The sequence below is a fragment of the Adiantum capillus-veneris genome, chromosome 8, assembly GCF_014529385.1.
Source record: "Adiantum capillus-veneris isolate H3 chromosome 8, ASM1452938v2, whole genome shotgun sequence".
Lineage (NCBI taxonomy): Eukaryota > Viridiplantae > Streptophyta > Polypodiopsida > Polypodiales > Pteridaceae > Adiantum > Adiantum capillus-veneris.
The window spans coordinates 88,844,414-88,988,592 of record NC_140938.1 but is presented as its reverse complement, the minus strand read 5'-3'; positions in this window follow the sequence as shown (position 1 = coordinate 88,988,592).

Sequence of the window (144,179 nt, the reverse complement as noted above, 5' to 3'; positions counted from 1 at the left end):
CCCTCCCTTGTTCATTGAAGAAAAGTTCTTTTGTTGATGGTTTGTCACCTTGGTTGCGGTTCGAGGTTGAGTTGAAGAGGCCCGAGTCTTTTGAAGATGCGGTATGCATTGCAAAGCACAAGGAATGGAAGTTTAAGCGTCTTGAGGAACATGGTATCAGTACAGGTATGCATGTGCAAAATGGATTTGACATGGAAGATGAAGTTAAGCCTAAGCAGGTGAAAAGTAGCCTATCCTATGATGTTTCTCGTTTCTTCCCAAGGTCTATTGTGAAGCGTAAAGAGGTCTTGCAGGTTGACAGGTTTATGGAAGAGCCTAAAGAGGTGAGTAATGCTTTGGATACAAGATTCAAAAGTCTTGAAGAGGATGCATTGGATACTTGTGTACCTTATGATTCTGGGTGTGGGTGTGAGGTTGAGGTTATTGATGATGAGCACGTATCTTTGGATACTAGTTCCTTGGAAATTAGGGAAGAGGGCAAGATTGAGAGCCATTTTGTGGATTTGTTGGATGTGGAGCCTGTTTTGAAGCCATATTTTGATGTATGTGCAGTGATTGAACCGATTTGTGAGCATGATTGTGGTTTAGAGCAGGGATCTGTATTCTTGGAGACTGATGAACCCATGCTAGAAGCTATGGATAGTGGTGATAGCCATGATTATGATGTGGATAAAGTTATGTGTGATGATGAGTATGCTTATGATGATGAGAAGGGGTTTGGCATATATGAGTCCAATCTCAGCTATGTGGATGCCTATACTAGGGATATGTGTGCTGCGGGGATACTTTTGTGCTTTGGATATCAACAACTTTACCTTCACACAATGCTTTTAGCTACTTGGGTGCATAATTTGCAGGTTGTTGCTATGGATGGTGAAGCCAAGATGCCAGGTGATGAGTCACTTGAGTTGTTTCTATCGGTTGGGTTGAATGTGGCATGCAATATTTATGCTTTTGGAACTCCAGACAGGGCGGATGTGTTAGTTGGATATGCCTATGGTGCATTTTGGTTGATTGTTAACAAATGTAGGTGTGGTGTTATGATGCTTCTTGTGAATCAGGCGATATGCCTTTGGCCTTTTGATCCAGGTGGAATGAGCATCTACTAGTGCTGCTGCTGAGCATGAATGCTCTAGCAAGCTAGGGGGTGGGCAAATTATGTCAAGAGTTTTTTGGAGCAAGGGATTGCGCATATGTACATACACATGCATGGTGCATCAAATAAAGAATTGCCCATTCTCCAGAGCCAGGTGGTTATGTGGGACCCACATGTGTACAGGTAGGACAGCATGTACATAGTGCATCGATTTTCACTATTACCAGTACCAGTGTGTTTTTTCTACAATAAGGAGGAGTTGGTAGCACGTAAAAATTCTCGAGGAAGCTATCCGCGGGCCGACGACATGAGATAAGCGAGTGCATCAGATGGCATCTAGTGGCGTCAGGACGTCGAATGGGGTCAATACTTGCACGCGGATGAGTACAGACACGACGTGGGTGTTTGCTTGTGAGAATTATGCAGAAAGGTCATCATGAGGACCTTTTTTTGGGGCCACTTCACGTGGTGGCGAGATGCATTATTGGAAAAAAGCTGAGTGCCAATTGTGCGGATGATGCGAAAAGGTGACAACTATGCACTGCGAGGTCAGTTTTTGGCCTGTTCGGGGTCCGTTTGAGGTCATCTAAAAGGCCAAGGGTGCCCAACTAATAAAGCTAAGTGTGGGAACTGAAAAAACAGAGAGAAAACCAGAAAAAACGTGGAGGAGAGAGGAGGAACAGTCGCAGGTGTGTTTTTGGGGTTTTTGGAGCCTGTTTTGGCCGTAAACTGCTCGTCCGAGGTCGGATTTGAGCACTTTGACATTGTAGACTGGGGTTTTAAGCCGTTCCGGACGCGATGGCGCTGTCCATTTTACCAAATTTCTCACTATTTTTCTGTTATTTTAGCTGTGTAAGTTTCTCCTATGAGTGAAGTTTCTGCTCCAGTTAGGTGTTTGTATCTGGCTTATTTTACCCATATTGTGTGAGCTATTTGCCCCATTGGTGTTTGCCCAAGCTCATTTGTATCTAAACATCAGAAATTCTCCTCTTTTGAGCTGAGTTTCTTGGGTGTGTATGTGTGTGTATCTCTCTGTGTAGAGTGGGCAAGTGGATAGTCTCTCTTCTCTCACTCCATAGGTGTGTTCCTTGTCTCGGCCAGGTGTGTTGTGTAAACCGAGTGGTGCCCCATAGTGTGTGTATCTTCCCAAGAGTGTGTGTCGGGTCGTTATAGAGGCGCTGTGTGTTCATCCCGCTCACACCGTGAGGGGGGACTACCCTTAATCGGAGGTTGATTCAGTGGAGTTTCACCGCGGTAGATCGGAGATTCGTAGGTTACCCGTGTTAGAAAAGAGATTTGCTTGCAATCATCGACTTGATCGCCGTCTGATTCACCTTTGTCGCTGCACCTTTGACATCATCGCCCTCCACCATCAGCCCTAGCTTTCTTGGATCCATATCGCCCTCCCACTGGCATGGCATTTTATTATCCTTGGCACCTTGATCTCTAGCCCCTTAGCAAAAGTTACCTCACAGCCCATCCTTGCCCTCCTCTTGAGCCCCATTGCCCTAGAGTTCAATCTCACTATTGCCCATTCATTAGTTGCATTTTCAACCTTGCGTCTCATATCTGCATTTTTGCAGCCAAACATTCAGTCCTTGACTCCTAACACATCAAGTGTAATCGGCACCACCAGATCTATCCGCGGTGACCCTCTACAACCCACATCAAGTTGGATCTCATCAGTATGATTTTGAAGGTGCTTCATTTCAAAGAGTTACCATGACTACATCATCCATACGATTGAATAATGCCTTACATTGAGGTATTGCACCTGTGTACATTCCATTTACACAATCTAAATTGAATATCACATCATTAATGGTGTAGGGGGGCCTTGAGAGGGTTGGTTGGGTTGCCATCTCTATCTCTCTCTCTCTCTCTCTCTCTCTCTCTCTCTCTCTCTCTCTCAATAGTACCTCAGGATGGCCTTGATGAGCTCAACAAAGAAGCACAGAAAAGTACCTGAATATGGCCTTGAGGAGCTCAACAACGATGTTATCCGAATAGGCATCTTCTTTAGCACGAAGTTGTTCTCTTCTGGACGGAGTACATTCAGCCGGTTGTATCCATTTCTTCTTGGCAGCGAAGCTGACGGAACGCGAAAACCAGGGTCTGTGTGGCCATGCTGTGGCTTGAGGGAGAGGACGGGGACGGCTTACAGATACCTGAGCCTGCTCATGCAAACTTACTCTAGCCGACAGTCTCAGGCAGCTCATCGAGCTGCAAGAGAAAGCTCTTTGTTCAGAACATATATGACACGTGTATTAGAATTTCAAATATGCTAAAAGGAATAAAACTAGAGAGCCGGATTTGTATTGAATTGAATTGAAGTGAGTCCCGGATTTGTATTGAATTGAAGTGAGTCCTAGGGTAAGAGAAAACAAGAACCTAGAAGAGAAAATTAGAGAGAGAGAGAGAGAGAGAGAGAGAGAGAGAGAGCTTGTGCTTTGTTTTTCACAAATCCTATTACCTTGAGTTGACATAGTCCTATTTTGACAGCTCCACGAATTAAGTGACACTACCAAGAGGATGCCATCAAGTCTTTTTCATGATTTCTTGATGGCACCACATTTGGCATACATATAAACTAAAGCACCATCAAGCATGCCAACTTTCTTCAATAGACCTTGATTGGAGACCTCGTCGGTGAATTTTCTCACCCATGTTGATGTCTTGTGTAAGTAAGGCCACAAGGTTGAAAGATGCAAGCATAGGTGATTTTCATTTGGAGAGAGCTCTTCCCTTCGTCGCATCCACAAATGAAAGCAACACAAAGTTTCCTTGCTCATCAAGAAATTTATGTGCTTTTATTTACCTCCTATTGTGTACCTGTTAAATGCCTTCGAGCAATTTGTCGTATCGACCACAGTGCCCGCATTTGCAAGCATCCTTGAACCTCGAACCATGTCCAATCGTAAGTCAAAGCCTTGCTCGAATACTGACGATCACATCATTGCCTTGCCAATACCTTCGTACAGAAAGTGCTCCATATCAAAAGATAGGCTTTAGCATTGGCAGGTTTTCGGATGTCCTTAAGTTTTTTGGTAGCCTTGCATGCCGCTTGACGGACCCTAGTCGTGGGCGGCAACATTCATGGCAATATGCATATCCCTTGATCCTCGACCCGATCGATATTCCAAACTCGAACAACAATTGCCTGCCCAATGCGGCAAAACTAGATTTTGGATCGAGCTTCATCGTTGCTTTTTTTATATTGGCCTTGTACTTGTCAAGATTGCCAAACAAACCGATGCCATGCATGGCTATCATAAATAATCATGGCGCAATTTTTTGCAGGCTTTACAAACGGCACTATGGCCGTGATCATAACGCCGCTAGCGTGCCTTGCAGAGGCCTTGTATGCAGCTCTGACTGTTGCGACTGCCGCCACTGCGGGAAAAAGGGCTTAAAATAGAGTAGGGGGGCCCAAAATAGGGTGCCCAACTCAAAAATACAAAAATAATGTGAAAACCCCTCATGCAGCCATGGCGGGCCGACTGCGAAGAGAGTCCCGCGGAGATGATGGGCGTTGTAGGGCTTCTCACGCCATGGCCATGCGACAAGTTGTCATCTTTGGCACAGGGCGAACCCAGCAAGACCAACACGGCCCAGTTTCATGCAGGTCGACTTCGGCCTCGGCTTCGGCCGCTTGTGTGTGTAAGGGCCTGTGCCCGTGTTGCTTCTCTTGTCGAGGCTCCCACTCCTTGCAAGCAGCTACTCCCACGGATCTTCTTCTTTCCGGCCTGGACTTCGTCCTTGCTGTCGTTGTCTTCAAGGGGCTATGCCCACATCCTTTTCCATCCGAGCCTCCACGAGCTCCAAGATCGTTGAGAGAGAGAGAGAGAGAGAGAGAGAGAGAGAGAGAGAGACATGTGAGACCCTACAATGCCATGCATGAGAGGGACCGTGCTTCCATGCCCTCCACCCTTCTTCTCCTTCCTCCCCCCTGAGCTCTGACACCAGTGAAAGGACAAGGGAACTAGAACATGCTCATCATCACCCAGCCATGCCCTATATAGACCCTTGGCCTTCTAAATATAGGGACCCCCTTGGCTGCATGTCCGTCCTGGCCCTTGGCCGTGCCTGGTCCTACCCTTGGCATGACACTAGAGCTTTCTGGCCTTGCTCTTGTTGTGCACATCCTCCTGCGAGCAGTGCATTCCAAGAGACGCCGTTTCAAGTGATCCTTACACGAGGATATAGAGAGAGATTTCTTTGCATTTGCTAAAAATATCCTACATCTTTGTGGCCCTGCTCTTATTGCGCACATCCCACGTTTTGGTGCATTCCAAGGGACAACATTCCGGACAGGAAGATCCATAAGCACTTCTTGTGCTTTCTCAAGCGTACTGCATCTGGCATATATATTGACCAAGGCAGTGCTCACCGAGTGGAGAGGTGGCCTTGCTTTGCATCTGTTCAAAACGGCCCATGACTTTTGTCCATCTTTGCATCTTCCAAATTGCGGCACGCCTTCAAGATGCAAGCCTAGGTGATTGCATCTAGAGAGATGTGCTCGTTTCTTGTAGAGAGTTGCACTCGCTTTGCATCACCTCAAAATTTTCTAGAGCTTGCTTGTTCCTCTGATGTTTGGCACATCGCGCAATCAATGCATTCCAAGAGGTGAGTTTCCGGACAAAAAGCTCCTCAAGCGCTTTTTGTGCTTTCTCAAGCGCATCACATTTGGCATATATATCGAACACGACACTGCCAAGTACGACATATTTTTTCTTTTCAGCTGCCTCTGACTAACAATATAATTGTGAATTTTTGTGTCCATACCAATATCTCGGATAGAGCCACATGCCTTCAAGATGCATGTATAGGTGATTGCATCTACTGAAAACAGACTAGAGCCTTCTCTTGTGGGGCAAATCTTGCAGTCAATGCTTTGCATCCGCTGGAAACAGACTAGAGCTTTCTCCTGTCGCGAATCTTGCAATCAATGCATTCCAAGAGTCCACACTCCTAATAGGAAGCTGAAAACAACGTAGAGCTTTCTAGCCCTGCTCCTATTGTGCGTATCCCTCACCAATGCATTCTAATGCTTTGCATCCGCTGAAAACAACCTAGAGCTTTTTGGCGCTACTCTTCTTGCTCACATCCTACAATCAGTGCATTCCAAGAGACGACATTCTGGACAGGAAGCTCCTCAAGCACTTTTTGTGCTTTCTCAAGTGCACGGCATACAAGAATTGCGAAGCACAACATCTTTTTTCAACAACCTCTCACTAACAACACAATTGTGAATTTTTGTGCCCATATCAGCATCTTGTGCAGAGCCACATGCCTTCAAGATGCATGCATAGGTGATTGCATCTAGAGAGAGGCCCTCGCTTCGCATCTGCTGAAAACAAACTAGAGCTTTCTGGCCCTACCCCCGTGGGACAAATCTTGCAATCAGTGCATTCCAAGAGTCCACACTCCAGACAAGACGCTCCTCAAGCACTTGCATAGAGCCACATGCCTTCAAGACGAAAGTATAGGTGACTGAATTTGGAGAAATACAATTGCCTTGCACCAGCTGAAAATATCCTAGAGCTTTTTGGCCTCACTCCTGTTGTACATATCCCACGACCAGTGCATTCCAAGAGACACCGTTCCAAGTTATTCTTGCATGAGGATATAGGGAGAGCTAGCTTTGCATCCGCTAGAAACAGCCTAGGGCTTTCTAGCCCTGCTCCGGACATCAATGCGTATCCCGCAATCGGTGCATTCCAAGAGGCGACATTCTAGACTGAAGCTCCTCAAGCACTTTTTGTGCTTTCTCAAGCGTACCACATTTGACATACATATCAACCAAGACAATGCTGCCAAGCACAACAACTTTCTTCAAGAGCCTCTGACTCATAATATACTTCTGATTTTTTGTGCCTATATCAACATCTTGCCTAGAGGCAACCAAGACAGTGCCAAACACTTTTCTTGCGTAGAGCCACACGCCTTCAAGATGCATGCGTAGGTGATTGCATCCGGAGAGAGGCCCTCGCTTCACATCTACTGACATTCCAAATAGAACACCAGACAATTGCAACTAAGAGGGACATTCCAAGATGATTCCAAGAGGAGACATTCGAGACACGAAGCTCCTCAAGCACTTTTTGTGCTTTCTCATGCGCACCACAGTTAGCATACATATCGACCATGACATTCCGAACATAACACCTAACAGGGAGCATGATTTTGGAATTCATCAATGCTTGTGATCGACGTGCAATTAAAAAAGCTTGTGACATGTGATGCTTGGATAGGTGATTGCATCTAGAGAGAGGCCTTCACTTCCCATCTAGATTCTACCTGCGACAATTAAAAAAGCGCGACAGATCCGCATGCCTTCAAGATGCCTACGTAGGTGATTGCATCTGGAGAGAGGCCCTCGCTTCGCATCTGCTTAAAACAGACTACAGCTTTTTTCCCTTGTCCCTATTGGGAAAATCTTGTGATCAGTGCAGTCCAAGAGTCCACACTCTCAACAACGTGCTTCTGCCCTGCTACAATCAGTGCATTCCGAGAGTCCACACTCCGGCCTTGCTTCCTGTGCGTGTCCGAAGAGAGGCCCTCGCTTCACATCTACTGACATTCTGAATAGAACACTGGACAATTGCAACTAAGAGGGACATTCCAAGACGATTCTAAGAGGAGACATTCGAGACAAGAAGCTCCTCAAGCACTTTTTGTGCTTTCTCATCCGCACTACATTTAGCATACTATCGACCATGACATTCCGAACATAACACCTAACAGGGAGCATGATAGTTTTGAAATTCGTCAACGTTTGCGATCAACGTGCAATTAAAAAAAATTGTGACATGTGATGCTTGGATAGGTGATTGCATCTATGCCTACATAGGTGACTGCATCTAGAGAGAGGCCTTCACTTCCCATCTGGATTCTGCCTGCGACAATTAATAAAGCGCGACAGAGCCGCATGCCTTCAAGATGCCTACATAGGTGATTGCATTTGGAGAGAGAGAGAGAGAGAGAGAGAGAGAGAGAGAGAGAGAGAGAGAGAGAGAGAGATGACATCTTGGACGGGAAGCGCGGCACTCTGCAACAGGGCTCCAATATGCACCAACAAAGGGCATGAAAACCAACCAGGGACACTTTGGGAATTTTGGAAAAATTGAAGGGCATTTTGGGAATTTGTTTTGGGAAGTTTTGAAATTTGAGGGGTATTTTGGGAATTTCTACAAGTTAGAGGGGTATTTTGGTAATTTTCCCTTTAAAAAAGCTTGGGAATCAGCCACATGGATGAACGTGCTTCCAGATTTGAGATTTTGCCCACTACGCTAACGAAGTAATGAATACGTGTGCACTACAACACAAAAAGGGAAAATCAAATATTTTATGTAGAGATGCTCTCTCTCTTTGTCGATTGGAGTTGGAGAGGCATGTCGTAGGGGGAGCAACCTCTCTCTTCCTATTGTGGACGGCACAACTGGCCGATTCTCTCTCTCTGTCTCTCTCTCCATGTCAGGTCGAGGGGGAGTCAGGTAGGATTGCCATAGTAGTTGCTCTCTCTATCTCTCTCTTTGATTTGTGTTGATAGAGAGCAGTGAGGACCGAGGGAATGGGGATGGAGAATGAGCGGAGTGGAGTACGCAGGAGGCTGTGGGAAAGCTAACGTGGATTTTTTGGGAGGGCAAGGGAGGGGAGGAATCAAACTAATGAGTATGTGTGCCCCACAGCAAAAACAAAAACAAAAGATACGATGGCCTTCACATAGGCCTCCCGAAATGGAGGTCTCTCTATTCAAAACTAGACCAGTCCCATAGGCGCAAGTTGGTGGGTGGTCCAACTTTTTAAATTGTAGAAAAGGACCAAACGTAAACTTGTGATTGTAGGTGAAAAGGTATAGTTGACTTGCACTAGCAGGTCAATCCTCATTTTTAAGGGCCTTCTAAAATCTAGAGGGTAGTTCAAAGGCCCTCTACATTGGAGGTGCTTTTAAGATGTGCATCATATTTAATGCGATGTGGAAGGTCTATGAGAATACATTTGTTAATTTGGAAGGATCTATAAAACCACCGCTATCTAGTCTATGTGGATTTCCTCTAAATTCTAGATGCTTAAATAGATGCTCTCTCTCTCTCTCTCTCTCTCTCTCTCTCTCTCTCTCTCTCTCTCTCTCTCTCTCTCTCTCTCTCTCTCTATAGTGAAGTCGTTTTTTGACCTAGAAGACAGTAGTTCACTCTTTTGATCATAACTTCTTCATCCGAACTCCAATTTGGGTGATCTATAGCCTGAATTGAAGAGCACGACGCCCTCTACGCATTGATGTAAAGACAAATAATTTAGACTTATGGAAGACGTTTCTGTAGCATCATTTTTGAAGTGAACAGGTTCAGGAAAGTTGACTCTTATCTCTTATTTTGCATACAATGTCTTCCGACACTCGCAAGGGTTCTTCTTCTTCAACAAGGTCCACAACCATTGTGGAAAATAATCTAAAATCTCCTAAGTGTGGAGATAGCAACACAACCACCCAACCAAGGACATCGGAAACCATGATCATGGCATACTTGGTATCGTTGCAAGAGACAATAAACAAACAAGGCTAAGACTTACGGGCATTTGCAATGGAGAATGGCACACTAAGGGTACTTGTGGTTGAGAATGAGAATCTCAAGAGGACACTTGAGATGCAAACAACACGTTTGATGCAAATTGAAGAGGAAGTCAAGGAATGTAAACTCTCTCGTGTGGCCTTGAATGCTTTGAAGGAGTGCATGAGCAAAGTAGAGTATGACCATGTATTGAAAGAGGAGAAATTTGACACCCATGATCCAGGATGTATGCGACATGAAAAATGTATGCACAAACAAGTCTTGGGCCAATGTATATGGTAACAACGTGGTTCCTAATTTTTGACTCATGCAAGCTATGGTTCAAACAAATAATGTTGAGAATGTGGATGTGGAGGAGTTGAAGGAATGGGAGCAACGTTGCCAGAACATTGTTATTCGTGGAATTCCCGAAGAGAAGTTAGAGACACCTCCTTCTCTTGCCATTGTTATCGAAGATTTCTTCAAAACCCACTTTGGCATGTTCGGAGTTATGGTCTATGGAGCATATAAAGTAGGTAAGCGAGGAGCTCCTCGCTCGGGAGAACGGCCAATTGTATGCACCATGCCGAATGAAACCAAACGAAAGATTATCCTTGATAATAGTTAGATCTGTTTGAGGGATACAAAATGTTTTGTATGTGAAGATCGACTATTAAGCAACAAAATATGCGTTGCAAGGCATATGAGGAAAAGAATAAGAAAAACAAGGAGATCTCTCACGAAGAAAATGTGCCCAAGGAGGAGGCAAGTCCCTCGAGCAAATAGGGATGCATGATCTATGAGACCGAGTTACAATTGAACATATGTTTTTGAAATTGTAATGGATACCCATGGAATGTGTGGGTTGGCGTTGATGAACTAACAAGCAAAGCCGATGTTGTACTTCTTGTTGAAATTTGGGAGCATGAAACACAAAGGATTAATGGCTTGGAGGATTACAATGTACATTCATTGATGTGGTCAAAGAATCTCAAGCAACGAAGAGGGCAAGGAGGGCTAGCATGTATGGTTAAGAAAGAATTGGAAGATTTTGTATCAATTATGAAAGATGACAAGTACAAACGTTATGTAATAGCTGAAAATTATGATACCAAAAAGGGCACCCATTTGCGTAGCCGATTGCTACATTCCTTATCATGATTCCCCTCTTTTATGCTTGCATGGATAGAGATCATCCATTTTTTGATTTAGAAGAGGACATTTCTTATTTCAAAGGTGAAGGTGATGTTATTGTATTTGGGGATATGAATGCTCGCACAAAAACATTGCAACATGATACCCAACGATTTGATATGCCATACATTTCAAAGGAGTTGGAGGAAGTTCACTTGTATAATCGTACTTCAATGGATGAGAAAGAGTTGGATCACTATGGAAAGTTACTTTTACACATGTGTAATAGCACGGGTATGCTCATTGCCAATGGTGTATCTTTGTGGAGTGGAACCAATGGGTTCACATGTAGGAAACATAATGGGGATAGTGTGATTGACTATATTATGCTACTCTCCGAAGCCATCATGTATCGCATAAAGAGTTTTATGTTTGCCCAATGAACCCCGAAATCCGACCATCGGACCTTATGTATTGACCTTTCTTATTGAGAAGAAACTAAGCATGATAATCTCAACAAAAGGGAAGAGAAATTATCACTATGTATGGATTTCAAATAGGCACAAATGTACATTGAAATGGTTGAGCAAAAGTTATGGATGGCAAAGCTTCAATATGACGCACCATTGGAAACTAAATGGGAAGCTTTCAAGAAAGTTATTTGTTCTTGTGCTCAAGAATGCTTTGCCATAAAGCATCTCCATGGTATCAACAAAGAACAATGTGACACTTGAAGTTGTTGAGAGCTTTAAGTACCTTGGCCTTGAGGTTCCGTCCAATCACAAGTGGCATGAATGTGCATATTATGCATTTGAGAACATGTGTAATGCGAGAAACATCAAGTGTTGGGTTCTCAAAAAGTACCTTTTTGATACATTGGTAACACCAGTTCTTCTTTATGGAGTTGAAGTGTGGGGCAGGAGCATCTCAAAATCTACTTGGAAAGAGTTTGAGAATGTCCAAAAGCGTTTTCTTACAAACTTTCTCCAAGTAAAGACACATACACCATATATGCTCCTACTTCTTGAGTCGGGATCTCTTCCAGTTGAGGTTATGGGCATGTAAAGGGTTATGGAGTACATGATAAAGATGTGTCAAAACCCCTCACATTGACTTCCTACAATTGCATGGGAAGCAAGCAAAAAAGTTCAAAAGATGCATAAAAGTAAGATCTTGAGCACGGAATGGATGCAAGACATAAAGAAGTGGTTTGGGAGATAGGATGCATTACACTTGCTACATGATGCTTCAATTGACTCCCAAGTGAATGAAGCTTTTCTACAACGCCAATGTATTATGGCTTGGGAGAAATCCGGTGGGTCACGCTTCATACACTACACCACCCATATTGCCCCTAACTACAAAACCATGTTCTTCATTGAAAGAGGAAACCGTACTCACACGTACATGCTTGAGCCTATCCCCTTGTCGATGATATGCACTATCGCAGCCATTCGGCTTAGCTTCCATTTTCTTCGATGCGAGACAGAGCGTTGGGGCAATGGAGAAGAGTCAAATCGATTGTGCATATTATGCTCACTGCAAGTTCTAGAGTCTGAGTACCACACACTACTAGAGTGCTCAGCTTTTGGTCACATCTGAACTTGCTTCTCTCACATTTTCATCCATGACTTAGACCTACAACTTTCCTCTCCCAGCCACAGTGTGGGCTCTCCATTACGACTCTCATCACCACAATTTTGGAGCATCGAGAGTCACTCATCAGCCATACACATACTACATCACATATAACTTTGGACCCATAGGTCATATTTGACCTCCGAGGACGATAATAAAATCTCTCTCTCTCTCTCTCTCTCTCTCTCTCTCTCTCTCTCTCTCTCTCTCTCTCTCGTGAGACAATATAGCTTTCTCTTTGTGGTGTTGGAGCTCTCATGAGTGAGTACGGGTTGCAACAGTTGAGAGTTATTATAGGAAGAAGGCGAACATCAGTGGTTGCTGCATGAGGGAGGGAAAGAGTTGCACGTAGAGAGTGTGGGTTGTAAAGGGGGGGGGAGGGGAATTCGAAAAAATCTGCCTAATCATTAGATTTAGTTTTCATGCTTGACGCTATGTACCGCTGATTTTCAAAAAGAAAAAGAGGAAAGAATCAATGTAATTCACTTCTTCTTCTTCTCTCTCTCTCTCTCTCTCTCTCTCTCTCTCTCTCTCTCTCTCTCTGAGTAATGGAATGCTTTTCTGCAGCAACATTTCTAAAGTAAACAAGTTCGGGGAAGTTGACTCGCATCTCTTATTTTACATACAAGTTCTCTCTCTCTGAGTAATGGAATGCTTTTTTGCAACAACATTTCTAAAGTAAACAAGTTCGGGGAAGCTGACTCGCATCTCTTATTTTACATATAATGTCTTCTGGCACTCGCAAGGGTTCTTCTTCAACAAGGTCCACAATTATTGTAGAAAACAATGCTAAATCTCCTAAGGATGGGGATAGCAACACAAGCACTCCACCAACGATATCAAAAATCGTGATTATGAAATATTTGATATCGTTTGCAAGAGACTGTAAACATGCAAGGTGAAGACTTACGAGCACTTGCAATGGAGAATGGCACGTTAAGGGTTCTTGTTTTTGAGAATGAACATCTCAAGTGGACACTTGAGATAAAAACAACACGTTTGATGCAACTTGAAAAGGAATTCAAAGAATGTTAAACACTCTCGTGGACTTGACTACGTTGAAGGAGCGCATGAGCAAAGTTAAGTGCGACCATGTATTGAAAGAGGAGAAATTTGACACCATGAGTGCAAGATGAAAAATGTATGCACAAACAAACCTTGGGTTGATGTATGTGGTAGCAATGTGGTTTCCAATTCCTCTCTCATGCAATTTATGGCCAAAACAAAAAATGCTGAGAATGTGGATGTAGAGAAATTGAAGGAACAGAAGCGGCATTCCAAGAACAATGGTATTCATGGAATTCCCAAAGAGAAGTTGAAAAAAACCTCCTTTTCTTGCCATTAATATTGAATATTTTTTCAAAATCCACTTTGGCATGTCAAGAGTTATGGTTATGGGGCACATAGAGTAGGTAAGCAAGGAGCTCCTCGCTCGGGAGAGCGGCCAATCATGTGCATCATGACAGATGAAACCAAGCGAAAGATTATCCTTCATAATAGTTGGATTTACTTAAGAGATATGAAATGTTTTGTATGTGAAGATTGCACTATTAAGCAACAAAATGTGTGTTGCAAGGCATATGAGGATAGGAATATGAAAAACAAAGAGATCTCTCATGAAGAAAACATATCCAAGAGGAGGCAAGTCCCTCGACAAAATAGGAATGCACAACCTATGAGACCGAGTTACAATTGAAAGTATGCTTTCGGAATGGCAATAGATACTCATGAAATGTGGGGGTTGGCATAGATGAACTAACAAGCAAAGCCGATATTATACTTCTTGTTGAAACTTGGGAGCATGATACACAAAGGATTACCTGGTTGGAGGATAACGATGTACATTCATTGATGTGGTCAAAGAGTTTCAAGCATTGAAGAGGACAAGGAGTGGTAGCATGTATGATTAAAGGACTAGAAAATTTTGTATCAATTGTGAAAGATGACAAGCACAAACATTATGTATGGCTGAAAATTATGACACTTAAAAAAGCACTCATTTTTGTAGTTGGCTGTTTGCTACATTCCTCATCATGATTTTTGTTTTTATGCTTGCATGAATAGAGATTAGCCATTTGTTGATTTAGAGGATGACATTGCTTATTTTAAGTGCAAAGGGGAAGTTAATATCTTTGAGCATATGAATGCTTGTACAAAAACATAGCATAATTTGATATGCTATACATTTCAAGGGAGTTGGAGGAAGTTCACTTGTATGATCGTACTTCAATGGATGAGAAGAAGCCGAATCACTATAGAAAGTTACTTTTACACACGTGCAATAAATAGAGGTATGCTCATTGCAATGGTGTATCTTTATGGAGTGGAACCGATGGATTTACATGCCAGGCCAAGGGTAAAACAAGCCAGGGCCAAGGGCTAGGACACACATGTGATACAAGGGAGACTATATTAGCAGGCTAAGGGCCTATGGTGGTGGAGAGTCTCATGTGGTGGTCCCCACTCTCTCATATTGGTATCAGAGCTTAAGGGCGAACAGGGATGGAGGAAGAGAAAAAGCATGAGGGATCATTGCATCGATCTCTCATGGATGTTTGCCTCTCTCTCTCTCTCATGGATGTTTGCATAGATCTCTCATGGATGTTTGCCTCTCTCTCTCTCTCTCTCTCTCTCTCTCATGGTAGGCTTGTGAGCAAGTTGTGAGTTTGGACCATTGACAAGGTATCTTATGATGAAAGGGCATCTTCAACAAGCATGCAGGAAGCAATCCTTGTATGTAGGAGAAGAGAGTGTTACCTGACATTATTTGAAGTAGGACTGGCTTCAAAAGAGGTTGCTAGGGTAAGGGGAGCATTTTATCCTCCATTAACGTAGGCCAAAAGGGCATCATAGCATGCCTTGCATCTTCATCTTTGCCTGAACTCATTGCATCAGTATATGCCATCGCCTTGGAAGTTTTTTTTCACAGGATTTTAAAGGGCACCCTATTTTGGGCACCCCCCATTCTATGGGACTTTTCCCACATCGCAAGGTAGCAAAGGAAGGAAAAACAAAGCCATGCATGTGCCGAGAAGCAAGCCGATAATGGTAAAGAAGAAGCAAATTTTTCATTATATGCCGATTCTGCAATTTTAGATAAAACACAAGTTTTACAACTTGGGGCACACAGATAGTGCCAAGTTTTGATGACCTTGACAACAAGGTATTAATCCAAGGGATTACACTAAATAATACGGCCTCGATAGGAGCCGAGAATATGGCAAGGGCTATACCTTCTTTTGGGGTGTCAGAAATCTTTCTCTTGTGTTCATGGAGGGATTTGATTATTTTCAAAGATCCAGTTGTGAATAAGATTCCAACTTGGGAGGATCTGTTATTTGATTTATAGCATTGATCGTGCCTATATGAGTGGCATTTCCAAGGGTATTACCTAGATAATGCTAAATCACTCCATGAGTGTTGATGCTCATTGATTGGCCTCCTCTCAATTGTACTTTCAAGGAAAGAAGTCCTCAATCTGCCAAAGGGTAGTGGATAAGTTCAACTTCACAAGTTGATTACAATCACTATTGGACACGATAGACAATGTTGGTCACCATTAATAGTTAGCTTAAGAAATTTTCATGTAGAATCTAACCAAGGGGTTAGAAATTGAAGCATCTCACCTACGGGTTTGGATTGCCAAGGCAGAAACACCCAGGGTTGCCACTTAAATATTTGTCTATTTTCACTAATCTTTCATTTAATGTTTCACAAGTCAAAGACAGAGTAGGTCAAAGACATACTAGGTCTTTTCAAGATGGACTTTTGGTAATGTATCTTTCACGTTTGGAAAGTGCACTTGACTCCGAGTAAGCATAAGGTATTTTCCACCTCCAGGTAATCACATGATTTGGTTTCATTTCATTTCTAAATATGCTTTGATTGTGTTTTTCAAGTAACATGTATATACAAGAATGCTTTCATCCATTTTTGCTCTTCATATACATAAACAAAGGTCATGTAGAAGCAAAGAATTTTGAGACAATAGTGTACTAGATACATTTCTGTACCCTGTAATTATAGACCTACATGGTAGGGATTGTTTTGGCACATGCTGTTAGTCACAAGGGTGAAACATGGTCTAGGAACTCATGGAGTTCGGTTTAGCCAATGTGGAGCAAAGTTTATGAGGATCCCTCTCACTCATGTCGAAACATCCTTATCTGAGACATATTCCACATGTGGAGAATATGAGTCTCTGGGACTGACACTCGTGCCTGTTATTTGAATTATGTATCGTGACAAAGTCCCTAGGTGCTGGTCAAATCCATTTATTAGACCATTTTGAACACATCGTACCAAGAACAATTTTAGTGGCAAAAAATTATCAGATACCTAGTAAGACTTGTTCAGGTTACAAGTATAATTAAACAACTTTAACGGATGGTTGTTTACAAACGTAGCAAAGCTATATTCTGTTAATGAACATGTTTCATTTGGTACCTAAAATGTAATTAATTTTTAAATTCTATTATGGTCCAAATATGTTAGCATGGCTTTCACGTGATTGCAGTCAAAAGTATTTAGTTCTTTCCCTGTGTGCTGTGAGAATAACATTAGCCAAGCATTGGCAATGATAGTCATGAAAATGCAAGTTTGGATTATTTTTTGCTAAATGCATACACACTAGGAGTTAAGGGCCCTAGTGTTTAGCAAAGGCATATTTGGAGCGGTATGCAAATTCATGCAGTTGATAGCTTATGAAGCATTTTGCACTCTATGTGCAGTATATCTCTAAGATTAATTGTGGGTCTACCAATCACCATCAGAGGTCATGACTCAATGCGGGTGCTTGAAAATAAGTTGATCAAACTTTGTACACTTTATTCAATCCACTTTTCCAATCTGTACAGGTAACCAAGTTGGTTGTTATAACATTGTTGATTACTCAGCAATGTTGAAAGGCATTGTGATCTCAGTTTATCAATCATTTTGCAGGACTGTCTGTAAATGGTTGGGAAACATATCTCAGTATTTCCAGTCATCGAAAGATGGATATGCAGATTACAAGTGTTTATTTTGTGCTAAAGGATATGCTAAACGTGTACGTTAGCACAAAGCAATTCAATTGAAAATGTTATCTCTCTAGTTGGAGTTTGCTTTCCATGAGGCAAAGCATGTTGTGACTAGGTTTAGTCCTTCCATGTTTAGGTCAGGTTCTCAACCTCAATCATCAATTATGGTGGGATTGTTTATTGATGAGAAATGATAACAAGTCAAGGACTTAATCTTTGCTGATGCATTATGTCAGGCATTCCTTTTATGGAAATTCCAAAGAGGTATTCTTTTAGATACCTCGTAGTTGTGGTGACTCGTATAAAATACTCTAGTGGGTTACACACTATGTTGATGATGGGCCAGTCACACAAACATTTGCAAAGGGACAACAATGTGAAAAATCAAGATTTCTATTCAATTTCATTGAACCTCCTATTAAACCATTTTGCAATCAAATGGATCAATGGATATGTGTTCTTATGAAGATATCACCACTTGTAGTCTTAGTCTCTCATATTACATGTAGAAAACACAATGGGGATAGTGTGATTGACTATATGCTACTCTCCAGAGCCATCATGCATCACAAAAAGAGTTTTATGCTTGGCCAATGGACCTTGTAATCAAACCATTGGACCTTATGTATTGACCTTACATGTGGAGAAACAATTAAGCATTATAATTTCGACCAAAGGGAAGAGAGGTCTCTTTGTATGGATTTCAAATGGGTACTAATGTATATTGAAATGGTTGAGCAAAAGTTATGGATAACAAAGACTCACTATGTTGTGGAAACTAAATGGGAGTCTTATAAGAAAGTTATTTATTCTTGTGCCAAAGAATACTTTGCCATAAAACATGATCACACAAAAGATGGTTTGATAAGGAATGTCAAGATGCTCGAAAGTCCTTGATAAAGCTAGATGCAACTATGGAAAAAGATAACTATCGAAGTCATTTGCATACATACAAGGCATTGCTTTAAAAATACAGAATAATATGAGAATAACATAGATAAGGAAAGCATGTTGAGAGTTTTGGTAACTTGAGTCTTATGGATATTTACACACATTGGAGGCAACTATATGAGCACCAAATGCTAAAAAGATGCCATTTTACGGTTCACTCTCATGTATGCCCTCTTTTTTTTACTATTGAGGATCTGTGCAACGGGCTCAAAAGAGCTTTAAGTGCCTTGGCCTTGAGGCTCCGACCAATCACAAGTGGCATGAATGTGCTATGTGTTGTTTGGAAGCCAGCAAGAGAGCCTACTATGCATTTAAGAGCATGTGTAATGTGAAAAAATATCAAATGTTGGGTTCTCAGGAAGAGAGCATACTATGTATTTGAGAACATGTGTAATGCAAAAAATGTTGAATGTTGGGTTCTCAAGAAGGACCTTTTTGACACATTGGTGACACGGGTTCTTGTTTATGGAGTTGAAGTGTGGAGTGGGAGCATCTCAAAGTTTACTTGGACAAAGTTTGAGAATGTTCAAAAGCGTTTCTTACAAACTTTCTCCGAGTTAAGACACAAACACCATATAAGCTCCTACTTGAGTTGGGATCTCTTCCATCGAGGTTATGGGCATGGAAAGGGTTGTGGAGTACATGATAAAGATGCGTCAAAACCCCTCACATCGACTTCCTATAATTGCATGGGAAGCAAGAAAAAAGTTCAAAAGACGCATAGAAGCAAGATCTTGAGCACGAGATGGATGCAAGACATAAAGAAGTGGTTTGGAAGATGGGATGCATTACACTTGCTACATGATGCATCAATAGACTTGCAAGTGAATGAAGCTTTTCTACAATGCAAATGTATTACGGCTTGGGGGGAATCTGGTGGGTCATGCTTCATACATTACACCACCGATATTGTCCCCAACTACAAAACCATGTTCTTTCTTGAAAGAGGAAACCATACTCACCCTATATGCTTGAGCCTATCCCCTTGTCAGCAATATACACTATTGCAGCCATTCGACCTAGCTTCCACTCCGTCGATGCAAGATAAGGTGTTGGGGCAATGGAGAAGAGTCAAATTGATTGTGCGCATTATGCTCACTGCAAGTTTGAGAGTCTGAGTACCACACACTACTCGAGTTCTCAGATTTTGGTCATATCCGAACTTGCTTCCCTCACATTTTTAGCCATGACTTAGACCTAGACACTTTTCTCTATGGAGTGTTGAGAATCTTTCTCTTCTCTTCCTGAAGTGATATGATTCTTTCAAGATCTAGTTGTGGATACGATTCCAACTTACAAGATCTGTTGTTGAATATAGAGCACTAATTGTGGCTATAGGAGTGGTATTTCCAGGGTACGACACATCCAATACCAAATCACTCCATAATTGTTGAGGGTCACAGTTTGATCTCCTCATAGTTGTACTTTCAAGTAAAGAATTTTGAAATCCACCAAGGAATAGTCGACAAGTTCAACTTCCAAAGCTGATTTCAATCACTATTCGACATGGTAGACTGCGATGGTCTCTGTCAACTACTAGTTTGAGCAGTTTTCGTGGAAAATCTAATCAAGAGGTTTGACAATGTAGACTCTAACCAAGGGGTTTGGATTGCAAAGGAAACACCCAAGGTTACCAGTTTATACTTCTTGTTTTTCATTAATCTTCAATATTATTAGGCATTTGCAGGTGGGAGATTTGGTCATGTGCATTTGAATACGAATAAGTGAACACTATGCTCAACCACCAAGTACGCATCTGATTTGGTGTTATTTCATTTTTGAATATGATTTGATTGATTTTTCCAAGTAGGATGTATAAGATTCAATGCTTTCATCCACTTTGCTCTTCAGAGGTATGACAAGGTCAGGGAGCAAAGAATTTTGGGATGTAATGTCTTAGATACTTTTTTGCATTATACACTTTAGGCCCTATATGGTAGAGTTTTGTTTGGCTCATGTTGTCACACGAGGAGCAACATGGTCTAGGAACTCATGGAGTTTGGTTTTGCCAGTGTGGAGCAAGGATGACGAGGGTCCCTCTCACTCACATTGCAAAGTGTTTACAATTACCTCCACACACAAGCACATCTCGTACTTGAAGGATGTTTTTCCTTTGGACATCTTTATCTGAGGCATATTCTACATGTAGGTGTTATGGGCCCTAGTGTTTAGCAAAGGCTGATTTGGAGCGGCATGCACATTCATGACATTAGTAGCTTCTAAAGCATTTTGCACTCTATGTGCACTATCTCTATGAGATAAATTGTCGATCTATCAATCACCAATAGAGGTCATGGATCGGTTTGGGTGCTTATTGCAAAGAATTGTGATCCCTCTTTATTACTAGCAGTCATTTCGGCAGACTATTTGTAAACAGTGGCGAAACGAATATTTGTACTGCTAGTAAACGGTGGCGAAACGAATATTTGGCACATTACAAGTGTTAATCTTGTGCTAAAGGATATGCTAAGTGCATATGTTAGCACCAAGCAATCCAATTGGAAAACTTATTTCTCTAGTTAGATTTTGCTTAGCATGAGGTAAAGCATGTTGCAAGGCTAAGTTGAGGCTCTTCCTGTTTGCATAGGCTCTCAACCTCGATCATCAGTTACAATGGGGTTGTTTACTGATGAAGATTGATAACAAGTCAAGGACTTATACTTTGCCGATGAGTTATGTCAGCCAGTTACTTTCATGGGGAAGTGAAAAGAGGTACTCTTTCTTTGTTTATCATGCTCCCAAGTTTCAACAAGCATTACAACATTATATTTTCTTATTAGTTTATCTTTGCTAACCGTCGTGCTCCGTGGATATCCATTGCAATTCCAAAAGCATCATTTCCATTGTAAATCGGTTGCATTGGTCACACATTCCAATTTTCTTGAGGAACTTGTCTTCTCCTATCCTCATATGCTTTGCACTGCACATTTTGTTGCTGAATAGTGTGATCTACACATACAAAACATATTGTATCCCTCAAATAAATCCAATTATTATCAAGGATAATCTTTTGTTTGGTCTCATTAGGCATGTCATATATAATTGGTTGTTCTCCCAAGCAAGGAGCTCCTTGCTTACCAACTCTGTGTCCTCCTTAAACCCTACCTCTTGAAATGTCAAAGTGGACTTCGAAGAAATCTTTGATAACAATGGCAAGAGAAGGACGTGTCTCTAACTTTCCTTTGAGAATTCCATGAATAAGAATGTTCTTGAAACATCGCTCCTATTTCTTCAACTCCTCTACATCCACAATCTCATCATTCTTTGTTTGGGCCATATCTTGCATGAGAGAGGAATTAAGAACCACATTGCTACCACATACATAGGCCCATGACTTGTTTGTGCATACGTTTTTCATGTTGCATATATCATAGGTCATGGTGTCAAATTTCTTGTCTTTCAATACATGGGCATAATTCACTCTGTTCATGCACTCCTTCAAAGCATTCAAGTCCACCAAGAGAGTGTTTACATTCTTTAACTTTCTCTTCAACTTGCATCAAACATATTGTTTGCATCTCAAGTTATAGAGAGAAGAAGTAGAATATGTGCTTCAAATAAAATAAAAAAAGCACAAAAAAAGATCTCTCTGCCTGCCTCTCTCTCTCTCTCTCTCTCTCTCTCTCTCTCTCTCTCTCTCCCCCTAGGCGACACTTGAACGAGAGAGAACGAGAGCGAGAGCAAGAGAGAGAGAGAGAGAGAGAGAGAGAGAGAGAGAGAGAGAGAGAGAGAGAGAGAGATTGAGAGATCTTATTTTTGAAAAAGCACCTATCTTGCTCCTTCTCTCTTTATCAAAGAATCTCTCTTTCTATCTCTCTCTCACTCTCTCTCTCTTTCTCTCTCTCTGAATGTGTGTAGAGTGTGCAATGTGTGTAGAGTGAGAACAAGAGCATATACAGAGTGTTGGTGGAGCTCTTAGTGAGGATTGGTATGCCTCACTACTCCTTATTGTTCTATATGATCAAAAGAATAGATGAGATGAGTACGATTAGTGTGATGGGTCCAATCAGTTGGCATGAACCCTAACAAGCTCCCTCTTGAAGGCCAACATGGTCCAAGTGGCTTATGTATGCACATATGTACAATCTTGAAAGAATCCTATGGCTTCACCTTACACCCATCATCTCCATGAAATATGAAAACTGCTTGAAGGGTAGGCTCTTTCTAAGAGCATCTACAAGGTTGTCATCCATATGCACCTTGACTAGCTCAATGCACTTGCTAGACAATATGTCGTGGGGAAGTTCATGGTAAAAACACAATCGAGCCATTCATAATTGAAAAGTGCATAATGTAGCTTCTTAATTCATCTCCAAATGAGTACAAATGAGCTCCTTATATAGGAGAAGGAAGAGGTGTTTTGCTTACATCATGAGTGAGGTGTGAGAGATCATTTAAATCAGCCCAAGAGGAGAGTATCGAGTGGTAAAACTCATGTATACCTTTTTGGGGTTGTTTTTGATCTATCTATGGGATTCATATGCAAGTGTACTATGTCTAGAAAGGTCCTTGCATCATGCCCATGTATACATACATAGGCATCATTTGGGATATGTAATCATGCATGTGGACTTAGGGAGAGTCTCCATAAGCAGCATGCACCCTAACAAGCCTCCCCACGAGTGTCATATGTAGCACTTAAAAGTACAAAACATCCTCCCTAGAGAATTAACTGGGTGTAAAAGTCAAAGATGCTTGTCCCTTGAGAATTTGACGAAAGGGTATAGGCCAAATATACCTCCCCTAGAGAATGATAGGCAACTAGGTGGTAGGTTAAATACAAATTTGGTGCTTTCAAATGATTTTGCGTATGTGACCCTAGTGTCAAAAGGCCAAATGCATTATTGATGCCCTCTTCAAATTTGCAAAGTTGTTTGTCAATGTCGTTGTCAAATTTTGCTTCATCTTCATGTAGTCCAAAATCCTTTTTGTGTTGAGCGTTGTCTATGCCATCTTCTTCTTTGATTTTCATTGTCATTGATATTTTTTGATGCCTTTTGATGATACCTCTCCTTGCTTGAAGTGTAAAGCCCTAAAAGTGTGCTCGTGTACTTGGTAATGTGTAAATGCATCATCATTCATACTTGTGTTGGTGGATGATGAGGAAGGTCTTGCCATCTTAATGATGATAGTGTCTAGTCCTCTTACATTAGGCATATGTGCTAAAGCATGGATGTGTATGTACATTTTATTTAGAGATTTAGAGCTTGAATGTGTGCAAGGAGTGGTCTTACCAAGTTACTTGGCAATGTCTATAATACTTTTATCTTTGTAATAATGGACTACAACATGCATTCTGCAAAGGATCTTTTTGCATGAAGAGATCCTTGCACAATGAGCTCTTTGGGATATTAATGTGCAAAGATTGCTCTTGATGTAGGAGTGTAAGTGGGTGCTACAACGTGGGAAAGAACCCCCAAGTGGGAGGTTTGAAGGACTTTAAAGTGCTAGGCTCATATGAAGTGCCTCTTAGACCTTGGAGGTTGAGGAAAAACTTTGAGCATTGATAGCATTAACAAAAATTCCAAGAGGCAAAGTGAGGTCCAAAGGAAGCCGACTGGAGTCGGATGGATTGACAATTGGAGATGCTATGTGGATGAAGCTCAGAGCACCTCAATATAGGCTAAGGGTAGCAAATGCAGGTATATAGCAACTAGAGCAGCAAGAGGTGAGAGGTCCTGATACTTCACCCTACACAAATCGAGGTAGTCTAAGATCTTCAAAGATCCTAGGTTTTGATTTTGAACCAAGGCTATGCCTTTCTTGCTATACAAGAGGTGCAAGACAGAGGTATCCACGAGCTAAGAAAAGTGCAGGTGCAAGAAGCACTATTTTACTAGGCTGGCTCTTGATGACTACAGAGTGAAAAAATGTCTTGACATCCTTAGTTACAAAAAACACTCTTAGATCAATTGGTATAACTTATTTCTCATGCGATAGCCACTTGAGAAACTATATGAGAATTTTAAGTTGCAAAAGAAATCAGACCCAAATGGCCTCATGCAATGGAATTGAGCGCCATTTTTGAGCTCCTTTCGTGGGCCTAGTTACTAAAATTAGCCTTTGAGATTTGACTTCAACACCTTCCACCCATGTGCACTCTATAAAAGGTGAGTTGACCACGAGCCCACAAGCCTTTGAGTGCTCTAATTCAAAAAATATGATATAAGCCATACACACACAGTGAAACAAAGGCAAAAACATCCAAGTTTAATCACAGTGATTGGGATATCAATTATGATTAAAATGTAAAGCTTAGGGGCTCACTAAAAAGGTCTTGATATAGGCTTCCTCTAGCAAGAATATTGATGCAAGATGATGAATACACTTTTAATGCACCTAAGCTGGCTCAAAATGAGCTTTATTCATGCCAAAAAGGGTTGATTAAGGGTACTAATTGAAAATTAACAAAGCTTAGCACTAATTAGGCTACTAATGATAAAAAAGTAGTGGTCTAAGAGTTCAAAGACTCAAAGACATGCTCAAACTAGTCAGTAGAGCTTAACTAGGCATATGGCATGTATAGGAGAAAGTAGAGGCTAATACTAAGGATATAATTAGATGATTAGAAAGCACTAATCATGTTTAAATATCTGATATTGGCTGAAAGGTTATGGAAAAAACACAAATGAGCCATTCATAATAAAAAAGTTCATAATGTATACATCATCAATGAGTTGTAAGAGATCATTCAAATCAGCCCAAGAGGAGAGTATCAAGTGGAAAAAATCTTGTACACCTTTTTGGGGCTGTTTTTGACCTATCTATTGGCTTCATTTGCAAGTGTAATATGTCTAGAAAGGTCCTTGGGTCATGTATACATATATGGGCATCATTTGGGATATGTAATCATGCATGTGGACTTAGGGAGAGTCTCCATAAGCGGTGCAAAATATGGCACACACCCTAACATGTCGCATGTCACATGATAACGGACTTCTATGTGTTTTGACTTGGAGTGAAACACGGGGTTCTTTGCTCTAATGCCATCGCACTCTCACTATCAGAATGCAACACTCGAGTGTGAGTGATATTAAGATCTCCCACTAGACAAGCTAGCCATAGAGCTTCCTTGCTAGCATAAAAAATTGCCACATATTCTGCCTCTGTGATGGAAGATGACGTACAATTTTGGACACATGATATCCATGACACAGCTGCTCCACTAAATAGAAAAACATAGCCAAATGTGGATCTTTGACTATCCACACAACCCACATAATCTGCATATGTGTAGCCAACAATGGATGCATCACTATTCCGAATTTAAAAAAAAATAAAAGGTATTCCTAATGGATTCAAAAAAATCAAAAGGTATTCCAATTCAAAGATTCTCTCAACAACAACAAAACTAATGCACTAGTCTATAGTACGTAGCAACGGGCAATGACGAAGCACGTAGATTTGCAACAACATTAGCTAAAAAGGATGGATACAACATTGCGCATGAGAGAGAGAGAGAGAGAGAGAGAGAGAGAGAGAGAGAGAGAGAGAGAGAGAGAGAGAGAGAGAGAGATTTTATTATTGTCCTCGGAGGTCAAATATGACCTATGGGACCAAAGTTACATGTGATGTAGTATGTGTATGATGAGTGACTCTCGATGCTCCAAAATTGTGGTGATGAGAGTCGCAATGGAGAGCCCACACTGTGGCTGGGAGACGAAAGTGTGTAGGTCTAAGTCATGGCTGAAAATGTGAGAGAAGCAAGTTTGGATGTAACCAAAAGCTGAGCATTCTAGTAGTGTGTGGTACTCAGACTCTTGAACTTGCAGTGAGTATATTGTGCATAGTCGATTTGACTCTTCTCCATTGCCCCATCGCTCTGTCTCGCATCGAAGAAAATGGGAGCTAAGCCGAATGGTTGTGATAGTGCGTATCGCCGACAAGGGGATAGGATCAAGCGTGTAAGTGTGAGTACGGTTTCCTCTCGTAGCGAAAGAACATGGTTTTGTAGTTGGGTGCAATATGGGTGGTGTAATATATGAAGCGTGACCCATCGGATTTCTCCCAAGCTGTGATACATTGGCATTGTAGAAAGCTTCATTCGCTTGGGAGCCAATTGAAGCATCATGTAGCAAGTGTAATGCATCCCATCTTCCAAACCACTTCTTTATGTCTTGCATCCATCCCGTGCTCAAGATGTTGCTTTTATGTGTCTTTTGAGCTTTTTTGCTTTCTTCCCATGCAATTGTAGGAAGTCGATGTGAGGGGTTTTGACCCATGTTTATCATATATTCCACAACCCTTTCCATGCCCATAACCTCAATGGGAAGAGATCGCGACTCAAGAAGTAGGAGCATATATGGTGTTTGTGACTTAACTTGGAGAAAGTTTGTAAGAAAACGCTTTTGGACATTCTCAAACTCTTTCCAAGTAGACTTTGAGATGCTCCCGCCCCACACTTCAACTCCATAAAGAAGAACCGGTGTCACCAATGCATAAAAAAGGTACTTCTTGAGAATCCAACACTTGATGTTTCCCGCATTACACTTGTTCTCAAATGCATAATATGCTCTCTTTCCCACTTCCAAATGATGCATAGCACATTCATGCTACATGATTGGACGAAACCTCAAGGCAAAGGTACTTAAAGCTCTCAACAACTTCAAGTGTCTCATTGTTGTACACAATGCATGGCTTCTCCTTATGTTTGGTTTTCATAAACTTCATTCACAATCAGTCTACTATGCAAGCAAATGTTCTCAAGGACAACCATAACCTTTTGTGCATCTTTTGAAGTGTGTGCTAGAAGCACTACATCATCTGCATACAACAAAATCATGACTACCTCATTGCAAATAGTGATTGCATAAAGTCAAGTACCATTTGTTCCAATTGATCGATGCATAGATCATGAGAGAGAGAGAGAGAGAGAGAGAGAGAGAGAGAGAGAGAGAGAGAGGACACACTTTGAAGAGAAGAAAATGCTAAAGAGAAAATAAAGGTGTGAATGGGTCAGATTCATATAAAAGGTCCATTTTGACCTAAAATCCTCATTCTTGAGGTGCATGCTAAAGAAGTGCTCTTGCTCTACCTCTACCTTCTTCTCTATCGTTTGCTCACGAGTGTGTGTGTGTGTGTGTGTGTGTGCTTGAGAGAGAGAGAGAGAGAGAGAGAGAGAGAGAGAGAGAGAGAGAGAGAGAGAGAGAGAGAGAGAGATTGATCGAGAATTGTGGCGGCATCAGCAGTTGCAAGGTGGTTGTGCACGACGGTGGTGGCTCCCTCTTTTTTGTGGCATGGAATCGTTCACGATCGCAAATCATTGAGCGGTGAGTGACACACCATTGCCCCTTTGAGGTTACTAGGATACTTGTGCTTGCAGCCATTCGTGGCTCGCACACAGTGTTTGGCAAGTTCCAAGCCTCCGACACGTGCGGTAGAAGCGCACAGCCTTATACTTAGGCTTGTGATATGCTACCGTGTACTTTTTATTATACACCCAATTTCACGGCAAGGCTTGTTTGACCTTTGGCAACTCTATCAGTTTCCAAGTTTCATTTTTTGTAATCAAGCTATACTCATGTTGCATTGCATGATCCCACTTCATGCCATCTTTCATTTCAATAGCCTCTTGGTAGAAGGTAGGCTCTCTACAATCAATCACTGATAAATAGTCTAATCTTGGTTGAAACAACTTAGGGGCATAAGATACACGTATAGATCTTCTTGCTGCTTGACTCCTGGACTTCGCTCTCTCAAGAGCATCAGTACCTCTCTCTAGAGCACTAATAGTGGTAGGTCATCACTAGTAGGCTGAGATGTTTGCAATAATTGGACTTGAGACTACATCCTCAAATCTCACTTTGTGATGCTTAACCTCTTTTACAACTTGTCTGTGCATCTTTAATTTATTGAAGATCACTTGTGAGCTACGAATAAATCTCCAAGATTTGGGATGCAAGAGACAATAACCCATCTCTCCATCTACACCACTATTAATGCTCTCTCTAGAGCGCTAATAGTGGTAGGTACATCACTAGTAGACTGAGATGTTTGCAATAATTGGACTCGAGACTACATCCTCAAATCTCACTTTGCGATGCTCAACCTCTTTCACAACTTGTCTATGCATCTTTGATTCATTGAAGATCACTTGTGAGCTATGAATAAATCTCCAAGATTCAGGATGCAAGAGACAATAACCCATCTTTCCATCTGCACCACAACCAATGAAGATGCACTTGTGTGACTTGGGGTCTAGCTTCTTTCTAAGATCTCTAGGCACATGTGAGAATGCCTCCACCCAAAAACACTTTATTGGACCAGGTCATAATTAGGCTTCTTATCTATCCACATCTCCTACAAAATCTTATAGTTCAATGGTGTACTAGGCGGCCTATTGATTATATGCATCATTGTCATAACAACCTCTCCCCAAAACCCTTGAGGTATATTTGCCACATATAGCATGGAAGTGAAAAAATATTCCTATTTATCCGCTCCATTTTGAGCCAGTGTGTATAATGTAGTAAACTGCCTCCTAATGCCTTGTTTGCTACAAAATCCCTTAAACTCAGTGCAGACGTATTCTCCCCCATTGTTAGTGCAAAAAGCTTTCGACTTCTTGCGTGACTGATTCTCAACCATATTTAGAAAATTTTGGAAGAGACTAAAGACTTTGTCTTTCCTCTTCAAGAGGTAGACCCACACCTTTCGAGTAGCCATCTATGAAAGTCAAGAAATATAATGCCACCCCTAGAGACTTATGCGTCATGATCCCACATAGATTTCTATGAACCAAATTTAGAGGATTTCCTAACTTCTGATCTAATGGAAAAGTGGTAAGTCTAGTCTGTTTTTTGTATATGTAATGCTCACACAAACTAAAATCAAAATAGCTTAACATAGAAAAATAGCCAAAATGTCATAATTGCTCATTCCCTTCTGACTCATATGACCTAGCTAGCTATGCCACAACTCAAGAGAAGGTAGCTTGATTACATAGATAGAGTTCTCTTTTAAAAAATTGACATACAAGGAATATAATGAGCCAAAATTTTGGCCTTTGAGCAATGACCAAGTTACCTTTTTTTATAATCCAAGAAACGTATTCAAGATCATCAAGTTGTTCTTAGTTAGCTTTGTCACATGTCTAACACCTTGCAGCATGAACTCAATACCATTACGCATACACAACTTCATATCTCCAATTCCACATATCTCAAGCTAATGAGAATCACCCAACTTAAGTGAACCATGAATAACTAGACAACCACTTTTTGTGAGAAATAGCATGAAACTAGCAACTGCGTCAATAATCCAATCCTTCATATAGCATTTGTTAAGAGTTAACAACACTTCTAGACTCAAATACCAAGTGAATACTAGTACATCTGATGATTACGGCACATCAAAAATAACATCAACATGTGGAGACTCAATAACATTGAGCTCCTCTATCTTCATATTGCTCTTAGGAGGTGTAGAACTTATGACAATGGCTTTACCCTTCTCTCTTTGCAACAAAAAACAATCTTTTTCAAGTGTCCTTTATTGTAAAATAATGATAGCATTCAATGTTCCTCTTGCGACATCCGCGGATCTTGCTACGTGCATTCTTGTGATCTTGAGAATGATCACGATTGCAACTATGACCTCTCTACCTTTGATTGTTCCTATGGCTACTTACACTTGCCATATACGCATCATGATTCCCACTAGTATCAAGAGACTGATGTAAAATCTCTTTTGTGAGAAGAGCACTAGTAACATCACTAAGAAAAAGCTTGCCTTAGGGGTGGAGTTACTAATGACAATGTTGAATGTATCCCATGATGGAGGCAAAGACCATAGCAAGAAAATGGTTTTCATTTGATCATTGAAATTAAGCCCCTTTGATATCAATTCAATCAACACGTTGTTAAATTGGTTCATGTGTGAATTGACACTGCTACTTTCTTTCATGTTAGGATGCATAAGCTTCTTTATTAGAAACACTTTTTTTGATGTACTTGTACTATCCCATGTTGAACATAAAGCCTCCCAAATTCTTTAGCATTGGTCTTGTCCATCATCATGAAGAATATAGACTCACCAAGGTACAACCTAATAGTTGCCATGGCGGCACGAGCATCAAGCTGCTCTCGTTGATGATCATCAGTGTACAAAACCTCTTTGCACTATTTCGATTGTGTTGCAAGTCCTTTGTTGATTAGAACATCAAGCATTCTTTGCGTCCTAATACATTCATTCTAAAGACATTCAATCTTAGATGCTCTTCCACCTTGATGAAGGGGCTTCACTTCATTAGCTTTCGAGGACGGAATTTACATCAGGAAGGGGGGCATGTTAACCACTTACGGACACCCTATCACCTTTGACGACGGACGCCTTATCACTTTATTTGAGTCATGGACTAGTCTTGTGGGTCCTATAGGTGCATAGGTGATTGCCAATGAGAGGCGCACCACTTATCTCATTTTTATATTATTTTTTCTATGACTGACCACTGTGGGCATCCTTGTGTGAATGGGTCAGATTCATATAAAAGGTCCATTTTGACCTAAAATCCTCATTCTTGAGGTTCTATCTTCTTTTCCATCGTGTGATCATCACGAGTGTGTGTGTATGCTTGAGAGAGAGAGAGAGAGAGAGAGAGAGAGAGAGAGAGAGAGAGAGAGAGAGAGAGAGAGAGAGAGAGAGAGAGAGAGAGAGAGAGAGATTGAGCATTGCAGCAACGGCATTGGCGACGGCGAGGCGGTTGAGCGTGGGGCGGCGGCTCCCTCTTCTTTGCAGCACTGAATCCTTCATGATGGCAAAGCATTGAGCGGTGAGTGATACACCATTGCCCCTTTGAGCTTACTAGGATAGTCTAGTTGTGTGCACAATGTTCAGCAAGTTCCCAGGTTCTGACACGTGCAATACAAGCACACATTTTTGGCGCCGTTGCAAGGGATGACCTTGCACTAAGCTTGAGGATCAGCACTCCGTGCTGCCTCTTGAAGCCATTCTTTTTATTTTCTTTTGTTTTTTTTAAATTTGGATTAGATCTGTTAATGGCTGTAATGTGCATGTTTTAGCAGGTTTTGTTTGGATACAATGTGCAGGTGTTAGCAGATTTTGTTAGATTTGTTAAGCCCTGTAATGTGTAGGTTTTAACAGGGTGTGTTAGTGTTAATAGCTCTATAATGTGCAGCTTTTTTGAAGTGGAGAGTGAGCAGGTGGTTAATTATGTCATTGTGCAGTGTGCTGCACTAGTTAGTTAGTGTACAGTGTGCACTGTGCTGTAGTTGCAAGGTGTAGCTGCGTGCCTTAGACAGGCTTTGTGCGTGTGAGCTCGGCGCCCACACAACACAACCTTATCCACAAAAAGTTTTTTTAAAAAATAAATAATAATAATAAAATTAATTTAATATTTTTAATTAAAAACACTCAAAAAATTTGAGATAAAAAAGAAATTTTAAAAAAAAGGAAAAAAGAAAAAATCTTTTATTAAAAGGAAGGGATCGGGATCATTCCCAAAGCCCAAGCCCAGGCCCATGCCTCAATCCTCAGACTTATGATATAGTATAGATACTACTATATATATAAAGGCTACCCCCTCAAGGTGAAGGAAGGGCATGTGGGACAAGTTCTTCAAGTCTTCCATCCTTCTCTTTACACTTACACCCTTGAACTTACTAATTTTAGCCTTCTTCCTGACTAGAAAAAGACCGTTTTTAGGATTCCGAGGGCTTTAAGTAACCGAATCGGGGGCTATAAAGCACGTCACGCCCCTCTAATCTAGATGCTCATTTTGAGCTATTACACACCATATTACATGGCTTGGTTAGAAAAAGGACAAAAAAACAAGAAATTGAAAGTAAATTTGGGTTGCAAAACACCCGAAAAAAACTAGGTGAGCGGCCTTCACGGGCACTCACCAACACTTCTAGGGTGTTGAGGTTACATGCACCTACGCTCTGGATGTGTGCTAGAGGACGATCACATAGAGAGTGTCACCGTTTATGTGGGCATCCATTATTCCTTCACATTAGGCTCTAGGCCCTTAGCGGAAACCGAAGGTAGTACCACTCAGGACCCAGATATTGCATCTAGGGACTCTTTCTCTGACTACGACATCATGGAAGGTTACCCGATGCCCAATCCCATTAGTTCAAGCCAAGACATGCATGCCATGGGTCCACGGTCCAGGGCAAGTGTGCTTAGCTGCTTAAAAGAGACTTTTAGTAGAGCCACTCGCTTCGAACATGGAGCTAGCGATATAAATGAAGGGGGTGGCTAAGTAAATTCACCATTCATGACCAATGTAGAGTGTGCATGTGAATACTACATTCACTACATTCCCCGACTCTTCAGAGCTATTCCCCTCTGAGGTTGAGAAATATATCATTGCAGAGCTAGGGAAATGGAAGTTAAAGCTTACGTAAGGCTGAACAACGGAGAGAGCTAAAGGCAAAGGCCCCTATGTCAATATCCATGCTAGTCGAGCAATCGAGAGCTCCTGAATTAGCAACCACTAAGGGTCAAACCATAGAGAGCCACATTGCATATAGTTCAAAGGACACCCCTAGCACCTCAATCCTAGATGGAGCATTTCTTAATGAAAATTGGGAATATGAACTACAAACGGAGACTTAAACTGACCTATACACAGGTCACACCTATCACATGGGTTGGTTAGATATCCTACAAAGCACATCGGGTGCTACTAGCGTAGAGGAGAAACAACAAAAGAGTTTGTGATGTCATCCATAGGGTTATTGAGTTGGAGAGGCAGAAAAAAGGGATCCACATGCCTTCAACAGGTCTCATGAGATTCTTGGATACAGGGAAGGCTAAGCAACTAACTTTACCACAATGGAGACTCCCTCGGTAAGCCCGATGGATCCTCCATCTGTTGTTTTTCCAGGGGTCTCAGTACAATCTGAGCCAACAAATGATAGCTTTACCTTTCCAAGTTTAGCTTATCTTTCTCTTGATGACACCGCAGCTACCATGCCTACCCCAGTGATGGGCATGACAAAAAACACGTCATGGACCTCATTTATTAGTAAAGAATCTCTATATGGTGGCCCAATGCCTACAAGAGTACCTACAAGTGTGTATCAATCATATGCACCTATGGGCCCTTGTGCTCATGTAGCTCCTACCCCTCCCATTGGTTCAACAAATTATGCTCCACAACCACAACATCTAAGCCCTTATTTCAATGAGGCCATACTACCTAGCATTAGCATGTCACATCCCACGTCTGCTATGCCGAGGGCCACACATATGAACTTTGGGCCACCACATGGCACAACATCGTACCCAGCTTGGGACCTGAGGATCACCCGTATGCCTAACCCAATGCCAACCCCCATTCCACATGCAGTCTCAAGAGTGCCTGTCCCCACTATACGTGCTCACTTGGATGACTTGGCAACATTTTCTCAAGCTATTGGTCGATCTATTTCTAAAATATGCGTAACACGCCTGATAGAGAGCATAAAAGTAAGGCAGTACAAATAGCCAAGCTCAAACAAAAATTTAGTGGAGATGGGGATGTGAGAAAGCATATCAAAGTATTTGAATAAATATGTGATTCCCTAGGAGAACACAATGAGCTGCATAATAGTAATTCTTTAAGCCTGACCTTGAGTGGGAAGGCTGGGGATTGGTATATGACCCTAAGGGTGGAAAAAAAAAGATTTACCCTACTCTTAGAAGACTGTTCTTGAAAGGATGCATACGAGATGGAGTTCTTTGGGGTGTAGCATCTCAGCTCTAGAAAGACCAATGAGAGGAGGGAGAGTCTGTGAGAGACTTTATTAGTCTCTTGAATCATTTGAACTCTCGTTGTAATCCAAACGAGCGCCTCAATAATAACCAATTGCTCGATAGATTCATTAGGATACTAGGACATGAGGATATCTACAATGGCCTAGTCATTAGAGGTATCACCACTTGGAAAGCAGTCACCACCAATGCAATCCAATTGGAGGACAATTTAATGATTCAAGGAGAAAGAGTGTCAGTTGAGCAAAAATCTACTAGCTCGCAAGCATCCCGGCATGAGCCAATGACCATAAAGCCTATTGCTAAAGAGCCAAAGATATCTGAGATGACTTTAGCAGATCTCACCAAGGCCATTCAAGAAAGTCTTAGAGACAATCGTGCTCCACAAGACAATCATATGTATCCAAGGAGGGAGCATCAATGGTGCTCAGTTTGCTTTGGTCCACATAGTACCAGTGAATGCCCAACGTTTATAGTAATATTTAATGGGAATCGCAATGCATGTGGGAGGTATGGTCATGAAGACAAGGAATGTATGATATTTAAACGTGCCGATAGACCAACCTTAGCATGGACGGACACACCTCGAGTGCCTGCATTGATGCCGGCCCCACCTCTTGAACAACCGTCACAACACATGGTCCCTAGGGCCTTAAATGTTGTTCAAACAACACCATTCCACTTCCTATGTTAGGACCCAAACGCCCACATCCGAGAATCACTTATGTGAATCAAGTGGGTTGTGAGTCATCTATTGCTTGTGTGGATTGCAAGCATGAGTTAGACCCTAATTTTGCCTATGGGATTGATGCATTTGAAGAAATTTCACAATACTACATGGAGGACTATTGGGGAAAAATCAAACTTGTCTATCAAGTAGCTGCTCTTGCGAGAAGAGACCGAAATATCAATTTTACTGCCAAGAGACCCCCTCTTCAATGCTATGAGTGTGGGGGTGCACATCGTGTAGCCGGGTGTCCTATTAGACTACAAAAGAAGCCCACACTAATGCAAACCAATCAAGCGAGTACAACTACAATGCCGATACTCATGTATAATTGATGTGACATAGATCATTTGATTGCCCAATGTCCTAACAATCCCAATGTGCCAAAGATCACACCATTGAACTTAATTGAGGTTACGGAGGGGCCATCACAAAGTACACTTGTGGTGCACTCACACGATAGATGCTCCGAAAACAAAATTATATTCTTGAAGAAAGAGACACACCGTCAATTGCCCAATCTCAAAAGAAGAAGAAAACATGAAGGAAGAGATGGCAAAAAGTAGCAAAGTTAGACCCCAATTCAAAGACCAACATAGGGACTGGTGACAATCTCGTGTATATAAACAACACTGAAGAGGATTCTAATTCAAATGAGACCATGGAGACTAAAACGGTCACTAACAAACAAACAAACAAGGAAAATCATCATGAGCCACAATGGCCAGGACCCAAGGAACCCAAGAAGAAGATAATAACTTACCCAAAACCTATAGAGGAGATTGAGCGAGTCAAGCAATTAACGAGTTTGGTAGAAGAGACCCAAAGCGATCTAGAGCCAACACCTAGGCAGATTCAAATTACAGACACAGTGTTCCCTATGTGAAGTCAACCTCATAAGGACCACAGACCACTAGCCATGTCATAATAAATAATATCTAATTCTCCTAAATGATTTTCTCATGTTAGACTAATCATTTAGTATGGGGAAGTGCCAGGGGAGAAAAAGCTAGAATATTGGTTAAGCTGGTAGACCAGCCATAGTAGGGATCCAAAGGAGGGAAAATAGGGATCCAAAGCGGGGGCCATCTGCAAAAGAGCAATGTGAAACAATGGGATTTAAAGACCCTAAGGTTCAGCCCATTAAGACTTCCAAAATGCTAAGGTTCCAAAAATTCAAAGGTTGTGTCCAAAGGTCATTACTAGGGCAATTGGATGCTTTGTGTGTGTACCAAAAAAGTCTTCACAAATCCTACAAAGGAGGGGGCGAGCCTTGCAAGTAGGGGATGAGAGAGAAACACACACACACACACACACACACACACACACACACACTCACAAGCTTCCTTTACACAAAGGGAATGAGGGACACATGTCAGCTCCCTAGCCCAGATGCCCACAAGGTGCACTTAAATCCTATTGAATGGCCATGGAGGTGGACCAATGAGAATTAGTCTAGAGTAAATCTAGTTTAATACATTTAAAAACACTTAATAAAAGAACCAATAAGAATTAAGCTCTCTAGAAGACTATTGGACAATCTCCCAAGGGGTCCAATGAGCATTCAACAGCCCAATGGCTTGCCTGATTCCTATTGGGCCAAGAGACAAAGGGGTCCAATGAGCGTTTAGTTGAATTAATCAATTACCTAAAGCTCTCACAAAAGGGGAAAGGGGGACACATGTGAGAAGGCTATCACTTATGCTACTTAACTTTCATTGGCTAAGCTGGGAGAGGTCCAATGGGGTGTTAGCATGAGTAAAATGCAAGAGGGGTCGACCAAGAGAGAGAGGGGGCTGAATTTGTCAAGTCATTATCACACACACACACTCACACAATCTCACGTGTGAAGCAAGAAGACTCTCTCTCTTCTTCTCAAGCTTTAATGGAAAGCTTATCACCTACTCCAAGCTTGCGACAAGGGAGGCCTACACCAACAACTCTTGGATTTGTGATGCAAATCCAACCAAGAGCCAAGCGTCAATGTATGCTCATCTCCTCTACCATGCTAATTACTAAGCTATGCTATGCTAATATGAGTGATTATGTGAGGATATTTACATCTTTCTCATAAGACTACTCCTTCTTCCTCTCAATCTACTCTCATACCCCGCTAGCTCTCACCATCTTCGAAGGTGTGTGAGGTCTTGGGTCTGAGACTGTGAGGGAATTGATGTTGTGTTTTATAAGTGTTTTGCTTAGTGCTTGAAGCTTCCATATTCATTGCACTAGCTAGTTATTGAAGGAACACAAAGAATTGTATTGTAAAATGTCTCTCTTGATGGAAGAAACCTATAATACAAAGCCTTTTGGAGGGGGGACCGGCTCCATGTAAATCCAGTCCTCAACTCTTGTCAATAGCTTAATTTCTCTCTCTTTTGAAGTATTTTCCATGCTATCTAACTAGGTGTTATGCTTTTTTGTTGCTCTCTCCACCCAAGCACTCTTGTTATGCTAATTAGGAATCTATTCTAATGAAATGCTCACTATGTTCATGCTATTTTCCACTACACACAAGTTACTAGGCCATTAAATGTTACATTGGTATCATAGCACAAGGTTTCTCTTTTCTTGCTCAAGAAGGGAGGTCCTCAAGCTAACTATAAATGGTTGGTATTATTAATTACAATTAAGTAAGTAGAATAGGGATTTTTCGGCCTTGTAGTGTGCCTGCCATCGTGCAGATAACAGGGCATCACCGTCGAGAGCTATGGTTTTAATAGTGGAGTCCTACGGGGCTTGCGACGGCTTAACCACTATTGAGCTATTAGAAGCTTGATAGGAGATGGTGCTGTTTTGGTGTTGAACGACCCTCTCTTCTAATCCTTGTAATTAATTGTATTCGAGCTACGGGTACAATAGCTTGAGTTCTTTTCTAAAGGGGTAAAGAGGAGTAGCAACTATGGCTTGAAGTGCGAAAGTGCACCTAAAAAAATTTACATCTAAAAGTTGTTAGAATGGCTGACAATAATAAAGAGACTGAAATTAACGTTGATATCTTTGATTTTGCTAATGAACAGGCTACTAATGATGCCCCTATGCTTGTTAACTACCTTGTTACTAGGCTTCAACAAGCCATGGGCAATCCATCCCTCCAAAGTGAAGTGCAACGGCAACTTCGTCTCATGGGATTCTCCAAACTCCCCACCATGACAGGAGAGTACCTAGGAAGCCTCCGTGCGAGATTCCCAAAAGAGGCCTCTCTCTGATTAGGGAGGAAGAAGAGGTTCCATACGAAGGGCTCAGAAATTTGCTTCTTCGTGACGCATCTCCTTCTCAAAGGAGAACTCAAGAGCCCCCACCGAAGGAACGAGAAAGAATCGAGTCTCCTGCCACCTCAGAGGAGATGGCTCCACGAAGACGGAAAGCTAAACGCTCTCCATCACCTCCTATGTCATAATAATCAATATCTAATTCTCCTAAATGATTTTCTCATATTAAACTGATCATTTAATGTGGGGAAGTGCCAAGGGAGAAAAAGCTAGAATATTGGTTAAGCTAGCAGACCGGCCACAGTAGGGATCCAAAGGAGGGAAAATAGGGATCCAAAGGGGGGGCCATCTGCAAAAGAGCCATGTGAAACAATGGGCCAAAAAGACCCTAAGGTTCAGCCCATTAAGACTTCCAAAATGCTAAGGTTCCAAAATTCAAAGGTTGTGTCCAAAGGTCAACCCTAGGGAAAATTGGACGCTTAGTGTGTGCCCTAAAAAGTCTTTGCACATCCCTACATGGGAGGGGGCGAGCCCCAAAGCTAGGGGATGAGAGAGAAAGCCACACACACACACACAGGCTCCCTTTACACAAAGGGAATGAGGGACACATGTCAGCTCCCTAGGCCAAATGCCCACAAGGTGTGCCCAATTCCTATTGGAAGACCCTTGAAGTGGACCAATGAGAATTAAGCTAGAGTAAACCTAGTTTAATTAATTTAAAAACATTTAATAAAAGAAACCAATGAGAATTAAGTCTCCTAGAAGACTATTGGGCAGTCTCCCAAGGGGTCCAATGAGCATTCAGGAGCCCCATGGCTTGCCTGATTCCTATTGGCCAGGAGGCAAAGGGGTCCAATGAGAGTTTAGTTTAATTATTTAATTACCTAAAGCTCTCACAAAAGGGGAAAGGGGGACACATGTCAGAAGGCTATCACTTATGCTGCTTAATTCCTATTGGCTTGACCTGGGGAGGTCCAATGAGGCAAAAGCCAGACCTAATTAGCAGCTAGGGCTCGCCCAAGAGAGAGGGGGGGCTGATTTTTGCTTGGCATTGACACACACACACTCACACTTGACCATGTGTGAAGGAAGAATACTCTATCTCCTCCCAAGCTTTAATGGAGAGCTCATCACCTACTCCAAGCTTGTGAGATAGAAGCCTACATCAACACTCTCTTGGCATATGGATGCAAATCCAACCAAGAGCCAAGCTTCAATGCATGCTCATCTTCTCTACCAAGCTAATTACTAAGCTAAGCTATGCTAATATGAGTGATTATGTGAGGAGATGTACATCTTTCTCGTAAGATACTTCTTTTTCTTCTCAATCTACTCTCATACCCTGCTAGCTCTCACCATCTTCGAAGGTGTGTGAGGTCTTGGGTCTGAGAACGGGGATAATTCAAGTTGTGTTTGATTAAGTGTTTTGCTTGGTGTATGAAGCTTCCATCTTCATTGCACTAGCTAGTCTTGAAGGAACACAAAGAATTGTATTGTACAATGTCTCTCTTGATGGGAGAAACCATAATACAAAGCCTTTTTGGAGGGGGGACCGGCTCCATGCAAATCCGGTCCTCAACTGTTGTCAATAGCTTAATTGCTCTCTCTTTTGAAAGTATTGTCGATGCTATCTAACTAGGTGTTATGCTTTTTGTTGCTCTCTCCACCCAAGCACTCTTGTAATTCTCATTAGGAATCTATTCTCATGAAATGCCCACTATATTCATGCTAATTTCCGCTACACATAAGATTTTAGGCCATTAAATGTTACATTGGTATCAGAGCTCAAGGTTTCTCTTTTCTTGCTCAAGAAGGGAGGTCCTCAAGCTAGCTACAAATGGTTGGTATTATTAATTGCCTGTGAGTAAGTAGAATAGGAATTTTTCAGCCTTGCAGTGCGCCTGCCTTTGTGCAGTTAACGGGGCATCACCGTCGAGAGCTATGGTCTTAATAGTGGAGTCCTACGGGGCTTGCCTACGGCTTAACCACTATTGAGCTATGAGAAGCTTGACAGGAGCCGGTGCTGTTTTGGTGTCGAAAGACCCTCTCTTCTATTCCTTGCAATTAATGGTATTCGAGCCGCGGGTACAGTAGCTTGAGTGCTTTTTCTAAAGGGGTAAAGAGGAGTAGCAACTAGGGCTTGAAGTGCCAAAGTACACCTAAAAAGTTTACACCTAAAAGTTGTTAGAATGGCTGACAATAGTAAAGAGAGTGAAATTAATGTTGATAACTTTGATTTTGCTCATGAGCAAGCTACTAATGATGCTTCAATGCTTGTTAACTATCTTGTTTCTAGGCTTCAACAAGCCATGGGCAATCCATCTCTCCAAAGTGAAGTGCAACGGCAGCTCCGTGCTCACGGGATTCTCCAAGCTCATCACCATGACGAGAGAACACCTAGGAAGCCTCCTTGTGAGACTACCAAAAGAGGTCTCTCTCCGATTCGGGAAGAAGAAGAGAATCCATATGAAGGGCTCAAGAACTTACTTCTTGATGATGCATCTCCTTCCCAAAGGAGAACTCAAGAGCCTCCACCGAAGGAACGAGAAAGAAGCGAGTCTCCCGCCACCTCGGCGGAGATGGCTCCACGAAGACGGCGGGCTAAACGCTCTCCATCACCACCAAAGCGGAGAAGACCATCACACTCTTCTCCACGCCATAATTCAAAGAGGGATGATAAAAAGCAAGAGAAGAAAAAGGCGAGAAAGAGGACACCCTCTTCTCCATCTTCTTCATCCTCTTCCTCTTATGAAAGCTATCGTGAAGACGACAAAGATCAAGACAAGAAAAAGGCGAGAAAGAGGTCACCCTCTTCTCCACCTTCTTCAAATTCTTCATCTTCTGAAGAAAGTGATGGTGCAACTTTTGAACCATCAAAAAGAAGAGGCCATAGGAAATCCTATGCCGCATGGAAGAGGTCGTCCAAGCTGAAGAAATTCAAAGAGGGAGGGAAGAGCATCTCTTTCCTTACCTATGATGGCACCTTCGGTGCTACAGACAAAGTTTTGGCCTTTATCCAGCAATTCGATGCGGCGTTTGGAGATGAGGGCTTCACGGAGTCCTCTAAGCTACGCCATGTAGCTATGCACTTTCAAAAGTCCGCCAGACAATGGTGGTCTAGCCTACGAGCCAACGGTGAAGCTCCACGAACATGGAAGGCTTTAAGAGCTTCCATTATGAAGCAGTTTTTGGCCACCGATGCCAAAGATAAAGTACTCACCGAATGGCGAAGCTTAAAGCTCTCTCCCAATGAATCCATCCACAAATATGTAGACAAGTTTTGGGACCTACAACTCAAAGCCACTGTCTTCAAAAAGTTGGATTTTGGAGAGCAAAAGCAACAATTTTGTGCGGGCTTAACCGAAGAAATGGCGGAGTATGTCAACTCCCAAAGGCCACGTACCATATCGGCGGTAATACACCATACTATGGTGGCCTCGCGAATCAATTTCCAAATGGGGGGTAAAAGAAATAATAAGCCCCCGGAAAACAAGGGTTCCAATGAGCCTAAGGGGAAGGACAATGTCCAAAAGTCTCCTAAGGGCACTTCCAACAAAGCTAAAGAGAAGGGAGTTTACAAAGGAAAGAATAAACTCTCTCCTGAAGAGCTTGAGCGTTATCGTAAAGATAATCGGTGTTTCAAGTGCGGCGAACAAGGGCATGCGTACCGCGCTTGTCCCCAAAAGAACAACCGCCAAGATCCTCCTAGAGCTTCTTTGGTTGAAATCCAAGAGGAGGAGATTCACCAAACTCACCACAAAGGATCTCCTCTATGCCATGCTTGGGGAAAGGTAAGAGAACATGATGCTTTTATTCTCTTTGACCCTGGTTCTACTCACAATTTCATATCTATGGAGTTAGCCACCAAGCTAGGCATACAATCCTACGAGATGGGAGATATCCTACCCGCAGACAGTGCCTTCAAGGGGCAAGAAGCTTCAGTCACTCCCTTAATCGGGAAATTGAGGCTTCATGTCCAAGGCTATGTGGACAAAGAGGACTTCTTTATCTCTCCTCTCAAGCATGAGGATGTAATCCTAGGGGCACCATGGTTTGACCGCCTGGCTGCCCATGTTAAATTTCCTGAAAGGAGAATCTCCTTTAAGTTCATGGAAAAGGACATGTATATAGATGCTAAGGAGATGGGTAACACCATCCCCATTGTACATACACCAGCTTTCAACAAGTCAATAAAGAGCTCTATTTCCGTGTACATGATTTTTGTTAAAGATTCTCAAAATGAACCTAATGCTTTAGCAAAAGAAAATAAAAGCAACCAAAAGGAATTAGAGTTATCCAATTTTCTCAAGGGGTTTCAAGATGTCTTTATTGACGACATCCCTTGTGAGCTACCTCCTAAACGAGGTAATGACGACCATGCAATTGAACTTCTTCCAGGAAGTTCACCGCCTAACAAACTCCTTATAGAGTTTCTCAAGCTCAACAAGAGGAGATTATGCGGCAAGTGCATGAGTTAGTTGAGAAGGGCATGGTTAGGCCTAGCTCATCTCCATTTTGCTCACCTGTGCTATTAGTGCAAAAGAAAGACGGCACATATCGTATGTGTGTCGACTATAGAGCACTAAATAGGATCACTATCAAGAATAGGTTTCCCGTTCCACGGGTAGAAGACCTATTTGATAAGCTACAAGGATCGACCTACTTCAGTAGGATTGACCTAAAAAGTGGCTATCATCAAATAAGGATAGTTGATCAAGACATTGTAAAGACCGCATTTCGTACTACATTTGGTCTTTACGAATACATTGTCATGCCTTTTGGCTTGACTAATGCACCAGCCACATTTAACCGCTTGATGGAGAAGCTGTTCAGGCCTCATCGAACCTTCACTGGAGTGTTCTTTGATGATATTATTATCTACTCTAATTCATTGGAGGAACACAAGCAACACCTCCAGGTAATATTTCAAGTTTTAAGAGAGAATAAACTTTATGTTAATCGAAAGAAAAGTGAATTTTTCTTGCAAGAGATTCAATATTTAGGTCACATTATCTCTCAAGATGGAATCCAAATGGATCCATCCAAGTTAGAGGTAATAAAAGGATGGCCTAAACCAAGGAATCTTCATGAACTATGAAGCTTTATAGGTATGTGTGCATACTATAGACGCTTCATAGAAAAGTTCTCACAAATTGCGGGACCATTACATGACCTAACAAAGAAAAATGTTAGGTATACGTGGTCTGCTAAAGAGAACAATGCTTTCGAAAAGCTTAAAGAAAAGCTTATCTCTCAACCTGTGCTTACACTACCGGATCTCTCAAAACCATTTGAGGTCCAATGTGATGCTTGTGGTGATTGCCTTGGGGCTGTTCTGCTCCAAGAAGGGCACGCCATAGGCTATGAGAGTCGAAGGCTCGACCCTGTTGAGCAAGCTCTAGGCATATACGAAAAAGAACTCCTTGCAGTTCTACATGCCTTAGACTCATGGAAGCACTATTTATTGGGGACTCCTTTCATTCTGCGAACGGATCACCAAAGTCTTAAGTACTTCATGACGCAGACCAAGCTTTCCGACAAACAAATGAGGTGGGCAAATTTCCTTTCGCAATTTCATTTTCATATTGCTCACATTGCTGGCAAGCATAATCAAGTAGCCGATGCACTCTCAAGACGACCGAGAGTGAATGCGGTTTCCATAGCAACTCACAATGATCTATCTTCAATGATAGATGAGTATGCTATTGATCCCGATTTTAGAGATGTGATTTCAGCCCTTGCATTAGGGAAGAAAGAAGAACCATTTACTTTACAAGATGGTTATCTTCTCTATGGCAATAGACTATGCGTTACTAACTCACTACGTGAGAAAGTAATGTATGAATCTCATGCTCCCCCATATGCGGGGCATAGAGGGATTCAGTCTACCCTAAAGGGAATTGAAACATATTTCTATTGGCCTACCATGAAAGTGAACATACACGAGTATGTTTCCAAATGTGTGGTATGTCAAAAGACAAAATTTGATAGAGGGAAGCAACTTGGATTGCTTCAACCCTTGCCAATCCCTAATTCACCGTGGGAGAGCATATCCATGGATTTTATCTTTGGATTGCCTAAGTCTATCCATGGGAATACGGGAATATGGACGATAGTAGACAGGTTCAGTAAACAAGCTCATTTTATACCTGTCAAAAAGACTATCAAAGCCCATCAAATGGCAACCCTCTTCATTTCACAAATTTTCAAGTACCATGGCTTGCCAATGTCCATAGTGTCGGATAGAGATCCTAGAATGACCAGTAATTTCTGGAAGGGTCTCTTTGAGAATTTAGGAACAAGGCTAAACTTCTCTTCGGCCTATCATCCACAAACTGATGGCCAAAGTGAAATAGCTAACCTAACCATTCTTGATCTACTAAAAGCCTATGTAACGGAAGTAGATCAAAGATCCCAATGGGAGAAGTACTTACCCTTAGTAGAGTATGCTTACAATAACACTGTACATACTTCCACAGGAAAAGCACCTTTCGAGGTAATTGAGGGAAGATCAAAAAGTCCCTTGCTACTTAAGGTACATGGGAAGATCTTCGCTGCAGATGAGTATAGCCGAGACCTACAAGAATCTTTCCAAAAGATTAAGGATGCTATCTCTATCTCACAGCAAAGGCAAAAGGCTGCTGCTGACAAGCACAGAAGAACCCAAGCCTTTAAAGAAAACGATTGGGTCTTGTTAAAGTTTCCCAAGGCTCGATTAAGGCACACGACGGGCAAGAATCCTACGGGCCACCAAAAGTACTATGCTAAACTAGCAAAAAGGTATTATGGTCCCTTCTAGATTCTTAGGCCAATCAATGAGATGGCCTATCAACTTAAGTTGCCCAATCATTGGCTCATACACAATGCTTTTCATGTGAGCCTATTAAAGCCTTACAAAGGAGAGCCACCTCAAGAACCAACTATTGAAGATCCACCGGAGATCGAGGACCACGAGGAGGTGCTGCAGCCCGAGTCCATTCTCCGACATGAAGACAAGGTATTAAGAGGCGGTAAGACTATCCGACGATATCTTATTAAGTTTAAGAATTATCCTTTTGAAGATGCTAGATGGATGCAAGGCATACAATTAAAGGATAACCTAAACCTTGTCAATGCTTACAATGCTTCCCAAGAGTAAGCAAATGTACAAAATGTTAAAAATGAACAAAAATTTTTGTCTTATAAGACTCTCTTTTTCTTTATTTGTGCACAAAAATGAAGTAGTATGCATGCTTAGATCAAGTTTGCGGAGACGACGTCTCCCGAACACCAAGGAGAGCTTGTCACTCTACTATGGAAGACTGATAGGACTAATGTACAGACATGCTTGCGGCAGCCTCAGGCTCCCAAGCGCCAAATGGACTAGTCATCCATTATGGAATGATGTCGTAGGGTAACATAGGGATCCTCTACCCGCTAAAGAAAAGGACTCATGCATATGCTTTATCTTCTCTACACCATAGTCGAGGACGACTATGATTTCAAGAGAGAGGTAATGTCATAATAATCAATATCTAATTCTCCTAAATGATTTTCTCATATTAAACTGATCATTTAATGTGGGGAAGTGCCAAGGGAGAAAAAGCTAGAATATTGGTTAAGCTAGCAGACCGGCCACAGTAGGGATCCAAAGGAGGGAAAATAGGGATCCAAAGGGGGGGCCATCTGCAAAAGAGCCATGTGAAACAATGGGCCAAAAAGACCCTAAGGTTCAGCCCATTAAGACTTCCAAAATGCTAAGGTTCCAAAATTCAAAGGTTGTGTCCAAAGGTCAACCCTAGGGAAAATTGGATGCTTAGTGTGTGCCCTAAAAAGTCTTTGCACATCCCTACATGGGAGGGGGCGAGCCCCAAAGCTAGGGGATGAGAGAGAAAGCCACACACACACACACAGGCTCCCTTTACACAAAGGGAATGAGGGACACATGTCAGCTCCCTAGGCCAGATGCCCACAAGGTGTGCCCAATTCCTATTGGAAGACCCTTGAAGTGGACCAATGAGAATTAAGCTAGAGTAAACCTAGTTTAATTAATTTAAAAACATTTAATAAAAGAAACCAATGAGAATTAAGTCTCCTAGAAGACTATTGGGCAGTCTCCCAAGGGGTCCAATGAGCATTCAGGAGCCCCATGGCTTGCCTGATTCCTATTGGCCAGGAGGCAAAGGGGTCCAATGAGAGTTTAGTTTAATTATTTAATTACCTAAAGCTCTCACAAAAGGGGAAAGGGGGACACATGTCAGAAGGCTATCACTTATGCTGCTTAATTCCTATTGGCTTGACCTGGGGAGGTCCAATGAGGCAAAAGCCAGACCTAATTAGCAGCTAGGGCTCGCCCAAGAGAGAGGGGGGGCTGATTTTTGCTTGGCATTGACACACACACACTCACACTTGACCATGTGTGAAGGAAGAATACTCTATCTCCTCCCAAGCTTTAATGGAGAGCTCATCACCTACTCCAAGCTTGTGAGATAGAAGCCTACATCAACACTCTCTTGGCATATGGATGCAAATCCAACCAAGAGCCAAGCTTCAATGCATGCTCATCTTCTCTACCAAGCTAATTACTAAGCTAAGCTATGCTAATATGAGTGATTATGTGAGGAGATGTACATCTTTCTCGTAAGATACTTCTTTTTCTTCTCAATCTACTCTCATACCCTGCTAGCTCTCACCATCTTCGAAGGTGTGTGAGGTCTTGGGTCTGAGAACGGGGATAATTCAAGTTGTGTTTGATTAAGTGTTTTGCTTGGTGTATGAAGCTTCCATCTTCATTGCACTAGCTAGTCTTGAAGGAACACAAAGAATTGTATTGTACAATGTCTCTCTTGATGGGAGAAACCATAATACAAAGCCTTTTTGGAGGGGGGACCGGCTCCATGCAAATCCGGTCCTCAACTGTTGTCAATAGCTTAATTGCTCTCTCTTTTGAAAGTATTGTCGATCCTATCTAACTAGGTGTTATGCTTTTTGTTGCTCTCTCCACCCAAGCACTCTTGTAATTCTCATTAGGAATCTATTCTAATGAAATGCCCACTATATTCATGCTAATTTCCGCTACACATAAGATTTTAGGCCATTAAATGTTACATCCTAAACAGAGAAGACCATCGCACACTTCTCCACACCATAATTCAAAGAGGGATGACAAAAAGCAAGAGAAGAAAAAGGCGAGAAATAGGACACCCTCTTCTCCATCTTCTTCATCCTCTTCCTCTTATGAAAGTGATGGTGCTAACAAAGAGGATCAAGGCAAGAAAAAGGCGAGAAACAGGTCACCCTCTTCTCCATCTTCCTCAAATTCTTCATCTTTTGAAGAAAGCGATGCTGCAACTTTTGAACCATAAAAAAGAAGAGGCCATAGGAAATCCTATGCTGCGTGGAAGAGGTCGTCCAAGCTCAAGAAGTTCAAATAGAAAGGAAAGAGCATCTCTTTCCTTAGCTACGATGGCACCTTTGGTGCTATGAACAAAGTCTTGGCCTTTATCCAACAATTTGATGCGGCGTTTTGAGATGAGGACTTCACGTAGTCCTCTAAGCTACACCATGTTGCTATGCACTTTCAAAAGTCCGCCAGGCAATGGTGGTCTACCTTAGGGAAAACAACGAAGCTCCACGAACATGGAAAGCTTTAAGAGCTTCCATTATGAAGCAATTTTTGGCCACCGATGCCAAAGACAAAGTACTCACTGAATGATAAAGCTTAAAGCTCTCTCCCTACGAATCCATTCACAAATATGTAGACAAGTTTTGGAATTTACATCTCAAAGCCACTGTCTTCAAAAAGATGGATTTTGGAGAGCAAAAGCAATAATTTTGCGTGGGCTTAACTTAAGAAATGGCGGAGTATGTCAACTCCCAAAGGCCATGCACCATATCCGCGGTTGTACACCATACTATGGTGGCTTCTCGAATCAATTTCCAAATAGGGGCTAAGAGAAATCCTAAGCCCACGGCAAACAAGGGTTCCAATGAGCCTAAGGGAAAGGACAACGTCCAAAAGTCTCCTAAGGGCAACTCCAATAACAACAAAGCTAAGGAGAAGGGAGTTTACAAAGGCAAAAACAAACTCTCTCCTGAAGAGCTTGAGCGTTATCGCAAGGATAACCGCTATTTCAAGTGCTGCGAGCAAGCGCATGCGTACCGTGCTTGTCCCCAAAAGAAATCCCGCCATGAGCCTCCTAGAGCTACCTTGGTCGAAATCCAAGAAGAGGAAGCTCACCACAAAGGATCTCCTTTATGCCATGCTTGGGGAAAGGTAAGAGAACATGATGCTTTTATTCTCTTTGACCTTGCTTCTACTCACAATTTCATATCGACAGAGTTGGCCACCAAGCTAGGCATCCAAGCCTATGAGATGGGATATGTCCTACCCATTAGACGGTGCTTTCAAGGGGCAAGAAGCTTCAATCACTCCCTTGAATGGGAAATTGAGGCTCCATGTCCAAAGCTATGTGGACAAAGAGGACTTCTTTATCTCTCCTCTTAAGCACACGGATGTAATCCTAGGGGCACCATGGTTTGATCGCGTGGCTTCCAATGTTAAATTCCCTGAAAGGAAAATCTATTTTAAGTACAAGGGAAAAGATATGTACATAGATGCTAAGGAAATGGGTAACACCATACCCATTGTACATACGCAAGCTTTCAGTAAGTCAATAAAGAGCTCTATTTCCGTGTACATGATTTTTGTTAAAGATTCTCAAAATGAACCTAATGCTTTAGCAAAAGAAAATATAAACAATCACAAGGAATTAGAGTTATCCAATTTTCTCAAGGGGTTTCAAGATGTCTTTATTGATGACATCCCTTGTGAACTACCTCCTAAACAAGGCAATGATGACCGTGCAATTGAACTTCTTCAAGGAAATGATGACCATGCAATTGAACTTCTTCTAGGAAGTTCACCGCCTAATAAACCTCCTTATAGAGTGTCTCAAGCTCAACAAGAGGAGATTATGCGGAAAGTGCATGAGTTAGTTGAGAAGGGCATGGTTAGGCCTAGCTCATCTCCATTTTGCTCACCTGTGTTATTAGTGCAAAAAAAAGACGGCGCATATCGTATGTGTGTCGACTATAGAGCACTAAACAGTCTCACTATCAAAAATAGGTTTCCCGTTCCGCGGGTAGAAGATCTATTTGATAGCTACAAGGGTCCACCTACTTCAGTAGGATTGACCTAAAAAGTGGCTACCATCAAATAAGGATAGTTGATCAAGATATTGTAAAGACCGCATTTCGCACTACATTTGGTCTTTACAAAAACATTGTCATGCCTTTTGGCTTGACCAATGCACCGGCCACATTCAACCGCTGGTGGAGAAGCTATTTAGGCCTCACCGAACCTTTACTGGAGTGTTCTTTGAGGATATCATCATCTACTCTAATTCATTAATCGAACACAAGCAACACCTCCAGGTAATATTTCAAGTCTTAAGAGAGAATAAACTTTATGTTAATTGAAAGAAAAGTGAGTTTTCTTAGAAGAGATTCACTATTTAGGTCACATTATCTCTCAAGATGGCATCCAAATGGACCCATCAAAGTTAGAGATAATAAAAGGATGGCCTAAACCAAGGAATCTTCATGAACTACAAAGCTTTATAGGTATGTGTGCATACTATAGATGCTTCATAAAAAAGTTCTCACAAATCGCAGGACCATTACATGACCTAACAAAGAAAAACGTTAGGTATACATGGTCTACCAAGGAGAACAATGCTTTTGAAAAGCTTAAAGAAAAGCTTATCTCTCAACCTGTGCTTACACTACCGGATCTCTCAAAGCCATTTGAGGTCCAATGTGACACTTGTGGTGATTGCCTTGGAGCTGTCTTGCTGCTTATGAAAGTCAAAGGCTCGACCCTGTTGAGCAAGCTCTAGGCATATATGAAAAGGAACTCCTCGCAGTTCTACATGCCTTACACTCATGGAAGCACTATTTATTGGGGACTCCTTTCATTCGGGAAATAGATCACCAAAGTCTTAAGTACTTCATGACGCACACCAAGCTCTCTGACAAACAAATGAGGTGGGCAAATTTCCTTTCGCAATTTCATTTTCATATTGCTCACATTGCTGGCAAGCATAATCAAGTAGCCGATGCACTCTCAAGATGACCGAGAGTGAATGCGATCTCTCTTCTATGGTAGATGAGTATGCTATTGATCTCGATTTTAGAGTTGTGATTTCAGTCCTTGCACTAGGGAAGAAAGAGGAACCATTTACTTTACAAGATGGGTATCTTCTCTATGACAATAGACTATGCGTTACTAACTCACTACGTGAGAAAGTAATGTATGAATCTCATGCTCCTCCTTATGCGGGGCATAGAAGGATTCAGTCTACCCGAAAAGGGATTGAAACATATTTCTATTGGCCTACCATGAAAGCAAACATACAAGAGTATGTTTCTAAATGTGTGGTATGACAAAAGACGAAGTTTGATAGAGGGAAGCAACCTGGATTGCTTCAACCATTGCCAATCCCTAATTCAACATGGGAGAGCATATCCATGGATATTATCTTTGGATTGCCTAAGTCTATCCTCGGGAATGGACGATAGTAGCCAGGTTTAGTAAACAAGCTCATTTTATACTTGTCAAAAAGACTGTCAAAGCCCATCAAATGGAAACCCTCTTCATTTCACAAATCTTCAAGTACCATGCCTTGCCAATGTCCAAAGTGTCGTATAGAGATCCTAGAATGACCAGTAATTTCTGGAAGGGTCTCTTTTAGAATTTAGGGACAAGGCTAAATTTCTCTTCGGCCTATCACCCGCAAACAGATGGCCAAAGTGAAATAGCTAACCTAACAATTCTTGATCTACTAAAAGCCTATGTAATGGAAGTAGATCAAAGGTCCCAATGGGAGAAGTACTTACCCTTAGTGGAGTATGCCTACAATAACAATGTACATACTTCCACTGGAAAAGCACCTTTTGAGGTAATTGAGGGAAGATCCAAAAGTCCCCTGCTACTTAAGGTACACAGGAAGATCTTCGCTGCTGCAGATGAGTATAGCCGAGACCTACAAGAATCTTTCCAAAAGAGTAAGGATGCTATCTCTATCTCACAACAAAGGCAAAAGGCTGCTGCTAATAAGCACAGAAGAGCCCAAGCCTTTAAAGAAAATGATTGGGTCTTACTTAAATTTCCCAACCTCGATTAAGGCACACAACGGGCAAGAATCCTACGGGACACCAAAAGTACTATGCTAAGTTAGCAAAAAGGTACTATGGTCCCTTCCAGATTCTTAGGCCAATCAATGAGATGGCCTATCAACTCAATTTGCCCAGGCATTGGCTCATACACAATGCTTTCGATGTGAGCCTACTAAATCCTTACAAAGGAGAGCCACCTCAAGAACCAACTATTGAAGACCCACCGGAGATTGAGGACCAAGAAGAGGTGATGCGGCCCGAGTCCATTCTCCGACATGAAGACAAGGTATTAAGAGGCGGTAAGACTATCCGACGATATCTTATTAAGTTTAAGAATTATCTTTTTGAAGATGCTAGATGGATGCAAGGCATACAATTAAAGGATACCCTAAACCTTGTCAATGCTTACAATGCTTCCCTATAGTAAGAAATGTACAAATGTTTAAAATGAACAAAGCTTTTGTCTTAGTAGACTCTCTTTTTCTTTATTGCGCACAAAAATGAAGTAGCATGCATGCTTAGAATCAAGTTTGCGGAGCTTGTCACTGTACTATGGAAGATTGATAGGACTAGTGTGCAGACATTCTTGCGGCAGCCTTAGGCTCTCAAGCGCCAAATGGATTAGTCATCCATTCTGGAACGATGTCGTAGGGTAAGATAGGGATCCTCTACTTGCTAGAAAAAGGACTAATGAATAGGCTTTATCTTCTCTACTCCATAGTCGAGGACAACTATGATTTCAAGAGAGAGGTAATGTCATAACTAATATCTAATTCTCCTAAATGATTTTCTCATGTTAAACTAATCATTTAATATGGGAAAGTGCCATGGGAGAAAAAGCTAGAATATTGGTTAAGCTGGTAGACCGGCCACAGTAGGGATCCAAAGGGGGGGCCATCTACAAAAGAGCAATGTGCAACAATGGGCTTTAAAGACCCTAAGGTTCAGCCCATTAAGACTTCCAAAATGCTAAGGTTCCAAAAATTCAAAGGTTGTGTCCAAAGATCATCACTAGGGAAATTGGATGCTTTGTGTGTGTACCAAAAAAGTCTTCACAAATCTTACAAAGGAGGGGGCGAGCCTTGCAAGTAGGGGATGAGAGAGAAACACACAGACACACACACACACTCACAAGCTTCCTTTAGACAAAGGGAATGAGGGACACATGTCAGCTCCCTAGCCCAGATGTCCACAAGGTGCACTTAAATCCTGTTACCATATACATGTGGTAGTGATGTGTGTGAACACACTAGGATCGTCGGGGCATTTTTTCCCTCTTTAGGAGGTTTTTTTCCCCGTGCATTGTATATACGCCCATCACTATAGGGATATCTATCTTTCCAGTGCACACTAAGTAATACACTCTCTATTGTGTGCCTTGAGCTTCCTTCGTCTTCTCCAAGCTGTGTGTGCCTCTCTGCAACCCTAATTCCAACAATTGGTATCAGAGCAGGTTGCACCCTCCCAGGCTTGGTCGCCAGCAACTCCAGTACACGCCTGCTCACTTTCTCCTATTTCAGTAAGCTTTGGCGAGTGTTCGCAGGTCGACAAATATTTCGGATTTCGATTCGGGCTCATTTCGGCCTCTGTTTCCACTACAGGCAGTACTGCACATGCTATTTTGTCATTTTGTGCAAAATTTTTGTCAGTGTCGTTTTTTGCATAACAGGTGCGTTACAGTCTTCTATGGTTTGTGCTATATAGCCCGTGTTGTTCCCGCTCCGTTTCTCCTATTATTGGGCAGTTTTCACATCACGTGCAGCATTTACCATGGGTGACAACAACAACACAGATGTGTTCAAGATGTTTGCTGCTGAGGACAGGTTGGATAGGGACAATTACCCTATGTGGGCTTATATGATGCAACATGTTCTTGTGTCAAAGGGTGTCTGGAATATTGTGCAGGGCATTGATGTACGTCCTGGTTCTAAGGATGTAGGTGATGTTGAGGATGTTGCCGGTCTTGCTGCAAGGATTGCAACTATTAGAGTTGTTTTGCCTACAGTATAACAAGCTCGTTGGGATGTAAAGGATGCGCAGGCTCATGCATTGATTGCGTTGTTTGTGAAGCGCACCATTGTTCCTCACATCCATTTAGCAAAATCTACAAAACAGGCTTGGGATATCTAGCAGGTCTTTATGCAAGCCGCAATGAGGCTAAAATTGCTTTGCTGCGTAAAGAGCTGGAGTCGAAGATTATGCATGAGGAAGATGATCTATACACTTTCCTTGCTACTGTCAAGGATTTTAATGAGCAACTTATTTCTATAGGTGAAGTCATTTTAGACAGTTCCCTTGTGCAGACTGTTCTTGATGCCTTACCAGATTCTTACCAGACTTTTGCTAGTACTTGGAAACTTATGACCCAAGGAAATCCAGAAGTTGTCAAGTTTAATGCATTATGCACATTGCTGTTGCAAGAGTCACTTTCCAGAAAAAATAGGACTAGACAACATGCAGTTGAACAGGATTTTATTGCTTCTCAAATAAAGGGTGGTAACAGCAATGCAGCCACTTCTTATGGTTCTGCTGCGAGTGGCAAAACTTCTGTTCCCAATGCTTTTGCTGGCAACACTTTGTCTGGCAATTCTGGTGATGAGAGAAAACAAAGATGCGCTGCCATTATTGTAAAGCTAATGATCACTTGATCAAGTCGTGTCCTAAGTTGAAGGCCAAAGAGGCTAAGAAGAAAGAGGGTGGTTCCACTGCAAATGCTGGTTCCACTACAAATGCAGCCATTGTTGAGTCTTCTGTAAAAGGAGACTGTAATGCTGATATTGATGCAGAATGGTCTTTTAGTGCAGAGTGCACTTACAATCCTGCTGTCCATGATGCATGCTTGTTAGTTGTTGCAGATTCACATGTGTGGTATTTCGACAGTGGTGCTACAAAGCACATTACCTCACATCGTGAATTGTTTACCTCTCTCGAGTCTGTCCCTCATGGGAATTTAGTCACTTGTGCCACTTTGCCTCTTATCCAGTTCAGGGAGTTGGAAAGATTGTGCTTACTGCTGCTAATGACAATTCCTTCACACTTGTTGATGCACTTTATGTACCTGGGATCAAGAAGAATCTCTTGTCTGTATTCGCACTTGCTAGACTTGGACTTGTAGTCAAATTTGTGGATGACAGATGTACAGTTCATGATCTCAGTTGGTGATGAAATTGTTGCATCTGGCCTTTTGTGCCGTGGGCTGTATAAGCTCACTTTGTATGACAAGTGTGGACAAAATTTTGCAAATTTTGTTGCAGATTCAAGGGCTATTTCAGATGCAAAACTTTGGCATGCATGTTTTGTTCATATGAATTTTGCCAGTTTGCTGCGTTTGCAGAAATCTGATATGGTTGCTTCTTTGTGAAGCACTTGTCACACATGTTTGTGAAGGCTGGATTTTGGGTAAGATGCAGCGTTCTAAGTTTCCAAAGGATGGTTCAGTTCGGGCCACATGCAGGTTGCAGCTTGTGCATAGTGATGTTTGTGGGCCCATGCAAACTCCGTCCTTGGGCAATTACCTTTACTTTGTGACTTTCATTGATGATTACTCGAGGAATGCATGGGTACGTCCGCTTAAAGCGAAGTCTGAAGTTTTTATGTGCTTCAAACAATTTCTGGCTATGGCTGAAAATGTCTCGAAATATACTATGGGCACCCTCCGTTTCGATCGAGGGGGGGAGTATATGTCTCATGAATTTAATGCATTTCTGGCTAGTCGTGGGATAAAACACCAATGTATAGTGCCTTATACACCTCAACAAAATGGTGTTGCTGAGAGGAAAAACAGGTCACTGACGGAAATGGCACGATGTATTGTCAGAACTCAAGCTTTACCGCATTCTTTTTGGCTTGAGGCCATCATGCGTGCCACTTATGTACTTAACAAGTGTCCTACAAAAGCTTTGCAGTCGACTACTCCATATGAAGCATGGCATGATAGAAAGCCTTCTATTGAGCACATGCGTGTTTTTGACTGTTTGGCATATGCTTTGGTGCCACAAGTGTAGCGCAGAAAATTGGATGATAAGGCTGTCAAATGTATTTTTGTTGGTTATAGTGCTGAAAGCAAAGGTTACAGGTTGTATCATCCACAAATAAAATGTATTCTAGTTTCACCGGACGTAGAGTTTGTGGAAGATTTTGTTCAGCCCTTGTTGTCATGTAGTAGAGACAGCAATGTAAGCTCGCAGGACATTTATGACACTTTTTTGCCTCTTTTCAATGGTGGAAATACAAATGTAAGCTCCAATGAGGCAAATGTACAGCCTATGGGGGTTTTTGAAAATGTTATAGATCAGCCTATTACTGATACAAATGTACATGATGTACTTGATGAGGAAAGGGCTGAAAATGAGCAGGCTAGTGGTATGCCAAAATGGCTGGTGCACACATTGCATGACAGTAAATTGGATGCACCTTTGTCTAGCCGTACTCGTTCAGGCTCTCACCATGCATGTTATGCATCAGATTGTTATGCTTTGGCTGTGTCTAGCTTACATGATGTTGAGGAGCCTCTGTCTTTTGATGAAGCAAAGAATTCAGAAAATTGATGGTTGCCATGCAATCAGAATATGATGCACTTATGGAAAATGACACATGGGCTTTATGTGATTTGCCTCCTGGCAAAAAGGCCATTGGTATGAAGTGGGTTTACAAGTTGAAACGCAAGCCGGATGGTGAGATCGATCGCCATAAGGCTCAACTTGTTGCAAAGGGTTATGCACATCAAAAAGGCCTTGATTATGAAGAGACTTTTTCTCCCACTTGTCGTATGACTACTGTGCATTTCCTATGTGCATTGGCAGCTCATTTTGGTTGGGATGTACATCAATCAGACATTGTTATTGCTTTCTTGAATGGTGACATATTTGAGGAAGTTTATGTAACACAGTCTCGCGGTTTTGTCATAAAAGGACAAGAGGACAAAGTGTGCAGATGTAAGAAGGCTTTGTATGGGTTGAAGCAATCTCCTCGTGCTTTGTAGGAGAAATCTGACACTCATTCAGTTAAACGAGGCTTTTGTAACAGTCCAACAGAAAGCACATTGTATGTAAAGCGTGAGGATGATGTACTTCTCATTGTGGTTCTTTATGTTGATGATTTGCTCATCACCGGACCAAATGAGAGACATATTGCTGAATTTAAGGCTGATGTGAATGCTACTTTCAAGATGAAGGATTTGGGGCTATTGCATCATTACTTGGGTATACAATTTAAGCAGTGTGATGGTGGTATTGTCTTGTGTCAGAAAAGTTACATAGAGACATTGCTATGTAAGTTTGGACTTGAGGATTGCAAACCTATTGCCACTCCCATGGAAAAAGGTTTGAATTTGAGTCTACATGATGTTGGCGATCCTACTGATGTCACTCTTTACCAAACTGTTGTTGGCTACCTCATTTATGTATGCAACACAAGGCCATACATTCAGTTTCCAGTCTCACAGGTCAGCAGATTTATGCATAGCCCAGGGTCTAAGCATTGGCAGGTTGTCAAGAGGATTTTTCACTACCTTAGTGGCACTTACATCTTGGCTTGTTTTATCCCAAGGGGGGATCATTGCCGCCAGACTTACATGCTTTTTCGGACTCAAATTGGGATGGTTGTTTTGACACGCGAGTGTCCACAAGTGGTTTTTGTTTCATGCTTGGAAGTTCATGTATATCACGGTGGCCAGTGGCCGAATTCAAAAGCGGACTTGTCTTCTCAAGGGCGGCCACACATGGGCGGATTGGAGGGTCCGATTTGGACTTATTTGCACAAGGGCGGCTACACATGGCTGTCTCTCATAAGAGAGGGCAGCCCTTTTGGCCTATAAAAGGAGGCCATTTCTACACACATTTCATAGTGTGAAGTTGATGCAACAAGGTGAGTGTGAGGTGGTGAGAGTGAAGCAAGGCGGGAGCTCCATTAAGGGTATAATCCCTTTGTAAACTACTTCTTGTTTTGAAGTACTAAAGCCATTGAGTGGCTGCTTTCCCGTGGACGTAGCCCACATTGGGTGAACCACGTATATCGTGTGTACTCTCTCTCTCTCTCTCTCTACTCTATAATCTCGTGTATATAAATCTGTCTCTCTCCATTAAGTAATCTACTCAATTATCTTTTTAGCTACGTCTTATTTCCTAACAACTGGTATCACAACAAGGTTTGCTCGTAGCTAAATTATCTCAAGGAAAGGATTCCTTGAATTGAGTGGGAGTTATGGCGGAGGAAGGGAAGCTCAAGATTGAGAAGTTCAATGGCAAAAACTACCAACATTGGAAGATGCAGATTGAAGACTATCTCTACCAGAAGGACCTCTATTTGCCACTAGGCGGTCTTGCGAAGAAGCCCGCAACAACGGCAGATGAAGCATGGATTGTCCTTGATCGAAAGGCACTGGGAACAATCCGGTTAAGCTTGGCGTCAACGGTGGCCTTCAATGTTTCGGAGATGAAGACCACGGAGGACTTGATGAAGTTACTTGACGACTTCTACGAGAAACCATCGGCATCCAATAAGGTATTTCTTATGAAGCGCTTGTTCAATCTAAAGATGGCAGAGAATGGTTCAGTTGCAGAACAGCTAAATGACTTTAACACAAACATAAGTCAACTTCGATCATTGAAAATCAATTTCGATGACGAAGTGCGAGCTCTCCTTATACTATCATCTCTACCGGATAGTTGGGACATCCTTGTGATGGCTGTAAGTAATTCTATCTCTGGCACAAATACTCTTAAGTTTGATGATGTTGTGGGTGTTCTCCTAAGCGAGGAAATGCGAAGGAGAAGCACAGGAGAATCATCAAGTGCTGCACTATCAGTGGAAACAAGAGGAGGGCTTAAGGAGAGGTTCAAAAACCAAAAGGGTCGTGATCGCTCAAGGCAGAGCAAGTCACGCACAAAGTCAGTTCTTGAATGTTGGAACTGCGGCAAGAAGGGCCACGTCAAGAAGGATTGCTGGTCCAAGAAGAAGAAGGAGACAGAGTCTCAAGACAACAAGCCAACATCGGAGGCCAATGTGGCAGGTAAAGTAGAGCAAGATGCTCTAATTCTCTCATTAGACAATGTGTCTAATTCCTGGATAGTAGATTCCGGGGCTTCATTCCATGCGACACCACACAAGCAACATTTCCAAGACTACACCAAAGGTAATTTTGGGTATGTATACTTGGGAGATGATGAAGCTTGTGAGATTGTCGAAAAAGGTACAGTTTCTGTCAAAACTGCTAACAGAAATGAATGGAAGCTTAAAGATGTTAGGCATGTTCCTTCTCTTCGCAAAAATTTGATCTCTACAGGACAGTTGGACAATGAAGGTCACAACATTGCCTTCGGAAACAAACGGTGGAAGATCTCAAAGGGATCTTTGGTGGTTGCCAAGGGTGAAAAAGTCGGCACACTTTACTTGTGTACTGTTAGCACGCAACCTTCAGCTTGTGCAACAAGTACAGAAGTTGACAGTGCGGTGTGGCACTACCGAGTTGGGCATATGAGTGCCAAAGGAATGCAAATCCTTCAAACAAAGAAGCTTCTACTAGGTTTGAAAGAAGTGGACTTAGAGTTCTGTGAAGATTGTGTTTATGGTAAACAAAAGAGGGTAAAATTTCAAAAATCAGGAAATGAAAGAAAAAATAAAAAAACTTGAGTTGGTTCATTCTGATGTTTGGGGTCCTACAAGTACACCATCACTTGGTGGCTCATTGTACTATGTAACATTCATAGACGATGCGACTAGAAAAACATGGGTTTATGTCATGAAGAATAAATCCGATGTATTTTCCATATTTCAAAGGTGGAAAGCCTTTGTGGAGAATGAAACAGGTACCAAGGTTAAATGCCTCAGATCCGACAATGGAGACGAATATTGCAGCCAAGCTTTTGAAAGCTTTTGTGCTAGCAATGGCATTCGGAGGCAAAGGAAAACCCCAAGGACACCTCAACAAAATGGGATTTCGGAAAGGATGAACAGGACAATCATGGAACGAGCACGAAGCATGCGGCTACATGCAGGCCTACCACTTGAGCTTTGGGCGGAGGCTGTAAGTACGTTTGTGTACTTAATCAATCGGTCACCCTCAACGGCATTGGATGGGGGAGTTCCAGAAGAGGCATGGACAGGTAAACCGGTGAATTATGCATTTCTCAAAGTGTTTGGATGTGAGGCTTTCATGCACATAGATAGAAGCCTAAGATCAAAGTTAGATGCAAAGTCCAAAAAGTGTTTCTTCATTGGCTATGGAGAAGGAGACTTTGGGTATCGCCTATGGAATCCTGAAGATGGTAAAATCTTAAGGAGTAGGGATGTAATTTTTAACGAACAAAATATGTACAAAGATTACTTGGAAAGAAAACAAACAAAAGAAACAGGTGATGAGTACATGGAGCTTGAGGACGGTGAAGACTCAAGGACTGCAAATGGTGACAATGTGCAACAACGTCAACGAAATGAGGAGCCTCAACCTATTCCCGGAAGATCTACAAGAGCAAGTAGACCTCCAGAAAGGTTTGTTCCTTCCTTCAACCATCTCTTGATCTCAGATTCTGGAGAGCCGGAATCATATGAAGAAGCTATGCAACATGAATCCAAAGAAGAATGGACGAAGAGCATGCAAGTAGAGATGGACTCACTACATCGCAACCAAACATGGGAGTTGGTTGAGTTGCCTAAAGGTAAGCGGGCACTTCAAAACAAATGGGTGTACAAGCTAAAGGAAGAAGAAGGTGGGAAGAAAAGGTACAAGTCTAGGCTTGTGGTAAAAGGTTTTTCTCAAAAGAAAGGTATTGACTTCCATGAAATATTTTCTCCTGTTGTAAAAATGAACTCAATTAGGCTTGTCTTAAGCCTTGTGGCTGCTCATGATCTAAATCTCGAGCAAATGGATGTAAATACAGCATTCCCTCACGGTGACTTAGAGGAGGAAATCTACATGCTTCAACCAAAGGGGTATGAAGTAAAAGGTAAGGAGAAAATGGTTTGCAGATTAAAGAAGAGCTTGTATGGTTTAAAGCAAGAATCAAGACAATGGTACTTGAAGTTTGATCGATGGATGTTGGATCATGGATTCACAAGATGCAACTCGGATCACTGCGTCTACACGGAGAATTTGGGAGATGGGAAATTCATCATCCTAATGTTGTATGTTGATGACATGTTGATTGCAAGTGCTAACATGCAGGACATCAAAGACCTAAAAGAGGAGCTGTCCAAATCTTTTTCAATGAAAGATTTAGGTGCTGCAAAGAGGATACTTGGTATGAAAATATCAAGGGACAGGACGAAGAAGACAATAAAGCTATCTCAAGAAGATTACATCAAGAAGGTACTAGAAAGGTTTGCAATGTAAAATGAAAAACCAGTTTCTACACCTTTGGCTGGTCATTTTAAACTAACGAAGGATATGTGTCCAAAGACACAAGAGGAGATAGCCTATATGTCTAAAGTTCCATATGCTGCAGCGGTAGGTTCTCTAATGTATGCTATGGTCTGGACAAGGCCAGACATTGCACATGCAGTGGGAGTTGTGAGTAGGTTCATGGACAACCCAGGTAAAGAGCATTGGCAAGCTGTGAAGTGGATACTTAGGTATCTAAAAGGGACAACAACAAATGCTTTGTATTTTGGAGGAACTGATATTTTTCTAGAAGGGTATGCTGATGCAGATATGGCAGGTGACAAAGATACTCGAAGGAGCACTACTGGCTATGTGTTCACGGTTGGAGGCACAGCAGTAAGCTGGCCTTCAAAGCTGCAAAAAGTGGTTTCACTTTCTACCACGGAAGCAGAGTATGTAGCAATGACGGAGGCAAGCAAAGAAATTCTGTGGCTTCACAGATTCTTAGAAGAGCTTGGATTCAAACAAAACAATTGTGTCTTGTACAGTGATTGCCAAAGCGCTATCCATCTTGCGAGGAACTCAACCTTTCATTCAAGGACAAAGCACATTTAGGTGAGATATCACTTCATACGCACTCTTTTGGAAGAGGGACAACTAAAGCTAGGAATGGTGCATACAAGTGAAAATCCTGCAGACATGTTTACAAAGGTGGTCAACAAGGAGAAGTTGAGCTTTTGCTCATCTTCAATCGGCATTCAAGCATAAGAAGCCAGAATAGAAAGCAGTCACAGGTTTGGTTTGGAGAACAGTCTCCAAGTGGGAGATTGTTAAGTATGGAGCCTGATTTACCCTTGTAATTTTCTGTGGTAAAAGCGCACATTTGTGAGGTCCCCATTATGAGGAGAAGCCATCGTGCGTGGAGGAAAATCACTCACCGGAAACCAAAATTTTCACGGACAAGAATCAGGGGCAACTTTAAAGGCCTCGGGGGCGGAGGCCCCCGATACTTTTTTTCACCGGAATATTATGGCCGGACGGCGGCCGGAAAGTGGTCGGAAAACAACCGGTCGGTTGGCCGCTGGCCGGTGGCCGATAGTCAATGGCCGATGGCCGATGGTCGGAAGTCAATGGCCGGTGGCCGGTGGTCGGAAGTCAATGGCCGGTGGCCGGTGGCCGAATTCAAAAGCGGACTTGTCTTCTCAAGGGCGGCCACACATGGGCGGATTGGAGGGTCCGATTTGGACTTATTCGCACAAGGGCGGCTACACATAGCTGTCTCTCATAAGAGAGGGCAGCCCTTTTGGCCTATAAAAGGAGGCCATTTCTACACACATTTCATAGTGTGAAGCTGATGCAACAAGGTGAGTGTGAGGTGGTGAGAGTGAAGCAAGGCGGGAGCTCCATTAAGGGTATAATCCCTTTGTAAACTACTTCTTGTTTTGAAGTACTAAAGCCATTGAGTGGCTGCTTTCCCGTGGACGTAGCCCACATTGGGTGAACCACGTATATCGTGTGTACTCTCTCTCTCTCTCTCTACTCTATAATCTCGTGTATATAAATCTGTCTCTCTCCATTAAGTAATCTACTCAATTATCTATTTAGCTACGTCTTATTTCCTAACAGTCCTTAGGGCATGGCACCTCCCTTTACTCATGTGCCAGCTCTCGTTCACCGCATCACTCCAGGGGGGATTTGTTACCATATACATGTGGTAGTGATGTGTGTGAACACACTAGGACCTTCGAGGCATTTTTTCCCTCTTTAGGAGGTTTTTCCCCCGTGCATTGTATATACGCCCATCGCTATAGGGCTATCTATCTTTCCATTGCACACTAAGTAATACACTCTCTATTGTGTGCCTTGAGCTTCCTTCGTCTTCTCCAAGCTGTGTGTCTCTCTCTGCAACCCTAATTCCAACAAATCCTATTGGATGGCCATGGAGGTGGAACAATGAGAATTAGGCAAGAGTAAATCTAGTGTAATTCATTAAAAACACTTAATAAAAGAACCAATAAGAATTAAGCTCTCTAGAAGACTATTGGACAGTCTCCCAAGGGGTCCAATGAGCATTCAACAGCCCAATGGCTTGCCTGATTCCTATTGGCCAGGAGACAAAGGGATCCAACGAGAGTTTAGTTGCATTAATTAATTACCTAAAGCTCTCACAAAAGGGGAAAGGGGACACATGTCAGAAGGCTATCACTTATGCTACTTAACTTTCATTGGCTAAGCTGAGAGAGGTCCAATGGGGTGTTAGCATGAGTAAAATGCAAGAGGGGTCGACCAAGAGAGAGAGGGGGCTGAATTTGTCAAGTCATTATCACACGCACACACTCACACAAACTCATGTGTGAAGCAAGAAGACTCTCTCTCTCTCTCTCTCTCCCTCTCAAGCTTTAATGGAAATCTTATCACCTACTCCAAGCTTGTGAGAAGTGTTAAGTATGGAGACTAATTTACCCTTGTAATTTTCTGTGGTAAAAGTGCACATTTGTAAGGCCCTTATTATGAGGAGAAGCCATCGTGCGTGAAGGAAAATCACTCACGGGAAACCAAAATTTTCACGGACAAGAATCAGGGGCAACTTTAGAGGCCTCGGGGGCGGAGGCCCCTGAGACATTTTTTCGCCGGAATATTCCTTTTCGACGGAATATTATGGCCGGTCGGCGGCCGGAAAGTGATCGGAAAACAACCGGTCGGTTGGCCGGTGGCCGGTAGTCAATGGCCGGTGGTCGGAAGTTAATGGCCGGTGGCCGAATTCAAAAGCGGACTTGTCTTCTCAAGGGCGGCCACACATGGGCGGATTGGAGGGTCCGATTTGGACTTATTCGCACAAGGGCGGCTACACATGGCTGTCTCTCATAAGAGAGGGCAACCCTTTTGGCCTATAAAAGAAGGCCATTTCTACACACATTTCATAGTGTGAAGTTGATGCAACAAGGTGAGTGTGAGGTGGTGAGAGTGAAGCAAGGCGGGAGCTCTATTAAGGGTTTAATCCCTTTGTAAACTACTTCTTCTTTTGAAGTGCTAAAGCCATTGAGTGGCTGCTTTCCCGTGGACGTAGCCCACATTGGGTGAACCACGTATATCGTGTGTACTCTCTCTCTCTCTCTCTCTCTCTCTCTCTCTACTCTATAATCTCTTGTGTGTGAAATCTATCTCTCTCCAGTAAGTAATCTACTCAAAAATCTATTTAGCTACGTCTTATTTCCTAACAAGAAGGGAGGCCTACACCAACAACTCTTGGCTTTGTGATGAAAATACAACCAAGAGCCAATCTTCAATGCATGCTCATCTCCTCTACATGCTAATTACTAAGATATGCTATGCTAATATGACTGATTATGTGAGGAGATGTACATCTTTCTCATAAGACTACTCGTTCTTCCTCTCAATCTACTCTCATACCGCGCTAGATCTCACCATGTTTGAAGGTGTGTGAGGTCTTGGGTCTGAGACCGTGAAGGACTTGTGTTTTATAAGTGTTTTGCTTAATGCTTGAAGCTTCCATCTTCATTGCACTAGCTGGTTATTGAAGGAACACAAAGAATTGTATTGTAAAATGTCTTTCTTGATGGGAGAAACCTATAATACAAAGCCTTTTGGAGGGAGGACTAGCTCCATTTAAATCCGGTCCTCAACTATTGTCAATAGCTTAATTTCTCTCTCTTTTGAAGTATTGTTCATGCTATCTAACTAGGTGTTATGTTTTTTGTTGCTCTCTCCACCCAAGCACTCTTGTTTTGCTCATTAGGAATCTATTCTAATGAAATGCTCACTATGTTCATGCTATTTTCCGCTACACACAAGTTACTAGGCCATTAAATGTTACAAGCCATACCTAGTGTCATCCAAGAAGAAAGTGGTTTTAAGTTATTTGGATGTTGGCGTACTCCCTTCTTGTTGGAGAAATGGAGATCCCATCTTCCCCATGTGAAGGGACTGAAGCCCAAAATGTGATGTTAAATATTTCCAAATTGATGGATTTCATGGCTTCAAAGTTAGAATCACCATCATGTCTAAACTATATGGAGACCACGAGCTATTCTTAGCTCTTCAAGCTTTTCTCAATGGAGAACTGAAAGTCGGGCTACCACAATTTTTACAGATGGATGGAGCTAGGGAGGTGCTTTAGAGGAGGAAAATTTAATTTTACAACCCAACATAGATGAGAACTCTGTTGTTGAAATACCTCTTAACAAGTTGGGACAATACTTTGAAGGCGATGAATCCAATGCGACCATACCAATCACTAACAAGGAATATAATTGTGAAGGGATTCCTTGATGGTGGCGTTGGGGTTAGCATTGTAACTAAAAATTGCTGGGAATCTATGGGAAGACCTCACCTTGGGACTACAAACCTTGTGAAGCTTTCTCATATCTGATGTGGTGTTCTTTTTTTTTTTTCGAGAAAAAGATCCTTCTATTAGTTAATGAAAAATGCCCATAGGGCTACAACCACCTCTGCAAGAGAGGGATACAAGCAGCATGATGGGGAGACTCTCCCAATGAAAAAACAACATAGATACAATGAGGCTAAATCAAGCGATGGGAGGAGGGAAGAGCCACACAGGTGGACAGTAGTGCCATATGAGCACTCCATGGACTATGGTGTAGAAAGGCCCAGGGCGCCAGAGTCGAAGGAAAGCCTCGCGGCGCTCCCGCATGTGGTCGGAGCTGCCCTGTAGTCCCTCAAGGTGTCCTCTGAGAGTATGGATAAACTCTAGCCAAAAGTCATGAACAGTCTCTGCTGGTGGCACACGGCGAGCCTCAAAGATGCGGAAACAGCGGGCCCGCCAGATGAACCAAAGTGTCAGGCCACTGATGAGCTCCCAACACTCCTCTCTCTCACTGCACCACTCCTGTGGAGTAAGCTCTGTAGCAAGCTGAACTGTAGGTTGCCCCCACTGCATCACTATCATCTTGCTGGTGGAAGATAGCTCAAACTGAAGTGCCGGGCCCGTGAGGGTGGACCAAGCTGCTGCCCCCCAAGTGTACTGTCGAGCCGTGGAGAGAGTAGGCATCAGTTGAAGAACTCGTAGCCACACCTGCTAGGCCGAGGGACAGTCCCAAAGACAATGACGCTGACTCTCCACCAACTGGTCACAGGCTACACATGCGGCCGAGAGACCACTATGCACAAGCCAACTCCCTACTGCTGTGGCTCTGTGTGCAACCAGCCACTCAAACAAAGTGACGTGCCTCAGCTGTCTGGAGTCCCACAGCCTCTGCCAAAAGGCTGCCAAGAACTTGACTGTGAGGCTCTCCTCCTGCCAATGACGTGCAACAGCAGCGGGGCGGGCCTCTCTTTGTGTTGCAAGTATATGACGTCCAAGCTGAACAGTGTACTGAAAGAAGGGGACTCCTGGGCGGTCTGCAAAAGAGAAGGGGTCCCTTCGAGCCACTCACCAGGATCCCACTGTACTCATGCCAGTGGACAACACTCCCAAGCCCATAGCCTCTAGTGTCCAGTCTCAAGAGCTGCCGTGTTAGGGTCTATGACGCAAGTCCTCCCGCAGATTCCCACAACTCGGATCCTTTGGAAACAACACTCTACTACCTGCAGGGCCTCTACCGCAGCTCGTTGTAATCGTCCCCCACCCTGAAGCTCAAAGAACAGGGTTGGGACAGTCTCTGAGCAGGCCCTGATTGAAATGAGAACCTCCAGTCGTGTGAAGGCTCCCATCCATCGGGGTGCTACTGGATCAAGAGGCGTGAGCCACTCAGCTGGAACTGACTCTGAGATGTCCTGACACATGCTCTGCACCCCTCTCATGCCCAGTAACCTTGCACCTCCTCTGACAAACGTGTGAACTCTAGCCAGTCACCTAGAGAGCGTGCTAGACCTGCTGCCATGGGACCCCAAGAAACATGAGGCCGACTCCCAACCAAGTGGCCTCTCTGAGTGCTAACCATGGGGTTCCAGACGAGGGGATGCCGTAGGCGCTCCTCCGTGCACATCGGCTGTATCTGCTCTAGGCCATGCCGTAAGAGCTCCCAAGATCGAAGCAAGCTCATAGCGAAGCGGTCCTGCAGTTTCCTGCTCAAACCAACTCGGCGCAACTCTGTAAAGATCCATCTGGTTGAAGGTTGCCAAGGACCTCTTGACTGAGGCACCCTGGCACAAAGCCTCTGCAGCAAGAACTCCTTCCAGGGCTCCTCGCCTGGAAGAAGTCCTCTGACAACGAACTTCCCAAGAAGGGCTCTGCTCTGCTGTGCTGGATCAATGATCCCAAGCCCTCCCCGAGAACAAGGAAGTTTGATGACCGACCAAGCCACCTTGGCTCGGGCAATCTTAGTGTCACAACCTGACCAAAGGAAGTTCCTGATCAGCCTCTCTACCTGGCTGATACAAGAACTTGAGAAGATCCAGCAAGAAGTGATGTACCACATAGTCGCCAACAACACCTGGTTGGCAACTACTACTCTACCAGCCAGCGAAAGTCATGCTGAGCTCCAATGTAACATCTTTCTCCTGATGGACAGGAGAAGAGGAGCAATCTGCTGCTCGGGGGACAAGTCCAAACCAACCTGGAAACCCAATTACCGAACTGCAGTCCCTGGGGGAATCCACCTGAAACCCTCTCCTGGCATCCAATCCGGCATAGGAGCACTGCCAACTGAGAAAGCCACTGTCTTTCTCCAGTTGATCAGTGCGCCCGATGCACAACAGAACGTCTCCAAAGCCTGCTCACATCTGTGTAGATTGGCCTCCTGGCCCTCTAAGTACAAGGCTGAGTCGTCGGCAAACTCAACGTCCAGAAGCTCATCTCCCCAAATAGGGAGTGCTAAGCCCCTCAGACCAACCTGCTGTGACACCAAAAATATGCTCATCGCCTCCGCATAGAACAGAAAGAGAAAGGGGGGGGCAAGAGGACAACCTTGTCTGACCAATCGTGTGAGCATGAAGCGCTCACCTCTACCTCCTGCCAAAAGCACCTGACTGTGAGCCTGTCTGTACAAAGCTGACACCCCTCTGATCCAAGCATCTGAGAAGCCCATCCTGCGTAGAGTTCCCTCTAGAAAGTCCCAGTCAACTCTGTCGTATGCCTTCTCAAAATTGAGAAGAATAATCACAAGGTCCTCCCCACGGAGCCATGCCAGGGCAGAAGCCTCCCAGAAAGTGAAGATGTTGTCAAGGATACTGCGTTCCTTGACAAAACCTGTATGAGTCCCATGTATAAGGCTCTCCAAAAGTGGCTGAATCCTCAAACTTAGAGCCTTGGCAAGAATTTTGTAGGCTGAGTTGAGGATGGTGATGGGGCGCCACTGTCGAATCTCATCGAAGGAGCCACCCTCCTTTGGAATGAGGTAAATCAGGCCCTCACTCATGCTATCCGGCATCACTCCTGTGTGCAGAATGTACTGAAAGGCACTACAAAGATCTGGGCCAAGCAGGTCCCAGTACTCCAAGAAGAAACTAGGAGTCAGCCCATCCTCACCCGGACAACTACCACGAGGGAGGGCCCTAAGAGCCGTGTGCAGCTCCTCAAGCTGAAGAGGCATCTCTAGCCTCTGGCGCATCTCCTCAGTCACAAGACAAGGCATCTGTGCCTAAACCTTTTGAAGGTTGTCCACTCAAATTGTAGCACAAGCCTTTGTTACCTTCTAGAAAAGACATCCAGGGGGCTCCTGCGTGCTTAGGCTCATGAAAAACTTGAATGCATGTGACCATCATTCTGAATATTTATAACATTGCACATGAGAGGTGAGGAAGGCTCTTAAAGTTCATGGCACCCGCTAGGGTTTTCACCATGTATTTTGCAGTTGTTGCTGGTCCTTGGTCTGGAGCTAGTAGTCTAGGGTAATTGAGCCAAGTTGGTATCTTCTTCCTCAATGCTTCATGTGCTGACCATGTCCTTAGCCTTGGTACATGACAAAAGGTAGTTTCTTTCAGTATTACTGCAGGTGCTCTTGTAAACAGAGTGAGGTACCTTGCTCTTCCTCCATTTGGGGTGGAGAGCCCTTCTTCTTGCATATCCTTGTATAGTCTTTCTTTGACTTGTAGTAGATCCACCTTTATCAGAGGGTAGGACAACGACTGTTGATGCCATTGAGCATTGATTTGGTTGGGAGTGAGTTGTGTTACATTGATTGAGTGGTGAAGAACTCTCATCTCCCAATCCATTGCCGCTTTCCATTCAGTATCCACTTTCATGGACAATTTGTTCTTTAAGTGCATCTTCTTCAGCTTTAGAAAGCTGGAGCATTGGTACTTTTTCTTTTTCAGTGATTGGTACTTGGAATTTAGACTCTCCTATCTGCCCTTCTATTGGCTATGTTTCCATATCTACAAAGGAGACCGATGGTATATCTATAATTGGTTGTTTAGAGGTACCTGCCTCCTCTTGAGCTTCCCCATGCCCTTCTCTCAACACCTGGTTAGCTCTCTTTAATTCCTTCATCTCTTTGAGCAACTGCTCTTCTCTTTGTACGTGTATTAGGGAGGGGTCTTGTCTTTGTGTCTCTTCTAGATTCAACTCTAGTTCTAGGTCCTTGTTTCTCTTTTCCAAAGTCTTGTAGACTTCATCTGTTCCCTTGAGTGAAGCTACAACTAGGTTTTCCCTGATCTGCTTTAGGAATGTCGCTTGGTCATTGATCCTTTGCTCTGAGTATTGCAAAGAGGCATTTGCTACATTTAATTGTACATGGAGCTTTTGGATTGATTGAGTAGTGATTAAAAGTTCATTTGTCACTTTAGTCAGCTGCTGCTGGTCCTTGCTTTTGCATGCATATGACAGCTTTGTAAGAAGCTCTCCTAAATATTCCACTTCTTTTGGTTGCTTCTCCTTGACACTTTGGTGTTGCTCTGCTTCATTTTTGAGCTCTTTGATTTGTTCTTGAAGATTCTCAATGATGATCATCCTGCCTTCAAGCTCACCTTGGACAACATCAATTACCTGTTCCAACTCTTTAGCTTTAGCAATGCCGCTAAGAGCTACTGTTCACATATTTTCTATCATCATTTGCATTTGATTTTCAGATTCATTTACTTGGATGATCACTTTATCCGTTGTTTTCCATTCTTAATCTTCTATTTGAGGCTGCTTAGAAGTTCCAACAGATTCAACTTGCGGCTCTTTTGACAGTGCAATAGATTTTGCTTGTGGCTTGGTAGATGGTTTAGCCAAATATTCTTGAGGCTTTGTAGATGCTTCAGCTGCTTTTTCTTGTGCTATTGTAGAAGGTCCAGCTTCATCTTTGTATGTTTCCTTGGGTTGTTCATAACTGGCTTCCTCCTCTTGTTTCTCTTTCCTTTTTGTTTCCTCTCCTTCATTGAATTTGGCAGTGGGTGAAGGACTTGGACTAGGCATGGGATGATCTTCTTGTTCAGTGGTGGGTGATGTGGTTCAGTTTGTTGTTCAACTTCTGCTTACCTTTGTTGCACAACCAACTCTTCTCTTGTTTTCCTTTGCACTTCTAGATCTTCTTGTACCTTCAAGGCTTCGGCTTCTGCATACATTCGCTCAAGCAGATCCTTCGGATCTTCTTTAATCTTCTTCGCTGGGTTCTTGGTCCTAGGACCCTTGATTTCCTTGGGGCTCCATGACTCCGGGTTTTCAGCTTGGCGACTTCTTTCAAATGATTCTTTCTCTCTTTTAAACCTTGCTTTTTTCTGCTGCGGTTCTTCTTGATGTGCTGCCACTGCTTTCTCCTTCATTTCTTCTCTCCTTGTCCTCTTTTCCTCATTATCAGAGCTTTCACTGCTGTAGGTTTTAGGCGAGCTTTCTGCTGATTCTTCATCTGATTTATATACCCTTTTCTTCCCTGATCTCGTGGTTTGTGGAGAGGGTTGAGCTGATACTATTCATGTATTCTGATATGGGGTTGGCGGCACGTTGTCATCCATTCCAACAACAAGGTATGTGATTCGTGTTAGAAATTTTGGAGCACCCAGGTATGTTACCTTTCCTTCCTTCTTTTTGATCTTGAGTGTTGTAAGCATGTAATGAGCATGATCTATTGTTTGCCTTGTTGTTAACTTTAACACCTATGTGAAAGTGGTTGCAACGGCATGATTTAGAGTAGTGTGTCTTGGCGGTCTCTTTGAGAGGAAATGAAAGTGTTAGTGATAAAGACGGGCAAGATCCTACGCTTTCTTCAAAATTAGATCAGAGAAGGTGACAGTAGCTGTAGCTGTATCCTTGGTGAATGTATTAATATTTTTCCTATCTCTGGCCCTCATCATCATACCTTTAGATGGCAACTTTGGTGCTTCAGCCACTATGTCCTTGGTTGTTAATGACCACTTTGACTTTGTGGCCTTGCTGATTTGTGATCTGAGCTAATCCATTCTCTTTGATTGTTGATAATAATTCATAGGCTCTCTAGAAATCTACTCCACATGGCTCTTGTTAACTGAGACAATATTAGTTAGGAGAAGCTGCTAAAGACCAAAGACATACGGATGCACATAGAAGATCAATACGAAGAAGCAGTAAAGATTGGAGTTACACATTTTCACGTTTTCACAAAATGGTCACATATTGTAAATTCCCAAATTATTTCAAGCCATTGTAATATTTTAATGTGTTACAGGCTCAATGGGAGTGCTAATCTGTAAAGAACAGGTCAGTTAGTGTGCCTAGGTTGCAGATTCAGTATGTGATGGAGCCCTAAAGCCCTTGGGCGCTCGGACATTGCATATTTTTACCCTAGGTATATAAAGCAGTGTGTAAAAGAAATTAGGGTTCTCAAGCTCATTTGTTGAGAGCACTCTTTGGTGAGAGCTCTTGAGGTGTGTGGCTATGGAGTCATTGAGCTTTTCCTTGTTAATGAGACTTGGTTAACACTAAGCAATGCTTAATTCTCTTTCACTATGCCTCTCTCATGCTTCTTATGATTGCCTATGATGCTTAAATTAGCTAGATCGTAACTAATTAGTAGTTAATCCCTCTCTAATCTTGTGTGATTGATCTCTCTAGCTTGTGTATGCATGTAGGTTTGATTGGAGTGTGGTGCTCGATTGATCTATATGTGTGTGCTTGCGATTAGTGTGTTGCATGATAGGATTAGTGTTGTGTGCATCTTGCAATCGTTAGTGTGTGTGATTGGGTTGATTAGAGGCGAAGAGAAGTGGATGTGGAGATTTCCATTCATTATGGCTTAGCTCCTCGGCTAGGCCGAGAAGCTCATGTCATAGAGTTAACCATTTGCGTTTCCATGATTAGCTCATTGATCGTGTGAGTGTTTCCATGCCCTAGGCGGGTAGCTCATCCCTCCGGATTGATAATTTTCTTGTTCATTAGAGCTATGCAATGATGGAACCCTGAACATTTGGCGCCGCTGTTGGGGATAATGGCCTACGCTAGTGTAATTGTGTCATAATTGAATGTGTTTCCTGACTAATTTCACTACTAATTTCACTTGTGTGTTTATGGTTTTGTGGATTTTTGATGTGTGTGCATGAAGCAATGTGTTCATAATTCCCTAATTTGTCACCATATCTTGCCAATTGTGTGTTTACAGACTCTAATTTCACACTAAAACCTTGCTAATTTCACTAATTTTTGCTAACTTACCAATTTGCTATAAAGGATTGGAGCATTTAATCGTCGATCGATCTTCAATGGAAAGGTAATCAAGGTGGTATTGTCAACCTCCCTAGAATCTAAAGATGTGTAGAGTTGTGTAGAGATCCCACCATGATGCAATGTAATGTTGATGCTATGTTGATGCAATGCAATGTTGATGCTATATTGGATTGAAAATTTTTCGATTGTTCGTTTTCATGCCGTTGTAATGCCGAAATTTTTAAGATTTGGTGGCGTATGAATTTGACAAGTTTCAATTGCTAATTGGTAGAAGATCGCCAATTGTGTGCTTAATTGAGTTAATTGCATGCTTGGATGGTCAATTGCAAGTGTGTGTGCACTAAAATAAAGTATGTGTGCATTCTAATTGAGTGTGTGTATGCCTAATTTTAGGTGTGTGCACTATTTTGCCCATGTTTGTGCACCTAAAAATCAATGCGTGCTTAATGATTTTTCGATTGTGATGATTGATTTGTGTTGTGGTCATGGCCAACTAATGATTTATGAAATCATATTGCAATTTCGACAAGTTTTACACTTTTGTGTGAGCACCTAAAGATTTGCAAAAACTGCCAATTTTATTAGTGTGTGTGTGCCTAAAAAGTGTTAAATTTGCATGATTGATTTAATTTTTGATTGCATATTTGATGTGTGTAATAGTTAATTGCTGCATTTTTGAGCTCAAAGCAAGGATTTACACGCTCGAATTGCATCGATTTTTGACCTAATTTTGTCGGTTTAATTGCCTACTCTTGATTTTATTGATGAAATTTTTTGGCAACTGAATTGAGGTTCTTTTTGTGGTTTTATTTGGCTGCACTATTTCCCTATGTGTGGAGAATTTTTAGAAAAATTTTGGGTATTTTTTCAGATAATTTTTGCAAAATTTTGGCATTTGTTTTGCTAATTTTTGCACTAATATTCGCTTAATTCCATAAAAATTTGATATTTTATGATCTTTACGAGCTATTTTGTGTGCGTATTTACGGCTTCATTTCGAGTGCATTTTGGCTTTTGTTGGCCAAATTTTGAGGGTTTTATTGTTTTCGGGGGCTGGGTTGACGATTTTGTCGAATTTGGCATTTTTGATAAAATTTGCTATTTTTGGTATGCTTTTGTGTGTCAAAAGTGTTCGGTTGTAAATGACAACGATTTTCTAAGATAGCTAGATTTTTTCATGAAATTTTTGGACTTTTTTGACAATTTTTTGGATTTTCAGTTGAATTTTACCATTTTCGGCTAATTTTCGGCCTATTTTTTCAATTTTGGACATTCGAAAATTAAAAAAATTAATAATAAAAAAAGCTGAGATCGATGTCCATGCCTTTTGGTGCATAAAATTATCCGCAGCAGATAGATCTTTACGATCTACTGGGATAATTATCGCCGACAATAAAATTCTTTTCTTCTTCTTTCCTCTTCGAGTGAACCCACTTTAAATCTCTCTCTCTCTCTCTCTTCTCACCCCCTCCCCAGTCCGATTATTATCACTCTCTCACCTCTCCCTTTCACTCTCTCTCTCTCTCTCTCTCTCTCTCTCTCTCTCTCCTCCCCCTCTCACTAGAAACCCGTTTATTAACATTCCCCCTTTCTCTCTCTAACTTTATCCCTCTCTCTCTTTTCCCCACTCTCTCTGTGCGGCCTCTGTGCACCCCACCATCGACCCGACCTTTGAGTTTTTTACAAACCTTTGCAACGGTGACAGTTCAAGTGAAAGGGTTTGTTCCTCTGCAAACTCCAAGTGAAATGGTTTTGCAAACAGTGACAGAACAGTGAAAGGGGTTGTGTTTTTGCAAACCTTTGCAAATTTTAAGTAAAAGGGTCTGTTCTTCAACAGTGAAAGGGTTTGTTCCTTCAACAGTGAAAGGGGTTTCCCCCGAATGGCCACTCGTGGTTCATCCTGAGACAAGCCCACCTTTGCGGGGATCGTGGAAACACCCCCTAAAACGGACAATACTATTCGCCTTCAGAATGAAGTTGAAAGGCTCCGCAAGGAGAATGACAAGTTGAAACAAAAACTCCTCGCAATTGAGACCCAGCTAAGCGCAGTGGAGATTCACCAGAAGGAGGGAATGGAGCAAATGCAAAACAAGTTCGACAAAACAAAGGAAGAAGTGGAGACCACCCTTACAAAGGCGGTCAAAAATCAAGTGCAAGAAGCCATCATCCACAAGGTTGACTATCGTGTGGCATCCACGCTACGCGAACGACAATAGCGAGAGGAGATCGCCCTCAATGTTCGCATTGATGGGTTGCCTAGTGATTGGAAAGGAGAGGGAAACCTCAAGTTCCATGAATCCATTGCCCACATCTAAACAACAACCCAGATGATAGAGTGGGGTCCAGCAACAATTGACTACATCACACATGAGCATCACACCAATCATGCGATCCTCACTTTCAAGACAAAAGTGGACCAAATTAAACTCCTTGAGCAATCAAGGCTTCTCAAGGGCACTAAAATCTGGTTTGCAGAAGATCTGACCCCCGACCAACTCAAGCAGAAGAAAGTAGAACTACAAAAGGTGCGAGCAGCGCGCATGGTGGGAAAATGGGCAGTCTATCGAGGAGGTAAAGACATAATTCAGGAGTTCCGAACTCCCAAAATGGTTCTCTCTCACCCACCCTTCCTTAGGTTTTTAAGTTATGTTCATCCCATTCTCTCTTTTGTTGCCCTCACTGGACCCGCAGTCCTTAACTGAGATGTATCTAACAATCCCTTCACTTAGAAGGAACCTTTTGTAATGCGCCGTTTTTCGGTCCCATAGGTCATATCTGGCCTCCGTGGACGATAATTCAATCTATCAATCTATCTATCTAGCTCTCTCATTCTCTCTCTAACGTGCCCCCCCTCTCTCTCTCTCTCGCCTCTGTCACCGCGTGCGTCCTTTCCCTTGTTTTATAACACACACACACACACACACACACACACACACACACACACACACACACACACACACACACACACACACACACACACACACACACACACACACACACACACACACACACACACACACACATGTTGACTCCCCCTCTTAACGTTTTCCCTCTCTCCCTCTCTCGCACTGACAGTCGCTACACCTTCAACGGCTTTTTCCTCCTTGTTGTTGGGCGCAAGACGACACCCTTTTCCCCCACTGTTGTCAAGTGCCGCCACGTCACCAGCGCGCACCTGCTCTCTTCCTCTCTCTGCCCCATGCAGTCTTTGCTGTCTTTTGGTGCAGCCCATGTGCGCGCACACAGACCTGCTACACGCTACCAGTGACCCCGCAATCACCGCCGACCCCGCAAATTGGTCAAACCGCCACGAGTCAGGTAAGGTAAGTAATCAAAAACATAAAAAATTAAAGACATTACAAAAATCCATTAAACAATCAAAAACTCAAAAATCACAAAAACAAATAAAAAATTTTAAAAATCCACTTTTCTTAAAAAGGGGAATAAAAATTCAAAAAAAGAATAAAAAAGTACAAAATTTAAAAACACACAAAAAAATTATTATTAAAAAAACAAAAAAGAGTTAAAAAAATTCTAGAAAATAGAAAAAACATTAAAAATTCAAAGAAAAATAAATAAAAAACTCATAAAAAATTCATTAAAAAAAAACTTCTTAGAAAATTCATTTAAAACATAAAAAATTTGCAAAAAAATAGAAAATCATAAAACCATAAGAAACTCCATAGAAATTCTAAAATTCACGGAAAAAATAAAAAATTACCAAAAAACTCATAAATTCATAGAAAAATTTTAAAAAATGAAAACCTTCTAAAAAAATACCAAAAAAAGAAAATTCAAAATTTCATAAAAATTAAGAAAAATAAAAAGAAAGTCGCAAAAAATACCAAGAAAAGCCAAAAAGGGCCAAAAAAGCAATGTCGAGAAAGTGTACCACAAAGCGAGCACAAATCGAGAACAGCCGAGAAAAAAATAAAATCGAGGAAACTGTGCCAAAGCAAATCAAATCAGGCAAAAAAAGCGAGAAAATAGTCAACTCGAAGCCGTGAGCTGTAGACAAATTTCTAAATTGGTCAAAATCAAGCTGAAAATTGACCAATCATGGGGGATTGCAGATTAAGCTGTTCAAGGCCCAGGTTTTCATCATTTCAAAAGGTTGCAATTATTTTTAATACCGTCAAGCTAGAGTTAATAAAATCTTATGAGTTTGAAGAGCAGTCAACTGCAAAAGTGCTTTTGCTAAAGCAGTTTAATCAAAATCGAGCAGCAGAAATTCTGCTAAGCAATGTCAAAATCTACTAGGAGACAATTTTTACAAAACCAGTCAACATGGACTTAAATCGAGCCGAGAGTTCAAGTACATCAGAGCAAGCTAGTAGCAGTGGCAACACAGATACAACCGCAACAGAGTAGATTCTACAGCTATATGGCTACAATATGGGGATAAATTTTTGTACACGGATTCAGAAGGCCATAGATACTTGATGAGTAGCAAAAGCATCACAGGAGCCAAGATTCTATTGATCAGGGTAAAGCCAGATTCAAAAAACTCCCAGATGTTCATAGACTACAGTGGAGCCAGGTATTGCAAGCCTAAAGATGAAGTGCAGATAGAAGTTCAAAAAGTCAATCCAAGTGGTTATCTAGGAATCTGCACAAGCCAGCAAAACATACAGTTGGTGCATATGCAATCAGGGTCATTGTACATGGATTACAGTGGTCAGATCTATAGGAGAGAACCAGAATTTCAAGGTCCAACAGATCAACCAATAGAAGCCAGTCTAATTGGAGAACCGAGTCAAAGACGGTACAAAGGTCAAGATGGAGCAGTCTACAGCTTGATGCTTAGTGTTTTAAAAGAAGATGCCGACAACTTGGCAAGTACAAAAGCTGAAGCTTCTCAGCTAGAGCTTGACATGATAGAACCAGTTGAAATACCACCAGTCATGGAGTATTGCTCATATTGTGGGCGAAAGGTGGACATTTTTTTGAAGATTGTCCAAGAAATCCTGACAACAGGGATACATCAACTGCCAAGCAAGGCACATAGCAAATTGGAAATGCGAATCTTGATGTAAGTGCATTTAACTTGTCACTTTTAATGCAATCAGATGATTTTGCATTACCATTAGAAGCACTAGTAATAGCACTCCAAGTTCAAAATGAGCATAAAGATGCAGACACCTAGAAATCTTAAAATAGATTCTTTGAACAACAAATTCCTGCATGACTTTAGTAAAGGTGTCGAGATATCACCAAAGGTTGAAAAGACTGTTAAGTTTTCTGCATCCATTGCCACAACTTTGCAATCATTCACCAGTCTAAGGGACACATCAAATAGAATGCTGCTAGCTTTGTATGGTACACACCATTCATATGCGCACTATGTAGAATAAAAAGGGCAACTATACAAAAAGGATCAACCAGTGTTTGAACGGCCCACATACCAGCTCATAGAAGTGCATCCAGTGATAGATCAGAAAGGATGGTTCATCTAGAGGAAAGAATCTATTATAGTCCATCCTCCCTAGAGCTGAAGGATATTACCCGAGTGAACCCAAAAATTTGTTTGGAGCCAAACTCTCCTCCATCAAAAATCAAGCTTTGACGTTGTGACCAAACGAGCACATACTTTGATCAAAATAGTTGTAGATATAGACGAGAGTCTAGCATCTATGATGCCCTGGGTCCTGAAACCACAAAAGCTTATATCATAGGAGACCCATGGGATAGACAATATTAGGACAAAGATAATGCTATTTATAGCTCGACTTGGGGTATAATTTGTCATGTTTCAAGGAGATACATAGGAAACTATGCAGAAGGCTTACAGATGCCAAATCTCAACAATGCTACCCAAAGTGTACATTCACAATCCCAAAAGGTGAGACTAAACCAGAGCCAAAAAGTTTTGAGCTCTCACAATGAAGCAGGCTATAGTGATCACCCTAGGAAGGGGGGAGCTGTAAATCCATCAAGCTTAGCTTATGTACTAGGAAATGCTACACCAGTTAGAAGCCCTAGAGCCTTTAGCCAATAGACCCCTTCAAAGAAAAAACCATTGAAAGATCATATGGTTGTTGGAAGTTTCCAATTGACCCAGATTTCATCATAATCAGTAGACAAATACCTCTATGAAGATCATCAAGGACAAAAGTTTCAACAGATCTCCACAAGTCAAAGTAAAAAACCAACAAATCCAATAGTGGTCAGACAGTTACATGTGATCAGGCTCACATATGCATATCAAGATGCACATGGTAACGAATACCAGCAAGTTCATGATCTTGTACAAAATCCCTATGGATGGTAAGACCGAAGTCAAAGACTATCTGAAGATGATGCAAAGCCTCAAGCTGCTAGAACAGACGACAAAAAATTCAAAATCAATGAAAGCTAAAGTCGAGAAAGCTACACAAAAGTCACCACCAAAATCTCTTTCGAAGAGACAAATTCTGCCAGAAAGTACAGTGGATCTTTTAAGATCAGAGGTTACCTAGATGCACATGGACAATGCTCAACAATTGCAAAAAGGTGCAATATTACAGCCAATGGAGTTAACATCAATTGAAGCATGTGATCAAAGCAAAGAAAATGCAAAAAAAGTTTAACCAAAGGACACAACCACAATAGAATCAATCACTATAGAAAGAAATCCTGAGAAGATCAAATGCAACATTGTTGGTGAAAACAAAGAAAACCTGTCAAGAGAAGTAAAGCTAGATTTTCAGCTAGACAAGAACCTGATGTCCTTTCGCACTTGCAAAAGATTTGGTTAACCACAAATGGAAGATGCTCCTGGATTTGTGAGCATATAAGGAGACAAACAAGTAGAATGCTGGGGAATCATCTCCACCACCATTGAAGTAAGTTTACAGAACATTACTGCCCAATTCCACGTGATCACAACAAAGGATATGCCAGACGACATCATAATGGGAATGCCAATGGCCTAGAAGATGTTTGCGATGCAGAATGCAAACGAGATGCAGTCTTTAGGGACAATCAAGAATGGAGATCAAGACTGGTCACCCGCGGACGACAGCACAAGGTCCTCAAGCACAGTTCAAAAATGGAGAATGATATTAAAGCATATATTATTGAAGATGAATCATCTCCATCGAGCAAAACTTCAAAAGAGCTTAAAGAAAATCAAGCAATAGCAAGTGCAGATCAAACAAAGCAAAAGAGCAACCATGATAGCTATAGTTCTCAGCAATACAAAAGGAGCAAGTGTCAGATGCAATGCTCTATTGGATAAAGAAGAAAATTGCAATATGGTTGTAGACAACATCCAGAGCATTCTAGAGATTACTCAGGAAAAGCCAGGTATCACAAAAATCATGGGTAAGTAAAAAAGAAATGGTTGCTACCCTTAGCATTCAAAATCATGAAGAGCAGGTAAAATTTTAGGTGAAGCCTTCAAAAGAAATTCTTGCAGATGCCATCCTTGGACATCAGTGGTTAGACCAACACAAGGCCTACAAAGAAGATAAAATGCTAATACTCTCTTTTCCAAGCGGTAACAAGCAACAGTTACAGGTACCATTAATGCTAGATTCAGAGCTACAGAGGTCACAAGAATCGAAGACAAATCTTGCAGACAAAGGTAAAGCTAAAGTGAACCCTCCACCGATTAGAAAAGAAGGTGTGACAAAATATGCCTCTACATCAAAGAACCCTTGTGGATTAGCTTCTTCAAGCAAGTCAAGCTTTCAAAACTTCAAGACAATTGCTGACCCAATTGAAACCTCTAAGGAGACATCCAAAAAAGCAAAGATATTTCAGCCAAAGTACTCAAGAAAGCAAAGGAAAGTCAATCAAGTGTTTGTTTTGAGCAGTTTAGTCAAAGTCAATGATCCCATTTGGATTATAGACAAGAAATCAACACAGAAAGACAAACACATGGGATGGATAGCATAAAATGGAGCTTAAAAGAATAGAAGTATTATGGAGGTAACAGACGGATATGGGTACCAAAACCGCAGGTTAGGGCATATGAAGTAACTTCAAGTCCCTCTCAAGAAAGAAGGCCCACAAGGTATCAACTTCGACAATATCCTAAGATACCTAAGAAGCAGGTATACAACAGAACAACATCAAAAGATGCTAAATTCAACCACAACTCTCAAGAGGATATAGAACAAAGATGGATCTCAAAGAATGTTCCTCTTGGACAAGGATTTTACACAGGGTATACAGAGATTTGGCTACCAGTCAACCAGAAGCCAACCGCAACTACACCAGACTTGCATGAAGATCTCAAGAACTCACGAGTGAAGTCAAAAGCCAAATGCCGACAGTGAACAGAGGCATACAACAACATCAAAGACTTCTTACAACATGCCTAATTGGAAAATCAAACAAATAATGGAGTCTTCATAGTCAAAGAAGGACAACCCAACCAACGAGAATACAGATTCGAAGAAGATAAAACAGGTATGGCAAAATAAACCTTCAATTCCAACTTGGTCCTTCACTAATCCTCTTTTTGAGGATTCAAGCTTACTTTTACCTGAAGAAATGTTTGTAGTAAGCACAAGACTGTAAAAAGTCAAGTTGCCAAGGTGCAAAAAACACTCCTTGGCATAGTCAGAGTCGGGCTGTTGAGCCATAAAATGAACAAAGCATTAGTCCCAAAACTTCATGTTTAATAAACTCTGTGCTAAGAGTCGTAGTTATTAGGCTTACGCTCAAGTTGTAAGAGTTGAGCATATCTAAGTCGTGTTGCTCATGCTGGATGAGATGAGAATAAGATTTGAAGTCTATTAACTTATAATTGGTGGAGTGTCGTAGAGTCCAACACTCACGCACAATGCACAATAAGATGAGAGAACATATCCTTGACGACAAAAACCATTCTTAAAGGGGTTCCAGCTTGCAAAGCCATGTCATATGCTTTTATAGCTACACCATCTTTATGAAGAACCCCTCAAAATATTTCTTGCACATCATATTGTTTCCCATGCATTTTTGTGTATACATAAGTGTAAAGAATGAGGATGCAAGAGAGCTACACAAGACAAGCACAAAGCACACAGAGATGGAAAGCTTCTTCTTCTTCTTCTTAGAAAAGAGAGTACAAAATGACTAAGTGCTAAAGCTGAAAAGTAGCACATATGTACATGCGGTCACTAAGTGTGAACTCGCTAGAAGCGTACTAGGCTGGCACTATAAGTGTAGTCCAGCTGTAGAATCAGTGGCAGAGATCCTCCGTGTCGGTCACCTAACGCGCCAGTGAGTAAATGCCGTAAGCGGCCAAGACCCGTAGTGGATGCCAGCTCAAGGTGTAGAGCTCGACATCTCAACACTCCCCCTCGAGCTCTGCATGTCGCAGAGTCCAAGCATAGTCCGGAAACGTCGAAGCTTCTCAGCTCCGAGGGCCTTGGTAAAGATATCCGCTATCTGCTCCTTTGTGCTGACGTAGACCAAGTCGATGTCGCCCGCCAACACTCGCTCTCGAACGTAGTGGTAATGGACCTCTATGTGTTTGGTCCTGGCATGGAACACTGGGTTCCTAGCCAACTGCATGCTGCTGAGGTTGTCACAATGGATGAAAATCTGCTGGTCCACCTGCACTCCCAAGTCCTCAAGTAATGTGCGTAGCCAAGCTACCTCGCACGCCGCAACTGCTGCACCTCTGTACTCGGCCTCTGTGCTCGATAAAGCAACCGTAGGCTGCTTTTTGCTGCTCCAAGTAACAGCAGCACTCCCAAAAGAGAACATGAAGCCACTCGTAGATCTCCTATCAACAATGCTACCTGCCCAATCTGCATCTGTATACCCATACAATGCTAATGGTGCATCTGCTACATAGAACAATGCGTAGTCAAGAGTACCTTGCACATACCTAAGTGTGCGTCGTACTCCATCCAAATGTGGCTTCCTCGGAAGTTGCATGAACTGACTCTCCAAGCCTACTGTGTAGCTCAAGTCTGGCCTCGTGATAGTCAAGTAGATTAAACTACCCACAATCTTCCTATACATGTTGACATCCTCAACAACATCACCCTTCTCTGCACTCAGCTTTGCATTCACATCCAAGGGAATAGAAATTGGCTTACAATCAGCCATACCATACTTTGACAACATGTCCAAAGCATACTGTCTCTGTGATAGCCATACACCCTCTGGAGTCCTGATCACTTCAATGCCAAGAAAGTAGCGCAACTCGCCTAAATCTTTCATTTCAAACTCCTGTTTGAGAAGACCCTTCACATGGTCAATCTCCATAGCATTGTCACCAACAATAATAAGGTCATCTACATATATGGTAATGACCACAATCCCCACATCACTCTCACGTACATAGAGTGAATGATCAACATGAGCTCTCCTAAAACCAATACTGACAAGATACTTGGCAATCCTGTCATACCATGCTCTAGAGCCCTGCTTCAAACCATACAAAGCTTTGAGAGGTCTGCATACATAATCTGGGTAACCTGGATCGACATAACCAGGTGGCTGATCCATATACACTTCCTCTTGCAACTCACCATTCAAGAAGGCATTCTTTACATCCATTTGATGCATAATCCATCCTCTAGATGCAGCCACTACTATGACAGCTCTCACTGTCGTCATCTTTGCCACTGGAGCAAAGGTCTCCTCATAGTCTATGCCATACGTCTGTGCATAACCCTTTGCGACCAGCCTTGCCTTGTGACGCTCAATGTTACCATCAGCCTTATGCTTGGTTTTATACACCCATTTACAACCAATAGCTTTCTTGCCACTTGGCAATGGCACCAACTCCCATGTGTCATTTGCTTCCAATGCAGCCATCTCTTCATTCATTGCATCATCCCAATGCACATTTCCAACTGCATCCTCAAAACATGTGGGCTCCACATCCTGTATCACCTTAGCCATGTAGGCTTGGTGATGCGCTAGATACCCATCATAAGTCAATTTCTGAACCGGATTTCTGACTCTATTAGATCTGCGCGGTCCTGGGTCACTCCTTTGCCCTCTAGCATCTTCTTGTACTTTCCTTACACCAGGTGTCCTGACAGCCGGAATTCCAAATTCCTCATCAAGACTTTGTTCAGAACCATCTGAATCCATGTCTACATGTGAAAAACCTGATGATGCATCAACCATAAAAGGAGGTTCATCAACCTTTTCCTTTCCTTTTCGTGATACATTCCCTGTACCTGTTGGTGGAGTAACCTGCGTACGTAGTCTACCATTCCATGGTTTCTCAACAGAGCCACGAGAAGAGGACTCTTGTGGTCCACTCAAAACCTGTGACTGTGGCCTCACATTTTGTACAACCACATCATCTTTTACATCAGCCCCAATAGTGCCATGTGCATTACTGTACCAGCTGCTCATCTCATCAAAGACTACATCTCTGCTCACTCGTAATTCTCGTGTAGTAGGATTGTAGCACCTGTACCCCTTTTGTTCAAGGGAATATCCCACAAGAATACATTTCTCTGCTTTAGGATCCAATTTCCTACGCAACTCATCTGGTACATGCACGTAAGCTATGCAGCCAAACACTTTCAAGTGTGCCAAATCAGGCTTTGTACCTGTAAACTTTTCCTCAGGTGTTACATCATGCACCGCAGCTGTAGGTGTCCTGTTCATAATGTACACAGCTGTATTTACAGCTTCAGCCCAGAAATGATGAGGCATGTTCTTCTCATTCATCAATGCACGTGCAACCTCTGCAATGTGCCTGTTTTTCCTTTCTGCGACCCCATTCTGCTGTGGAGTATATCTGCATGTAAACTGCCTGTGTATACCATGCATTCGCAAAAAATCTGAAAAATCATTGGAGAAGTACTCTCCCCCTCCATCTGACCTCAATGTCTTGATTTGCATATCTGTCTCCTTCTCAATCATGACTTTGAAGTCTTGAAAGTGACCAAACACTTCACTTTTGTTACGCATGAAGTAGACCCATAATTTCCTTGTATGGTCATCAATGAAAGAGACATAATACCTGCAACCATGTATACTTGCAGTATCGGTTGGACCCCAAATATCTGTGTGCACCACCTCAAGTGGCTTTTTACATACATTGCGCTCATGTGGAAATGAGCCCTTTGACTGTTTTCCAAACTGGCATGCTGCACACACTTTATGCATACCATCCACCTTAAATTTGGGCAAACCTTTTACAATCTATTTTGATTGCATGCTGCGCAATCTCTGCTCATTGACATGGCCAATGCATTTGTGCCAAATGTCAACATCAGCCACAACACCTGTGCCCTGTGCAAATAATGCAGCTTTTACCTCAGGCATGTCTACATTCAGTGTAAACATTCTGCCCACACATTTGCCCTCTATAATCAGCTTACAGCCATTCTGGAAATCTTCTATATAACAGCCATTTGGATTGAAGCGAACCTGCAAACCCTGCTCAACCATTTGTCCAACAGAAACAAGATTCTTTGTAATGTTTGGGACATGAAGTACATCTGCTAAGTACTTTGATTTCCCACTCTTCGTATTTAGAGGTATGTCCCCTACATGAGCAATGGGGTGAGCTGTGTCATCTCCTGTCTGCACATAGCCTGACACATCTGGTTTGCGCATATCTCTAAACCACTCTCCACGAGACGTCATGTGATTAGAGGCACCTGAATCCACATACCAAACATCATCTTGGGTAGAATTCTCTGCAGTCATTGTATTCATTACATGTTGCATAACAAACATGCGCTCGTTTTTGCTGTCATCTGCATCTCTGCTAGTAGATGCATAGTTGCCCTGTTCTCTCTTTCTACTTGCTTTTCCCTTTGGACAGTCACGTGACATGTGACCTCTTTCACCACAAGTCCAACATTCTCTACTATCTGGAGTATGTTGCTGCCTGCTTGATCCTGCACCACGACCTCTTTGACTCCCCCTGCCTTGAGACTGGTTTCCCCTGCCACCTGTATTGTTTTGATTTGATTGACCTTCCAGAAATTGGCCCCTGCAACCCCTTGGGCCTCGACCACGACCTCTACCTCTACCTCTGTTGGAGTTAGAATAGAAGGCCTGTTCAGAATTATTTCTGCCATGAGAAGAAGATGTGTCAAGGTTCTTCTCCTCAAGAATAAGCATAGAAATCAAATCTTGGAACACGGGGATGTCGTCTCTTGTATTCATGGAAGACCTAAAATGTACATACTCATCTCCTAGACCATCCAAGCATGCACGGACAATGTCATCGTCTTCCACTGAGACTTTAATAGATCCAAGAGCCTCAATGATACTCTTGATCTTCAAGGCATAATCATTGATTGAGAGGTTGTTCCTTTTAACCTGATTTAGCTCCGACTTTAGTTGAAGCTTCCTGGCCTTGGTGTTCACCTCGAACACTCTGCCTAAGTTTCTCCATGCAATGGCGGGGGTTTCAGCATCCTGTAGATAGCCCATCATGCCATCTGTGATGCTCATAGACAACCAATACATCACTTTGCTCTGGCCTTGTTGCCAGTCCCTCAAAGCTTTCCTTTGTTCTGTTGTAGCATTTGCCTCGGGAATCTCTGGTTCCTTTTCATTGTCTCCTTCTACATAGTCCCAATAACCTTTTCCTTTTAGGAAATTTGTTATTTTGAACTTCCATGCAGGGTAGTTATTTTTCTCAAGCTTCTCAGTAAAAATCTGACTGAAACCGTCAGACATCTTGAAGCACTAAGACAAAATAGCTGCAATCTGCAAAAACTTGCAAATCTGCTGAACCTGCTATCGTGGTTCCTGTAACGCTTTCTACACTCAACAAGTGTCCACAATCAAGCGTTTCACAACCACTGTACTTGTACAGTAAATCTCTGTATACTGCACTTTGGAGACCTGTTCAGAAACTTGTGCGAAAAACCCCTAAAATTTTTTTCGCTGCGCGAGGCGCCTTCGGCATCTGGTCGTGGATTGCGAACGAAGGGATTGTGATGCTCTTGCTCTCTTAGCCTCTCTTGCCTGCACCAGGCTCTGATACCATGTAAAGAATGAGGATGCAAGAGAGCTACACAAGACAAGCACAAAGCACACAGAGATGGAAAGCTTCTTCTTCTTCTTCTTAGAAAAGAGAGTACAAAATGACTAAGTGCTAAAGCTGAAAAGTAGCACATATGTACATGCGGTCACTAAGTGTGAACTCGCTAGAAGCGTACTAGGCTGGCACTATAAGTGTAGTCCAGCTGTAGAATCAGTGGCAGAGATCCTCCGTGTCGGTCACCTAACGCGCCAGTGAGTAAATGCCGTAAGCGGCCAAGACCCGTAGTGGATGCCAGCTCAAGGTGTAGAGCTCGACATCTCAACAATAAGTAGGATGTCCCATCATTGGACATATGTATTAGACACTCTTTTTTGCTTCCACCTATGCACCTTGAGTGTACTACAACAGGCAAACCAATGTTCCATCATGATACCCTCCCATATTTGCTACCTTTTTAATTCCATATCTATCAGCAAATAATCCCTTGAGTACTTTATTAATATTTTCCATGCTAATAAGTACATCAATAATGCGCCTATCTTAGAGACACTTTTTTCCCACTAGGTTTTTTCCCTTTGCTCATCCAGGTATTAGACCCTAATTTAGAACCTCATCATTCTACTTCCCTTGTACATATTTTTCATAAATAAACATCAGCCTCATCATTATGCTTTTACAACGGACAAATGCAACATCATCTCTCACATCAGACATATTCGGACTAATCAAGATGTTGCAACAAATTGAACCTCATCAAAAAATTCAATGACAAATGAAGACGATCAGTCCATCAACAACCAATCAAAAACCTTCCACAATCTCCACAGACACTTTTCAACAGTGCTCGAGGACGGGCACCAAAATCAGAAGGGGGAATGTTAACTGAGACAACGTCAGTTAACAGAAGCTGCTAAAGATCAAAGAAGTACTGATGCACATCGAAGATCAATACGAAGAAGTAGTAAAGATTGGAGTTATACATTTTTCACGTTTTTCCAAAATGGTCACGTATTGTAAATTCCTGAATTATTTCAAGCCATTGTAATATTTTAATGTGTTACGGGCTCAATGGGAGTTTCAAGTTGTAAAGAATAGGTCAGTTGATGTGCATAGGTTGCAGATTTAGTAAGTGGTGGAGCCCTAAAGGCCTTGGACGCCCGGACATTGCATATTTTTACCCTAGGTATATAAGATAGTGTGTAAAAGAAATTAGGGTTTGCAAGCTCATTTGTTGAGAGCACTCTTTGGTGAGAGCTCTTGAGGTGTGTGGCTATGGAGTCCTTGAGCTTCTCCTTGCTCTTGAGACTTGGTTAACACTTATCAATGCTTAATTCTCTTTCACTATGCCTCTCTCATGCTTCTTATGATTGCCTATGATGCTTAAATTAGCTAGATTGTAACTAATTAGTAGTTAATCCCTCTCTAATCTTGTGTGATTGACCGCTCTAGCTTGTGTGTGCATGTAGGTTTGATTGGAGTGTGGTGCTCAATAGATCTATATGTGTGTGCTTGTGATTAGTGTGTTGCATGATAGGATTAGTGTTGTGTGTGTCTTGCAATCATTAGTGTGTGTGATTGGGTTGATACGAAGTGAAGAGAAATGGATGTGGAGATTGCCATTCATTGTGGCTTAGCTCCTCCATAGGCCGAGAAGCTCACGTCATAGAGTTAACCATTCGTGTCGCCATGATTAGCTCACTAATTGTGTGAGTGTTTCCATGCCCTAGCCGGGTAGCTCATCCCTCCGAATTGATAATTTTGTTGGTCATTGGAGCTATGCGACGATGGAACCCCCAATAGCTCTTGATCATAGAATTCTCAAAGCCCTAACCTTCTGTTGGCTTCTTTTGTGGATGGCTTTGCGCTACATCATAAACTTATTTGGGTAGCATATGCAACTCTACCTGATTTCCATCTTCACTCTTGAATCTACCGGTGAAGGCTGTGGTGTTATGTTCCTCAAGATGCTCTTTTGATAGGTAGGTTACCTTGGCCGTTTTAACTGAACTCGGCTCCAACTGGTATGGTGGCAATTCTTGCAGCTTTTCTTTATGAGTCATCCTCTTCTTTTCTTTCTTAGCCGCTTGCATTGCACCTATTAGGAGAATACAGTTCGTAGTTAGAAAATTTCACAAATTTCCTCTCTGAAATGTCATGTGTCTGAATTGCTAGCAAATGATGTCCATTTTGCTTCAAATCAATTTTGGAGCATGCATAGATGCATAAAAACATGTAAGGATCAAAACCATGCAATCCAGGCAAAATTTGCAACCAAAGTAAATAATCGTGATTATTTACAGCTAGAAAAATTTTCCAACTTTTTGCATTTTTAACATCATAGGCTTGAAATATATGTGATTTAGATACTCTAAGTGAAGTGTGGACTCATTTGAGTGCACTGGATGGAAATGGTGCCAGATTTAGGCTTCAAAATTTAAAACAATAGGTATAAAGGGATTTTAGGTTTTTGTGATGTAAATGTGATCAAAATTGATTGGTGGGCTTGTCACAACATGTACTTTGGTCCCATAAGGTCAAAGTTGAAATTTGAGCTTATTCTGGTGAAAAAGTAAATAATCATGATTATTAACTTTTTAAAATCAATTTGAACAATTTTTGTTGCAAGTTGGTTCTAGACATGTTGTAGTGCCTCTATGTGAGATATACGATGTTGTGGATCAAAAAATGTGACAATTAACTCAAAATTTGGACAGAAGAGCCTTTAGTGCGTTTTTTGACAAAATCTGAGATTTTCTTGATCGTTTGGGCTCATAAGTGACATGTGGCATGAGATAGATGTGTACAAGTGATAGATGAAGTGACATGATGATTTTCAAGCCAATTGTGCACAAAAGTAAATAATCATGATTATTAACTACAACTACATTTTTTTCTTGAAAATATAATTTTATGACCTACACATCTTCATTACATGTAAAACAAATCCTAGAACGAATTTGGTAAGATTTGGTCGTGTTGGTATCACTTCATGCTCTTGTCGACTCTAAAATCACCGGTTTTTGTTGCTACTTGGTGTGTAGAGTTGTTTGGTCACTTTTGAAACCATGGACTTGTCCGCTACATAGTCCTGATGTTGCTCATCCAGTTTGGGCTCATTCGGAGTCAGTTTGACTTCATATACCAAAATTGACACTTTGTCTCCTTTGAGCTGTTTTCTATTGTTAGAGACTTGCCTTGACTGTTTTCTTGAAACCGTTTAGGTACATTTTGTATAGACCTTGTCTATAAGCTGCTCGTGGAGTCAGAATCCAATTCTGGCATGTGGTCAAAACCTAGATTATATACTTGGGACCCCCTCGACCCCTGTCAAATGGTCATCTAATGATATCGAAGTGTTCTAATATCTATGGGCATGCTATAGTTCAAGTCTTGTCCAATTTGGTTGAGCTGGCAGGCCGTTAGGGTCGTTTTTGTGTCATAGGAATTCGTACACAGCTGGGATTCTAGGGTTTTTTTCCTAGGCCTAGACTTGCTACCAAATTGTATAGATTTTTTTTTTGAGGAGTTTAGAACTTACCCCTCATGTCTCATGTGAGTTGGCGCTGCAAATGGGCGACTGTGGACTTCGGAAATCACGTGCGAAGAAGGTAGAGAGCTCTCTTCTAGTGGAAATGAGGTGCTTTTGGGCTACCTTGCATATCTATACTTGGACTCCCCAATCTATTTTACCCCAGATTTCCCTGTTAGTCCTACTAGGTTGTGAAATCTACGTTAGACTCAAAAATTTCTTCAATCGGACCCGTTAGTTCATTCTACGAGAATTTGTAGAAACAAACATTGGCGACCTAATTTAGGCTTCCCGCTTCCATTTGTCATTTCGATTGAAATTTTTTGTGCCTGTCTGTCTTGTTCTTTTGAACATTTGCATACATTCAATTTCTCCATCTGAGCTCATTTGCTATTTATTATTAATTTTTGACGTGTATATTGAAAAAATAAAAAAATAATTAAATGCAATAAAAAAGCAGATTGAAAAATCAACAATTAAGAAAATCCATTGAAGAACACTATTTTATCGATTTTTGGTGGATTTCTCCATTTTTAAGCTCCAATATCAAGAAAAGTTGATGAAAATAAGCAAATAGGCTATTTTTTGATGTATTTTTTGATAGTATATATACTATTTACACTCATCGCGAGGAGATGTTATCAGCTGAAATTACCCTGTTGATGATTTTTTAAAGGAATTGTTAGGTAATTTTGTAAAAAAACACACGTTAATATCCAACGTTTCCTCCCTCTTCAAACATTACCCTTAATTACTGAAGTTTCCTTCCACCCCTTCTAGATGGAGTACTCCGGGACGACTATGTGCATGGGTTGAACAATTGTGTCTATACATAGCCGTGGTTGGCTCTATCATGCTTTGAAGGTCAATGCAATTCAAACCAGTATGCGGTGCAAGCGTTGGGTCTTGAGTAGTTAACTCAAGGGTTTTTGTTGTTGAGGTTTCCTGTTGCTGTTTTTTAAATAACAGATTTTGTAATTTGTGTGCTCTTTGCCTAATTGTACCATCTGGATGCTTTGGCACACTAATTTCCTAAGCTGTAGGTTTCAATGATGACGGTTGTTGCTGAGCTTTAACTCTCCATTGGTATTTTGGTTTTCCGTTGGTGAACTGTTGTGGTTGAGTGTTTTGAGATTTAACCTTCCACTTATTCATCTGCTTTATAGAAAGATGTTTTTCTCTGCGTTGTCAGATGTGAAGCTTTCTTCAATATGGTAGATGAGATTTTGGGCACCCAAATTTGAGACGGGTTGTCCTTAATTTGTGCTTTTAGTACCCAAATTTGCCTGACTCCTTGCATGCTACTTGTAGCATTTTCTTGTCTAGAGGATGAAGTAGATTGATTACTCCATGGTTTCTTTTGTGGGAAACTTCTTTTCCATTCTTCTTTGCTTGGTGCAATTGGAACTAAGAGTTGTCCTCCTTTAAGTGATAGCTTTAGTCCGTTGGTGTCCCAATCTCGTACTTCCTTGTATGTCCGCATCAATGAGATTCCAAGAATCATCGTTTCATTTATATGTTCATCTAATATGCATACAGATTGATGTGGGCATGAAAATCCATATACTATCACATTCAAGTTGACTACTCCCAATGCCAGTGTTGGGTTTTTGTTGCATCCTTTGATACCAGATATTTTCGATGCTAAAGAATGATTCATAGCTTTCTTGTGAGTGGAAAAACTAAGTGCATTCATTTAAGCTCTGGTATTTACTAATGCATTTGTGGTATGATTGTCCAGTTGTACCATGATGCAAAGGCCAATTCCATCCAACCATTCATCATCCATTGATACTGCATCATTCTGTGATTCCCATAGTCTTTCACCTGGTTCCAAAGTGTTGATGGGAATAGGTGTTTGTTGATTTTTGAAGCAGCTTTCCTCTTGCATACTCGAACTCAAGCTTCCTCTTTAGCTTCATCAATAACTTGTTGTCAGTTAATCTTTCTTTGCTTTGCTGCATGCATTTTCTCTAGCAAATCATTGGTTAGTGGAAAATGATACTTCTTTAAGTGGCATCCACTAATCCAATTAGCCATTGGTTCACCATCTATAGTGGACAACTTAGCTCCTCCACTTGGAGATACGTCTTCAATGATAAACAGTCCATTTCCCTTTTTCTTGAACTTGGGAATGTGTTGCTTAAGTGAATAAACTAAAACTAGGTACCCTTTTTTGAAGATTTTTGTGACTAGATGTGAATCAAAAAATGTTTTTGCTTCCGTTTTTGTGCATAGATGTAAGCTACAGCTGTTATAACGCCTTTGCTCATCAAGATTTTCTAATCTTCAAGCCTTTTTGACAATTCATGTCCGGTCCACTGAAGATCTTTAGCTACCCTAAGTGTTGGCAATAGAAATTCTATTGGTAGTATGGTGTCAATACCATAAACAAGATTAAAGGGTGTAGCATTCCAAGCTGTCTTGAATGAAACTCTATAAGTCCATAGAGAGGCATGTAGATTCATTTTCCAATCAGTTGGTCATGAACTAACCACTTTAGTCAATACCGAGCTAAGAATTTTATTCATGTGCTCAGCTTGTACATTTTCTTGTGGATGATATGGAGTGGATTTGCTATGGATGACCATAAATTCATTCAACAGATACTCAATTACCTCATTGAGAAAATGAGTTCCCTTATCACTGACAATTTCTATCGGAAGTCCATATCTTGTGAATACATTCTCATACAAGAATGCGACTGTGGTTCTAGCATCATTCTTCCTGGTTGCCTTAACCTCTACCCACTTGGTCAAATAGTCTATAGCTACAATGATATATTGAGCTTGAGTTCTATAAGCATCTGGTTGTATTGGCCCGACAAAATCTATGCCCCTTTTTGCAACAAGCTCTAGCCCCCATCATTGGTCTTAAAGACATGCTATCTACCCTTGTTGGCAGTTTTGCTTATTGGCATGCATCACACCTTGGAGCATATTCTTTGGCATCCGCAAAAAGTGTTGGCCACCATATGCCTACCATTAAAATTGTTCTAGCGGTGGTTTCACTAGAAAAGTGACCTCCAGCTAATCTAGCGTTTGCTTGTTCTAGAGTGGGTATATATTCATCTTCATTTGCACAGAGACGCAAATGTTGATCCTTTCCTCTCTGATACAGATGATTTCCAATAAGAGCATAGTCTCTGGCTTCAGTTTCAATAGCTCTATGGTGGTGTTTACTCATATCCTCCGGAAACGTTCTGCTAGATAAGTAAGTAACTAGATAGTTACTCCACTTTGGAACGAGTGATATTTGAATTAATATCACATGAGGTATGGGTGTTTGTTTCTGGCATTGAAAATATTTTACAAATGAGTGAACTTCACTCCTCATGGTTGGCCAAAATACTCCAAGTCTCAAGATCCATTGCATAGTTTGGTCTTCCACAAAGTGGAGCCCTACTATGGTAATGTGTGCTTGACTTAGGTATTGGGTTTTCTCCTCAGGATTTATACACAGAACCAATATTCCATCTCGATTTCTTTTGTATAGCCTTCCAACTAGTAATTGATACATAGCCGATTGCCCAATTAATCATGGTGTAATAGAAAGTGGTATTTGAGAGCCCACTTGAGCTATGGTCATCAATGAAACCATATTTTTTCACCAATGGGGTATCATTTCCACGGAGAACATATATGCATCTGGTAGATCATCGTCTATCCCTTTTGGTGGTTCCCTTGAAATAATCCTTGATAAATGATATGCTCTTTGGTGTGTGGTGTCCTTTTTTACAAGTACAATGAAATCAAATTTCAAAAGAATGATGAACCATCACATGATTCTTCCTGTGTTGCATGGCTTGTTGGCCAAGCACAATAAAGCTTGGTGGTCCACAAAGAACATAAATTTGTTGGCTAATAGGTAATGTCTATACTTTTTTATGACATAGATAATCCCTAATCCTTCTCTTTCAATGGTTGTATATTTCTTCTCTGCCACATTCAGTTGTCTACTAGCATAAGAAATGGGAAAATCAAATTTTCCGTCTCCTGGATGACCTAATATACATCCAATGGGTAAATTGGAAGCATCAGCATGTATATGGAATATCTTATTTCAATATGGTGCTTTCAATATTGGGACTGAAGTGAGAGCTTGTTTAAGCTTCATGAAGGATTCCTCACACTCATCAGTCTATACAAAGAGTGTTATCAGGCCATACATGGGTTTTGTGATTACAATATACATATAAATGAATTGTCTGTAATATCCACAATGTCCCATGAAAGCGTGAACCCCTTTGATTGTTGTTGGTCTAGACAATTCAACAATAACATGAATTTTATCCATAGCGGTTACTATGCCATTTTTAGACACTATATGTCCAAGAAATTTTCATTGTCTGCCCATAAATGTGCACTTTTCAAGATTTAAACAAATCCTATAAAGTCTACATTTTTTTGAGTACTTTTTTGAGATGTTCAATATGATTGACTCGGATTGATGAATGTATACATAAATCATCCATATATACTTCCAAGAAATTCCTAAGATATTCTTTGAGAGCATGGCCCATCAATCTTTGAAAGGTGGGAGGAACATTAGTTAACCCAAAAGGCATAGAAAAATATCCCATTCAGTTGCAAAGGCAATTTTATGTTGATCTTTGGGATCAAACAAAAGTTGATTGTACCCTGAAAAGCCATCTAGGAAGCTTTAAGCTTCTTTTCCTGCAACTCGCTCTAAAACATGCTCGGTGATTGGAAGAGGGTAGTTATCTCTAATGGTGGCTGCATTCATTTTTTTGAGATTGACACACACTCTTAATTTTCCATTTTTCTTGGGTACCACCATAATTGGAGATACCCAATCTGTGTGTTCATTTTCAGAAATGAATTTGGCTTTCTTGAGCTTCTCTGCCTCTTCTTTATTCTTTTTGGCAAATGTTTCATTATAAGTATATGGCCTTTGTCTACTTGGTTTTGCATCATCTCTCATGGGTATGGTATGTTGACAAATGTCTGGATCAACACCCTTAAGATCTTTATAAGACCAAGCAAAGATATTTGATATTTTTTCAGTAAGCTTAGCAAAAGCTCTTCTCTTCTTCCATCAAGTCATTTGCAATGTAGGCAGGTCTAGGCTCTTCTCTTGGTTCGGCTAGATCTATTTTCTTTGCATTTTCAGGTCCTTCATATGACTCAGCCTGTTTTCATAATTCCCTTACAGGTTGCTCGACTACAATTTTGCGGTCTTGGAGAGTATAATTCTTGTCATGGGATGGAACACTCATTACATCTTTACTCTCTTCCTCGATTGTTTTCATTTTAGTGGTATACATCTCCTTTAAAGTTTTCTTTAACTCTTGATATTTTTTCTTTTGTTCAACTCGTGTCATGGATGATTCATCATCTTGATGCTTGGGTTTTGATTGAGTTTCCTTTCTCATTTTTCTTGATGTTTTTATGTTCCTTGTTTGTTGTCTGAAGGATATCTACCCGTGATTTTGTCTTTGATACAATCATGTGCATCTATTTGCATCAGAAACTATGTTCTGCTAGAAACTCATATCATAGGTCTAGATTTCAAGTTTTTTGTGTCCCTTTTTCTTCTATACCATTTCTGTCTTATTGTTTTTTGGTTCGAAAAATAGAAAAACTTTTCCTCTCCTCCTTTTAGGAGTAGTTGGGCTCTAACATGTTCTTTTTTTGACCCAGAATCGTCGGATGTAGTTGAATGTTCTTCAAACTCATCAGTAGCATCATAATAGAGTTTTGAAAAGACTTGTTGAGCTATCAGTAAGTCATTGGGTTCCTAAAATTCATCTTCAATGTGAATGGTTGAGATCATTTGTATGGAATTTTGTCATAACCATCCTCATTGCAAAATTGAGTAGACATAGACATATTCACACATACATCCATGGTTGCCAAAATTTGAGTCCATTCAATGGCTTAAACAAATGCTCCGGAAAGGGTTCAGGTATATATACATATGCTTCATTTGCGCAACCCTTTCTAAGATACATTCTTCTTGTTTTAAACTATTGTTTTCTGAGGCTCCACAGATCCAAATAGGTGTGTCTTTGTTTAACCAAGATGGAAGCTTTGATTCAGCTGAAAAGATTGACAAATCCTTGAATGGATGTTTTCATTACATCTCTATAAGTGTGATCTTTTAGATTAACCCTTGTGATTGATCCCACTTGCTTCAAATACAGGTAATTCTTTTTCCAATATTGAATGAGTTGTACTTGCCGCATGAATGGCCTTCCCAAGATGATTTCATAGAGTTAACTTTCTTTCCAAAGTCTACTATTGCAAAATGTGTTGATAATCAATTCCACAAGAACTAACTTATTAGTTTTTTAAGAAGTCTTAGGGGTCTTTCTATGTGGCCATCTGCCAATTGTAATTTCATTCAAGTTTGTCTAATGACTGGTTTTTCCTATGACTCCCAACTATTTTTGTGGCTATGGCTATGCCAACCCCATTGTCCAGTATTGCCATGGTTTCTACATCATTATATCTCACCAAAAGGGTTGTGTTTCCTTCTTTCCCTTCGTAGTATTCCCCAACTTTGCTCATAGGGACGGATCTAATTTCCTTGTTATCCAGTTCAAGTTTTAATTTTCCCATTTTTTTTTTGCGATTAGCGTTGTTATTCCTACCTTCTCTAAAGTTTTTTGTAAATCATTACATAAATATGGTCTAATTTTTAACAATTTTTCCAAAGCAAGAGTGCATTGAATGGGTATTGACATGATTGAATGGATGTTCCCTATCTCTAGGGTCTGTTACTCTTTTTACCTGAGTGGTTTTGCACACTATGGATCCATCTTCGTTGTCTCCTAAGTAAGAGGGTAGTGTTTTTAGAGTCAATGGTTTAGACATTCTTGATGCTTTAGATCCGCAATCCCCATACAAGGATTGGATATCATTGTCCATATCATGATGTAAATTTTCTAACCAAACTTCCTCTAGAGGAGCTCACTTCAAAGTTATCCTCCCATCATTAATCTCTCTCACTTTTTTCCATAAATGTCCTCGCCAATCTTCCTCCACGAACAGAATTCCATCTAAAGCATCTTCACTGTCAGGAACTATGGGTTTGGCTCTTTAGTTTCAAGGTGGGATTCTACCACTTCTTTGGATTTCTCTTTATTGGTTTCTACCACAAGCTCCTCAGGTTTTGCTATACTCTCAAGCTTTGGTTTTTTGTTTTTCTAGCATTTCTTGAGTAATTCTTACCAAATTTTGAAAAACTTTAAGCTTAGTTGCTTCCATATCTAGAGAAGAATAGTTTTTCCATTTGTTTTCCATGTTTTGGCCCGGTTTAAGTCCCACTTAAAAAGATTCCAAGGCTGCATTGATCGGCTAAAAAATTTTGTCTACCAAAATTGATCCTTCAGATTTTATTGTGGTTTCTTTGATTCCACTCTCATTTTCTTTTAGTTTTTTTTGAAATAGTTTCTTGGCCTTTTCCTCAATTTCATCTTTTTGTTTCTGTTTTCTCATCTCATACCTTTGACTTCTTCTTTTCTTGGTCTTTTGAGAGGAAATTTTAGTATTCTCTGATTTATCAGAGGAGTTATGTTTCTTTTTCTTAGCTTGGACTCTAGTGACCACCTTGATTGGAACAATATGTTCACTTTCTAAAGAGCTACTAGGTATCACTTGGACTACATTCACCACTGCTTTTCCTTTGTTTAACGGATTTTTGGACAATCTTCAGGGAAGTGTTCACCCTTTTTGCAACATTGTGTACAAAAAGCTTCAATTGGCTTAATGTTCTTGTCAGCTTCTGGGCATTCATTATTCCAATGATCATCTGCACCACAATTATGGGAGTTTTCAGCCCTTGGCTTAATCATGGGTCTTACCATTCGAGGTCTAACACCTTGATTAGCTACATAGTACATTGGTGTAAGCTCCGGTGTAGCATAAGTCACAGGTTCTTCTATTGAAGGTGGATGTGAATTATACCACTCTCCTTCTACCATTACTATAGATGGACTAGGCTCAACATATGGTGTAATAGGCACTAGTGCTTGTTCATCTATGACTCCTTCTAAATGCATGTACTTTACATGCACTGAATTATGTCTACCCAACACTGGTTGTGGTATTTCCATACCCATCGGTGGCCTTTGTGATGAGGCCATATTAGATTGATAGCTGTACATGGGTTGTCCTTGTGGTCTTACAGGCATATATTGAACATTTTCATCGCACTTTGATCGGTAATAGCACTCATTGGTCTTGTGATTATTCCACTTACCCTCAATAGCACACCATTTTTGTGGTCTAATTGGTTGTCCCTATTGAGGTATCCCTTGCCCTAGTCCTCTCATAAGTGCTTTTTGCATGTTATTCATCATTTTGTTCATCCTTTTGAGCATGTCTTCTATGGCTGTAAGTGGTGCTACAATAACTATTCCCACTTGTGTTGGTTTTGTGGATGCTGTTTTCTCGCTCTGAGTATCCTTAAGGACATCTTCTTCATTGAAAATATCACAATTGTCTCCCAAGTCAATAGCATCTGATACACACTCTTCTAGGGTCATAGGCTTCTTGCTATACAGTATAGCGTGAGGTTCTTTGTTTAGCAATCCCTCTAGAAATAATGACACTAATCTTTCCTCTGTTGGTATCTCTAATTCTGGGCATCTTGCAATGTATTGCTTCATCCTAGTTGCACAATCCCTAATAGACTCACCTAGTTTCTGTTTGAAGCTATAGATTTGAGCTACCGTATTATGTTGATCCTGGTTTTGAAACATGCAGCTACAAATCCTTGAGCTAATGTATTTAAATCCATGATTGATTTTGGTGGAATGTTTTGTAACCATGTCAAAGCTTTTCCTTCTAAAGTCATTCCAAATCTCTCAAATTGAGTGTGGAAATCAAATATGCGTTCTGCTCTTAGCACTTGCTTGAAGCTTGCTAAGTGGTCATATGGATCCCCAGATCCACTGTATTTTTTGATCCATTTTTGAAAATCAGTTGGAATAACACGTTTGTTTGGCTCAGCTCCAACTCTTCTAGTAGTTGGTCCTGTCTTGAGTCCTTCAAACCAATTAGTTGTAAACCAATCTGTTGGAAATAGTGACTCACGTAGCCCTGGACTGGCTTTAATGTCTTTCGGTTCGTTCCCGAGGTGATAAAACGGAGACCTAAATACATTTATCATCAAGTTTCATCAATATTTTCAATTGGTTAAGTGGGTTTGCCCATCCCGGTGAATCTATATAGTGGTTCTCCAAGGAGCTTGGAGTCAAAAAATTTGGTTGTGCAGTGGGCAACAAGCTATTTTTTGACCATATCTCTTAGCTTGTGCATGGTTTTCACATGACACCGAAGAGAGAAAATATTCTAAATGATGTGTTTTATCTCTAGTGTAAAGGGTTTGGGCTGATTCATAACGTTTTGTGAGTTATAACCAAAATTGCGCCACCTCTAGGACGTGAAACGAAAAGCACTTTTTATGCACACACGGGATCATAAACGCATCATGTGCAAATCAAAGTGTTAAATATGATGAAATAATAATGGAAACTTTGTACGTACTCAGTTAATCCATTCATGCACTCGTATTCAAAAAAACAATCACCGAGAGGGTGACTACTGAGAAAAACGACATAGAGAGAGAGGGATGATGATGTTTATGGAGTTTAGAGCTTCTCACCGTGCTTTAGAATTGATTAGGGGTTGTTAAAAGGCTTCTTGATTTGCCCCAAGAGAGTGGGGGAGATGAGAGCTACGTAGAGGTATCCGCCACGAGAGCTTCCTGAGAGCGCGTACACGGTGAAACGTGAGAGGAGATAGTAAGCAAGTAGAGAGAGAATATCCTTCTTCTTCTTCCCGAGAGAGAAGAGCTCATGGAGATGGTGATGAAGAGCTTTCACTTCTCCGTATAAGAGATACGTATAGCCTTGCGGTAGTAGATGCAACAGACGGCACTGCAAACTGAGCACTAACTAGTAATTTATAGGCAAGTGGAGCAGGCCTGAGTGATGCCCAAGCCAGAAGGTAGCGCTAGTTTTTGAGCTAGGAAAAGCTTCATGGTTTTGGGAACGTTGCTAAAAACATGCCTTTGCTTTTGGTGGTCACCTTTCCCACTTACCATTCAATTTCTACAATAAATTGGCCAACTAAACAGTATCTGGCCAACTAATGGAACCTTAGCTAGACTATGCCGCACCATAATGTCTCGACATAATTATGACTTTCCCGTACTGCTTCGGCGTATTTACGATACTGCTTGTTATAAAAATAATTTTCGTAAAAATCTCATTTGGTCCCATTTTTGCTCCGGGTGATCATTTTCAAATCCGACGGAGACTAAAATTAATATTTTGTTTAGGTCATTCTAAAAAGCACATTGCTTTTCAAAAACACCAAAAAGCACGAAAAGCTAAAAATAACGTAAAAAGAAAAAATTTCTAAAATTGAACCACGGGTTTCCATCGTCCTCTGGAATAAGAAAACGGACTTGCTTTTTACTAAAAAGCACTATAAATCATGAAAAGCTAAAAAAAGTGAGAAAAGACTCAAAAAGCAGGTTTTTTGAAAATTGAAACATAGCTTCCTTGGGACACGTAGAACAAAAATTTGACCTTGCTTTTTGCAAAAAAGCACCTAAAACCATAAAAAGCATGAAAAAGCTAAAAATAGTAGATTGTTTCAAAACTGAATCAAACGTACGTCTAATCTATTGAAACATGGAAACGGCCTTTCTTTTCACTTTAGAAGCTTCAATTAAGCATCTTAAATCAAAATTTGGCAAAATAAAAGAGACCCAAAAATTGGGGATCTTACATCCTGCCACACTTGAAAAATTCGAGGTGTCCTCACCTCGACATGAAATCTGGATAATTTAGTTTCATTACAAAATTGGGGATCTTATATCCTCCCACACTTGAAAAATTCAAGGTGTTCTTACCTCGACATGAAATCTGGATAATTAAGTCTCATTACATCATCGCGTTCCCAAGTGGCATCTTCTTGAGGATACGTTGAACATTTAACAAGGTGTTTAATAATGGTCCGATTATGTAGAGGCTTAGTTCTACTCTAAAGTATCACTTCGGGATATGCTTCAAAAGTTCAATCGGTAGAAGTAGATAATAGAGAATCATCAAGAATATGTTGCGGATCAGGTACATAATTCTTGAGTAAGCTGACGTGAAAAACATCATGTACTTTTATGTGTGGTGGTAATAAGAGTCTGTAAGCTGATCATTAATCCTTTCTATGATTACAAAAGGTCCACAATATCTGGCACTTAGCTTCACTTACCCATTGATAAAGAGCTACTTTTGGGTTTTACTCTCAGAAATACCATATCTCCCTCTTCAAAAAGTTTGACAGATGGTCACCATAACTCTTCTGTCTATCTTGAGCAGTCTTAATTTCCTGCCGTATAAGATCGGTTTGTAGTTGCATTTCATCCAACATTTCTTTGGATGCTGGAACTCGTATGAGAGGGTCTATCCATTTGAGTGGAGTAAGACACTCTCGCTGTACAATGCTTGAAAAGGAGACATTCCAATTGAGCGTTGGAACGAGGAATTATATGCAAATTCAACCAAATACAAATACCTAGTCCATTTACTCTGCTCATGCATACAATAAGCTCTTAACATATCTTCAATGATTTGATTTGTCCTTTCTTTCTACCCATCAGTCTGAGGATGATAAGCAATACTAAAGTCTAACTGAGTTTCTATAGTAGCTGAGAATAAGGTTTTCCAAAAAATTGAGAACTTCGCATCACCATCAAAAATTATCCAGCGAGGTAAACCGTGATACATGAAAATACCTTTTATGAAGACTTGAGCTATATCCTTAGCCGTAAATGTTGTCTTGACTGAAAATAAATGGGTTATTTTGTAAGCATATCAACAACCACAAAAATAGAGTCATATCCTAGAGCTGTAGGAAGTCCTGTAATAAAATCCATGGATATGCATTCCCATTTCATTTGTTGAGCATCAATAGGTTGAAGCTTACCGAGGTATCGCACTGGTTCAACTTTAATACATTGACATGTTCAATACCTTGTAACATAGTTCAACACATCACGCTTTAGTCCTGGCCAAAAGAAATTCTTTATTACAGTAGAGTAAGTCTTAATGTATCCTGGATGTCCTGCTATAGGTATATCATGAGCTTTGTGTAATATCTGAAGTTTGATTCCACCTTGATTTGGAATACAAAGATGGTTACTGAAGTAAAGGTTATCACCTTTGACATGGAAGCCTTTGATTTGCCTCTCTTGCTTCTCTGTGCGATTATTTAAGCTCATCAAGTACTAGACTTTTATGTAATATGGGTTCTGCATCATACCTTCTCGAATAAGGTCAATTAAAGAAGTAGTAGAGGTTGTGACAGTCGATACAATACTCTTCCTGCTTAAGGCATAGGCCATAAGATTTTCCTTCCCAGGTTTATATTTGATTCCAAAATCATATTCGCATAACAACTCCATCCATCTTTGTTGCCGCATATTAAGGCCAAGTTGGATGTAGATCCACTTCAAACATGTATGTAGTTCAAATCTCCTTCCAAGAAGATAATGTCACCATACTTTAAGAGCATCCACATCGTCCAATAATTCCAAGTCATGTGTAGGATATTTAACTCATATATACGTAACTTATAGCTATTGGTTTTCCTTCTTGAGATAGAATGCCACCGATTGCTTGTCCACTTGCTTCAGTAAGCACAGTGAATGTCTTTGAGAAGTTTAGAAGCTGTAGTATTGGAGCATTCACCAAAGATTTTTTGAGTTTCTCAAAACTAGCTTGAGCACGTTCATTTCAAGTAAACACTTTAGCCTTCTTAATCGTATTAGTCAATGGAGATGCAATCTTAGCGTAGCCTTGAATAAATGTACAATACCATCCTATTAAACCAAGAAAGCCACATACTTTTCGTACTGATTACGGTGTAGACCAAGTTATAACAGCTTTGATTTTACTTGGGTCAGTAGAAACACCATCCTTGGATACAATAATCCTAAATATTTTACCTTGTCCAGTGAAGAAGGTGCATTTTCTATGTTTGACATAAAGTTGATTCTGAAGGAGCAGTCCAAGTACTTGCCACACATGTTGTTCGTGTTCTTCTCCGTTTCTTGAGTAAACCAGGATATCATCAAAGAAGACAAGAACAAAATCATCAATATGCTCTCAAAACACACTGTTCATGAGACGATTAAAAGTAGCAGGAGCATTGGTAAGTTTAAAATGCATAATTATAAATTAATAATGTCCAAAATGAGTATTAAATCCTGTGTTTGGTATTTCCTCCTCCTTGATTTGGATTTGGTAATACCCTGACTTAAGATCAAATTTTGTGAAGATAGAAGCTCCATGTTATCGGTCAAGCAGCTCATCAATCCTTGGTACTGCATACTTATTCTTGACTGTTACCTGGTTCAATCCACGATAATCAATACAAAGACGTAGTGTACCATCCTTCTTTCGATTAAAGAGAACAAGAGTACTCCATGGAGAAACACTGGGTCGAATGAAACCTTGTTCAAGAAGTTGAGTTAATTGCTCCTTGAGTTCCACAGATTCAGGTACTGACATTTTGTAGGGTCTATGGGCAACTGGTTGAGCTCCTGGAGTAAGCTCTATTGCATGGTCAACATCACGCTTTGGTGGTAATTGTGAAATTTCTTTGGGAAATACATCATCAAATTCTGTTATCCATTCAGGTTCAGGTGACTCTATCTTCTTCTCCTTAGGGTTAAGCTTTACTATGTAAATCCTTTCATTTTTCCTATGACTCTTCATAAGTTTGGTAAAGTTCACTAGTCTGAGCTTAGGCTTTCCCCGCTTCCCAACAACTGTAACCCTAGAGTTTTGGTCATTTTTGGAAGTCAATGAAGCATCTGTTGGAAATAGGGTTGCAAGAAAACACACACAGCTTGGAGAAGACGAAGGAAGCTCAAGGCACACAACTGAGAGTGTATTACCTAGTGTGCAATGGAAAGATTGATAGCCCTAGAGTGATGGGCGTATATACAATGCACAGGGGGAAAAACCTCCTAGAGAGGGAAAAAATGCCCCGGCGGTCCTTATGTATTCAGACACGTCACTACCACGTGTACATTGTAACAAATCCCCCTTGGAGTGATGCGGTGAATGAGAGCTAGCACATGAGTAAAGGGAAGTGCCATGCCATGAGGACATGATCAGTCCACAAAGGGGAGTAAGCCCAAAGCTTTGTGGAAAGCTTCGAGCTTCTCACAAGATAGTGCCTTTGTGAAAATATATGCAAGAAGGTTTTCCGGTGTTAGCACATAGGGCAAGCTAATCTCTCCTGCTAAGAGCCTCTCCTTGGCATAGTGGTAATGCATCTCAATGTGATTTGTGCAAGCATAAAAAGCTGGGTTCCTTGCAACTGCTAATGCGCTCTGACTGTCATCAGTGTAGATAGTGTTGGCAGTGTCCTGTCCAACACCCAAATCAGCCATAAGGCGTCTGAGCCATACACACTCAATCATAGCTGTGAAGACTTCCCTGTACTCAGCCTCACAACTTGAAGTGGCCGTAGTAGGTTGCTTCTTGCTCAACCATGATATACATGAACTGCCAAGCATGAAACAAAAACCACTTAAGACATATTTAGGAATTTTGGGATTCATTCAAGTCCCATTTTTAAATGGGACTTGCAATCTCAATGTTTTTTTGTCGTACTATGTCTAGATTATGCCTAGGTATTGATTGTTTCCTATAGTAATGAGGCATTAACAAGTGGTTGGGAATGCACAAATTACTTATATTTTCTTGTCACTTCATTGTTCTACTTCACCAGACTCGTCACTCTACAAGTGAATTGGGACACACACTATTGGAGACATGGATTTAAGGTTTTTTATGTGTGAGTCTAAACTTCTCGATGATTAGCACTTCCATCAAACAATGTACTAGGAAATTTGACACTAATTAAATTGGCATTTTGTATGCCCTCATGACAAAATGGGAAAAAAAATTCAATTTCTCTGCTTTTTATCGTTGTGAATTTCCTTTTAATGGATAGCAATTGTAAACTTGCAGTCTAGCTTTGCTTTGTTAGGCACTACAGATTACAAACAGGAACATAATTCTATGTAAAATAGATATTATTAGTTTGAAGATTAGTTAGAAAAGAAATCTTTCAAGAGGATAATGCACAATTTTTCTCTTTTAATATAAGGGGAAATCACCAAATTGTATGAATTCACAGTATTTAAGGTACGAGGGCCAATATTGTGGCGATTGAAAGTTATAACACATATCATCCCCAATTGTATTTCATAAAACTGTAGCTATCGTGAAAGACAACTCAGCATAACAATACAAATGATGCTTCCTAAGTAAGATAATTATACTTCTTTTCACCTTCAGGTGTCTGACTACTATTTATGCTTATTTTGCAATTGGACCTTCCCCCCTCCTCCAAGAATTGTTTCAATTTTTTCTTTCAACTTAAACCTTGTTGAAAAAAGTAGATTATGCATGCATGTGAAATTTTGAATTTTGCTAAGCAGAAGGAAAGCTCCATGTCCCTTTTTCCATGCCATGTATTTGGCCTGCTTACCTTGGGATGGTGCACTTTGTGGAGAGAGAAGTTGGCTATGGAGCCTCATTCAGGAGTCATTCTATGAGTCAAAAACTATGTTGTACCTCCAAATGTTTGCCTAGGTGGAGGCGAAAACCAAAGTTTGAACCTCCACCCAATAGAAGGCTCAAACTTAAGTTCAAGCCTCCTAGTGATTCTTCTTGGGTGGAGGCTCGAGCTTAACTTTGAACTTATGTCTGAGCCTCTAGGTGGGTAGAGGTGCAGGCTTCAACTTAAGCTCCCCCACCGGAGGCTTGAACTTAAGTTTGTTCCTCCACCCAAAAAGAATAACCCGATTGAGCTTAATTAAGCCTTCAACCACCGAGAGGCTCAGACTTAAGTTCGAGCCTCCACCCAAGAATAATTACCTTGGGGCTTGAACTTAAGCCTCCACCCACTCAAGTTAGAGCCTCCACCCAGCAAAAAGTGTCTAGAATCACGAGGACACTCAAACCTCCACCTACAGGAGGCTCGAACCTAAGTTCGATCCTCCACCAAAAGACAATCGCCAAGGGTTTTTTCATGAATTGCAAGAGGGATCAAAAAGAGGCAAGGTGATTGCCTAGTGGGAAGGAGGTCTGTGTGAAAAGGACATGATTAGGGTAGGCCCATGATCAAGGCTTGGTAACTGCAGTCCAAGCTCCCTCTTTCTCCTTGTCTACGTCTTTTCTAGGGGCGTTTATAATTATTATACTGAGATAGATCAATGGTGATCAGATGTCGGAGCTCTAAATTTGAGGGTACTGGGTACTGAGGCAAAGCAATGAGGGGCTATATTGGTTGGGCCCTTGGCAGCACCATTTGCGAGTATAGTGATGGACCACATTGAGTGCTAGATATGATAGAGTAGAGCTCCGGATGATGCAGTCCACCAACCAGCTGCAGTAAGCATTTTGATACTGATTACATAGCTCAACTAGAAGCTTATATATAGTATTGCTACTAGTGACGTTGTTGAAGCTCCATTCGTAATACTGCTACTAGTTCTACTAAAGTAGTACTAGATGATGATGATGATCAATTTATCATGAGCATTAAATCAAACGTGGATCCTGTCCTCATGTAGATGCTCTTCACTGCAAGCATCAAAGACCTAGAATCTGATGCAGGTGCTCGAGGAGGACATACATCCAAAGTACATGTAGCAGAATCACGTGCAGGCGTAGCAGCCAATAATCATAGTATGCATGCTCGTATATCTAGTACATTGATGCATGAGTGTGGTGTTTGCCACTGTGTTTTTCCCACACTGGTATGTCTAATGTACAACTGAACTAGGTGTACCAGGTACTACACCTCATGACGCAGCAGTGTTGGCGAGGCACTGCTCCATAGTATCGATATTGGCAAGTGGTGCACACAACGTTATCTAGCTCGTGAGAAAAAATGCAGATGGCAGGTGCAACAAGGAATGACGGTGGTAGGAGACGTGGAGATTCTTAGCTTGAAGAGATGCACATAAAGAATCTGCTATGAATTTGCAGCGCCAAGGTCACAAGTCTCAGCATGAGCATGAATTTTTGTGTTGTTGAAGAGGTGCGACAACCCTAGAAGCAGAAACGTCATGGAGCTGAGACAAGAGTCGCTGGAGCCTCCATTGTTAGTGTTCCTTTGGTTAAAATTGACGGCATCAATTAGAGCGCGGCGTCAGTTTCAAAATCACCGTCAAGTTCAAATTTTGAACTTGACTATTTGATACCTTGAAGGTTTGAAGTGGGTTTTGTCTTTTACTCGACATGTCTTTTCATTTTTTGAGCAGCAGTGCAAATCAAATGAATCTTGAAGTGCAAAGGAGTTTAATCTTAAGTTTGAGCTATGAGCCTCCAGGTGAAGTGCAGAGACATTCAATCTCAACTTCAAGTTGCCATGTGAAGTGCAAAGGTGCTCGATTTCAAATTCAAGCAATGTGAAGTGCAAAGACGCTCAATCTCAAAGTTCAAGCCATGTGAAGTGCAAAGGAGGTCAAACTCAAGTTTGAGCCAATGTGTAGCCCAACTCAAGCATGACATGACAAATTAAGGAAGTGGGATTTTTACGGTGGCCAAATCAATGTTTCCTTTCAACTCGTGCCCACATTTTCACGTGTATGTCAAGCTAGTGTTTCTTCTTGTAATTTAGTCACGCAAAGTGTTGTAATGGATTCTCTCAAACTATATAATCTTGCTATGGTGTTCTTCTTCTATTCACACAAGATCTTGTAATGTAGTTTCTCAAACTCAAGCTTATTTATCATCCTCATGAAACACTATAGAATCCTTCAAAAATTTCATTGTTTTCATCAAGTGTTGATGTACACTTACATGTCCTCCTAGTAAATCAACAACACACCTTATACCACGTTTGTTTGCATGTAGAGGTTTTTAGATGATGAAAACTACAAGTTTGGGACTTCTCTCAATTATTGTTTCTTAGTTGTTTTTGGTACTCAATGTCTTAACATCCCTAGACCATCTCAACTCCCATGCAAGAGTGAGAAGTCTTACTTTTTATGTGCAGATGGACTATTTGTGTGTCTCTTCTATCATTCATCAATTCTATGCATTTTGTATTGCAGTCTTGCATTGTGGTGCTAGCTTAATGATGTAGAATGTGAGCACAAAATCTTAGCACACTAAGCTTTATGTATTGGTGAGATATTCATATGTGTTGTTGCTTAAAACACATAGCTTGATCAAGTCTCATCTATCATCCATCAATTTTATATAGTTTTGCATTGCAAAAAGTCTTGCTTTGTGGTGTTTTTGATGTTGTAGAAAGTAACCATAACATCTCGACACACTTCATAAATTTGCAAAAATGAGCTTTGGCATTTTACATCCTACATTTGCCACCCAACACAATTCACTCACTAACATGACAAAAACCTAACACTCCCCAATACTTGATAGTCAAAATGCAACCTTGACACTCAATACATGACAACAAATACAACCCAACATAATATTGTTAGCTTTGCTTGTGACATCTTGACAACCACTATCGCCGGATAACAGTGCAACATAGCACAACAAGAAGTCAAGTGATAACTACAAAGAATTGTCCCAAAATTATGCATTTTTCCCAAAATTCCTAAATATGTGTGGACACTCCTGTGTCAAAACAACCAGCCCAATCTGAGTCCAAAAAAGCATAAAAGGCTGGTGGCAATGATCCCCCCTTGGGATAAAACAAGCCAAGATGTAAAGTGCCACTAAGGTAGTGGAAAATCCTCTTGACAGCCTACCAATGCTTAGACCAAGGGCTATGCATAAATCTGTTGACCTGTGAGACTGCAAACTGATTATCCTGCCTCGTGTTGCATACATAAATGAGGCATCCAACAATAGTGTGGTAAAGAGTGACATCTGCAAGATCACCAACATCATGAAGACTCAATTTCCAACCTGTTTCCATGAGAGTGGCAATAGGTTTGTAATCCTCAAGTCCAAACTTACATAGTAAATTCTCTATGTAACTTTTCTAACACAAGGCAATACCACCATCACATTGCTTAAAGTGTATGCCCGAGTAATGATGCAACATCCCCAAATCTTTCATCTTGAAAGTAGTATTCAAATCAGCCTTAAATTCAACAATATGTCTCTCATTTGGTCTAGTGATCAAAAAATCATCTACATAAAGAACCACAATGAGAAGTACATCACCCTCACGCTTTACACACAATGTGCTTTTGGTTGGACTGTTATACAAGAGCCTCGTTTGACCAAATGAGTGTCGGCTTTCTCATACGAAGCACGAGGAGATTTCTTCAACCCATACAAAGCCTTCTTACATCTACACACTTTGTCCTCTTGTCCTTTCTTGACAAAACCGCGAGGCTGCGTTACATAAACTTCCTCAAATATGTCACCATTCAAGAAAGCAATAACAATGTCCGATTGATGTACATCCAAACCAAAATGAGCTGCCAATTCACATAGAAAATGCACAGTAGTCATACGACACGTGGGAGAAAAATTCTCTTCATAATCTATGCCTTTTTGCTGTGCATAACCCTTTGCAACAAGGCGAGACTTATGGTGATCAATCTCACCATCCGGCTTGCATTTCAACTTGTAAACCCACTTTGTACCAATGGCCTTTTTTCCAGGGGGAAAATCACATTAAGTCCATGTGTCATTTTCTATAAGTGCATCATATTTTGATTGCATGGGGGTTGCATGGCAGCCATCTAATTTTTTGAATTCTGTGCTTCATCAAAAGACAAAGGTGCTCCTCAACATCATGTAAGCTAGACACAACCAAAGCATAACAATCTGATCCATAAGATGCATGGCCAGAGCCTGAACGAGTACGACTAGACAAAGGTGCATCCAATTTACTGTCATGCAATGTATGCACCAACCATTTTGGCATAACTCTAGCCTGCTCATTTTCAGCTCTTTCCTCATCAAGTACATTATGTACATTTGGATCAGTAATAGGCTGATCTATAACAATTTTGAAAACCCCCATAGGTTGTACATTTGCGTCATTTGAATTTACATTCGAACTTTCACCACTGAAAAGAGGTAACAAAGTGTCATAAATGTCCTGTGAGCTTACATTATTGTCTCTAGTATATGACAACAAGGGCTGAATAGAATCTTCCACAAACACTACATCCCGTGAAACCAGAATACACTTTGTTTGCGGATCTCAAATGTATTTTTGCTTTCAGCACTATAACCAACAAAAATACATTTGAGAGCCTTATCATCCAATTTTTTGCGCCATGTTTGTGGCACCAAAGCATATGTCAGATAGCCAAAAACACGCATGTGGTCAATAGAAGGCTTTCTATCATGCCATGCTTCATATGGAGTAATAGAATGCAAAGCTTTGGTAGGACACCTGTTAAGTACATAAGTAAATAACCTGTTAAGCTTTGGTAGGACACCTGTTAAGTACATAAGTCGCACACATGATGGCCTCAAGCCAAAAAGAATGCAAAAAAGCTTGAGTTTTGACCTATTTTTCCTCTCAGCTACACCATTTTGCTGAGGTGTACAAGGCACTGTACATTGGTGTTTTATCCCACAACTAGCCAAAAATGCATTAAATTCATGAGACATATACTCCCCCCCTCGATCGGAACAAAGATTCCCATAGTACATTTTGAGACATTCTCAGCCATAGCCAGAAATTGTTTGAAGCACATAAAAACTTCGATCTTCACTTTAAGCGGAAATAACCATGCATGCTTGGAGTAATCATCAATGAAAGTCACAAAGTACAGGTAATTGCCTAAGGATGGAGTTTGCATGGGCCCACAAACATCACTATGCACAAGCTGCAACTTGCATGTGGTCCTAATTGAACCATCCTTTTGAAACTTTGAATGCTGCAGGTTACCCAAGATACAACCTTCACAAACATGTTTGACAGGTGCTTCAAGAGGCGGTAAAGAAGCAACCATATCAGATTTCTGCAAACGTACCAAAGTGGCAAAATTTAGATGCGCAAAACTTGCATGCCATGGTTTTTCATTTGAAACAGCCCTTGAATCTGCAAATGAATTTGCAAAATTTTGTCCACACTTGTCATACAAAGTGAGCTTATATAGCCCACGACACAAAAGGCCAGATGCAACAATTTCATCACCAAAACTAAGATCATGAACTGTACATCTGTCATCCACAAATTTGACTACAAGTCCAAGTCTAGCAAGTGCAGATACAGCCAAAAGATTCTTCTTGATCCCAGGTACATAAAGTGCATCAACAAGTGTGAAAGGACTACCATTTGTAGTAGTAAGCACAATATTTCCAACCCCCTGAACCGGATAAGAGGCATTGTTGGCACAAGTGACTGAATTCCCATGAGGGACAAACTCAAGAGAGGTGAACAATTCACGATGTGAGGTAATGTGCTTTGTAGCACCACTGTTGACCACACATGTGAATCAGCAGCAACAATTGACATGCATGCATCATGGATAGTAGGATTATAAGTGCACTCTACACTAAAAGCCCATTCTGCATGAACATCAGCATCATAGTCTCCTTCAACAGAAGACTCAACAATGGCTGCATTTGTAGTCATTAGGTGAAATTTTGACTCACAAAGGGGACCTTTAAGGAGTTTGACTTTGTCTCTCTCTACCAAAATGGGTGCATGGATAAATTTTTACAAACAAACTTCAAAGTTGGCGGAGGTTTGACAGTTAGAATGTCCTCTTCAAGCTCTATCTACTGATATATAGCACGCCATGAGATTTCTTATATTTTAGAAGATTATGTTTTTGATTCACCTATGATGTGACAACTTTGTCGAAATCTAAGTGAATTAAAAAAAGAATCTTCTAAAATACGAGGAATCTCATGGCGTGCCTTATATCAATAAATAGAGCTTGAAGAGGACATTCTAACTGCCAAACCTCTGCCAAATTTGGAGTTTGTTTGCAAAAATTTATCCATGCGCCCTTTTTGGTAGAGAGGTAAAGTCAAACTACTTAAAGGGCCCCTTTGTGAGTCCAAATTTCACCTAATGTGGAACCAACATTTGCAGTGGAACCACCCTCTTTCTTCTTAGCCTCTTTGGCCTTCAACTTAGGAAACTGCTTGATCAAGTGATCGTTAGCTTTACAATAATGGCAACACATCTTCTTTTTTTCCTTATCACCAAAATTTCCAGAAAAATTTCTACCATCAGAAGCATTAGGAGCAGAATTTTTGCCACTCGCAGCACAACCATAAGAAGTGGCTATATTGCTGGTACCACCCTTTCTTTGAGAAGAAATAAAAGCCTGTTCAGCTGCATGCTGCCTAGTCCTGTTTTTTTGGAAAGTGACACTTGCAACATCAATGTGCATAATGCATCAAACTTGACAACTTCAGGATTTCCTTGGGTCATAAGTCTCCAAGTACTAGCAAAAGTCTGGTAAGAATCTGGTAAGACATCAAGAACAGTCTGCACAAGGGATTTGTCTGAAATGAATTCACTTGCAGAAATAAGTTGCTCATTAATATCCTTGACAACAGCAAGGAAAGTGTCCATATCCTTGACACCAGCAAGGAAAGTGTCCATGCATAATCTTCGATTTGAGCTCTTTACGCAGCAAAGCAATTTTTGCCTCATTGCCGCTTGCATAAAGACCTCCTAGAATATCCCAAGCCTGTTTTGTAGACTTTGCTGAATGAATTTGAGGAGTAATGGTGCGCTTCATAGACAACACAATCAATGCATGAGCCTACACATCCTTTACATCCCAATGAGCTTGTTCTACCATAGGCAAAACAACTCTAATAGCAACAATCCTTGCAACAATACCCGCAACATCCTCAACATCGCCTACATCCTCAGAACTAGGATGTACATCAATGCCTTGCACAATATTCCGGACGCCCTTTGACACAAGAACATGTTGCATCATGTAAGCCCACATAGGGTAATTGTCCCCATCCAATTTTTCCTCAACAGAGCAAACATCTTGAACACAGCTGTGTTGTTGTTAGCCATGGAAAATGCTTGCACTTGATGTGAAAATTGCCCAAAATGAGGAGAAAGTGAGTGAGACTAGCACGTGCTATATAGCACAACTCGCAGCAGACCGTATGGGACCTATTATGTAGTAATTGGGGCTGACATAATTTTTTCACAAAATGGAAAAATTACCTGTGCAGACCTGGCTATAGTGGAAACAGAGGTCGAAATGAGCAGGAATTAGAAATCTTAGTAGACTAAGCTCTACGAGCTTCTCAAAAATTTTGTCGACCTGCGAATGCTTGCCCACAGAAATCGAAGAAAGTGAGCAGGCGTGTGCTGGAGCTTCTGGCGACTAAGCCCGGGAGGACGCAACCTACTCTGATACCAATTGTTGGAATTAGGGTTGCACAAAAACACATACAACTTGGAGAAGACGAAGGAAGCTCAAGGCACACAACTGAGAGTGTATTACGTAGTGTGCAATGGAAATATTGATATCCCTAGAGTGATGGGCGTATATACAATGCACGGAGGGAAAAAACCTCCTAGAGAGGGAAAAAATGCCCCGGCGGTCTTAGTGTGTTCACACACATCACTACTACATGTATATGGTAATAGCATCTTCACAATGTATGTGAGCATCATTGGCTTTAAGCCAATCCATTCCTTGAATTCAATCGTAGATTCCTATGGGTAAGACTCCGAAGTTTGCAGAAGTATTATGACCATCAAAAACAAAATTCAAGTTACCTACTACTGAAGTAGAAGATCTAACCTTCCTACTCGTAGCTAATTCTATTGTAAGGTCTGTATCAGGGTGTTCAGGCAAAATGAGGTTTTTGATGTGTGTGCGCGTATGTCGCACGTGTCAATGCAAGGAACTTGCCGATACACCGTGTGGGAGCCACAAATGGCTCCAAGCACACAACAAGCCTTAACTAGTAAGCTCAAAGAAGGCGATGGTGTGTCACTCACCACTCTACGCTTGCTTCGTGGAGGATTCCTCGCCGCGAAGAAGGAGACGTCGCAACGCCGCGCTCAACCGCTTCACCGCCGTCGTGCCTTCGTAATGCTCGATCGTCCACACACAGTCTCTCTCTCTCTCACACACACACACACACACACACACACACACACACACACACACACACACACACACACACACACACACACACACAAGGAGGTGAAGAAGAAGAAGATGGAGATGGAGATGGAGCAAGAGCACTCTTCTATTGCACAAATGAGAGAATGAGTGAATTTTAGGTTTAGTTGACTTAGCCAACTAATCCCTTGAATGTTCCAGTTAGAGTGTGCCTCTCATCGGCGATCACTCTTACCCTTTTCCTATTGGACCGACAAGCCCGGTAATTGACTCTACCAAATAAATAATACAATGTCTGTCGTAGGTTACAACATCCGTCGTAGGTAATAGGGTGTCCCTGAGCCGTGAGGGTTAACATGCCCCCCTTTCTGATGTAGATTCTGTCCTCGGAAGCTATTGAGTTGAAGCTTGTTATGTCCATGTTGTAGAGCATCTGGATTTGAATCTGCAAGGCAAAGTCACTGTTTCAACAAGCGGAATTATATGGCCATAAATCATGAGGGGAATGTAAAGTACATGTGGAAATGAGTAAATGCAAGATTTATGAAATGTTAGACTGCCATTAAGGACAAATAAATCTCACTTTGAGTAAATTAATTAATCAAGCGTTTTAGGCTTATGGGTGAGTCTATCAATTAGTTAGCTATGACTAAGGTTAAAACAACTACTCTAGTACTAGCTAAGCTAAGAAGATTATCTAAATGCAAGATTCCGTAATTGTGCTTGTCAGCTTTGATTAGCCAACTAGCTCTCACAACTGCAAACAAAAGCTTGAAATGTTAAGTGTAAGCTCGATGGAAGTCTTTTAAATGTCATTCATTTTTTTCTTTTTCTCTTTTTTACTTTGGTTCACAATCATTTGACGTGCGTGTTTATTTTGTATGTCCGGGGCTTTTTGCTTCTCAAAGAAAAGCGCCCACACTGGGAACCTCTAGGTCTCTAGTACCATAGACAATACATGTGAGTGAAGTACCAAATCAAGCCAGGATTTCTCTTCCAGCATTAGATTTTTCATTTGTGGCACTTATGTTTTTTACTTCCATTTCCTTTGTATTCTCACTAGTGTTTTTGTTGTTTAAGTAAGCAAGCTTCTCTATGCCTTAAACATTCCTAAGGTCTCAAATTCTCAGATAATTTTATCAGCTAGGCCTAGTGGTCAAGTAAATGAGTTAACCTAAAGTCACGGTCTCCTAATCTCAAGGCTCATCCATAAGATAAAACTCTAGGTCCATCAACTTAAGCAAAGACAAATTTATACATCTATAATGGCAGATAACAAACATAACTAATGCACTCAAACAAACCATGAAAAATCATTATTAGCAATTATACATATCCACCAACATGAATCATGGAAATTAGTACACCTGGAGGTATGGAGTTGCTCATTTCGTCGAAGGAGATGTCCTCAGCCATGTGGATGGAGATCCATATAAGTCCTACCTAACACATCCAAAAAACAAGCACTATACCTCTAGGAGGCATGTCAGTGTGAAAAAATTAAAACTCCTCGAAAACAAACTCAAAACACAATCCAGACCCCTAACCTACCTATTTGTCATCCCTTTTAGAATCAAGGAAAGAGGATATTATATAAACCGGGTGGCCACCCTAAGGCTAGGCCTCTATCCTCATCATCTAGATAAACGAAATCATTATCCGTGAGACCATAGTCTTCCTCGGTCTCTATTATTTCTTCTTCATCATCCTCTTGCACAAGCGTGTTAATCAAAAACCTCGCGATGCGTGGATACTGATCCTATGCAAAAGAATAAGCATGTGCCACCTGAGAAACATTCGCTACTGGGTAGGGATCACTAGTTATCCATAGACGTATCAGCCATTCTAAATCCTCAAAATTTCGCTCACATGCAAGTCTCTCTACCAAATCCCATTCGCAAGAAAGTATAGGGTAGCAGATGTGAAACACTTGAGAAAAGGAAAAAGGGTACCTTTCATCAAAAATAGAAGCGCATGCCTCTGGTGAACTAGCCATCTCTGAGAATACAGATAGATTTGGTTAGGTCTTTAAAACATGAGTTGTTTTTGTGTGTTTCTTGATGTGACATGGTGAATTTAGAATTATGTATAGGATCTGATAGGGTGCTCTCTCATTGCTAGTCGCTCTTGCTCTTTTACTTAAAAAAAAAAAATAAATCTTTTTTTGTTTGTTTGCTAGAACTAGTATAAGGCTTTATATATACATTCCCTAGGATTGGAGATTGAGAGGTCACGGAGGAAGGTTGAGAGGGAAACAAGTGAATGATGGATGTCAGCAAACACTCCCCCCTTCCTTGGGTAGATCATACCTTTTGGAATGATGTCGTCACCTTTTGAAACCAATTGTTCCAAGTTGTTATGGGTGAAGGCTTTAACCAATAGTTTTTGATCGCCCTATGTGTTTCATCTAGTTGCAAGGGTGGTAAGGTACTCTCCCATGATTTTATTTGCAACATTGTTGTAGGTGGTGAACCTACAACGGGAGGTGCAAACTCTTTCTTGCTTGTATGGTTATGTACAATGGTAGGTGGAGGTTGTGTCGAAGCTTCTATTTGCGTATAGGAACTACATGAAGCGCAAGAAGCTTCATTTGATTTCCCTGTTCCTGAGCTAGGTGGAACAAATCGTTCTTTCTTTGGTACCCAAACTAGCTCTAGAGCGGGTGTGTAACATTCCGTGATTTTCTCCTTTCCACGATTTTCAACTTGTTTTGGAGCCACAGGATTGGGTTTACATGGGCCAGGTGACAGGTAAGAGTACAATTTACGTTTGGGCACCCAGATTTGATCATTTCCTTCATAGTATCCTTGGGCTTCCAATAGTCGTTTAGGAATCCAACGCAATGTTTCTTTACATTTCTTGGAGTGAGTGGAACGTTTCTTAAGAAGCTTCCGTTTTTTAGCATCAGCCATGGTTACTAAAGAAGCTTTAGGGACCCACTTGTATGTTTTCTTTGTTATATTAGGATGGTTCTTGTGTGTCTCAAGCTTTCTTTCAACTACATCAGTTGAAGCTCTAGAGAGTTGGGCTATGGGGACATATGGTTCAATCTCTTGGACATGCAATGTTTTGGGTTTTATTTCCTTAAGACGCAATATCTCAGGGATTATGGCTTGCGTGGCAGGGCTAAGAGTTGGTTTCTGTGTTGTGACACCCCCTGTCCCCCAATCAATAGTGCATTTGGTGGATATCATCCACGTGCGTCCTAGGTTTATATTACCCTCCATAGTTCCAACAGGCATGACCAAAAAGTCTTGAGCTACAACCCCATTGTCATAACTGACAGAAGTGTGCCAGATTCCAGAAACCGCAATTGTTTTCTTGTTGACACCCTTGACTTGGATAATACTCTCAGATAGAGGTGGCTTCCCTAACTGACACCACACCCCATATGATAGCAAATTATATTTAGCACCCATGTCCAATAAGGCGTTATATAGTACTTTTCCATAGGTGTTGTTTAGCTCAATAGGGTATCATAGAGGTGTGTCAGAGTCCAACCAATCCTCGTCGATTTCAACGTGGAATGCATGTGTGACTCCAAGGTTAGCCTCTCGTTTTCGTCTTATATGTCATTGTCGCTCCTTAGCCTCAACTTGAGCTTGTATCTTCTTCAATTCTATCTGTGCCTTGGATGCCTTTTTTGTATGGATGGCACGCAACTCCTCTTGGCTTAAAGGATCATAGTATCTTTTAAATTTTCTCCCATTGAGGAATCCAATGGTTTCAACTCCATCAAGAGTCTCCACACGAATGGTTCCTTGTGGGGTGATCTCACATACTCTATATGGTCCTTTTCCCGCATATTTCAACTTTTTCTTTTCGTTACGCACTCCATACATAAGGAATTTATCAGCAACATTGATATATTTGTTCTTTAAATGACGGTCAAACCATTTCTTCCTCCTATCTTTCTCCACAAGTGCATTTTGCACAGCTAATTGCCTCTCTTCCTCTAGCCTTTCAAGGATATATAATCGCTCAACTAAGGGGTTACCATCCCAACCTTCTTGAGAAGCTACTCGAAGACTAGGAACGACAAACTCCCATGGCATAACCGCTTCTTGGCCATACACCATCTTAAACGGTGTGCAATTAATGGAAACTTTGTATGCAGTACGATAGGCCCATAAAGCTGAAGTTAACTTTAAATCCCAATTTGTGCGATGAGCTTCCACCGTTTTGGTTAAGATAGAGATTAAGGTCTTATTGGTGCTCTCAGCTTGGCCATTTTCTTGTGGATAATAAGGTGTGGATTTATGGTGAGCTATCATAAAGTTGGTAGTGAGTTCTTTTATTACTCCATTTATAAAATGAGTACCATTGTCACTCATAATCTCAAAGGGACAACCAAATCTTGTAACAATGTTCTCAAAGAGAAACTTGGCAGTTAACCTTGCATTGGCCTTACGTGTCACCCTGGCTTCCGCCCACTTTGTCACATAGTTAGTGGCAACGATAATATATCGAGATTGAGTGCTACGAGATGCCGGACTAATTGGGCCTACAAAGTCCAAACCCCATTTTTCAAATGGTTGAGTCACTTTAATGGATGTAAGGGCATCCTATCCTTTTGTTGTGTGATATTGTAACGTTGGCATTCATCACATCCTTTTGCAAAAAGTGATGCATCTTTAAATAAAGTTGGCCACCAATAGCCTGATTGCAATACCTTTCTAGCTGTTAGTTTCCCTGAGAAATGTCCTCCGGCTATACCCATGTGGGCTTCTTGCAGTATGTATAAATATTCATCCTCACGGGCACAACGTCTAAGAATATCATCCTTCCCTAGCCTGTAGAGAGTTCCCGCAATGAGAGAGTAAGGTTCACATTCTTTTAACAGTTTTCGAGCTATGTATTTACGAAGCTCTTTGGGTGGAAAACCATTAACTAGAAAGTTCAAAATCTTCTCACTCCATTCAGGTATGGTTTCGACTAGAAATAGAGAAGTATCAGGCAATTCATCATCGACTCAAGTAGGGGCTTCACCATTGGGTGTGCGAGACAAATGATCAGCCATGACATGTCTTTTACCACGTCTCACCACAATGGTAAAATCAAACTCAAGGAGAATTAACAACCATCGTGTAATTCTTCCCGTGGAACAAGGTTTATTTACCAGATACAACAAGGCTTGATGATCAACATAGAACACAAACTTGTTGGCCAGAAGGTAGTAGCGAAATTTCTTCACTGCATAAATCATACCTAAACCTTCTCGCTCTATAGTGGTGTAGTTTCTTTCGGCATCATTCAGCTGACGACTTGCAAAGCTAATGGGGTAGTCCAGTTTATGTTCTCCTGGTTGAGCTAGAACACACCCAATAGCAAAGTTCGATGCATCAATATGCACATGAAAAATTACATTCCAATCGGGCACTCATAGAATAGGAGCGCTAGTCAAGGTCTTTTTCAATGACTCATAAGCATGGTCACCCTCCGTAGTCCATTTGAACTCAATAAGAAGCTTGTACAAAGGACGAGCTATCTCGGCAAAGTTTAAAATAAACCGTCGGTAATAACCAACATGGCCCATGAACCTTTGAACTCCTTTATAGTTTGTAGGTGGTGGCAAGTCTGCAATGGCTTTAATTTTTCTCTCATCTGTGGAAATCCCATTTTTGGACACTATATGCCCTAAAATGACTCCATGTTTAACCCAAAATTGGCATTTGAAAGGGTTTAAGGAGATGCGATACAATCTACACTTCTCAAACAATTTTCGTAAGCATGATAGATGTTCTTTCCAAGAGGAATAAACACAAAGGTCATCTAAGAAAGCTTCACAAAACTCCCTCAAATATTCTCTAAAAGCAGTGTTTATTAATCTTTGAAAGGTAGCCGGGGCATTGGTTAAGCCAAAAACCATAACACGAAATGCGAACACTCCAAATTCGGTTATAAAGGCTGTTTTAGCTTGGTCCTCCAGCGCAATTGTGATTTGATTGTAGCCAGAGTACCCATCTAAAAAGCTATAAGCTTCCTTCCCTGCAACTCTTTCAAGCACGTGTTCTGAATATGGCAAGGGGTAATGGTCCCTCCTAGTGGCGGCATTGACCTTCTTGAGATCCACTCACACTCTGAGTTTCCCATTCTTTTTTGGCACAATCACTATTGGTGACACCCATTCTGAGTGCTCAATAGGGTATATGAATCCGCATTCCACAAGCTTTTCAATCTCTTCTTAAAAGATTTTTGCATATTTAGGATTCATTGGGTAGGGTCGTTGCTGAACTGGTTTAGCCATGCTATTCAAAGGGATTGTGTGTTGCACCACGGAAGCTGGAACACCTTTCATATCATGATAAGTCCAGGCAAATATATCCCTAAATTCCTTGAGAAGTTCTTTAAGTACACACTCCTCAGTCTCGGTCAGATCTTGGGCAATGAAAACAGGTTTAGACTCTTCTCCAGGGTCTGCTAACTCTATTTCCTTAACTATCGTTGGACCATCATAGACTCCATTGCTACCATCGATAGGTTTTCTTTGAGCCTTTGTATACACAACCTTACGTTCCTCTGTGGTACAGGATTTGAAATGTTCAGGTGTAGGGTGTAAGTCTGTGGGGTCCTGTTGTTCTGTGGACTGTGATTTAACTTCTGATTCCTTTTGTTGTTGAGATAACTCTTGATTTTGTCGTCTCCTTACGGTACGGCTCAACTTTGGCTTCTCTGTAGCCTCTAGTTGTGTGATGTCAATGGGTTGTGGACTACACCACATAATGCTTTGAAGGTATTCACCCCAGTTATCTACCAACTTTCGATGAGCATCACATGTCCCTATATAATTAAGCCATTCTGCGGTAGATTTCTTTTCATTTATTCTAGCACACACATTTTCTCGATATCGTCGCCTCTTATATCTCTTACTCTTCTTGTTTAATTCTCGATTACGGTCGATTTCCAGTGAAGACTCACTAGATGAATCACTACTTGTGTCTTCTGCTCCCTTGGATATATTATCATCTAGGTTATCACTGGGCCCTGAATGGTTTGTCCCCACATTTGCACTAAGATTTAGCTCAGACTTTTTGTCCTTAGAGTCAATTTCAATTGATGATTCTGACCCCAAATCGTGTGGGCTATAGTCTTGTGAGGCGCTACTGGTTTCAATGCAAGTCAAACTTTCATCTTATAGATCATCAAAGCTATATGCATTGCTTCTAGCATGTTTAAGGGTACAAGTGGTGGTATTTCATCCCCCTCAGGTGTTACCCAGGTCGTCCCCCTATTTCCCCAAGTGTCTATGGTTGCTGCCAGGTGGACCCAATCCACATTGTCCGACTCAGCCATCCCAGGTAGTACATCCATATAAGGAGAATCTTCCTCAACATCAGTGTCCGCTTTACACGTGTAACAATATTGCAATGGGGCTGAGTGAACTGTGGTGTCAGATCTATGATCAATTATAAACCTGTTTCCTAGAGGATGTGCTTGACCCATCACAAGATCCACTCGAATGACAGAATCTTCGAATTGCAAGTAGACATGGTTTTTAGACCAGTCATGCACCATTTTTGCTTCCCTCATGAAAGGACGTCCTAAGATCATCTCCGATGCCATAGTGTGTTTGGAGAAATCCATAACAATAAAGGTAATCCTTATTTTATGTCCAAAGACCTTGATCTTGAGATCTTCTAGCATCCCAATAGGTTTAACAATAGACCCATTGGCCATCTTCACTACTATGGTTGTGGTCGCAAGGTGAGGTCTTCCCATAGTTTCCCAGCAATTTTTAGTCACAATGCTAACCCCAGCGCCACCATCAAGGATTCCCTTCACAGTTAATCCCTTAGTAGTGATTGGTATAGTCGCATTCGATTCATCACCCTCAAAGTATTGTCCCAACTTGTTAACAGGTATTTCTATAACAAGGTTCTCATCTAGGTTCGGTTGTGGATCTATGTATTCCTCCTCTATTGGCATCTCCCCAGCTCTATCCATCTGTGCAAATTGTGGTAGCCCAAACTTCAGTTCTCCATTGAGGAAGGCTCAAAGAGCCGAGACTAGCTCAGGGTCTTTATATAGTTTGGACATGATGGTGGTTCTAACTTCTGAAGACATGAAATCCATCAATTTGGCAATGTTTAACGACACCTTTTGGCGTTGAGTCCCTTGACATGGGGAAGATGGGATATCCATTTCTTTGATAGGATCAGGTAGTCCCTCTGTAAACATTCTTTCCATCAAGAAGTGAGTACGCCCACTTTCCCATGACTTTAAGTCACTTTCTTCTTGGATGACACTAGGTATGTCCAAGGGTCTATGGACTTGGTAAGGTTGTTGTTGCGTAGGGAACACGGTGTCTGTAATCTCGATCTTCCTAGGTGCTCGTTCTAGATCCCTTTGGGTATCTTCTACCAAACTCCTTAATTGCTTGAGTCGCTCAATCTCCTTTGTAGGGTTTGGGTAAGTTCCTATCTTCTTTTTGGATCTTGGCCATTGTGGCTCATGAAGATCTTCCTTGTTGGTTTCTATGTTAGTGGTCGTTTTGGTCTCCATGGTTTCACCTGAATCAGAATCTTCTTCAGCATCGTTCATATATACGGGGTCGTCACCAGTCCCTATGTTGGTCTTTGAATTGGGGTCTGACTTCGCTGCTTTTTGCGATCTCTTTCTTCGTGTTTTTTTCTTTTTTTGAGATTGGGCAATTGATGCCGTGTCTCTTTCCTCAAGAATATAATTTTGTTTTTGGAGCATCGATCATGTGAATACGTTTACTGGTACCACGGGTGTACTTGGTGATGGCTCCTCGGTAACTTCAATCAAGTTTAATGGCGTGATCTTCGGTGCATTTGGATTATTTGGACATTGGGCAATCAAATGATCTATGCCACATCGATTACACATGAGTATCGGCATTGTAGACGTGCTCGCTTGATTGGTTTGCATAAGTGTGGCGTTCTTTTGTAGCCTAATAGGACACTCGGCTACACGATGTGGACCTCCACACTCATATCATTGAAGAGGTGCTCTCTTAGTAGTGTAGTTGATATTTTGGCCTCTTGCCGCAAGAGCAGCTACTTGATATACAGGTTTGACTTGTCCCCAATAGTCCTCCATGTAGTATTGTGGACTTTCTTCAAGCACATCCATCCCATAGGCGATATTAGGATCTATATCTTCCTCATAGCCTTCCAAACAAGAAATAGATGACTCACAACCCACTTGATTCATAGAAGTGATTCTTGAATGTGGTGGTTGCGGTCCTAGCACTGGAGGTGGTAAAGGTGTTGTTTGAACAACATTTTGGGCCCTAGGGACCATATGTTGTGATGTTTGTTCAAGAGGTGGGGCTGGCATCAATGCAGGCACTCGAAGTGTGTCTGTCCATGCTAAGGTTGGTCTATTGGCCATCGCGCACTTAAATACTATGCAATCCTTAGCTTGATGACCATACCTTCCACATGCATTGCAGTTCCCATTGAATTTTACTCTAAAAGTAGGGCATTCACTGGTACTATGCGGTCCATAGCATACTGAGCACCATTGTTGCTCCCTTCTTGGATACATATGATTGTTTTGAGGAGCACGATTGTCTCTAAGACTCTCTTGAATAGCCTTGGTGAGATCTGCTAAATTCATCTCAGATATCTTTGGCTCCTTAGCAATAGGCTTTAGGGTCATTGGCTGATGCCCCGATGCTTGTGAGATAATAGATTTAGACTCAACACACAATCTTTCTCCTTGAATCATTAAATTATCCTCCAATTGGATCGCATTGGTGGTGACTGCTTCCCAAGTGGTGATACCTCTAATGACTAGGCCATTGTAGATATCCTCATGTCGTAATCCCCTAATGAATCTATCAAGCAGTTGGTTATTGTTGAAGCGCTCATTTGGATTACAACGAGAATTCAAATGCTTCAAGCGACTTATAAAGTCTCTCACCGACTCTCCTTCCTCTCGTTGGGCTTTTTGGAGCTGAGAGGATACACCCCAAAGCACTCCCTCTCGTATGTATTCTTTTAAGAACAGTCTCCTAAGAGTAGGGTAAATCGTTTTTTCTTCCACCCTTAGGGTTCTATACCAATCCCCAGCCTTTCCACTTAAAGTTAGGCTTAAAGCATTGATCTTATGTAGGTCATTGTGTTCTCCTAGAGAATCGCATATTTGTTCAAACACTTCGATATGCTTTCTCACATCCCCGTCTCCACTAAATTTTTGTGTGAGCTTGGCTATTTATATTGCCTTACTTCTAGGCTCTCTATCAGGCGTGTTACGCATATTCTGAGCAATAGATCGACCGATAGCTTGAGCAAATGTTGCCAAGTCACCTAAGTGAGCAGGCACCGTGGGTGAAGGCGCTCCAGAGACTACATGTGGAGTAGGTATTGGCCTTGGGCTTGGCGCATAGGAAGCCCTTGGGTTCCACGTTGGGTACGATGTTGTGCCATGTGGTGGTCCATAGTTCATATGGGTGGCCCTAGGCATAGCAGACGTCGGATGTGACATGCTAATGCTAGCCGGTATAGTCCCATGGAAATAAGAGCTTGGGTGTTGTGATCGTGGAGCATAGGTAGTTGAAACAATGGGAGGGGTAGGGACTACATGAGTGTGATGACCCATAGGTGCATACGATTGGTACACACTTGTAGGTACTGTTGCAGGCATTGAGCTACCAGGTATCGATGATTTACTAACAAATGAGGTCCATGTCATGTTTCTTGGCATGCCCATCATTGGGGTAGGCATGGTAGCCGTGGTGTCATCAAGGGAAAGATGAGATAGACTTGAAAAAGTAAAGCTATCACTTGTGGGCTCAGATTGCATTGAGACCCCTGGCAAAACAACATATGCGGGATCGATGGGACTCACTGGGGGAGTCTCCATTTGTGATAGAGTGGGTTGTTTCCCTTTGCCCGTGTCTAAAAATCGCATAGGACCCGTCGAAGGTATGTTTATTCCTCGATTTTGCCTCTCGGACTGGATAATCCTATGGATGACATTGCAGATCATGTGTTGTTGTTCCTCTAGACTAGTGGAACTAGATGTGGATTGTACAACTTCTAACCAACCCACATGGTATGTGTAGCCCATGTATAGGTCAGTCAAAGTCTCCGTGTGTAGGTCATATTCCCAATTTTCATTGAGAAATACCCCGTCCAAACTTGGTGTACTAGAGGGTTTCCGTGAGGTGGATGCAATGTTGCTTCCCGTGTTTTGACTTTTAGTCACCGCTACCTTAGAGGCGACTTTGAAAGGTGGTAGCTCGGTGGGGCCCTCATTAAATGAGGTAGGTAGAATGTCCACGTGGACACTCTGAGGGAGGGTGGGGTCTACAGGAGATGTAAATGGTGATTCTACTTCCCCACCCCCTTCGCTTACTTCACTAGCCGTAGGTTCAGAGCGCGGAGCTCTACTAAAAGTTTCCATCAAACGACTAAAAACACTAGTTCCAGGTTGTTGGGCCCAACTAGGTACGGTTTCATTTGTTTCCCCGGGGCTTTGTGTAAGATGCTCTTCCATAATATCGTAGTCAGAGGAAGAGTCGCTAGCCGCTATATTTGGGTCTTGGGTTGCACTACCTTGGGTCCCCGCCGAGGGCGTAGACCCTAGCGTGGAAGGATAGTGAGTACCCCCGTAAATCGAAGCACTAGCTAGTTGTTCGGAATCTAGCACACGACCAGAGCGTAGATACATGTGCTTTGGGTGCCCTACAAGTGTCGGCAAGTACCCTCAAAGGTTACTTGCTTTGTTTTGTGGGTGTTTTGCACCCCGTTTTCTACTTGATTTTTTCTTGTTTTTGATGTTTTTTGAATGTTTTTTAATGTTTGATTTTTTTTATTAAAGTGTGTGTACTCGAAATGACTTAAGAGGGTCGCTGTGTGCTTTACAACACAATTTTCGGGCATCTGACGTTCCGTTGGTCCTCAAAAAATTGATTTTTAGCTACGTGTGAAGCTAAAATTTGTTTTTTTAAAAGGCGAATGAGGCCTAGGCCTGAGCGTGAGCTTGGGCTTGGGTGAAGGCTTGGGTCTGGGAGATATTCCCGATCCCGGTCCTACCTTTAATTTTTATTTATTTTTATTTATTTTTAAATTAAAAAAAGAAGAAGGATAAGGTCGCCGCGGCCTGCGCGAGAGCACACACGCACTCTATCTACCTACTTCTAACTAATACACCTACTCTTACACACTAACACATTCTATTAACTCTCACTAATCTACTTCCTACTTACTGTACACAGAAAACTAACTACCTTAATACACAGAGAATAAACACAGTACCTTTGAAATCTCCATTAACAAAGAAAACTAACAACTTTAATACACAGAGAATAAACACAGTACCTTTGAAAACTCCATGAACAAAAAAAACACACAGTATAACACCAAATCCCTCTTCTCAACACACACACACACACTCCTTCCCTACCTTAACTACAATAGAAATTGCACCACTTAGAAGCATAGAGTGCTACTCGAGCTTCATGTATGGCATTCTCTGGCAGCGGCGCCAAAAATGTGCGCGTATGTCGCACGTGTCAATGCAAGGAACTTGCCGATACACCGTGTGCGAGCCACAAATGGCTCCAAGCACACAACAAGCCTAAACTAGTAAGCTCAAAGAAGGCGATGGTGTGTCACTCACCGCTCTACGCTTGCTTCGTGGAGGATTCCTCGCCGCGAAGAAGAAGGAGACGCCGCTACGCCATGCTCAACCGCTTCACCGCCATCGTGCCTTGGTAATGCTCGATCGCCCACACACTCTCTCTCTCTCTCTCTCTCTCACATACACACACACACACAAGGAGGTGAAGAAGAAGAAGATGGAGATGGAGATGGAGCAAGAGCACTCTTCTATTGCACAAGTTTAGTTGACTTTTATATGAGCTCGCCCCATTCACACTTGGGCGCCCATGCTTAGCCAACTAATCCCTTGAATGTTCCAGTTAGTGTGCGCCTCTCATCGGCGATCACTCTTACCCTTTTCCTATTGGATCGACAAGTCCGGTACCTGACTCTACCAAATAAATAATACAATGTCCGCCGTAGGTTACAACATCCGTCGTAGGTAATAGGGTGTCCGTGAGTCGTGAGGGTTAACAATGTGTTACCATATACATGTGGTAGTGATGTGTGTGAACACACTAGGACCGCCGGGGCATTTTTTCCCTCTTTAGGAGGTTTTTTCCCCCATGCATTGTATATACGCCATCACTCTAGGGCTATCATCATTCCATTGCACACTAAGTAATACACTCTCTATTGTGTGCCTTGAGCTTCCTTCGTCTTCTCCAAGTTGTGTGTGTTTCTCTGCAACCCTAAGTAGGTTGCGTCCTCCCGGGCTTAGTCGCTAGCTGCTCCAGCACACGCCTGCTCACTTTCTCCGATTTCAGTGAGCTTTGGCAAGCGTTCGTAGGTCGACAAATATTTTGGGTAAGCTCGAAGAGCTTGGTCTGCTCAGAATTTTGATTTGGGCTCATTTCGGCCTCCGTTTCCACTACAGGCAGTACTGCACATGCTATTTCGTCATTTTGTGCAGAATTTTTGTCAGTGCCGTTTTCTGCATCACAGGTGCCTTATAGTCTTCTACGGTTTGTCCTATATAGCACATGTTGTTCCCGCTCTGTTTCTCCTATTTTCTGGCAGTTTTCACATCAGGTGCAGCAGTTACCATGGCTGACAACAACAACACAGATGTGTTCAAGATGTTTGCTGCCGAGGAAAGGTTGGATGGGAATAACTACCCTATGTGGGCTTATATGATGCAACATGTTCTTATGTCAAAGGGTGTTTGGAACATTGTGCAGGGCATTGATGTACGTCCTGGTTCTGAGGATGTAGGCGATGTTGCAGGTCTTGCTGCAAGGATTGCAGCTGTTAGAGTTGTTTTGCCTATGGCAGAACAAGCTCGTTGGGATGTTAAAGATGCCCATTCTCATGCATTGATTGTGTTGTCTGTGAAGCACCATTGTTCCTCACATCTGTTCAGCAAAATCTGCAAAACAGGCTTGGGATATTCTAGCAGGTCTTTATGCAAGCCGCAATGAGGCTAAAATTGCTTTGCTGCGTAAAGAGCTGGAGTGGAAGATTATCCATGAGGAAGATGATATGGACACTTTCCTTGCTAGTGTCAAGGATATCAATGAGTAACTTATTTCTGCAGGTGAAGTTATTTCAGATAGTTCCCTTGTGTAGACTGTTCTTGATGCCTTACCAGATTCTTACCAGACTTTTGCTAGTACTTGGAGACTTATGACCCAAGGAAATCCAGAAGTTGTCAAGTTTGATGCATTATGCACATTGCTGTTGCAAGAGTCACTTTCCAGAAAAAACAGGACTAGACAGCGTGCAGTTGAACAGGCTTTTATTGCTTCTCAAAGAAAGGGTGGTAACAACAATGCAGCCACTTCTTATGGTTCTGCTGCGAGTGGCAAAAATTCTGTTCCTAATGCTTCTGGAAGCAATTCGTTTGGAAATTCTGGTGATAAGGGCAAAAGAAGATGCGTTGCCATTATTGTAAAGCCAATGATCACTTGATCAAGTCGTGTCCTAAGTTGAAGGCCAAAGAGGCTAAGACGAAAGAGGGTGGTTCCACTGCAAATGCTGGTTCCACTAAAAATGCAGCCATTGTTGAGTCTTCTATGAAAGGAGACTGTGTTGCTGATGTTGATGCAGAATGGGCTTTTAGCACAGAGTGCTTACAATCTTGCTATCCATGATGCATGCTTGTCAGTTGCTGCAGATTCACATGTGTGGTATTTCGACAGTGGTGCTACAAAGCACATTACCTCACATCATGAATTGTTTACCTCTCTCGAGTCTGTCCCTCATGGGAATTCAGTCACTTGTGCCAACAACGCCTCTTATCCAGTTCAAACAATTTTTGGCTATGGCTGAAAATGTCCCGAAATGTACTATGGGCACCCTCCATTCCGATCGAGGGGGGGAGTATATGTCTCATGAATTTAATGCATTTTTGGCTAGTCGTGGGATAAAACACCAATGTACAGTGCCTTATACACCTCAGCAAAATGGTGTTTCTGAGAGGAAAAACAAGTCACTGACAGAAATGGCATGATGTATGGTCAAAAGTCAAGCTTTACCGCATTCTTTTTGGCTTGAGGCCATCATGTGTGCCACTTATGTACTAAATAGGTGTCCTACGAAAGATTTGCTGTCTATTACTCCATATGAAGCATGGCATGATAGAAAGTCTTCTATTGAGCACACACGTGTTTTTGGCTATTTGGCATATGCTTTGGTGCCACAAGTGTAGCACAAAAAATTGGATGATAAGGCTTTCAAATGTATTTTTGTTGGTTATAGTGCTGAAAGCAAAGGTTACAGGTTGTATCATCCACAAACAAAACGTATTCTGGTTTCTTGGGATGTAGTGTTTGTGGAAGATTCCGTTCAGCCCTTGTTGTCATGTAGTAGAGACAGTAATGTAAGCTCACATGACATTTATGACACTTTGTTGCCTCTTTTCAGTGGTGGAAATACCAATGTAAGTTCCAATGAGGCAAATGTACAGCCTATGGGGGTTTTTGAAAATGTTATAGATCAACCTATTACTGATGCAGATGTACATGATGTACTTGATGAGGAAAGGGCTGAAAATGAGCAGGCTAGAGGTATGCCAAAATGGCTTGTGCACACTTTGTGTGACAGTAAATTTGATGCACCTTTGTCTACTCGTACTCGTTTAGGCTCTCGCCATGCATCTTATGCATCAGATTGTTATGCTTTGGCTGTGTCTAGCTTACATGATGTTGAGGAGCCTCTGTTTTTTGATGAAGCACACAATTTAGAAAATTGATGGCTTCCATGCAATCAGAATATGATGCACTCATAGAAAATGACACATGGACTTTATGTGATTTTCCTACTGGCAAAAAGGCCATTGGTACGATGTGGGTTTACAAGTTGAAACGCAAGCCGGATAGTGAGATTGATCGCCATAAGGCTCGAATTGTTGCAAAGGGTTATGCACAACAAAAAGGCAGAGATTATGAAGAGACTTTTTCTCCCACTTGTCGTATGACTACTGTGCGTTTTCTATGTGCATTGGCAACTCATTTTGGTTGGGATGTATATCAATCAGACATTGTTACTGCTTTCTTGAATGGTGACATATTTGAGGAAGTTTATGTAATGCAGCCTCGCGATTTTGTCATAAAAGGACAAGAGGACAAAGTGTGCAGATGTAAGAAGGCTTTGTATGGGTTGAAGCAATCTCCTCATGCTTGGTATGAGAAAGCTAACACTCATTTGGTTAAAGGAGTCTTTCGTATAACAGTCCAACAGAAAGCGCATTGTATGTAAAGCGTGAGGGTGATGTACTTCTCATTGTGGTTCTTTATGTTGATGATTTGCTAATCACTGGACGAAATGAGAGACATATAGCTGAATTTAAGGTTGATTTGAATGCTACTTTCAAGATGAAAGATTTGGGGCTATTGCATCATTACTTGGGTATACAGTTTAAGCAGTGTGATGGTGGTATTGCCTTGTGTCAGAAAAGTTACATAGAGACATTGCTATGTAAGTTTGGACTTGAGGATTGCAAACCTATTGCCACTCCCATGGAAACATGTTTGAAGTTGAGTCTACATGATGCTGGCGATCCTGCTGATGTCACTCTTTACCAAACTGCTGTTGGCTACCTCATTTATGTATGCAACACGAGGCCGGATATTCAGTTTGCAGTCTCACAGGTCAACAGATTTATGCATAGCCTAGGGTCTAAGCATTGGCAGGCTGTCAAGAGGATTTTCCACTACCTTAGTGGCACTTTACATCTTGGCTTGTTTTATCCCAAGGGGGGATCATTGCCGCCAGACTTACATGCTTTTTCAGACTTAGATGGGGCTGGTTGTTTTGAGACGCGAGTGTCCACAAGTGGTTTTTGTTTCATGCTTGGCAGTTCATGTATATCATGGTTGATCAAGAAGCAACCTACTGTGGCCACTTCGAGTTGTGAGGCTGAGTACAGGACTTCACAGCTATGGTTGAGCGTGTATGGCTCAGACGCCTTATGGCTGATTTGGGTGTTGGACAGGACACTGCCAACACTATCTACACTGACAGTCAGAGTGCATTGGCAGTTGCGAGGAACCTAGTTTTTCATGCTTGTACAAAGCACATTGAGGTGCATTACCACTATGTCAGGGAGAGGCTCTCAGCAGGAGAGATTAGCTTGGATTATGTGCCAACACAGGACAACCTTGCAGATCTTTTCACAAAGGCATTGTCTTGTGAGAAGCTTGAAGCTTTCCGCAAAGCTTTGGGCTTACTCCCCTTTGTGGACTCATCCTGTCCTCAGGGCATGGCACTTCCCTTTACTCATGTGTCAGCTCTCGTTCACCGCATCACTCTAGGGGGGATTTGTTACCATATACATGTGGTAGTGATGTGTGTGAACACACTAGGACCGCCGATGCATTTTTTCCCTCTTTAGGAGGTTTTTCCCCCCGTGCATTGTATATACGCCCATCACTCTAGGGCTATCATCATTCCATTGCTCACTAAGTAATACACTCTCTATTGTGTGCCTTGAGCTTCCTTCGTCTTCTCCAAGCTGTGTGTGTTTCTCTGCAACCCTAATGCCAACATGATGCACTTAGGAGATATGAAAGAATGTGTACTCCATGAATCAATCAATAAGGTAAAATGGTTACCTTGATACTTTGCTGGGGTATGAATTACTGAAAATTGTTCATTCACTCCCTGATGTTCAGTTTTGCAGCATAAACATACGCGTTTGCCTGATTTCCTTCACCTCTAGCCCCTTGAGCTCTATTAACTTGAGGTCTTCCTTGAGGTCTTTGATTTCCTCATCCGCTTGGATGAGGTTGATGGTTAACATTTCTATTGTTGTTATTGTCGATAGGCGGTCCAGTCCAAACAAAAGGTGGATTGCTTGGTCTAAAATTCCCTTGGTTTTGAGATTGTCTCTGGTTTTGGTTAGAGTTTTGCTGATTGAAGTTCCTCTGAATTGCCGATGGTTTAGGTCTAAAATTTTCCAAAATTTTGATTCAAATTGACATTTCTATGTTCAAAATTGTCCACCACAATATCCTGTGAAGCTTGAATTGTTAAATGGAGAATCCCTGGATTGATGATTTGGATCAAGACAAGTGTAGCACAAATGATCCTGTATGGCTTTCATACGTAATAAGCTCTCTCTTCTTTGTTGTGGATTTTCAGACCTTTGTTCCTCCTCGGGACGAGGTCTTTTGATTTCACGAACAGGAACAGGTTCTGGTTTCCTCTTTTTGGTAGTAGATAACTCTATTTCAATGGGTTTGCCTGCATCAAGGACATTTGCAAAATTGGTAAGACGAAGAATTTGGAGTCTAGTTTTCATAGGATTATGTAACCCTGGCATGAATAGAGCTACCTTGACCTCTTGAGTCATCCCTGCTAGAGCCTACTTGACAAGGGTTAAGAAATATTGATAGTATGATTCCAAATCTCTGGTTCCTTGAGTACAATCAAGAAACTCAGTCATACGGTTTGAATGATAGACTTTGCTGTGCTAGTTCTTCTTGAGTTGGGTTTTAAGGTAATCCCAAGTTGTAGCATTAGGATCAATGTTGTTTTTTGTGTAATGGTCTCTCCACCAACGCTTAGATGTTTTCTCTAGTTTGAACTTCGTGAGATGATAGCTTTGTTTACTACTGAGGAATGAGCCAAATCAAAGTAGTCATCCGTGCACTCAATCCAATCTTCAAGAACTTTGTCTACATCTTTGCCTTTCCCGCTATAATTTTTAGGTTGAGACTTGTGAAGCATAGCATCAATGTTTCTATCAATGATGGTGTGTTGAGGAACAATAGGCGCGGTTGCATTAGCAACATTCGCATTTTCTCTAGGAGGCATGGTAATTTACTGCACCATATCAACCAAGGTCACACTTAGTAAAATATTCTAATCCGCTCAAAGTCCTTAAATAAAATAGAATAGACAGTTGAAGGTAAGATGAGAGAGAAATAGAAGAAATAATGATGAATAATTCAATCCAATTTCTATTTGGTTTCCGAAAAGTCTACAAGTGTCTTGAAAGTTTTTAACAAATCCTAATGGATGATATAATGCACTCGATAATACCATTGTGACATCCTTCCACCAATGGAGTATACTTTGTCCCATTCCTTGAGTATATCGGATGGGTGATCCCAATAATCGTTTTGATCTTTGGTTGGAACATTTCTTCATTGGCGTGTGAGTTATACCATTGTTGAGTAAGGGATTTTTTTCGTTATAGGTACCCCTATTTTGGTGTGAACAATCGCCTTCTTGTAGTCAAAGTAGTCATTGAAGTAAGAAGATTCTTTTGAAAACACGTACGGTGTGTCCCATCCAGCTGAGCTGTATATATTTGCACAATCTGCAAGGCACTGAGGTCTATTGTAGGCATTGTATACAACTTTTACATGGCAAGGATTGTAGATTAGTGACTTCCCAAATAAGTCAAAGAACAACTTTCAAGGTACCAAGCTAAAGGAATGTCGGTCGTTGTTTTGCATTGACGGCCCCATATATTAAACATAACAATGTCGAAGCATCCCGTACCCATTACTAAAGGAAGTATGTTTCTAGCCATCCATGTTTTCTTTGTCGGTCTTAGGGTAAGTTCATCAGTGTTTATGTACAATATTTGATTAGTGACAACAATGTCCTTTCCAACTTGGATTGTATCCATTTGATACTTCCAACAGGTGAGTGTTTATGCTCAGGTGGTCTAAACTTGGGGTTCCCTGCAGCGTAATGATACCAAGATCGGAATGTATTAGGTACAATAAAATCCGTAGACATCAACCTTTTCTTCTCTTCCCCATTATGCGTGGTAGTGACAAGCCTTTGCACTTCCACTCCAGTTTGAAAATGCTCCTCCACCATAAGGCGGGAGAGTATATCCGCCCATATCCCTCGAGGTAAGATTGCAGTCATCTACACAGACACCCCCATCACTTAAGTTAGTTAGAATGATAAAACCAAGAATCAAAGTCGAATGTTATATCCTCAAAACGATATCTGTTAAATCAAAATCAACTTTTTATAACCGCAGAAGACCAAAAAGGTACAGAGTGTTTCTAGGGAGATACATAAATACGAAAGGGTCCTATGAATCAATTCTTGGTTCTTACAACCGATGTCCTACCCCTATATTTATTCACATCTCGAGTATCAAAGTTTACCACTTTAACTTGTGCATTGAAATTCATGTCTTCCTTTTCGTACCATTCCTCTCCTCATGATACATCCGTGGTTGGTAATCCATTGAAGAAGTTTACATAAGCATTTCGTTCATTTACATCACCTTTGTAGAAATATCTACTTGAGTTTACCTCCATTGGCTGTGCTTGGGCAAAGTCACTAATGCAGTTGCGCTTCTCATAGTCATCAAAGGTAACGAGATGACATTGTGAGGGTTATATTTGAGGATAGGTCCATAGACTCTATTGAACCAATCCTGGGGTACATACTAGAATTGGTTTCCACCATTTAACTTCTTCCATACTTTAATTATGACCTTCTCAAACAAGCGGTATCTTTGGTTTAGCGTGAGGGCCTTCTTACTAAGTACGAGTTCTCAACTTGGTATGTCCAAAAGAGAACATGGGTTAAGGTAAATAACATAATCTTGTACTTTAACATCGCCTTCTTGGATCTTTTCCTTTACCCAAAGCTGCGGGTTGGTCATAAACCTATTAGGCACTTGTGTTTGATGTTCAGGATGAGCTTCAACATATAAGTCCCATGCTACGTAAGTGTTTGGCACAAGGTAGTCTCTAGTCCCCTTTGACACTTGAACCACTTCAATTCCCCAATGGAGACAGAATCCAACTGTATAATTGAAAAAAACTCTTTGTGCAAAATCACTTGGGAGTTCATCTAGACAATTTAAAATATCCATCTAAAAACAAGACAAGGAGAGAGAAACTTACTACACATGTGAACCAAAACCATGTCTACGCTTCTTTTATTCATCAAAATTTGATTTTTATGACTTTTTGCTAATATTATGGGTGTCTTGGAGCTAATTTTCTAAATATTTTTTGAACTCTTATGATAGGGTATCCTCTCAGACTTCCCACGTGACAACATGGTATGTAGTTATATTCTAGTTTTTCTTTTCCTATGACAACTGCTGAGGCGGTCCGGGGCGGGCAACAAGAAGAGCAACCTCTAGACACCCTTCAAGGCTCCCGTGCTGCTCAATGGGGCTGGGGCACAACACAACACAAACCAAAACAACAAACCCCCAGCCAAATCCCAACTACACAAGGGGCACCACCTAGTTTAAGAGCAAACTAGGACGCAAAAAAGGAGAATCGTTAGAGCAACCCACAAACAAGAAAGGAATTTACACTAACCCTAACACCAATGGAACACTCTCACACACTAAAACACGAGAGAGAGAGAGAGAGAGAGAGAGAGAGAGAGAGAGAGAGAGAGAGAGAGAGAGAGAGAGAGAGAGAGATGGTGCTCGGGCTGCTTTGAAGTGTATCGTTAATGATCAAGCAAACATAAATATATATATGTAAGAAAGAGAGAGAAGGGGGAAGGGGGTGCTTGTTGCACTAATGCCTTCTTACAAATCTTTCATGACCAATCAAAATGAGATTAGTATTTGTTCAACATAGCCTGAGTAAATTACACCACAACACATCACAAGAAAAAAGCCACCCCAATCACTGTCTTAAGGCCAGGGGAGTCCTCTCCACCCTGTCGCCCTCTTACACCTTGTGGGATTTATGGCTAAATTGATAACAATACCCGGAGACAAGCTATCAAGAACTTAAATAAAACACCAAGACACTTACACATCATTATTGTCCATGACTTCACGTTGGAAGGGAGACAAGGTAACCATGCTTAGTCCAAATTCACCCTCCTTGATTCAGCAAATGTTGGGCTTACACTAGTAGGAGAAATGATAGATTTCCTACTCTCAATTTAATGATCACTCTCTCTTACAATGGCATAGAGTTCCCTTGCTAATCACCCCTAATACAACACATACATATGCCTAATGCCAATGCGATTCCACTCAAGAGCTCCTTCTCAAGAGGTTGAGCTTGGCTTCTCAAGCTATAGCATAGTGCTCTTTCTTCTCCCCCTTTTTGTGCTAGCTACACCCTCCTTTTATAGCAATTTTGAAGGCTAGGGTTACTCCTCTAACCATGGTTGGGTTAGATTTTCAGCAATTTATCTAATTTCTTTTGCTTGGAATTATCAAGAAGTTGGTGGGGAAAGAGAGAGGAGAGAAATGGTGGTGATAGGACTTTTCATAGTGGGTTAGTGTTAGTAGAGTTAGTATTAATTTACAAATGGAATTGGATATTTACAATGGGAGTATCCATGTAGGATACAAATAAGGAAGAAAAACTCTTAAGAGGTAAGAAAAGGTGGATTTCTTACAAGGTTGATGCTCCAAGTGTCTTGAGTAGGGCCAATTTTGACGCTTGTTGACGGTCCACTAGCTTTGACGGTACATTTTCTCTCCACTCTTGACCTTCCTTGAGAGACAAGGTAATTGAAGCTGAGTAATCAACCACCATGATGCTGTCTTTTAAGAGAAGAGGCTGAATTTTGTGGTTTTTTTGATAGATATGGGTAATTTGGAGGAGGAAAAATGAGAGTAGGTGGTCAATTTTGGAATGGAATTGTGTGTGGGAGGTATGAGTTCACCATGGTTTCTCTTATTCTTCAAGGTTGAGGAGAAGGTGAGTAGGGTGCAGAGAGGAGTGGTGAGAGAGGTGGGGATGATGAGTGGAGAAGTGTGTGTGAAAGAGGAAAATGATAAAGTGGAAGAGAGAGTGTGGCTGCATAGCATGGGAAAACTGGGGTCCACTAATAAAATCATAGCTCATAGCTCGTAGCTCAAAAAAATATGAAAAAATTTGAGGTAAAAGTTCAGCCCAAGAGCTACAACTTTTGTTTGTATCACCTTTTCAAATTCGGAGAGCAAGTGAACTTTAAAAATTCAGCAAAACAGACCGTTTTTTTCCATTGCACAAGGTCCTTGTGGGGTCCTTCTTTGGATGATTCTTTTGAATACCTCCAAGAGTGAGCCCTCCATAGTGCATGTATGCATGCCACCTACCCTTGACCTTATTTGGTAGGTCTATAATTGAAGATATTGTTGAGATCATGATATAAGTGAATAGTACAACTAAGAAAATCAAATATTGAGGGGTCTAAAAAATATGTACATGTCAAATATAAATAATATAAGTGGAAAAAATATAAAGGGGTCAAAAGAAATCTCTCTCATTATGAGGCTACCATAAAAAGATAAATATTTTTGGTATTCTAATTTTTTAGAAAAAAAACAAAATAGATGTAGGAAGGAAAAAATCACAATAGTGAAAATATACACATAAATAAAACTAGTTTTTTTGGATTTTTGTTGGGGTGGAGTTACACCAAATATAAGAGAAGCTTAAGTGAAAATATTTCTATATGGAATAAAGAGTATGAAAAATGGTAAGAAAAATTATGGTAATGGTGAGGCAATGTACAGCGCATAAATAAAACACACCTAGGTAGAAATATTTAAATAAATATCAAAATAATTATGAAAAAATCTTTTATTTAGGCCCTATATACAAAGAAATATTTACATACGCATGGGCCATAATATACTTATATTTTTTATATATTTTATTTTTTTGGCTCAACTAGCCCAATGACTAGCTAATTGAGGGTTTTTTATTTCAGTAAGCAGATATGGGGAAAGTCCCCTAACTCACACGCACCTATATACAGTGAAAGGGTGAGGGTAACCACAGTGTTTGAGTGATTTGATAGGGTGAGATAACTCACAATGGCAATTATAGAGAGCCGAAAAAAGGCTATCATTAGCCCTCCCCCAAGATGATGGTATATTCATGTACCATCATAAAGAATCTTTTCCAAAGAGAGTGCTTCAGAGTCCTTGACAAGATCTTCATTGTTTGGCCCCTTGGAATTTTGGTTTGTGTTACACTCGTGCTTCATGGAACAATACTTACATGGGATAGTTGCCTTTTGCTCTGGTAGATCCTTTGGTAGAAGGCGACTCAAGTAAGGCTTCAAGCGATAGCCGTTTACCTTCCTGGAGTGCTCTTTCCCATTTAAGTCCATAAGTTGATAGTAACTTGAATTGAAAGCCTTCTTGACTATGTATGGCCCCTACCATCTTGTTTCAAATTTGGCATCAAAACGATTATCGAGTCGATTGTCATACCTTAGCACAAGATCTCCTTCATTGATGCCTTTGTCCTTCAGTTTCTTGTCAAGCTTCTCCTTTGTCTGTGTGGCTTTCCTCTTATAGCACTCGTATGCTGCTTCTCTTTTCCACTCAAGCTCAACTAAGGTAAGAAGTCGATCCATCCATGCTTCTTGATCATCTTGTGCTGATTTGCCATGAAGTCGCATTGTTGGAATGTTTAGTTCAATTGGCTGTAAAGCCTCTTGACCATAGACCAAGTGAAATGGTGTGAACTCCGTGGCTTCCCTATATGTGGTTCGATACGTCCACAAGGCACCATCCAAGAAGTCATCCCACAACTTTGTCTTGTTTTTCACCATCTTTCTAATGATGCCTGCAATGACACCATTAGCTTTTTCTACCAAACCATTTGATTGGGGATAGTAGGGTGTACTGTGACGATGTAGAATGCGAAGTTTTTCACAGACTTCTGTGAGCAATCCCTTTCTAAACCCTGGACCATTATCATAAACAATCTCCAACGGTGTGCCAAATCTACAACAAATGTGAGTGTAGACGAATTTGCTCACTGTCCTCTCATTTACCTTTGCCACACTTGGTGCTTCCACCCACCTAGTCATATAGTCTACAACCACTAGAATGTAGAGTTTACCATTTTTTGTCCTAGGCAGAGGACCCATAGCATCAATGCCCCACTTTTCAAAGGGTCCATTTGCAAGCACAATTTGCCTTGGACCATAAATCAATCTTCTATTCCCATTTACCTGACAATTGTGACAACTTTTACACCAATGTTGGACATCCACATGCAGACTTGGCCAAACATACCCTGCAAGCAAAATCTTCTTCACAGTTAATTCTTGGGAAAAATGACCACCACATGCCTCTTCATGCAAACCTTTTAGAATGGCTGGAATTTCCGCGATAGTTGGTACTCTTCTGCACACTTTATCCTTCCCTCTTTGATAGAGGGAGCCTTCTAGGAAGAGATACATGCTTGCCTTCTTCATGAGTCTCCTCTTCTGAGCTTTTGTGAAGTCTGGTGGAAACTCACCCTCCAAAATGTAGCCAATGATGGGAGACAATGACTCCAATCCCTGGTACCTCGGTTGCTTCACAGCAGCCGCCACCATGATGACCTGCACTTCTTTCTTTACACATGCAACGGCTTGTTGTGCAAGTAAATCAGCATCTTCATTTTGTTTCCTAGGAATATGATATAATTGCACCTCCTCAAATTGATTAAATAGCCTACGGATGGTATGAACTTTGGCCCTTAGTCTTTCATTTTTGCATGCCCAAATGCCTAAAATCTCCTTCACAATGAGAAGTGCATCCCCTTTTACCATGAGACGTTGTATACCATGGCCAATGCATATTGTTAAACCATGAAGTAGTGTGTTATTTTCTGCTTCATTGTTGCTAGCTGAACTTGGTAGATTGAACTTCTCTTTCATGACCACCTCTCCACTTGGGTTGAGCAACACTAGCCCTCCCCCTGCTTTTCCTGTGGCTCGACGAAAGGCTCCATCAAAGAACAAGGTAAAAGCATTAGGAATACTTTTTGGTGGTGGCAATGGTAGGGTCTTTACTTCAGGCACCTTAATCTCCTTTTCATGTACCCTATAAGTGAGGATCCCTGCCAATTGTGCACGCACACTATCTTCTACCTTGAAAGAGCATTGAAACTCTTGCAACTCCATAATCCACTTTGAGATCCTAGTACTAAGATTCATTTGAGATGACACCCAAGGGAACAAATTCTCTGCGGTGAGGATTACAAAAGGTTTTGGGAGCAAGTAGGATCTAAACTTCCTTATCACAAACATGAGAGAAAGCATCATGAGTTCTGCCTCCGTGTAGCCTCTCTCTAAAGCATTCATGACCCTACTAGCAAAGTAGATGGGCCGCATCCTGGTACTATATGGATCTTGTTGTAGCAAAACTGCACCAATTGTTTCTTTCCCAGCACTAGAGCTAACAAAGAATGTGTACTCCCAACAAGGAGGCATGAGTGTTGGTAGCTCTGACAAAATGGCTTTAATGTTACAAAATTACTCTTCAAGCTCATCAGACCATGCAAATTCTACTTGTTGTGTCAACTTTTGCAAAGGGTGAAGTAACTCCGAGGCTAAGTGAATGAAGCGTGACATATACTTCACCTTTTGAATGAATGAGATGACCTCCTTAAGACTCTTGGGTGATGGGAGCCCAATAAGAGCCTTTGCCTTTGAAGGATCCACTTCAATGCCTTTGTAAGAAACTTTATGACCAAGCAAGATTACTTCATCCTCACCTATATGGCACTTGTCGGGGTTGAGTTGACCTCCCATGTCGTAGAGCTTCTTTAAACCTTCTTCTACCCTTTGTAGATGCAATGATTTTGAGCTATAAATACAGAAATCATCAATGAACACCCTAATTGACTTTCCAAAGAATGCTTGAAACACCATATTCATGAAACGTTGGAATGTTGTAGGAGCATTTGTCAGACCAAATGGCATGACTCTAAAAGCATAACAACCCCAAGGAGTGATAAAGGTTGTTTTCAATCGATCCTCCAATGCAATCCCTATTTGAAAGTAACCTGAGTAACCATCGCACACAGTGTACTTCTCATGACCAGCTATCTCATTTAGTATCTCATCCTGGAATGGGAGGGGAAAGTGATCTCTTTTTGTTGCCTCATTGAGGGGACGGTAATCCACACACACCCTCCACTTGCCATTTTTCTTAGGAGTGACAACAACAGGAGAGACCCACTTTGAATTCTCCACTGGATAAATGAAACCTGCTGCTAGAAGCTTTCTTATCTCCTTGAGTAGAGCCCGTTCCTTTATAACTCCTAGCCTTCGTAGCTTCTGAGCTTTAGGTGTGGCCTCAGGCTTTAACTCAATCTTGTGTTGAACAACATCTACCCCACGCACGTTGGTGTAGTCTTTAGCAAAAAGCCTAGGAAACTTCCTTAGCACACATTTGAACTCCTCTCTTTCATCCTTTGTAAGTGTTGTTGATAGCATACCTTCCAGCATCCCTTCATCTTGAACAGCTTCGTTCTCTTGAGGACCTACCTCCTCCAAGCCTTGACAAGAGGTCTCTTGGTTGCTTGGCTTAAACCTTACCCCCATGACTTCGATGGAAGACTCCTCTTCAGTAATGTTGCCGCTACTTTCTTCTTCTGAAGTGCTATCGGTCCAACCTTCTTCCGTCTCACTTTGAGATGATTCTTCATGGAGCTCCTCTTGGCGTTGCTCCTTCATGTCAAAGACAACCTTCTTATGATTGTCATTCTTGCAAATTAATTTCCCACTCTCCCAATCCTGCAAAGCTCGAATTTTCATTAGCCATGGTCTTCCTAGGATAAATGGATAACCACTTTCCTTGGTCGACATAACATAAAAATCCACCGCTTTCTTAATGCCAAAGGCCTCTACAAAGACATTTTTACAAATGCCTACACACCTAGCCTTGCTATTGTTTGCCATCTTGACTTTGATTTCAGGTGTCTCATGGATGTGCATGCCTAGTCTTTGCATGAGTCCCTCTGTCATGATGCAAATTTGTGCACCCCCATCCACTAGACCTTTCCTAACCAATCTTCCTTTGATGTAACAGTCTAGCACCGGTGTAATGTCCTCATTCATTTCAGCTTGTGCAATTTTTACAACAGGCACACTCTCTTTTACCTTTCTCCTAGTGCTAACTGCCCTTGTTAAATCCCTCCTAACTTGTGGACATAATGCAAGAAATTGAGGCCATGAAATATCAGGACCCTTACCTCTCATGTCTTCCAACAAGTTGTACGGAGCCATACCATGTCCAAGAGGGAAGTCTTGGAGGTTGATACGACGTCGAGTCCTCTTGGTTTCCTTGGTTTCCTTTGCCTTCTTGCCTTGTCCATGGTCACTCTGTGATGTGACTCCTTCTTTCTCTTTACCTTTTCCTTGGCCACGCTTAATGCCATTGGCTTCCATGTCAACCTCATTTGAATTTGTCACCTCTACCACATGCACATTTGGATCTGGCAAAGGTGGAACTCCTTCTACCCCTTGTGGAGGTGGTCTTGGTCCATTTGGCCTTTGTAGAAGCCTTGGTTGTTGACCAGCTCCTTCTCCTGCATTCATGACTGGGTAATTCAAGTTAGGTCTCCCTGGCTGTCCACGGGGCCAAGAACAATTATACATCCCATGTCCAGACTCTCCGCAATTCCAACATTGCAAGACTCTCCTAGTTCGTGGATCTCTCTCTTCTGACTTCTTTGCTTGTCCCTTTGGACCTACAGCTTGTGTAAGGTGAATTGACAGGCTGCTTAAAGATTCATTTAACTTCTCAATCACTTCAGCCGTTACCTCAGGAAGCTCCCTAGATGTTGATGCTTGTGACTTACCTTTGGGTCTAAGACCTTCTATTGGAACCTCTCCCCTTAAGCACTTGAGTTTCCTATACTTCTCAGCAGCCCTAGTTTCAGCTGCATCAAAAGTAGCAGGTGCACCCGCCTCAATTTTTACCTTAAGGTCAGGAAAGAGTCCGGCTATGAACCTCTCCTTCTTTAAAAATTCTGCACCATTACCAGGGTTAGCAACATTTCGTATCCATAGAGCCCAAAGACGTAGAAACTCTTGCTTGTACAAGTAGTAGTCATCTAAGTCTTTTTGCTTATGAGAAACAATGTCTTTCCATAGTTTTTGAGTGTTTTGGGGATCAAAGAAGTATCTCTTAAAACGATTCAAAACTTCTGTGTAATTCCCCTTAACTTCCTCAGGCAAAGAGTCAAACCAAGTACTAGCATCTTTCCTAAGGACCACCTCAAACATTTCTACACGTTCTTGATCGGTTACTATCCTCTTGATACGGCAAGACATCTTGAAATTTGCTAAAAATAATTCTGCATCCTCTCCAGGCTCTCCAAAGAAAAGAGGATATCCAGACATTTGGCGTTGGCTCTCCATTATTATGAAAGATTACAACACGAGTTACAATAGGATACAATAGAGATTTAGAACCACTCGCCTGCAAATGAAGAAGTAAGAAAATACCACTCTAGGTTTTCTTCTTCAGCTATCCAAGCTTCAATGAGGTCTCGATTTGTTTGATCAAAACAAAAAGGTAGACTATTGATGAGCTCTAAGAAGGGTTGAAATTCTTCAAAGCTAAGGCGATAAACAGAAATCTCTAGAACTTCATTTTCTGGATCCAAAAGAGCAACCACGTCCCAAGTGATAAATTGCACTTGCTCTACAATTCCCAACGCACAAGTGGTTTGTATAAAAACTAGATCTTCATGCTCGTCGAAGGCCGTGAGAAAGTAGCAATTGACTAGGAGCTCCTTTCCTTAGAGTTCCACACAGTCGGAGTGAGGCAACCTTCTCACAATTTCATAAAGAACATCCTCATCAAGTCCAATCAAGTTTGGAAGATTTAAAGACTCCACTTGTGCTACAAACTTCCTGGACAAAAACTCCTTAGGATTATGGTTAAATCATTCAAAAGCATAAAGAGATTTACAATGTTTCTATGAACAAAGTGTCATAGAAAGTAGAGAAGGATGAGAATTTATACAAATTTGCAATCTTCTCTATGCTCTCTTTATTAAGACAAGCTCTGAATAGCTCCCTATCTCCTTTGTTGAAAGCGAAAGGAAGACTATTAATAAGACGCATATGAGGGAAAAATTCACCAAATGTGAGTCTATGAAGCATGAACTCTGGCCGCAAGTTTCCTGAAGAGTCTTCCTCAATGGTAAAATGCACTCGCCAAACGCCAAATTTCACTCTATTTACCAATCTTAGGGCAGTTGGATGAATGCGCGGTCTTCCTTAGTGCCCAACAACAAGAGGAAAATGGAATCCACGCGTAGGACCTTTCGTCTTAACTTCACCACCCTCTTGTTATGAGGGAGACGCCTTACTACTTGCTCCTGCAACTCAATTGGTAATAGAGCTAGATCTCTAAGGATTGAACTTTCACTGCACACACATTCCCTGTTAGAACAAATGATCGTTTTTTGTTTCTTGTAACAACTTGGACAAAGAAAAAACAAACATACACACTATTTTTCCGGGCTGCACTTCATTTTAAAATAAAATGAACACATGTACATCAAAAGAAGTGTGGTAGTTGATGAGAGGTAGAATGACAGGGTTTGGTGATGTAAGAATTTCTCCTACTCTTTGGGCACCAAACATGAACACCATTCGTTGTTGAAAATGGATCTTTCTACTAATTGCAACGTTTATTCTAATGTGTGGATTAAAATGAAAGGGAAAAACCTCTATTCCTGGGCCATCATCCATGGCCTATGCATGTCCTAATGCTTAAAATAACACAAAAATATAGACGTCCAAGCTAATATCGTACCTAATGAGAGGCAAAATAAAAGGATTTACCGAAGTGTTTATCTCGGCTAACCTAAGAGGACCTAAAATCCTACGAATTACCCGTTGAAA